The sequence below is a fragment of the Saccostrea echinata genome, unplaced genomic scaffold (genome assembly GCF_033153115.1).
Source record: "Saccostrea echinata isolate AGI-Se365-2 ecotype Australia unplaced genomic scaffold, CSIRO_AGI_Sech_v1 ptg000047l, whole genome shotgun sequence".
Lineage (NCBI taxonomy): Eukaryota > Metazoa > Mollusca > Bivalvia > Ostreida > Ostreidae > Saccostrea > Saccostrea echinata.
In genome coordinates, this window is record NW_026889796.1 from 258694 (window position 1) to 402872 (window position 144179).

General features: G+C 32.8%; 2 protein-coding genes, 2 long non-coding RNA genes and 1 pseudogene across 4 annotated transcripts; 3 read left to right on the forward strand and 2 right to left on the reverse strand.

The window, feature by feature from the left end:
• Positions 1-15864: 15864 nt before the first annotated feature.
• Positions 15865-28354, reverse strand: LOC133202847 (uncharacterized; annotated as a pseudogene).
• Positions 28355-41168: 12814 nt separating this feature from the next.
• Positions 41169-49446, forward strand: LOC133202374 (lithostathine-like). Its single transcript, XM_061338189.1, has 4 exons — positions 41169-41273; positions 44925-45070; positions 45359-45449; positions 48465-49446. The coding sequence occupies exons 1-4, from the start codon at positions 41210-41212 to the stop codon at positions 48719-48721; spliced, it is 558 nt and encodes a 185-aa protein (XP_061194173.1). The 5' UTR covers positions 41169-41209; the 3' UTR covers positions 48722-49446.
• A 659-nt stretch (positions 49447-50105) lies between these two features.
• Positions 50106-58622, reverse strand: LOC133202848 (myosin-10-like). The gene is made up of 7 exons (XM_061338722.1): positions 58075-58622; positions 54044-54218; positions 53687-53701; positions 53419-53448; positions 52765-52821; positions 52088-52197; positions 50106-51727 (listed from the first exon to the last, which is right to left on the reverse strand). The coding sequence occupies exons 1-7, from the start codon at positions 58207-58209 to the stop codon at positions 50417-50419; spliced, it is 1833 nt and encodes a 610-aa protein (XP_061194706.1). The 5' UTR covers positions 58210-58622; the 3' UTR covers positions 50106-50416.
• A 17608-nt stretch (positions 58623-76230) lies between these two features.
• On the forward strand, positions 76231-79667 carry LOC133202741 (uncharacterized). The gene is made up of 3 exons (XR_009723290.1): positions 76231-76317; positions 78059-78141; positions 78789-79667. It is a non-coding gene; the product is annotated as an uncharacterized LOC133202741 (long non-coding RNA).
• Positions 79668-91883: 12216 nt separating this feature from the next.
• Positions 91884-96305, forward strand: LOC133202563 (uncharacterized). The gene is made up of 4 exons (XR_009723256.1): positions 91884-91951; positions 95395-95463; positions 95677-95782; positions 95965-96305. It is a non-coding gene; the product is annotated as an uncharacterized LOC133202563 (long non-coding RNA).
• The last annotated feature ends 47874 nt before the right edge of the window (positions 96306-144179 follow it).

Sequence of the window (144179 nt, forward strand, 5' to 3'; positions counted from 1 at the left end):
CTTCATACTTTTGATTTACACCTTAAAACAAACGTTAATTTTATCTATTGCTGAGGATTTCAAGTTTTATTACTGGAAATTAACTTCCCTAACGATTTACTTCCGTAACGATATATTTCCCGAAATTTTAACTGATTCATGCGAGATTTCAAAAATTATACCTTAAATACGATCCAGTGATAGCTTAAATTTGTTATTAAACAAGGTCATTAAAACAACCATAGAATTTACGAAATGCTGACTTTAAATAAGGTTGTTTAAATTCCTGTAACACCAAGTTATCTGCCAAATAGCCCGTCTCGGTTTAAAAACTGATCGTTCTCAAAGCATGCTTTTGAGTATCGAATAAACTGGGAGACGTAGCACCATATTCAGGTGAAAGCGGAACATTACTACACAAATACTGTAAATCACTTTTTATTCGCGAGAACTTTATTTTAGAGTAATTACGCGAGACAGTGAGCTCATTTAGAGGGTGACTAAATCATCATACTTACTCAAAAAAAAAATCCAGCAATGATTGTTTTATTTTATTATTCAACGATAAAATTATACAAACTCATTAAGCAAACGCAGCAATGTTAATGCCTCCAGAAGCTTTAAATGCGTTCAAAACATAACACTACATTGCAAGGTCGATTTTTATTTGTAAATTACGTACTTAAGTATGGCCAATTTATATAGAGAATTCTCTAGGCTATATATTACGATATCACATGACCTCGTTGATCATGTGACGGTCATTTCTACTTTTTTGAAGTGTTTCACATAAATTGCTTCGGCGCAGCCGATTAACACAATTATTATTAACGTTTTGTCACATAAATAAACTCGTCGCATTCTTGCGAACCCGAAATGTGCTTGGGAAAAGTTATACTATTACTGTAATTCAAAATATTTCACAATAAATTCAACTTACCGACAAATTTGAGGGTATTTTCCACTCAATATCGTCATCTGTATTAAAACAAAGCCATCACACATTTTTCCCAAGCAAGATTCAGTTAGAGGGGAAATTCCTCTTACAGATTTCCACAAAAGATCTCAAATAAATCCTCATTAATCACCTGCGCCAGGCTGTTTTAGACACATATCATAAATTCTACTTTTTTCCAAGGGTATAAAAAAGGGTAAATGTCAAACGTATATTTTCGTATATATTTTGAACACGCTGACTTTTAAACAAGAATAATAAAACAAAAATATCTAAAATATTCGGATAAATAAGATTTTTGAAAAAGATTAAAACACGTTTATTTTACATTACCTTTCTGACACTTTATATGCAGATTGAAATAAGGTGTAAAGTTTATGACACTCTCCCAATCATAATAACTCAAGTTTGCAGTGACTTAACGTCATTTTCAATTATGACGTCATACATTGTAGTTCAGAGAAGCGAAGGCACAGAGTACACTGCGATATTCTCTGAAAAGCCTTAACGTACCTGCAAACCTTGCAATCTTTCTTGATTTATTAATTTGTTGGAAGTCCTAGTAACACAGTTAGAGAAACAGGATGAAAATAAACATGTATGTATTCAGTTATATTAATTTGGAATTTAATGATCTATTTTAAGTGTAAAAGAAAAAGATGAATGTAAAAATACTTTTCATAACTAATATTGTAGATTTAGACGTTCTTTACAATCCATTTTTTTTTTCTTAAGTAGAAAAAATAAATATTATGCTCACCTGGAAGGTCTCGTGCAGGTAAGCATAACTTTTCATAACTAATTTAAATTTAGAAGTTCTCAATCTATTTAACGTCATTTTTTAGTCAAATGTAGAAAAAATAAATGTTATGTTCATCTGAACATTCTCGTTCAGATGAACATAACTTTGGATGATTTTTTACGATGTTGGATCTCAGTCAATCAAAGAGCTTAGACTTAGACAAACAAATAACAAACAAAGTTATTAGAATGTTTTCGCATAACCTAGTACATTATTGTTTCAGATAAGTTCAAAGCAATGAACACCAGCCAGCGCTACAACAATTAGTGCGAGTGTTTAGAATACTTTAAAATGTAAGTAATCAAATTATTAACAGTGAACCTTATAAAAATACGTACTTTATGAACCTTGATTTTAAACCTAATGATACAAAACTATTTTGTCTAGAACCAGTTGAGTTAGAAGTGGTGACATTTTCTATAGAGGGACGGGTAGCTTTATCCATTGTTGTTTATCTGCATCCCCCGGGAGGACACTGATGGCAGTCTGGAGGTCTGTTTGGATTATTTGGAGCACATTCCTGGTGACGTCCTCCGCCGGGGCCCGAGTTCACATAGTGAGAATATAGTAATCGTATCCATAATTTTCCATATTCAAATCTAAAAAGATAAAAAAAAAACAAAACAATTATATTACTCTCTTATGTGAGAACAATTTAAAACAATGAAAGCGGATTACAGCAAATTTTGCATGATTAAATAATGAAAATTATTCGTAAGATGGGTAATAATTTTGAAAATTTATTTAATAAAAGACAACTATTAAGATTGATATATCATACTCACCTAATGCGTCTGTTGTACAATAGAAAAAAGTAAGTTTCATGATTAATAACATGTCCTTTAAAACAACCAGGATGGAAACATCTCTGTCACAAATGTATCTGTAACTCCTATACACAAATTTCCCATGACATTTGTCTGGTTCATTGTCAGAAATATTCTTTGCTCGTCCCATCCTTGGTCTATAGATTGGAAAACCATCCAGCGTCACTCCAGTGAATTCCCCAATTACTCCTTTATACAGATCACTGTCTGTCTTTGGGGATTTTTAAGAATTGTAATGTTGTAGTTCTGAGCTGTGGGAGTGTTTGGCATTTTTTCATTGTGTCATGATCAGGAAGACTGCTTGCCGAAATGAAAAACGTACATCTGAATGTTTATTAGATTTAATGTTAATTGTCATACACGCATAAAATCTAAACATACACAATATTTCTTTTCAATGAATGTATATTTTAATTCTACACAAATATTAAACATTTTTTCCATATCATTATGATAAAATAGGAAGGTTTAAAAATGCCATTTTATTAAGTAATGTTTTTTTTCTCTTTTGTGTAGGTTTTTTCGTTGTTTGTTTGTTTATCGTCCCTTTCGAGAATTTTTCACTCATATTGAAATGCCACCACTTGCTGAAAGGCTGCAAATTTTAGACCTACACTCGGCACTCAGGGCAATTGAGCAGTAAGGGATCTTTTTCGTGCCAGTACCTACCGCGACACAGAACATCGCTTTATACAGTCTCATCTGAAAAACCTGTCCCCAGGACTTGCAGTGGGATTCGAACCCGCGCTGTAAGAATCAACTTTGGGGCAAACGCTCAAACCACTGCGCCAAGATCTTTCACGTAGTATATTTCATCAAAACACACCATTATGAAGTCCTTGGGCCCAGAAAACATCCTCTTGTCTTCATCTTAACCCTCTTCCCCGCAGTCACGCATTTTAACGCATATACCATTTCCTATTTCTAACGCAAAATCACGCATATACCGTTTCCCCGCAATCACGCACTTTTCACGCACTTTCAAAAGTAAATTAAGTCTTCAATTTAATGCTAATTCCCTTCTAATTTATACTTGCTAAAATTTCATAAAATGAGAAAAGTTATAATCTTATTTAAATATTACGTCATAATTATTCACGCTAAACTTTAGAGAAACTCGTACCTAGCTATAAAGTACTTGCGGGGAAAAGGTAACGTCATATTTCTATGACGTGAACATTAAGTGTGTGTTGCGTCACAGTTCAGTAAGTTGTAAATAGTTAAATGCATATATAAATCATAATTTAAGGACAATGGCAAGTCAGGGTTTTCCGGAGAAAAAGTTTAATGCATGTTTTTTTCACTTATAAAATAGTGATTGAGAGTGATCTTCCGTGTAGAATTCTCTAAGCGGTGAAAACCGATAAAGCATATGTTACAGCGGTAAACAAAAGCACGTGTACTTCCTTCGACGGGTAGGATCATCGATACAACAAGAAAGAAAAAGTAGTAATGGCTTTGTTGTAGATTTTATTTAAGGACAAAGAGCCAACAGGTCGTCATTTACAATAGTTATGCTCAGTATGCTGGGAAGGGCAATGATGTGACATATGCTGAAAGGTAGGCCGACTGAGAACAGTTCTTAGGTCGTGTGAAGAAAGCAGCATTTAGTACCTACGAATGAAAGTTAAAAATAAACCCATGCCAATATTTTATGACAATGTTTTTCAATCAATTCGGTCGATTACATTATAGAAACAATCAACTAGTCTCGACCAATTTAAGCTGTTAAGGGAAGCAACTAAAAAATAATGATCTGTGCCGGTATCTCCATGTCTTGTTTCTGTATATACATTTTCAGCCAAAATATTTAGAAGTTATAAGAAATGAAGATACAATAATGTATATAATACAAAAATATGAAAGAAGTGGGATTTGGAGAAATATTATGGTGAAAAATTATGTAGGTCCCTTTTATCAACATTTTAAATAAGGATTGCATTGAGAATTGTAAAAACACTGATTTGATTGATCTGGCTTGGTAGGTTAAACGATCCAGAATATAGCCTGTTATGTATATTTAAACCTACTCAAGAGTTCTTGAAAATTTCTATAAGATAACCAGGAACCTTACCAATGTCCTTAAAGCTTTACACTCTGGGGTTATCAGTAGGGGCTGTGACTGATGCTCCATAAGTTGAACCTGTCGAAAATTTTGAAATCTCCTCTGTTGTTAATCCTTGGACTGAATGAAAACAGATATTTTCAAATACCACAATAACATAAATTAGTAAAATACAGTCTAGAATAATAATAATTTATTGGTAAATTGATGTTGTATACAGTAATTTATCCTTTTATATCAGGACATATATTGAGTAAAATAAGTTAAGCAATTAAAAAATAATATAACACTTAAAACTCCAAGGATCTTTTCAAAAATAAAAATGAAATCACAAAATCAATAACATCATAACATGCGACTTCTCAATACTTTTTACAACCATACCCACAATGAGTTAAAGTCTAGGTTTTTTGACATCATAGAGAGACGTTTTTTCAATACAGATGGAACTCGTAAATTTACCTGAGAAGAGGAAAACAATTGCTGTGACGTTCAACTCGACATTTAAATATATCGACGACGTATTATCAATTATTACAATAGTTACTTGCATTCCTATGTCGACACGATATATCCCAGTGAACTTGAAATAAAAGATTCCACAGAGTTTGAATCATCTGTTTGAAATCTGGATATTTTACATAGAATATAGAAAAAGATGACAACGGTAACCTTAAAAACAAAACTTTGTGATAAACATGATGACTTTTTGCAATCGTTAACTCCCCTTACTTATGAAGCAATATACCTTTATCACCTGTATATGGGGTTTATGTCTCAAATTTGATTCGATACTCAAAAGAATGATCTACGTTTCCTAAAACGAATTATTGAAAACAAGTTGATGAAACAAGAATATCAGCAGTCTCGTTTTCGCAAGTTCTATGGTCGATACAATGACCTTGTCAGCAAACACAATCTAAAGCTATCCTCAAGTCGAAAGCTGATTGCATGACCTTTTTCATACTAATTGTTTGATCATTATTTACACACTGAATTTTCTAAGAATTTTCCCGTTTGCCCGATCATGACAAGGACCACACGGCGGGTGTGACGAGTCGACAGGGGATGCTTATTCCGCCATGGCAATTGATCCCATGTCTTTTATTTTCAGAGGTCCGTGTTTGCTCTGCCGCCCATTTGTATTGTTTCAATGGACTTTTGAGCACTTGAATATTGTTTGTTATCTCAATATATCACTATAACATTAAAGAAAACAAGACATTACATTTATAATGATACTGAACTTTTGGGTTGTCATCATCACGTAACCATAAAAAAATGTCCAACTTCATCGACAAACTTGTTCTGGTACAAAAGAAAACAATGAAAAAAATTGATAAGGGGTTCGGGTTGTAAAGTCACAAATTTAAAGCAATATGAGCTGCAACTTTGATGTCGGGAATTTTTGTTGCAATATTGTAATTAACTATTTCAATAACAGAAAAAAGACCGTTTATAAACTTCTATTGTTTATATTTGCGATGGAAGAACTAATTTCGAGCTTTGATTGAGGCAAAAGTACATTATTGTCGTCCTGTACAATATAACATTGTACATTCCATTGTACAGAAATCTTTCTTCTAAAACAATTTGATACTTTATTTTAGTCTAATTCATCGTAAAGGTTTAAGTTACATACAGATTTATCATAACAGCATATTTAAATAGCAATTAAAATTCTCAAAAATGCAGCTCATATTACTTTAATATTTTGTATACACGGCCTCCATTTTTAGCAGACAGCCATACAACGGTGTCTCATCCTTATAATATGAGTCTTATCTCAAGCACGGTGATTATGTTCCACTCGAGCTTTAGGACAAGGACAGTTCAGATACGTTGTTGACGTTATGTCGTTATGATAATTAAACGACGACCAAGAATGTCCCAAACGTAATAAATTTGAGACATATCTGGTGATTTCGCAGGCCAATTATTCAAAGACCATATAGTATTATTCTGAAAAAGGACGTCTTGTTCATGCCGTTTGGTGTACCGTCGGGCGTTGTCTTGATGAAATAGGCTCACATTTCCTCGACACAGCATGTAAACAACAAAAGGAACGCAATATATAAATTATCTCTTAGAATTTAATTTTCTATTAATAGTCACATGGTCAGTTTTACCCTTTGGCTTCCACCCCAAATCATAATACTTCCACTTTCGTAGCCATTACGTTGGATGATTTTTTCTGGATCATATCCCTCATTTCCGCGTCAACAAACATGGACCCTTCCATCCACAAAATCAACGCTAAAACGTAACATCGGTAAACAAAGTCGTTCCATTGTCGTTGAATCCAAATGTCGTTGACATTGAGCTAGTGGATGAGAGATCTTCGAGTTAGAATATTTGCGGAACGTAGTCTGTTTGTTACAATTTGTCCACATAACCTCTCTTCAGAAGCACGGCATAATTCGTCCGGATCTTTAGAAGCAGCCATGAAAAGGTCTCGACGTTGTAACGATAAAACTATCTGGCCTAACAGTTCTCTTTCGTGGACGTCTTAAAGGTTGCAGATCAGTAACATGAGGATTGTCAAGAGGTAGGAAATCGTTTTTTAAAGTCTGCATATGGTGGACAGATGCACATTAAAGTGTTTTTGTGACCTGACAGCAGTTATCATCCTTTTTTGGAAAGTCCTGGTCGTTTCCCCATCGGTCGTTTTGTGCTCGTCAAGATTTTCAAGAGGAAAATTCTTCGCAAAGCGTGGACATTAAAACATAACCTATTATATTGTTGAATTATCTCTTCGTTGGACAACACTTTTTCCGACGGTTAAGTTTTAAAAACATAATTGTCTTTTGGTACCTTTATATCTACTGGTTTTAAGTAAAGCATAACAAAACATTCAAGATACAAACTTACAAGATACCACAGATTCTGACACATCTGTTTCATATTTAGATATTTTACTAGAAAAAGACGTTAATGGTAACCTTACAAAAAAGCTTCATGATAAACGTGATGACTTCAACTTTTCAATCGTCAAATTCCCTAACTATGTAGCAATATACCCTTAACATCTGCATATGGGGTTTATGTCTCTCAGTTGATTCGATACGCAAGAGCATGCTCTACGTATGAACAATTTCTAAAACGAGGCAGGCTATTGACAAACAAGTTGAAACAAGGATATCAACGGACTCGTTTGAAGTCATCATTTCGCAAGTTTGAAAGGTCGGCAGGGGATGCTCACTCCTCCATGGCACCTGATCCCACCTCTACAATTTGAGGTCCGTGTTTGCTCTGCTCCATATTTGTATCGTTTCATTGGGCTTTCGAGATTGAATACTGTTCGTTTTCTTCATATTTCATTTCAAGAAAAATATTTTAAAATTATACCTTTGTGAAAATGGCAAAACTTATTCTTTTTTCAGATTACATGTTCGATTTGAAATGGTTTAGATGGTCATCTATATGTTATGTTGATATTTGATTACGTATGCATGTCTTTTTTAATGTTATAAATTGTCAGTTATACAGAAAATGAGAAAATTAGATACGTTCGCTTTAAACACCTAATATTAGACAATAATTAACCTACGATTTGTATTGTCCCTTGTTCTAGATGTTGTAACATCCTCAACAGGAGTATATTTAGCTGAATCCATTTTAGAGGACCTGCATTCCTCTGGTGGGCATATCCAGCAGTCTTTTGGTCGATCAGGATTATCAGGTGCACATTCAGGACGTGGTTGACATTGACATTGACAAGGTTGGTACCAGTACATTATCAGTGCGATGAACAGTATGAAGCTTCTCATGTTTCCTTTAGTTTTCTGCAGATAATGATAATCATTTAGCATATTAACTTGTTTATTGTCAGTCTGCTTTCCAAATAATTGCTCATCATTTTATCCCACTTTTTAGCCGCATTTCAATATTTTCAATGAAATAAGCTTATTTCAAGCATGTTTAAGCGTTTTATGACACCCTCTCTCTGTCTTGCATTTTACTTTTACATTTTTGTAAATAAGCATACGCCTTATTATCTTTATCCAGAGTTGTCGATTCCGCTAAGCTCCCACATACACCTCCGTTGTTAAACATAATTCTTGGAAAACATGCAAATGATGAAAAATTGTATAAATAATTGTTTTTAATGATATTTCTTATCGGTAAACAGGATTTATTTAAATCTTTTAACACTTTAAAGGTTTTTTTTTTTTTTAAGTTTTCAATTTTTAGTCCGCAAAATAGTTTTCTAAAACTTTGAAAATTGAATTGTTTTGAGGGATGGTGCAAATTTAAAATAAATGAAAAATTTTCATCTTTCTCGATAAAAACAGTAATAAGTCTCGACTTTATTTTTAAATTTTCACGGTTTAAAAATTGTACAAAAACCTTGTACAACGAGCATTGACAGGGGTGTTGGGAGCGTAGAGGAAGACAACTCTGGATAGAGAATGTTCAGTTTTCCTATCTCCTGAATCAGCATTGATGTGTAAATACCCTTCGCATTCGTTACAACCGATTGGTTTTACTTTGTCGCTGCTGCGTGTAGTACATGCATGTAAACATAACATTTTCCTTTTTGTTTACGTTTCATTGAACGTGCATTTGTGTTTATTTCACTTTGCACGTTGACCTGTGCAAGAGCGTCGATGCTATGGCCTGTGAGTTTCACCCCAGCAAACCAAAGTTATAAAGTTGATAAAAACCGTTTGACGTAAGAGTTTTCCTAATTAGAGATATTATTTATCAAAATTACACAAATCAAAATGCACTTTGCAATAGCAGAAAAAATCTGTCCCTTTTATACTTGGAGTATTCAGTGGCAAAATGATATTCAAATTATTTTAAAAATTCTCTATTACAAAGAGCATTTTAATTTGTTCTTTTGTACATGGAATATCTCTTTCTTAGAAAGCTGTTGAATAAAACAGTTTTTTGACTTGATACTTATGATTTCCAGGGGTGTAACTCCAAGGTTTCAACATTCAGGAACATTAACAGATTTTGGCCACTGTTAAAATTGTTTCAACAAACGAAAAGTTGCCTTTAGAAGAACTTTAAACAGGATTGACATAGACCTCTTTGTCAACAAAGTATGTCACATTACAACATGTTCTTTAAGAATCAAAATTTATCCTGATTAATTTGACTCAGCGTAAATCATGTGGATATACATATATTCTTTGGTTTTATAAAAAGAAAACAAACCACTTCTCGCGAAGAAATGCATGGGTCTTCTCTCATATGAAATCACTGCATTTCGCTTAAGGTAGAACCTTAAGTCTTTGTCACGAGATTCTCAAACTTTTCAAAATGATAAATTAGCACTCGCTTATCAATCAGTATATGAAATGTTTCCTTGTTATTAGATGTAGTACAGCCTGTGCAACTTGGAATGATAATTTTACCCTGCGAATACATATTTTCAGCCATTTTTAGGGGTTCTGGTCTGAAAGAGAATATAGAAAATCACAAAAATACTTCTTCAAACATTGCCGTTTATAGACTTTATTAACTGAACCGTATTAAGCAATATTATTCAAGAATAACTTCTTTTTTATTCAATTGACATAAAAGATTAAGTCCTCATTTCAACGAATATAGGCAAATGAGCTCAATATTTTTTGAGTCAATTTACAACCTAAATTTGTAAATATTTTTCAAAAGTCTTTGTCAGTATGTTTTCAATCTTTAATATGATGAAGAACATACCCAAATGATTAGAAAAGGTTATTAAAATACACACCTTTCCCCGCGAACTAATGAGAGACACTCTATCAATCCTTCTTTCGTTGACCTTTTTGCACTTACACAGGATTTAATTATTAAATGACTGTTTTTGGGCTTACATTCAGATTTACAATGTGAATATTTATGAAAAAAAATTAATTTTCTATTTAAAAAGATAATATCTAATAGAAACATTATTATTATACGCCCACCATTATAAATGAGTAATAAATAATTATGAAAAGGAATGCTCGTAATTTCATGATAAACATTACAAAATTTACACACAACCTTTAACTGATCTTTGACTCAGACACATTTCATCAAGATACTAATATTGAACTGCTTAGATTTCTTAGGATATTTGCATTCCTTCAAAATAGTTGTATGCCATTCACATTATCACAGTTGTGCAACTTATTTACAGGAGACAGTCTTGGATTAAAATCGTAAAGTATGGGAAAAAGTAGCATTAAATTAATTATGACGTCATAATGGGTCAAGCACAAAAAAAGACGGACTAAATTAATTTACTTGATATGACGTCATTCGACGTAGGTTCTACGTTAAAATTCAATTAACTTCCATAACGATTTTGTTTTAAATTGCACGCACAGAATGCAGATTTCACAAAGAACTGACACCTACCTGTAAGTGACCATGGAACTTAAGATCATCGATTATAGCTGCTACTGTCAGCTACTTTAGACCATTATATTTTCGACATAACAAAATGAATTGTATACAAAAACAATTGTCTTTTTAAAAAATTGTAACTTCCGTAACGGTAATACAGGGATGTTTTTGCATTAAAGGGTATAAAAAAATCATAAGGTTGGGAGCGAAATACTTTATACTTTTGATTAAGATCTCAAACATTAATTTTATCTATTACCGAGAATTTCAACTATTATTACTGGAAATTATTAGATTAGATGATCATCTAAAATTATACCTAAGCGTTCCATACTGGACATCTGAAAACGAAAAACGGATCAAGGCAGCTTCATTTAAAGGGACCTGGACACAGATTTAAACTTTATATATTCTCATATTTTCTGTCATGACATATGTTACTACAGTATTTCACAGGAAATATAATAAAAGCGTGTTCAGAAACTTCTTTTATCTGGAAATTATTGAAACTACGAATTTCGGGACGCGTTTGATTGACACATCTTTGCGCTTTCAAAAAGTAATCTTTATCCTTAATACTTAAGAAAAGTAGAAATTTTGTTGTGTACTGATGAAACATATTAAAACTACAATCCAGAAAATTCAGAGAAGAAATGTGAGAAAACAACTCACCAGTTTTGTTAGTGCGTGCTCTGTGATGTGTGCAGAGTTTAACAAATTGTACACACTCGGTGAAACGTAAACATTAACAATAACAGAGCTCGTGCCCTGTTTACAAAAACAGGTTTTTGATGTGATGTAAAGAAGAATGTCGTTGTCATTGAATTCTAAGAATATTCATGTAAGATCAATTCATTAACTGATTTTATTTTTTGAATAAGCATAGAAATTTAAAATGTAAACAATGCAACTGTGTCCAGGCTTCTTTAAAAACTTATAAGACCTGTTCCAATGTGTACATACAGGTCAGATGCTTCCTACGGTGTTGCCTTGATGACACAACCTCTTTATAGAGTATGGGCCTATTCAAGCATTAACTTCCGAAACATTACCTTAAAAGCCAATGGTATATTGAAATTTTTGTAAAAAATAAACGATACCAGATCTGTGGATAATTATTTTTTTATTTTTCAAGTGCACTGGTATATTCCTTAGTGAATTATGATGTCAACTAGCTATTTGAAACACATATTATTTTCATGTTATATACCCCGAATCTGTCCTTTTATCGTAAAATGACTGACAAGTCTTGTTTATATGGGCGACTTTTTCAACTTTAACTCAGTAAAAATATAGCGCTATTTAAGGGATATCTATTACGTGGATTCTACATAGGCAATTTAAAAAACAGTTTTAAACATGTTTTAAAAGTATAGTTGACAATGCTTTTTAAAAATAGTACAATATATGTATATATTGTTAACGAACATTTTGAATGAACTTTGGCGATTAAATATCCGCTTTCGTACATTCAAAAATCTATATAATGAGATAAAATGATAGAAAACAGAGACAAAAGGGCAAAAGCTGGGGCACCACACGACCAGCAGCATTGTCTTCATTAACAACATTAGGAAGGGTTACGCTGTTCGTGGTGGATATTAGAGCTCGAGTAGCTGTATTGATTGTTGTGGATCTGTATCCCTCGGAAGCAGATGTCGGGCAGTCTAAAGATCTATTTGGATAATTTGGAGCACATTCCGGGCTATGTCCTCCACCACCGCTGGGACTAGGGTTCGTTGATAGATCTAAAAAAAAAAATCAACAAACATTACAAATCAGGAAAAAGGGCATACAACACGGACCTCAGGAAATTACAGCAATGGGATCAGGTGCATAGAACGAGTATGCAGGCCCTTTTTGACTGTTGACCTGAGGCCTTATAATTGATATGAAAAACGTCAGCCAAAATACGATCCAATGATCGGTTATATTTGATATTTAAGGTCAAGATCTAGTAAATGACTTTAGACTGTCTTTTGGTGCTAGATCCATTATGACGTCATAATTAATTTAAGCTTAATTTTTCCCGTACTTTACGACTGTAAAAGAAATATGTAGCAAATGAAGCATTTTCAATGTATTCAATTTGAAATCATGTCAAAAGTAACAGCGATATCTATATTCAATTTAATATCATTTTGAAGTAGAGGTTAAGAAGAAATGAAAAACCGTTTTCTGAGAGACTGTAGGCAATATTGATACATTTCTTTTATCTGAGATGGAAAAAACTCCTAAATTTATACCTGGCTTTCTTCATTTTTCATTAAAAATTACAGTTTAAAATATGTTTTTCGTTTAGTTTATCAAAAAAATTATGTCCCGAAACACCCTATTTTTGCAAGCCATATTTGTAGAGGATCATTAAAAGACCTCGTTTCTCAAATTTGAAAAATCTGTAGGCATCTTTCATTTACTAGATCTTGACCTTAACAAGGTCATTATAACGACGATAGAATTTACGAAATGCTGACATGCTGACTTTAAACATGGTTGTTAAAATTCCCGTTACATTAAGTTATCTTTCAGTAGCTCGTCTCCGTTTAAAAATTGTTCGTACTCGAAGCATGCTCTTAAGTAACGAATAAGCTGGGAGAGGTAATACCATATTCAGGTGAAAGCGGAATGTTACTACAACAATACTAAATAATAGGGATGTCAACGAGTACCCGGTTAACCGGGTACTCGATCGAACGTCCGAGTATCGAATACTAAAAACGGTATTCGGTTACTCGGAAGTGTATTTTTTCTTATTTCAAGGTACATATTTTTATCAAAAATTATCAAAAAAAATAACTTAAAACTGCATACGGCTATTAGCGTGTTGTCATGTACACCTGTAAATCACCCTTCATCGCCTGTGGCTGTGTATATACAGTAATTAGTGACCTATTATGGTTCTTTAATTTTTGGATGGCTTCAATGATTGCTTTCAGTGAACATCGATTAATAAGTATTGTCTATTATCTTCAAATCATTTTTTAAATTATTTAGCTAATGTTTGGCAGCGAAATCTGACATGCATAGAAATGCCGCTACCCACTTTAAAAGCGAAGAAATAATAAGAAATAATTGAAGATTTAAAAAAAATTGTTGATAGTCAGTTTGTGTAGTAAGTTTATACGGGGGAAACAACCAGCTTATACTAGCGATTCCAACAACGTCCGTCCCATCCCTTTGGCTAGTCTAATCATCACAAACCTGCATAAAAGATTGTTCTCCTTTTGCGTTGATGAAATAGACCTTAAACAAGAACTGTAAACCATTTGTAATTTTTGATGTATTAATTGTGTCTTTTGTGTTTATTTGATAAATAAATCTAGTACCAAAAATCAATCCCATTGAACTCGATGTTTATATGTATACATTTATAAACGTGCTAAAACAGCTTTGGGGTTTGACAGAGCTTAACATGGCTCAAGAAAATTAACACACTTGTATTTACATTTCTAAATGTACCGAGTAACCGGGTACTCGATTGGGAAAACGTCCGAGTAACCGATTATCAAAAATTGACCGATTTGACATCCCTACTAAATAAGGAAAGTTAACGGTGGAAAAGCTAAAGTCATATTGTTTGTCAAACAATTTAGTTGTTAGTTCGCCTTTGTCATTTATAATCAGTAATTCATCCAAATAAGAAACAGATGTGGCAGACTCTGTGTTGTCTTATATTTCAAGCTCAGAAGGATATATGGAGTCGACATATGAGTGGAAGTAACTATTGTTAATTGATAAAACGTCGTCGATATATCGTCGATTTTAAGGCCACGGTAAGTCTTTTCTAGTAGAATTTTTTAAAATTAAATTCAGCTTATAGGAATATAAAAAATCGTCACGTAATAAAGAAGCACAATGAGTTCCCATCGAAATTCCAACGGTTTGTTGGAAGACCTGGTTTTCTTACGATCACATTGGGAAATGATTTTGTGTCTGATAATATAAAAAAAACCCATTTTTTCTAATAAAAAATTACCGCAGAATATTTGATTTATAAATGCCTCTGTTATTATACAATTGTTCTGTTTTTGCTGGGGAGTACAATTATCACTGAGCCCGAAGAGCGAAGTATTACTGCATTTAGAGATGGGATCAATCACCATATTAACTCAAAACAGCATTGATTTTTTTATTATATGATTCAACGATTAAATTATACAAACTCATTAAGCAAACCTTGCAATCCTTTTTGATTGTTTGTATTTGTTGGAAGTCCCAGTCAACACTGAGAGAAACGGGATTAAAATAACATACATGAATTCAGTTGTATTAATTGAATTTCTTGGTCTATTTAAGGTGCAATTTAGAAGAAGGTCAATATAGGTAAACATAATATTTCATATCTAATTTTGTAAATTTATACGTTCTTTATTACTTATCTTTTTTATCCAATGTAGAGAAAAATAAATGTTTTACTAACATGGAAGGTCTTGTGCAGGTAAGCCTAACTTCTAATAAGTAATTTAAATTTACAAGTTCTCAATCTATTTTTACTCAAATGTAGAAAAAAAAATGTTATGTTTATCTGGACGTTGTCGTTCAGATGAACATAACTTGAGATGATTTCTACGATGTTGGATTTCACCCAATCAGAGAGCTAAGACTTATTCAAACATATGATAAACAAAATTATTAGAATATTTTGCATAACCTAGTACTTTATTGTTTCAGCGAAGTTCACAGCAATGAACACGCAGTGCTACAACAATTAGTGCGAGTGTTTTGAATACTTAAAAATGTAAGTAATCAAATTATTAACAGTGAGCCTTATTAAAAAGCGTGTTATAAAACTTGATTTAAACCTAATGATAAAAAACAACAAAAACTACTAGTGGTTAGGATAGGGGAAATTCCCCAAAGGGATACGGGTAGCTTTATCCATTGTTGTGGAGCTGCATCCCTCGGGGAGACACTGCGGGCAGTCTGGATGTCTGTTTGTATTATCTGCGGCACATTACGGGCGACGTCCTCCACCGGGACCCGAGTTCACACAGTAATAAAGATAGTAATCGTACGCGTATCCATAATTTTCCATATTCCAATTATCAGCACATTTCGCTTGAGGAAAAGATGAGTATTATTCGTCAGGTGGATCATAATTTTGAAAATTTATTAAATTAATGTCAACCATAGATTAATATAAAATACTCAGGTGATGTGTTTGTAGTACAATTTTAAGAAATAAAAGTTTCTTGATTAATAACATGTCCTTTGAAACAACCAACAAAATATGGAATCTTCTCTCTCACATATAGTCTGTTACTACCATTTGTAATGTTTAATCTAGCATTGCTCTCTGACATTATCAGTTCTCACGATAAAATTCTTCTCCCTAGAATCATCTGTTGTCAATCTTTATCATATGCCTGGTAATATGTTCAATCTGATGGTAACTTCATAAATAGTTAGTGAACTAGCCAGACATGTTCTTCTACCTCTCTCTTGCAACATTACAATGGCGATGGGCCGGGGATTCTATGAATTATCTCTTGGATATATATACTAGTGCTACTGTGTAACACACTTGTAGTGAAAGGTAATCGAAAATGTCGGCATTACCAAACTTTCCACCATTTTCTGTACATGAAAATGTACTTTACATACGCTGGAAGAAATGGAAATTGAGACTTGACAATCTTATCCTTGCGATGGGAATTAAGAATGACAAAGCCAGACAGAGAGCTCTGCTACTTCACTATGCTGGAAAGGAGGTAAATGAAATCTTCGAGACTTTACCTAACACGGGTGATGATTATGACACAGCAGTAACAAGGCTGACTGAGTACTTTGCTCCAAAGGAGAACACAGAAATTGAAGTGTACAAATTCAGACTGGCTAAGCAAGAACCTGGAGAAACTAAATACACGTTCCACATCAAACTTAGACAATTGTCTTAACTTGTGAATTCGACAACAATAACGAAGAAGTAAAATCACAAATATTTCAAGGATGCAGCTCAACGAGACTACGGAGACGCGCACTGAGGGAGGATATGAATCTCGGGATCTACTAAAGCTTAAGCGAGGTCAATGGAACTCTCAAATAAACAACCAAGCGAAATTGAAAAGTAACTGCAATGTGGAAACGTCGAAATGCACCCAAATTTCTGGAGAGGAAACGTGATACAAGGGATCAGACAGACACACGCAGAAAGGAGAAATGCTGCAACTGTGGTGGACAGTGTCCACATCTTAATGGAAAGTTTCCAGCAAAAGGTAAGACATGTAACGCATGTCACAAATTTGGCCATTTTGCGTCAGTATGTAGATCAAGAGCAACACACTGAGGAATCGTAAACCAAAATCAGTGAAACAACTAGAAGCATGCTACAGCGACTCTGATTCTGAATCTGGTGAAAATCTATTTTGTTTGGATCAAATTTATTCCATTACCAAAAACAACCGCGTATAAAAATTGAAATAAACGAGATACCTGTGAATGTGCTAGTCGACACTGACTCAAGCATCAACGTTGTTGAGGAATTAATGTACATTCAGGAAACTTGAAAACCAAGTAAAATTGGATTTGATACGTGTGTTCAATTGCAAATTGTACAGAAAAAAGCATCCCTTAGTGATGACAAAATTGAACTTTTGTGTCAAAAGAACCCGAAGATGTTCAATGTGATCAGAAAACTTAAAAATAAGCAAGACAAACTCCACGTAGATGAATCTGCAAAACCCCGTATCTCAGCCACACAGAAGAATTCCATTCCATGTTAACAAAGTCGAAAAAGAACTTGAAAAATAGAGAAACTCGATATCATTGAAAAGCTTAATGGCCCCACATCATGGGTCTCTCCGATCGTCATTCCTCTTAAACCCAAGAAACCTGGAGAAATTAGACTGTGTGTGGATATGCGGAAAGCCAACACAGCAATTTAACATGAACGCCATGTCACACCAACGAATGATGACATGATTCTTGATCTCTATGGATCTAAAGTGTTCTCCAAACCCTGAATGCTGGGCATCTTCAACTAGAATTACAACCAGATTCTCGGAATATCACAACGTTTTCAACCCATGTTGGATTACGTCGATATACCAAAACTATGTTTTGGAATTTCCTCAGCAGCAGAAGTGTACCAGAACACGCTTAGTACCGCGCTTGAAGGACTGCAAGGGGTTCGAAACATAAGTGATGAAATCATAGTGTTCAAACAGAATCGCGAGGAGCATGACAAAAAATCTTGAGGCAGTTTTCAAGCGACTAGTAGGATAACATTTCACGTTAAACAAAGAAAAAATGTGAATTCAACAAAACCCAAATTGAATTTTATGGATATATTATTAGCTCAGAGGGAATTTCCGCAGATCCCAGAAAAGTGGATGCGAAAAAGAACTCTGAAATATCGTCTAATGCAAGTGAAGTTCGAATCTTTTTAGGCATGACAAACTATGTTGGAAGATTTATTCCAAACTATTCAACATTTACTGCGCCGCTGAGAGAGCTATTCAAGCAAAATGTGAAAATTGAATGGCAACCTAATCAACAAAAATCATTCGACATGTTGAAACTTGAAATTTCACATGACAAAGTTATGACATATTTTGATCCGACAAAAGAAACAACATTGATTGTTGATGCAAGAACTTGGTGTGTTATTAACACAGGAGGGCAAAGTCATATCTTACGGAAGCCGTGCGTTAAATGAGTGCGAGGCACTAGCAGTTGTTTGGGGATGTGAACATTTTCATTTGTATTTGTCTGGACAAGATTTCAAAGTCATTGGCGACCACAAGTCTTTGGAAGCGATTTTTAATCATCCACACTCAAAGCCTCCCGTGAGAAAAGAGAGTTGGCGATTGATACTCCATCCATATCGTTTCAAGTTACAATACCGCCCGGGGAAAACAAATACGGCATGTCCAGGTATCCGTTTAAGTCAACACAGATAAACAGTCTGTCAGACATTTCCGAGGGATTTGTAAATTACGTAACACAAAATTCCCTACCAAAACATGGACCTAAGCCGAAATTAGTAATGTAATCCAAAAAGACCCCATCCTTCAACACGTTATTGGGGCCATCATTTCCGAAAAATGGATTCCATAATCTAAAGACAATGATAAAACAATTGCAACACTTAGAGGAAGGCAAAATGAATTAACATTAACACCGAAAACAGATTGGTCATTCCGAGGTCATTAAAAGAAAAGTAATCAAATTAGCGCATGGAGTTCATCATGGAATAGTCCGAACTAAACAGCTACTCAGGAAAAAGGTATGGTTTGTCAACATAGACAAGCAAGTAGAAGAATTCTATAAAGGATGCGTTCCATGTCAAGCATCAATTTCAAGACAATAATATACGCCATTGAAGATGTAAATCATATACGGTGCCAATTTTGATGCAACAGATGCGCATTACGACAATTTATGTCTCTTCAGTGATGCTCACGCCGAAACGCTGGAAATCCATGATATTTAAAAAAAAAAGACTTTGAAGAGCTGAAAAAAGGTGCCAAAGACTGGAGCCAAATACGTTGAAGGATCAGAACTATGTATGAGGGAGATAATCCTTAATTTTGAAATAAATTTCCACGTTTTACCAGAGCAATTAAATATATATCCGTATTTTCAAGCTAGTACCGAAGTACTTTGCTTCTGGGCTGTAGAGAACATTGGGGACTAAGAATCCAACAGTAGAGGCCTCGACCCGGGGGTCATAATGTAAATCATACACGGTACCAATTTTGATGCACCAGATGCCCATTTCGACAATACATGTATATGTGATGATCATGCCGAAACGGAAATCCAAAATATCCAAAAGATATCACCCTTACCAAACCGACCGTGGTCCAAAGTATGGATTTTTGTGGGCCATTCTCGCACGGATGCTACTTAATGGTTATTGTTGATGACAACTCGAGGTATCCAGTAGTCGAAAGTCTGTCAAAATTAACAGCAAGTGCAGTAATACCGAAGCTAGACAACGTTTTTGCCCTATTTGGAATACCTGATGTCGTGAAAACCGATAATGGACCTTCGTTCAACGGATTGCTTTTCGAGGATTTCGCAAAACATCTCGGATTTCAGCATAGGAAAATAACACCACTGTGGCCCAAAGCTAATAGAGAAGCAGAAAGCTTTATGAAGACGATTTGGAAAGGGATACGTGCACAACGCTGAACATAGGAGTTGGAAACAAGAGTTGTCTTGTTTTCTGCGCAACTATATAGGAACGCCGCATGCAACAACAAACGCAACGCCCGCGGAATTACTACTTAGCAGGAAAATGAAAACAAGAATTCCAGAAATTATTCCATCATCCATAAATAAAAGGATATTTACTAAAGATCAAAAGGAAAGAGAAAATCAAGAAGTATGCAGATCTCAGAAGAGAGGCTCTAGATAACAAGCTTTAGCTAGGAGACAAAGTTTTCGTTAAACAACCTAAATTTTGTCTACACCATACAATCCTGAGCCGTACCAATTCATCAAACAAAAGGGCTCTATGATAACGGCCAAGAATGACAATAAAGGAGTAATTAGGAATTCGTCATTCTTCAAGAAAATTAATGACTGCCAAAGGTCAGCTGATGTGATAGACGATTCCTGTGATGATCTAATTACTACACAGCCGGAGACAAGACGATCAACTTGAGAGTGCAAATGTCCAGAGTATCTGAAAGAATATCGGTTTGCCTTGTGAGCAGTTTGTAATGGGGCATAATAACCCCAAAAGCTTATAAATTAGCCCCCCCCTTTTTTTGTAGCCTTAACTGTGCTGCGATGTTTATGTTTAATCTAGCACTGCTCTCTGACATTATCAGTTCTCGCGGTAATGTTCCTTTCCCTAAAATCATCTGTTGTCAATCATTTATTTATTTTATGCATGGGAATATGTTCAATCTTATGGACACTTGATAAATAGTTAGTGAACTAGACAGACGTGTTCTACTTCCTCTCTCTCACAACATAACACCATTGACAAATTACCCATGACACTTGTCCAGTCCATCTTCAAAAATATTCTTTGACAGTAACACTCTTGGTCCATAGATTTGAAAACCAATCCGAGCCAATAAATTGAATTCATTTTTTTTTTCTTTTATACAAACAACTGTCTGGTATTGTATGTTTTTGATAAGTGCCATTTGGACTTCCATGTCCATTACATTGGTCAAAAGTTTCGGGATTTGATTTCTCAACAGCGTTTGTTAACTCCGCCGCCAAGGGATTGAAGATGGCCACACCAGTTCGTTTCCGATCATTCCTAGACCCACACATCCTGGCACTGGTACAATTTGGAGATTTTTCAGAATTGTAATGTAGTTCGCAGCTGTGGGAGTGTTTGGATTAACTTTGTGTCATTATCTGGAAGACCGCTTTGCCGAAATGAAAAAACTACATTTGAATGTTTGTTAGATTAATATTAATTCTCGTACACGCAAAAAATCTGTATCTGTTTATACATACATAATATTTCTTTTCAATTCTTAATTCAATGAGTGTTTATCTTAATTCTACTCAAATATTAAGGGTTCTACACACCCCGTGACTTGTGATGTATATCGAGAAAAATACTTTTACTTCCTGTTGCATTTAATTTGTGCGCTGGCACCGCCTGTAAGGGAGTCTAAGAAACGCTTTAGAGATAAAGGTTTTGTCACGCGGAAAGTATGCAGTAAACTAAAAGCGACACCCTAATCATAAACAATGAACACATGGCAGGATTACGGCGTAACCGAAACAAAAAAGTGTCGATTTTTTCAATAAAAGAACAGTATTCATTTGGGTTTATGTTGCATAATAATTCGCAATTAACAGGTACCGGTATATATACGAGAAAAGTTTTAAGTTATTTATACAATTCATTGTGATATCGTCAAGGGAAGTCTGTTGTAAAAGTTAATATTTTTGCAGACTGATGTGCGTTTCAATAATACCTATCTCCTTGTGTGTTTATAAATATTGATAAATAGTGTGAATTTCTAGCTTTCCTCATTTATATAAATCTGTCCTGATCTGTTGCCAATAATGAGTAACGTTTACGGAGACTTACCAAAGTTTTTGAGTCCCGGCCAACAGGAAAGATAACTCTAAAAAGAACTTCGATACCAAAGATTTTGAAAATAATTTTTCAATATCAATAGTAGCTGCAATAATGTAGCCCTCTCCAATTTTTTTTTTTTTTTTTTTTTTTGGGAGAGGGCTACAACTCCTTAGGATCTCCGTAATGGTGCAAGTGCGGGAGTGATTCATTACCGCACAGATTTCGGCCCAAATTATCAGTAAGTGGGTATTTTATTAACATATCTTACCTGAACTCATAAAATGTAGTTATGCAAGACATGAATTGATCCAAAAATATACAAAATAATCCGTATATCGGTTATTTTTCATGTATGTCAATATCACAACTTGAATTTATCCGCCATGTTTACTGACCTTGATCGATTTTATTTTGGGACAACCAATGAGAATTCGGGATCAAGGGGAGCGGATCTTTTAGGAATTCCCTTATTTTAAGCATAAATATTACTGTTTATGAAAAAAATTCCACATGGAATGCTTTTATTTATCGAAGTTTAGTGATACCTTATAACACAATCATTTATCAACACCGACATTTACGTTATCAAGTGATTCTAAAATTCAAGCGCAAGTCTCAGTACGTCACGCGAGAACTGTCATGGCTGCGGAAGAGAACGGCTGGTAAAGACGCAGATTTATTTTACTTGGTTTTCGCGTATAAAGGGCTATGATGTTGATAGTGAATAAAAATTCCGTCTTATTGGAAGTAAGTTGTATGTAAAAACAATTTATTTTGCCTGCAGTCGCCCGTATCTAAAAAATATATTTGCACCATTACGGAGATGCAGTGGAATTGTAGCCCTCTCCTGAAAATATCAGATTAAAAAAAATCGGAGAGGGCTACATTATTGCAGCTATATCAATAGATTTTATTTTAAGTCAATTTCTTGTTGTAAATTAATTTATCAATCTTTGTTCTATACTATCAGGAGTCCTCTTAATATTTTCTCCATGAACTTTAGAGAAAATTGGAATTATTATTTTTTTATAACTTCAATTAATTTCTTTAAAATAATGTTGACTTGTAAAATTCAGTTTTGTGGTTGTTTTGTGAGCCTAATAATATACGATAGGAAAAAACAAAATTTATTGCGCTACGTATCAAAATCTCAATGGGAAAAATATCTTGAAATCAATGACATTAAATTTTAAAAAAATCAGTATTTATTTATCAATTCCTGGCCAGATATTAAACGTTGATATGCTCGCACCTTCTAACTTTATTAGCATAAATCGGAACATTTCGGAGATACACATCGTAAAATATTAACAAATTCCGTAAACGTCCGAACAGCTTTCACAAAGAGATTTAGATGAGACCAACATACGAAACGTGAAAATCGAGAGGAATGTTCAACTCGAAGAAAGAGGTAAATCTTTTTGTTTTTGTTATGTACAAGGTTTTTAAATAACAAAACGTTGGAAAACAAATGTTTATTTTCATGAAAACTGAAAGTTTGGATGAAGTTTCTCATTCTGTTATGTGGTATTGTACATGAAAGTGTCAAAACAGCATCTCTCGATTTTGTAAACATTTTTTAAACACCGGATATCACATATATCTATGAAAAGCTTTATTTGCACATGCATATTACACCAAAACTTTAAACATTCAGTGTATAATAATAACTTGGAATATTTTTTGTGCCTTCGACTTTCACACTTTCAAGTTCTAAAGAACACATTAGTTTCATTTCAATTTCAAAAGTCCAAAAAAGTCTTAAAAATTTATTATAAATATCTAAATTTTTAGCAAATGCCCTCTAATTAACAAATTAATTTGTTGTTGAACATTCCATTGTCTGTCTACTTGTAGTATTTTTTTTAAATAAATAAATATGAATACATGCTGTTTCTTCACCGTGTCATTTTTTCTTTTCTATATGAGTCCTGATATACAAATTATATATTTATATGTTTTTGTTGAATTGTTTAAACTATCATTAAGTTTGTTCATTTAACAAAATACTTAATGAATGTAATTGTGGAGACAGATACCTTCCATAAATATGTACATGTACAAGGTACATGTGCAACCAAAATACCTTGATACTTGAAAATCGTAATGTTTATTAAATTAATTTACATATGTGTACTAAAAGTAGATAAACTGTTGTTGAACCATTTTGTTATGCTAATGCTGACTCAACACCAAAAAAGAATTTTATAGAGTTTAATTGAAGTGGTTCTGATTAAATAAAGGATATGACATCATAAAAATTCTTTTTATTTAATTAAACACACTTCACAAATTTTAAGAACATATTTAAATGGAAAAAAGAAATTGACTATAACCAATAAAAATTCCTGAGTTGTCTCTCTTTATAGAAATAATTATCTGTTGCAATGAATGCTCCCTGGAGTTCATAACCCTGAATATTGATAAGGTTGGGAGGTGTGCTTGTTAAAAGTAATGTTAAGTAATATGAGAAAATAAACTGGGGTGTGTGGAGGACCCTTAAACATTTTTCCATGTCATTTGATAGAGCTGGGAGCTTCTGAAATGTCATTTTATTAAGTAATGTTTTTTTCCTCTTTTAAGTAGTTTGTTTCGTTGCTTGTTTGTTTAACGTCCCTTTCGAGAAATTTTCACTCATATTGAGATGCCACCATTTGCCGGTGGCGGGCTGCAAATTTTAGACTTATGCTCGGTATTTAGGTCCATTGAGCAGTGAGGGTTTGTTTTCGCACCAGCACCATCTGAGACACAGGACCTTGCTTTGTACGCTCTCATCTGAAGGACAGGTCTTCTTATCCTGCAGTGGGATTCGAATCCGCTTCGTAAGGATCAACGCCTTACTCCGCGACTCTAGAGCAAACGCTCTAACCACTGCATCACGCTCTCTCACGTAGTAAATTACATCAATAAACACCAATATGGAGCCCTTGAACCGAGAAAACAGCCTCTTGTCCTAATCTTAAATGTATATATAAATCGTAAATTTAAAGGCTTAAACTTTGGGGTATTCCATTGATGCTCCTCTGTTGACAATCTGCAGACTGAATAAAAACAGAAATTGCTTCAAGTATCACAGTAACATAATTTGGTAAAATACAGTCTAGAATAGTAACCGATGAATGGATGTCGTATAAAATATACTTATAAAGGAAATATACTGAGCAAAATTAGTTAAGCAATTAAAAATAAAATAATATTTGAAAACTCCAAGGAAATTTTAGAAAATTTGAAATCATAAAATTTTACCAAAATCAATTACATCCGAACGTACGATTTTTCAACACTTTATACAACCATTCCTCACAATAAATTAAACTCCAGGGGCCCGTTTCATCAAAAGTCGTGAATTTAAGCCTTAACTTAGGGGCTTGCGCTATAATTTAATTTATAATTCAAAAAGTGGCGTAAGTCTAGTCGTAAACGATACGCTTAGTCTCAGGACTAAAGTCCTTGACAACACTGCATTGCACATGCGCAAAAAACATAAATATAGGTATTGTGTACAATGTATGTGTAGAACAACACATTATACATTAACTTAATGAAAAATTACATGAAATTTTAGGGACTTTGTAGAAAACATCATTCTACAATCTAATTATTATAAAATATTAACCACTTACAACATACCGTCTGATTAAACTCCAAAATTAAAGGTCTTAAGAAAGAAATAAATGATCTTGTAAATGAATGGAAAGAAAATATTTATTTTGGAATATTTACCTTATCCCACCCCCTCTCGATTTTGATTTAGGAAGGGAGAGGGAGAGATAATCCGTTTCAATTGTATGTACTTGTATACATATGTAACTGGACATATGATGGACTACTACATTATTAAGAATCGAAAAAATAATACAAAATATGCATCGTCATGCAAAAATCAAGATTTTTTTTCCATTTCTTCTATGACATGACCTTGAACGCTATTCCGATTGTTCCTAAAAATTGTAGTATTTATTTTTAGAAATGCGTATTCTTTTTATTTTTCCCGATAGAAAAGGCTAAAATTTATCATTTATTGTTTAAACGTTTATATATTGTCATACATGGGCGTAATAATTGTAAAATTACAGTCATTTCCCAGTCAAGTTTCTCTGACAGATGATTATCAGAAGATTTCGAATGACTTATTGCCCCTAGTCCCTAAGGTAAAATCCTCTTTGATTTATATTCAATATTAGAATATATTGACTTTCAAGTACGAATTAATGGAATTTTTTTAGTCTTTTGAACTTTAACAACTTATTTTGGACGCAGGCTCGGGTCGTGATTTTTTTCAAGGGGTTAGGGGGGTCATCAATTAACAAAAGAATCCATCTAAGAAACTTGTTGACACGTGATTTTCTTTCCCAAACCTGAAAATCTTATTTCGGGGGAGGGGGGTCCTTCCCTTAGATTCTTAAACTTCATAAATATGGTTCTTCATTCCAACTAACTTACTCAACTCTAACGGAAGTTCAAGGTAATTTTTATTTTTTACTTACTTTACTCTAGACTTGTACATAAATAACTCCGCAAATTGCGACGAAGGGGACTGGACCCCCTTCCTGACCCCCCTCTAGATCCACGCATGTGGACGTGGAGTAAATAAGAAATGGAGTTTTCGACCACGATAATTTTTTTTTGAAAGCCTATACTTGGTTTTAGGATTAGTTAAAAAATTATTTTTTTTTTTTTGTAAAATATAGATATTACACTGTAACCAAAGCCAAAGAAGATAACTGTGCTTTGTGGAAAAAAATACTTTTTTCAATAAAAATATGTTCGGAAAAATATTTTTTTTTTCAAAATAGACATTTTTAATAGGTTCCTTTTCAGTGATGACACAAAATGTATATCGTATAGTCAATTTACAATACCTCATACTCAGAATACAACAATCAAATGTGTATAAATGCAGGATTGTCAAAACTTAAGAGATGGTGTTAAAATGAATCCCTAATAAAGCGATCTTTTATGAATAAATTTATTAAAGTTATGTAAATACTGCATGCGCATGTCAAATACCTCCCCGAGTGGTTGTAACCCCCTCCCCGTTCCCGCTCCCCCAAATCTTCATAGTTTATGAAATTAAATAATGCGACTAGGCGTACGACCTTTGATGAAACGGGCCCCTGTTTTACATCATAGACAGCTGCTTTTTCAATTAAAAGGGAACTCGTACATTTACGTACCTAGTTATGGTTATTTGCAAAATAACTCTGTTAAAAAACACTCTGATTGTACACATAAGTACTTTGAAGTTGATATTAAAAGATCCTTGAGTTTCTGATGGACAATATCTAATAGTGGTAACAATTGCGCCCCGATATTAGCAGATCTTTGTTGTATTTATATGAAGCTAAATTAATTTAAATCTTATACATGAGAAGAAGAAAACACTTGCTGTGGCCTTCAACTCTAAATTTAGATACGACGACGTATTACCAATTAACAATTGTTACTTCCATTCATATGTCGACTCGATATATCCCAGTGAACTTGAAATAAAAGATACCCAAGAGTCTGACACGTCTGTTTCAGAATTAGATATTTTACTAAAAAAAGATGTCAATGATAAAACTTTATGACAAACGTGTTGACTTAAAATTTTCTATCTTCAGCTTCTCTTATATATGTAGCAATATACCCTTATCACCTACAAATTGAGTTTGTCTCCCTGTTGATTCGACATGCAGGAGCATGCTCTACGTTAGAAAATTTCTAAAAGGAGCCAAGCTATTGAAAAACATTCGCTGAATAACGTTGTTTCTTTCTTAATTGAACTCTGGGTTTTTCATTACATAATCCAAAAAAGATCAAACTTGACCTACAAACTTGTTCTGTAACATAAGAAACCAAAGAAAAACTGATATGGAGTACGGGTTTTAAAGTCATATTCAATTTCAATATTTTATATACATGACCTCAATTTATAGCAATAACAGCCATACAAATGCATCTCATCCTGATACGACGTGCTTTATCTCAAGCATGGTGTTCCACTCGAGCTGTAAGGCAAGAGCAGTTCAGATACGTTATTGACGTTATATCGCTGTCTTAATCCAACGACGACCAAGAATGTTCAGAACTTGTTAAATTTGTGACAAATTTGACGATCTCGCAGGCCAATTAATCCATGATCATATTACATAATTCTGATGGATGCCGTTTTGAGTATGCCGTGTGGTGTGCGGTCGGGCTTTTTTCTTGCTGGAAAAGGATAGCATTTCCTCGATTCAGCAAGAAAACAACAAAAAGAAGGGCGATATTGTTAAGTATCTCTTAGAATTTAATGTTCTGTTTATATAAGGTCAGTTTTACCCTGTTGACTTATAATCCACCCCAAAACATAATCTTCATCTTTTGTAGCGGTCACGTTGGATGATATTTTCTTGATCATGTCTCTCATTTTTGCGTCTACAAACACAGACTATTCCATCTGCAAAATTGACACTAAAACGTAACAACGGTTAAAAAAAACTCATTCTACCGTCGTTGAATCCAGCAACGATGAGTATTGTCGATGACATTGAGGTACTGGGTGAGAGGTCTTCGAGTTCAAATATTTGCGAAACGCAGCCTCTTTGATACAATTTGTCCACATAACCTCACTCCAGAAGCACGACATAACTCGTCTGCAACTTAAGGTGCAGCCATGACAAGCTTAAGGTCTTGACGTTGTAATGATAAAATTATCTTGCCTAACAGTTATTCGGTTTGTGAACGTCCTAAACGCTGTCGATCAGTAACGATCAGTAATCTTCAGTGAAGATTCTCAAGTACATGTAGTGCGAAATCGATCTTAAAGTCGGCATATTGATTAAAGTGTTGGTGATGTCTTTTTGTGAGCTGACAGCGGTTACCATCCCTATAGCCCTTTATTTTCGAAAAGTCCTGGTCGTTTCCCCATTGGTCGTTTTGTGCTCGAAAAGATTTTCAAGTGGAAAATTCTTCGCAAAGCGTGGACATTCAAGCATAACATATTGTTTTGTTGAAATGTCTCTTCATTGGACGACACGATGGACGACAAGTTTTAAAAACATTTTTGTTTTCGGTACCTTTATATCTATTTGTTTAAGTAAAACAAAATAAATCTTTTAAAAAAAATATTTTAAAATCATACCTTAGCGAAAAATGGCTAAACTTATTTGTTCAGCATACATATAGATTTGAAATGGTTTAGATGATCATCTGTACGTTATGTTGATATTTGATCATGTATCCATGTCTTTCTACTCAATTATGCCACAAATTATGCATGTTTTAATGATATAAACTGTCATTTATGAAGAAAATAAAAAGAAAAATAGATACGTTTGCTTCAAACACTCAGTTTTAGACAAAAATTAACCTACGATGCGTATCGTCCGTTGATGTAGACGTTGTGACTTCCTCAATAGGAATTCGTGTAGTTGAATCCGTCGTAGAGGACGTGCAGTCTGCTGGTAGTTCAGGATTATCATCTGCACAGTCAGGAGTTGATTGACATTGACAAGGTTGGTAACAGTAAATCATCAATGCGACGAACAGTATGAAGCTTCTCATGATTTATTTAGTTCCCCTATCTCTGCAGATAATGTTAACCATTTAGCAAATTTATTTGTATATTGTCAATCTGCTGTCCAAATAATTCCTCATTTTTTTATCATACATTTTTTAAATTGCATTTCAATATTTTCAATGAGAAAAGCTTATTTTAATCATGTTTAAGTGTTCAAAGACCCTTCCTCTCTCTTGTCTTGCATTTTACTATCATAAATTACAAGAAGTTTGGATAAATAAAAAAAGGCCCAATCGTACCTTATTAAGTGTAACACATGACGAGAAAGAGATATCGATCTTTAGTTATTTTACTTATTACGGATTTGTTTTTGATCAATTCTAAGAAGTTTCATCAACTTCCCTTTTTCTTAAAAGGAACATATTATGATTATGATGAAATTATGATGAAATGAAATATGGAGATATCGAAAAGTTATCTAGCTCTAGAGTCCTTTGAAATAATATAAATTGGTAGAAGAGCAAAATAGGACCTCTAAAACATGAGAGGTGAAATCATGTGTCATAGAGGAGTAAGCATCCCCTGTCCACCAGCCACACCCGCCGTGAGTTCCTTGTCATGATCTGGCAAACGGATAATCCGCAGATCCCTAACAATATTTTTCTGTAGTTAACTATAGTGAATACTTTGGTACTATGATTTACACTGTACTATGGAACTTAATTAATTTAGAACTTTTTTTTTTGAGATTTCGATGCTTAAAATCTCTTAAATTTAATACCAATGAGGTAAAATTTGGAACTAAAATGTGAATATGCAAACAATACTTCCATTTAATATCAAGAATGTGCATGTATGGATTTGAGAACATAAATCATAAAAATCTGAAATCCATAGTAAAAACATAGGTAATCAGAGATTACAGAGCTCACCTCAACGAATGTTGTCTTTAAGTAAGGCAAAGTTGCAAACTAATAACCTTGTAGCGTGCATCCCTAGAAGTAACATTAATGCAATTTTGGTCCGATAGGGCTTGCACTTACTTGGGAATGGACTTCCCTAAAATTTTAAACTAGTCACTCATCCGGAAAATGTAGGTCAGATCCAGCATCCGAAGCAAGCTTGGCAGTGTGCATCCTTAGATGTATCATCCATGCAATTTAGTCAATATAGGGTTTATAGTTACTTGGAAATGAGACATGCGCCAAAAACTTTAACCTGCTCTAAGAACTTTAACCTGCTCTGAAAACATTAACTTGGTCATTCTTCAGTATGTACAATTTCTAAAACGAGGTAAATTATTGACAAATAAGTTGATGAAACAAGAATATCAGCTGTCTCGTTTAAAGACATCATTTCGTAAGTTCTATGGTCGATACAATGACCTTGTCATCAAATACAATTTATCATTGAGTCAAATGCTGACTGACGTTTTTCATACTAATTGTTAGGCCATTATTTACACACTGAATGGTCAGCGGATTTTTCCGTTATTTCCCGATCATGACAAGGAGCACACGGCGGGTGTGACCGGTCGGCAGGGGATGCTCACTCCTCCATGGCACCTGATCCTACCTCTGATGTTTGGAGGTCCGAGTTTGCTCTGCTCCTATTTTGTATTGATTAATGGACTTTTGAGCTTGAAAACTGTTCGTTATCTCCATATATTTCACTGAAATTGCAGCATCTGAAACCTTGACTGGTACAATGAAACATTCTAGAAGCATCCTTCATGCATCTCTGATTAATATAGGAAACTGATGTACTTGAAAAGAAAATTGTTCCAAAAAATTTAACCTGGGACACCGACGCCGAGGGTATTAAATAAGCTCCCCCAACTTCGTTGAGGTGAGCTAAAAACTTTTACCATAATAAAAGTCGCCCACGGGGCCAGTGATTAGAGCGTCTGCTCTAGAGTCGCGGAGTAATGAGCTGATCCTTACGTCGAGGCTTCGAATCCACTGCGGGGTGTGGAGACCGGTCCTTTGGATGACCGTATAAACCGAGGTCCCGTGTCGCAGTAGGTGTTGGCACGAAAAAGATCCCTCACTGCTCTATGGCCCTAAGTGCCGAGCATAGGTATAAATTTGCAGCCCTCCACCGGCAAGAGGTGGCGTCTCCATATGAGTGAAAATTTTTCGAGAAGGAGGTTAAACAACAAACAAACAAACAAAACCATAGTAAAAAAAGTGATACTATAGTAAACTATAGTTAACTGGATAATTCAGTGTAAATAATGGCCTAACAATAAGTATAAGAAACGTCAGTCAGCATTCGACTAAATGATAGATTGTTATTGCTGACAAGGTCATTGTACTGACCATAGAACTTGTTTTGCCTTAAGAATGCTGAGTGGTTCTACACGATAGATTTGTCAACAATGAATCTGTTACCACTGCAATTCTTAATATAACTTGAAAAATTGATTTTTTTTTTATTTTGACAAAATTTAACATTTAACATAAACACGTCCATTTTTTGTTAGAAATACTTTTTTCAAAAAAAGATTTGAAAGATATTTTTCTCTTTGTAAAATATTAACGAGAAATTTTAAACTAAGAAAAAGAAACAATGATCATATATTTTGTTCCTCATGAAAGTTAATTAGAAAAATGGTTGCACACATAATTTGCAACCTGAACTATCAATACAGGCGCTATATATGTAAATAAATCTATGTTTCAGCATGTTTTTTTTTTTTACATTGGCTAAATTTATGACGATCTTCTAATTGATATCGGAAGTGGAAAAAAAAATTCCACAAAAATGACGCTGAAATTTCAGGAATAAAATATTTTTTTGTGACATCCTAAATATTTCTCCCTTTATGGACTTAAAAGTTGCTTTAATGGCAAGCAGTATTGATGGGAGTAAAGTATTTGTGCATTCACGTTTTTCAGGAGTGCAAAAATTCATGTTTTTTTCTTACTATATTTTGTTTGGAATTTAGTTATCTAAGTTTAATCTATATATAATTTTTGCCCTCTTTTTTTTTTCTTTTCTTTTTTTTTTTTTAGAAAATAAAGACCCGACAACATATATACATGTACTCTGTTAATCAGTCAATTACAGGACCCTTCTGTGTTTGAGACTCATATTTCTATTGGCAGGCATACAATGCATTTTAAAAAAAAAAAAAAAAATCTCACTTCAAAGATGACTTCTATCCTTCATTATTGCTATACATTGTAATTTGATCGGATAGCATTTATATGAATAATTTATAGCTTAAAAAATGACAGTCTTGCTGTTGAAAGCTTCTCAACTTCAATTTTGTTAATCATATATATCCTTTCTCTTTTTATATTACTGCTTACGATACAGTCTAACCATACTTTTTTTAAAAAAAATTGTATAATAGATGTATTAGATCAGTTTGCATTTGTAAAGAAACTAAAGCTTTTAGATACTTAATCAGCATATTTTAGTAGGAAAATGTTACATTTATAAACGTGATGCACACCTGACACAAATTAAAAAAAAATTAAATAGACTATCTTAAGGTTTCCCCTTCCTCTTGTGACGTGACGGTGTTTTGCAATATGGCGCATTATTTAATTCTCCTGCATAATAAAGGAATGTGTTTCTTAGAAAACTTACTTTGATTAATTGTTGGTAAAACAAAGCAAATGGCAATAAATACTTTTTTCATCATTTATACAAATCGCCAATATATGGCTGAAATAGTGCCGATTTGGTGTAAAACATCAATCAATCAATCAATCAATCATTAAATAATGTAAAAGATCCCCATCCTCGATGATTTCTATGACATATCCACAATTTATACAAACATGTATAAAGTAACAATTATTGTGGAACCATCATTGTTTGTGGGGGGGGGGGGGGTCGATATTCAAGGGTGACCCATTTTTTTAGTTAATGTGAATTGTAATTTCATGGATTACTCTTGTACCTCTTGTAAGCTCTATAAATTAAGGTAGTCTAAGATAACTTTATTCTGTTCAATGTATGAGCGTATCAATTTTCATAGAGATGTATATAAGTTTGTGGGTAATGCGATATAGTTGCCCACGAAATCCACGAACGTTTTCCCCTATGAAACGATGTTTGGACGAATGTTTTACATTTAAATGTAAGATAATCTTTAAAAATCTTTCTTTTCGCTGGACCAGAAAGAATGTAATATGTGTGAAAGACCCAAAGTAGATTCTTCATTATCAAACTTGTAGACTTTAGAGATAGGGTTTGACCACAATAAAAGATCGACGTTTTACATTTGAAATACATGTATATGGAGAAAATCTTTTTATATCCTCTTTTCAAGAACTACTAGACTAGAAAACATAAAAAAAACTTGTGTGAAAGACATTAAGTACATTCTAAATTGTTCAAATCATGAACCCCGGGAATAGGTTTGGGCCATGGTAAGGGATCAAGGTTTTACATTAAAATGTATAGGAAAATCTTTAAAAATCTTTTTCAAGAACCACTGAACTAGATAAAAAACAAACTTCTGTGAAAGCTTCAGGAGGTAGTGTAGATTCTAAACTGTTCAAATCATGGCCCCTGGGGTAGGGTTGAGCCAAAATGGGAGTTCAATGTTTCGCATGGAATTATATAAAAATAATTTTAAAAAATCTTCTAAAGAAACACAAAAGAATCATTGCTTTACAAATACATGTATTAACAAGTGTGTGGATTTTTTTTTTCATCAAATTTTTTGGCCCCAGGGTAGAGTTGGCTAAGTCAGGATCAAATTTAACTGCAAGGCCATGTTAGTCATATTGGAAATCGAAGCATCCCCATTGTATGTAGATTTAGAGACCCTAGGGTTAGGGTATTGCCACAAAATGGGGTAAAAATTTTTCATGGACATTTTCATTCAAAATCTTTTAAAAATCTGAAGAAGAACAGCAAAGCTAAAAGTAACTCAGCTGAGAGTTGTGACCCTTGGGTCTCTTGTTAAAGTCTAATATTTTCAAGCTCGGGAGTGCAACAATAAAGATAAAATAAAAAATGATAAAATAAATATCAATGACCCCATATCCTTAACAACAAAATAATCATAAGGGAATGCTTATTCTACTCGTAGTTGATATCATTATATGTGAATCCATACAAAAAAAGGACAAAGATCTTCAAAAAATTTTCAGAAAAGTTTTCAGCACTCATTAAAAATGTATACATATGGTTTAAGTTTTTTAATTTTCACATGCAGTACACAAAGCTTGTCATTTTCACATTAATCTATTTGCTAGTTGGAAAACCCTTATAGTTATATATTTAGAGGCATAGGTATTTTTAAAAAAAAAAAAAAAGAGTTAAAATGACAAAGTGTGAGTGGTGAGCTAACCCTCTAAAAGCATGAGTTGAATTTTATCTATTGCAGTATCAAGCAGGGCGGCCGTCACGGTAGCTCAGTCGGTAGAGTGCTCGCTCCGTGATCGGAATGTCGTGTGTTCAAATCACGACCGCGACTGACCTAAGTCGATAAAAAATTAGGTAGCAACCACAGGCCTTTAGATCGCTTTTAGAAAAAATAACTAAGGAGTTAAAAAAATATTCTTATTATACATCCCATTTTTTAAAAGTCGAATTTTAGCGATCCAAAGGCCTGTGGTAGCAACTGTTCATTCGCCAAGCCTTCGGCACTTTTAAGTGAAAGTTGCGGGTCCTTCGGATGAGACCTTAAAAACCGAGGCCCCGTGTCACGGTAGGCGTTGGCACGATAAAGAACCTTCACTGTTCAATGGCCGTGAGTGCCGAGTATAAGGTCTAAATTTGAAGCCCTTCGCCGGTATATGGTGACGTCTCTATATGGGTAAAACATTCTCACACGGGACATAAAACATACAATCGATCAATCAATCAAGCAGTGTAATGAATATTTTATTTTGCATATTTAAAGGAGCGTTAAAATGATATTTAAACTGCGAAATGTATTTCTTTCGCCAAAATCAACATTTGTCTTCAATCTAATAATGTACTAACTTACGAATAAATCTTTAAATGACCATTCTCATTTAGTTAATGACGTGTATGAATGAATGAAATAATAATGGGAAAATGATTATATGTATCCTAATATCTAGAGAAAGTTTACATTTTTTTCTTGGATTATATATTCTTACATATTTTCTTTGTTATTATCTTAAGGTGGAATACAATCATTTTTGTTTCTTTAAGTGTGTAAATGTCCATTAAACAAAATATTACATTCGTCTCTTACCTTATATCGGTCAAAGAAAGAGCCAGTTGTTCATTCAGTTTCTTCAGATTTATGGATGTAATTCTACATCGTTGCAATTCAGTGTTAAGGAATGCATTTTTATTTTTTATTCATTGTAGATCATCTTTCGTTTGACAGAGATTCAGTTGACCAAGTACATTTAAAAGCATTCCCCGTGAAGAGATGGGTATCATTTTTTTTTTTAAAAAATCTGGTGTTTATTTACAGTCGAGATTTTTCAGTCAGGTGTTTGCATCTTCATGTCTGGAATAATAACATTATAATAACAAATAGAACTACAATTTCTGTTACGTATACATTGCTCTTCTGTGCTTTTATGTAATGCTATGCACACAGTTATTTACACCAACTGATGTCCAAAAAAATTGCATCAAAACATTTTTTAATTATTCCGTGTATAACTTTAAAGAATTTGAAGCGAAACACTGACAAAGTGACAAAGTTTTATTTTTTTAGTTATGTACAAACAATAGTGGCATTTGAATGATATTTGACATGAGAAAGATACCTACAATTTTAAAAATTTATACACTAGTAAACAAAATAGACTGGGGGGGGGGGGGTTAGGGTATTCCTACTCGTACAATGAAGCAAACAGTAATTCTTGGGTGTAGGGTTTCGACATTTCTACGAACAAGTTTATTTTCGGATGTACATTTTCCCCAAAACCTCCGAAATATAGATTTTTTTCCTCGATCACAGGTCATTCATTAATACGTTGATTTTGCCACCTGAGGTGTACAATAATCACCGAGGCCGAAGGGCGAGGTTAAATGACAATAATAATAATAATAATAATAATAATAATATATAAATAACCTGATGGTTAACCATCACCTTAACCTTAACCTGTTAAGCTTTTTTACAGTTCTAAATATCTTTCATTTCTGTAGACTTTTCATATCTTTTTCCTACTTAATTATATAACTATATCATGTTACTTTTTTCTACAATGTCTTTTGTGGTGTTTTTTGGATACTAGTAAGATCTTAAAATCAGTGTCGACGCAGTTAAGCGATCAGGTATGGAAACAATGAAAAATCCATAGGCGCAACGTCCATAATGTGGATGTGGGGTATTGTGGTATAGCAGGAGTTGAATCATCTAAAATGTTAAAAGCACGTCGACTCCATGCTTTTATTCTCGAAAAGATAAAAGTTTGGAACAGGTCATGGTCTATGTGTCATTAAGGATGATTTTAAATCCTTAAATTGTGTTCGTAAATATGGTATTATTCTACATTCTTATCCTCAACATTAACAGAGGACTTGGTACATGGCGTTAATTCTTTCCCGTGTACACTTTTCTTCCAGGCCCTCAGAACAGTATTTGGGCAAAGACATGGTAGATTTAACGGTTTATTCTGGGAGTATAGCACCGTAAAAGGACAGTAGACGCCCAAACATATCAAGACTCATCTGCAGTTAAATCTTGTGGTTTGGAAGTGAAAATATCTATATAGTAGTAGAAAAGAAGACAAATTCCCAGATGTATAAATATATAATCGAATAAAGTTAAACAGTATATACACATCTATTACAATTTTCTTCGGGACATTCAGATTTTCAGATTACCTTTCTCTCCTGTTAATTATGCAAATAAATAATTTTTTCTTTCAGAAAAAAAATGCAAGTTTGCTTCTTCACTCTATCGTGACCGGTCATTAGCCTAGTGGCAGAGCGTTCGCTTCATAATCGGGAGGCCCAGTTTCGATTCTTGTTCGCCGCGCCGCGTCAAACATAAGACGTAAACATTGGTAGTGATTGTTCCTTCGCCAAGCGCCCGGCATTAGAAGTGCAAGTCAATGAGTCTTTGAATTTAGACCTTAAAAATCGAGGTCCAGTGTCACGGTAGGCGTTAGCACGATAAAGAAAACTCACTGTTCCATTGCTGAACAAAGTTAGTATCGATACTGTAAAAGTATTGTTCTTCGAGATAATATTAATACAATATCTCATGTTGTCAAAGTGGTCCAACCTTCTGTCATCTAAATAATCAAAAATATGCCCGTGGGTCTAAATGCTCACTAGCTAATTAGACCAGAGATAAACTATATTCCTTATTCCTATCATGCCTATTGACGCGTCTTAATGATTGAGTAAATTGAATCGTGGGTTCAAATCCATCGGCCGCGACAACATTAGTCGATAAAAAAAGATTAGGTGCACATGTAGCAAATGTTTCTATGCCAAGCGCTTGGCACTTTTACACTTTTAAGTGATAGTTGATCTTTCGGATGAGACGTTAAATATCGAGGCTCTGTGTCGCGGCAGGCGTTGGCACAACAAGGATCCCTTACAGTTCAGTGAGCCGGAGTGCTCAGTAAACGTCTAAATTTGAAGCCTATACTGGCATACGGTGACGTCTCATATGAGTGATATAATTTTGCAAAAGCCTTGAAACTACTACTAAGCAATCAATGAATCTATCTCTAATATGCTGATAGGCAAGTACTTACTATTGCACAATCGTTCATAGACAATAGCGTCAATGAAGGGATGACGTGTTTGTACGATTACGATGACGCGATAACAATGACGCAATACTGCGATAGCTCGATGGGGATGATGCAATGACGCGATAACGTGATGTCAATAGTACAAGAGCATGATGGAGCGAAAGCGAGTAACGTTTCATCGTCATCGAACATGTACATGTACCATCGCGCCATTGTCATTACATAATCGCGTCTTCGCACCATTGTTTCACATAACTGCGCCATCACATCATGATAATGATGCTATCGAAATATTGTGTCATTGTCATCGCACAATCGCGTCACACTTTCTCGCGTCTCCTCAAGGGGACTTAGTAGAATACGTGGACCTACTGAGTATCTGGATTCCATACTTTCTTGATAAATTAACAAGTTTAATGTACACTATTCATGAAACATTTTTAAAATACCTTCTAACTGATGCAAGTGGCGGATCCAGCAGGGGGATGGTCAGAAAGGTATACAGACCCCTTCGATTTATAAAAACAAAATAACCAAGAAATGACCCTCAAATATGTATAACACTTAATATCCTCATTTTGAAAATCAGTAAAATCACATAATAAAGATACTAGAATTGTCATTTTACTTCCAAATATCATGCGATATGGTGTTATTCCCCTATGGTAGCGTTAAGTAAAAATTCCAGTAGTCAGTTTACAAGTTTATAACAGATTTTAAATAATTACAATAACATTATACGAGGGTTGTCCGGTAAAATCGTGGACAAGTTGTCTATATTGAAAAATAATCGTCACTGCGTTCTAAAACTTTCACTACTTTTTAGTACATTTTTAATCAATATACATAGCAAATTTCGAATAGATATTTGCTCAAATAAACAAAATATGAGACTTTATGTTATGTATGGTATCGTCTTACGGCGCACGGATGATAACGTCAAAGTCTTTAAAGCAGCGTCACTTTTCCTCTTTGCTAAATAAAAGTTGGATAAGCCCCACTTAAATTCGGGGATTTCATTGATGCACATACTTGATTTTCCCTTTATTCCTCCATAAACAGTCAAGGAACCAATCTCGAACACACGGGGGACCTTCTTAAGATTTACTAGGAAGATATGGACAGTACTCTCACTATCATTCAACTAAACAGGTTCTCTTATATCTACGGTCTACAGTGACAGCGTCTTTTGCTATTGCCAGTAGCTGTTTGTCCTTATGTTTTGTTCTACCCGGGGACCCGATCAAAAGCTTCCGCTTAGAAAACTCCCATTTCACTTGTATCCTAAAAATTTAGTGATATTTTTATATATTTTATTCTTCTGTAGCCATTTTAAGTTTTTAGGGCGTCATTACTACATCTAAATCAAACTGAACTGCTCTCCGGTGCGCAGTAACGTCAACAAACGTCGCCATTTTTCGTGTGTTGTGTTTACCACTTTCCCATTTCAAATGCTCAGGAAACAGCCAAAAATTAAGCAAATGCCTTGATATTTTATAAAAGACGAAATAATAGATAGTGGATTAAAAATAGGATAATTTTTTCCCTAACCTTATCTATTTAATACTTTTATTTCGAAATAATACTCGTGTATTCGCTAATGAAACCCTGATTTTTTGATCGTGCGCCGTAGGACCGTACCCTGTGCACATTCAAGCATAATAAAATCTTTATTTTTGTCTATATTTTATCCAAAAAATTAAGATGCACTTGAATATGATGAATAAACATTTGCTGAAAATTTCAGCTTAGTGTGCCCATTATTTTTCGAGAAAAACGCTTTGTCCACGATTTTACCGGACAACCCTTGTACATGTCTTAATTTGAATATCTTTTTCAATTCCCTAACATGTGCTGTCACGCTCCTATACATGCATTTTAAGGGTGGTTCCGCTGGAGATGGTAATACACGGCAGCTACCGGGTAGCTTCCAGTTTAAGGGAGCTACTAGAACGTCATTTGTATACATCATATAAGCAAATGACACAGGCAATTGACGTTTTAAACCGTTCTCTGTAGTGATAAAAATATCCCCATACCATAATTATTATAATATGCGAATATTTTTATCAATAAAGAGAAAGGTTTAAAACGGCAAATAATTTTCTCCATTACAGAAAGTATACAGGAGAATTCTTTGAGCTAATTACGTGGAAGAATTATTCAAGAAAATGTGGATTTTCGGTTAGTGTGAGGGAAAGAGCGTGTAAATTTAGTTTTATCTTTTTTCATGATATTTGAACAGTTTTCAATTTGTTTGCTCTTATACTGTAAAAATCGTATCTAGAATTATTAAAAATAGTTTCAAATTATCCCAAGATTTTAATAAAAGCAAATTTTAGCTTTAGTCTTAATCAATTTAGGAAGTAATTCTTATCAGTTGATTAATTAATCGGACGTATAATTTATTAAGTCTTATTACAATTACATGCAGTAAATAATTCCAAGAAAAACTGTGTAAATATGTCATGTTTAAACCACTGTTGGTTCAAAAATAATATTAGGTTTGACAAACTCAGCAAACGAGCATGAATAACAAAAAGGACTAGATATCATTTAAAAGAACTTTGTGTGTGGTTTTTTATCGTCTAGTCAAAACAAAAGGGAAGATACATTAAAAATACATGAAACGTTATGTATTAAAAATGATTAAACAAAAAGTGTTAGATAACAAAGAAAGTTGGATTTGAGCTCAAACGATGTCTGTAGAAATATACGAAAATAAATCATGTCGTTCTATATTCAGTACATACATTTATAGAAAAAAGTAATTTTTTGCATTCGATTTTTTTAAATATTCGTGAAGATATTGAGGCACGAATAATAATTCAGTATGGCTCAGATACATTTATCTACATGTTAAAAATGCTCAACCGTTTATGCTGATAAATTGTAAAAAGAAAACCAAAAGTTATTGATGGTTTTTCTGGGTCAGCATTTTCAGAAAATGAGAGATTTCTTCGAAACATTTGCGTCGAAGGCACTTTCAGAAAACAGCATTCACATTATATACACAACAGCGGCTTACAGATACGCCCCCACCTCACTGCAGTCATCTTATTGTGAGGTACAGCAGACAAACTATTTCATAATGGTAGGGGTACCGGTTTTAACTGTTCTGATTTCATGTCTTGGAATATTGTCTGCAAATGCAGGTATGATCTTTTAATTGGCAATATAAGTCTTGATGTGCGTTCCTCTTCAAGGTATCAACCTCAAGATATGCTTTTAACATATGGCATTTTGCTTCTTATTAAAGTTGTCTTTAAAAATTTGCATTGAAGTGAATTGATATAAACTTGTAATTTATTAGAATTTTCTGCAATTTACACAGGTGGACTTAAAATCGGCTTATGCTCTTTCTGTCATTTTCACTCAGCTGTGAAAGAATTGAATGATTAATGATGAAAACTGAGATTAAACATAGACCGCAGCAAGGGAATGCGAGAAAATATGTCTAGAAGCAGATTTCCATCACATGTGTATCAAAAATATGTCATATCTGATGTTTTTGACAGGTGGAGAAGTAAAATTTAGGTGACACAATTTCCTTAATCCGAACGATAACAGCCAGCTGTAGAAATTGAATTCTGCAGAAAAAAAATATTATAATTTTTGCATGTAATATCAAACATAAATAATTTTTATGATTTTTGTTGCATTAAAGTTGTTTTTATAAGGCTATTTCCGGAAAAGAGTGTTTGTTACTCCTCCTACTCACCTGATCCCACCTATAATGTTTCCAGGGGTCCATGTTTTTGCCTTGTTCACGATCCGTTTTCTTTACTTTTGGATTTATGAGATTGATTACTGTTTTTATCTTATTTGTTAAAACCAAAACGAAATACAGAAGAACAAGATGTTTTCAAAACAATAGACCGAAATTATTATTTCGGAAACTATAGAAGAAGGGGGAAACATTGCCCGAAAGGAGAAAGGGGTCAATATACTGTAGATTCCTTATTTTACGCGAGTACTTATTATCGCGAAATGACCCAAGGGCGTCAAATCGCGAGAATAATATTTCGCGAATGGTTTATTTATCTAGAGATTTTACATACATTAAAGCACCATAAAAATAAAAGCGAGTAATTTTATTTCGCGAGCGGTGTTTCTCGCGTAATTACGCGATAATTTATTCCTCGCGTACATTTAGGAATCTACAGTATTGAGTCTTCCAACTGGAAGAAAGGCTACGTGTATTTTGTGATACTTCCCCGGGAGAAGGCTTACTGTATAGCAAGCTTTCGGAGGAAAGGCTCACTATACAGCCATCCAGAGGGAATGATCAATACATAGCCAGTTTCCGGGGAAAGGCTAACTTTATGAGTCATCTAGAGGAAATGCTCAATATATACACAGTTTTCCTGGGGAAGACTCACAATAATGAATATAGCCATCCGGAGGGAAGGTTCAATATAAAGCCAGTTTTCATGGGGAACTCTCACTATACAACAGTGGAAATCTAGACAAAAGATCCAGACGCCTTTGATTGTAAAGCAATGATGTATAATGATAAAAAGAAGCTTGAATTATTTTAGTTTAACAATCATATTGATATGAGGTAAAAATAGACAAATATTGCAAATCATTTTATGATAGTTAAAAAAAATTAACAATAAAGTTTTAAAACGAAGAACTTCACTGAGTATACTATTATCAAAATCTCAAGTCTTAGGATAATTAGTGAAACGATTCAGTCAGAGGTAACACATTGTATAGAACATAAAGTCTTTGCAAAATATGAAAATAAATACCAGTAATCAAGCTCAGAAGTCTATAGGAACAATACAAATTGGGAGCAAACACGGGCCTCTAAAACATCTATAAAGCATCCTCTGTTGACCGGTCAAACCCGCTGTTTGCAAGTGCCACAATGGCGATTTTACCAACAATTAATTAATACAATAATGCTTAATTGAACAGAGTAAAATAAAACAAAAATAAAAATAAATTAAAACAGTTCCATTTTGTATTTACAAGGAAAGAATTCTGTAGACAATAAAAAATTGGTGTCAAATACGATTGCTTAAAGTTGAAACGGTATTTGCAATAAGGTAGAGTTAAAACAAAGCATATTAATGCCGTTTTGTGCCAATAGTATATTCCTTTACATAAAGGACAAAAATTCTTGTGAATTTATATTCAATATAGAAAAACTCAAATTGTCTTTGCAGACTTTGAGTTCGAGATTGACATCAGATACTTTCTCCAATCAATTATAAAGCGTTATCGCAAACGTAACTACCAAATTAAGCTCACTCTCCGTTTGAATCAATTTTATCCAAATGATCAGCATTCCAATTATTGATCTTGATAAAGTTATTCTTTATAAATACTTGTATGCATAAAAAGAGACTTTTTGTGACAAGGAATATTGGACTCGTTACAATATACATTTATGTACATATATGTATTTATTCTTATTCATAATACCTTGCCGTCAAGATTATATTATGTTTCTTCAATAAATATAGAACATGTCATGTTTAATGCTGATCTGTTTTTATATTCCTGTGAAGCGGGATTTATTCCAAAACTTTTACATGAGAAGATTGATTGATTGATGTAGTTTTACGTTCCATTTGAGAATTTTTCATTCATATAGAGATGTTACCATATACCGGCGAAGGGCTTCAAATTAAATACAGACCTATACTCGTCACTCAGGACCATTGAGCAGTGAAGGTACATTATCGTGTCAACGCACCGTGACACGGAACCTCGGATTTTAAGACCTATGACTTTCATTTGTAGTGCCGGGCGCTTGGCGGAGGATCAGTCACTACCTGAGTTTACGTCTTAGGTTTGACGATCGAGAATCGAACCCTGACCTCCCGATAACGAACGCCCTATCACTAGGCTACCGTGTCTGGTTCTGCATGAGAAGAGAACACTTTCGTTGGCCTTCAACTCATAAGGCAGATCTATCGACGACTTATCATTAATTAACAACAGTTACTTCTTTTCATATATATCCCAGTGAACTCGGAATTAAAGACACCTCAGAGTCTGCCACATCTGTTTCATATTTGGATGTTTAACTGACTGTCGACGATAAGGGCCAGCTAACAACTAAATTGAATGACAAATGAGATGACTTATCTTTTCCATTGTCAACTTTTCTTTTTTATGTAGTAATCGATCACCTGTACATGGTGTTTATGTCTCCCAACAAATTCGATACTCAAGATCATGCTCTGAGTACGAATAATTCTTAAACCGAGGCATAAAATAAGTTGATGTTAAATGGATTGCATTAATAACCTCGTTTAAAGTCAGCATTTCGTATAATGACCTTGTAAGCAAATTAGACTATAGTTGGGTCATATTTTGACACACTAACATGCTTCATACCAATTTTTAGACCTTTGTTTTTCTATTTAATTTAACTACAGAATATTCCTTATTACCTAATTAATATGCGACCGATCGACAGGGAATACCTTACTCCTCCAAGGTACCTGAACACACCTGGAATCTCTAGAGTTCCATGTTTTATGCCCGGTTCACAGATTTGTATTGTTTGTAGGTTTTTTAAGATCAATCACTGTTCGTCATCTTCACCTTTTTCACCAATCTTAACCAAGTCATCAAATTTATTTCTTCGGTACACTTAGGGATTCTACAGGCATGAAATAACGTTAAATGGTTTCAAAAGACAGAAAGCGTTTTTTTTTTTTTTTTTTTTTTTTTTTTTTTAATCATTTTTTATACAGCAGAAAGTAATAACTAAAGTAGAGAAGCAATACACTTGAACTCTAAAATTATTGTATAAAACCTTCAAAAAACCTTTTTTTCTGCAGCAACTGTCAAACCAAAGGTAACTGTTACTCCAAATATCAAGGAGGGCCAGGTAGACTCCTCAGTTAAATGCCCTAATGGATTTGTGAGATATGAGGAATCCTGCTACAGCTTTCACTCGGAGGCATTCTCCTGGCCAGAGGCGCTGGTTTGTTGTGTCTTGTTCTATTTTATTGACTTTTGTAGAACTTTACTTTGATATTTATCCATTATGAAGGTTGGAAAAAAGCAACATATTCGCTGGACAGTAGATTATTCATGTTATCTTATATACATAGAATGTCACTGATGAATTCTTTTGAAACTTACCTTGTCAAAAGTAATATACAAAATTATAAAAATGAAAAAATGGATTAATAATTGTATACTTTTTCCCCAGCAGCAACTTATGGCTATGATATTGTTTATGTAATAAAAACAAACATTTCTTTTTAAGGTGTTTTGTAGTACATTCAAAAACACTCTGGTAACCCTGAGATCAACTGCCCAGTATGAATTTCTGCAAGGCATTTTAGCAACTATCACAGGTAATTGTATCTTCTATTTCTTTATAAACTGACCCTTTTCGTACCCAATGAAAACATTGCATTTTCAAAGCCATGCCTATAAAACAAGGTAATATATGTACATAATTTGATAATTAGTAATGCATGTAGTGCAATTAAAAATGTATCTCTGTCAAAAGAGTTTTTTTTTTTTTCAAATCCAAGACAAGTAATTTTTTCAGGAGCGGAATGATCAAAATAAAGCAAGAAATTATAAAATTCTTTTATTTATAAATGGGTGAATTAAAAAAAAATGACCAAATGCATATTTATCAACCCACACTAAAAATACAGGCAACGAAAATAGATTTCTATATCTCATCATATGTCTTTAGATAGTGTCTAAATACCTGCCAAATATCTCGTTGATATTTCAATTAACAAAAAAGTTATGCCCAAAAATGATGCTAAAATTGTCAGGAGTGCAACACCTTTTTGTGACATTTTGAAATTTCAATATTTTTTGGAGATCTGTGAAAAAAAAAATAATGCTTCATGTTGAAAATAAAGACTTTCCTGACAATATTCAAAGTATTGAGCTTTAAATGTGGACTGTCATAACTTTTGTTTAATCAAGTTGTGGTCATGGCTGATGTTTAAAAAAATGTTATACCATGTCAGGAGTGCAACAGAAAAAAATGTAGTGTTGCCAAAAAAACATCACTTGTCAATTGTTTTCTGATAGAAAATTAAGACAAAAAAGAATTTTGGAAGTGTAAAATAATAACTGATATACATTTTAAAGCTTAAAAATGTTATATAAATCACAAGCAGCATTAATGAGAGTCAAGTATATGTGCAAACCCAAAAATGTCAGGAGTGCAACAGTTGATGTTTTCTTTTTCTCCCAAGCATGAAAAAACTATTATCATTATATGATTTTCTGATTTTTATTTTGGAAAATAAAGACACAAAGAACATTTTTACCAAATAGATTTATCAATTACAGGATCTGTCTGTGCTTCAGATCCATATTTCTATGGTCAGGAGTGCAACATATTTTTTTAAAGATTCAAGTTGTGTGACAAAAAGACTTCTATTCATGCTTAGAAGTATTCATTAATTAATAATGATCTTTTTGTATAATTTAATGCTAAATTATTGACAGTTTTTTTTTTTATTAAAATCCTTCCTTTTTCAATTTTATCAATTCAGATGTGTTTTTATATTTTTCGTGATTTTTTTTAAAGAACGTTAAAAATAAACACACTAAAACATTGTCATAAAATTAAAGTAATTCCTCCTCAGCTTCACTGAAACAACAGAACAGGTTCTTATGTAATTTTCACTTCACAATTCTACTTTAAAGGCCCCAATGCTTTTGGTCAGGAGTGCAACAAATATGTTAGAAATATAAATCATAAATTAAGAATAAATATAAAGAAAAAATGATGAGCAGAATTTTTCTGGTGGGTTACTGTTTTGTCTTCTAAAGGAAAATATGCTTTAAAATATATTTTATGTTCTAAATATACATTTAAGCTAGTTTGTTGGCATAAAATAGGGCATAATTTCAGATAAAATGCGATTTTAAATACTTTCATCTGTTTTAATTATGAAGTATTGGACTAAAAGTATTGCACAATTTCATTACCACTTGATGTTGCCAACACTCTATGAATTTTGTGTTCTATGGTTTTAATTTTAAACTTTACTGCAGTCAGGAGTGCAACAAACCTGCTTCATAATTACCGATGCTTTTAACTATCTTTACTAAAAATAAGTTGAAAAAAAATGCTTGATACTATTTGATGTTCAAAACACTATGTCTATCAACAAATTACAGAAATTTTACAGTCAATTCAGGGAATAGTTTTCATCATTTCACATATATTTTAAATACAATTTATATATATTACACTTTGCAAATAATCATGTTTTAAGGTCTTCAAAATATGAAAAAATTACTGTAAACGATGAAAAATATCAACACGACAAATTGATTTACAAAGTAAGAATAGGTTATTGTGTGTTATAATTTTTAAAACAATATTAAATAAAATACATATCAGATGTCAGGAGTGCAACACAATAATGTAACATAGGGTCACTTCAAAATCTAGTATTTTTTGTAAGAGAACTCGTATATAATAATTCTTTTTTGGCTTAGATTTAAAGAATTGACTTGAACGGACAAAAAAGGGAACTTTGGGGAATTTTATTGCTTCATATTTTTTTCATATTAAAACTTTTCAAACCAGAATTGAAAAAATAATGTAAAATAACAATCAAAAAGCCAATTTTTTGTCACATGTACAAGAGAAGATACTCATTCAAGGTCTAGATTTAATCATTTATACCCCTTTTACCATTTTGAAGCATAAAAAACTATAATTTTTTTGTGATTATGTATTTTAGAAAGTCTTTTAAGGTGTAATGATATTTTCTTTTTTCAAAAGAAATTTTACTAATAAAAATTCTGAAACTTTTTAATCCAATTGTCTATTCTATTGCCACTTCAGGATTTTAAACTAGAATGCATTTGCAATATGATGATATAAGTGAAATATATGTTACAAGTAGTTGAATTTTGCCAAAAAAATTCAGTTTGGTGTCATTTCTTTTTTTATTTCACCCAAATCTGAAAATAGGAGATGTCAACTTTCTTTTTAAAGCAATTCTTTGCAAATCAATTAATCATTATTAAGGACTTTTAGGAATTCTCAAATTCTTCCATTCATTTACATGTACCTTAGAGATTAGATTATATAATGCAGCACATCTGTTTTAAATAAATCGATTTTTTATAATGATAATTCGAAGGGTAGCCAAAATTATAAACGAGCATGTAAGATTTAGCTATTGAGTGCAATGAGCATGTTTGAAGGCTACTGACCTCCAGTGCACTGGCTGGAACTTAGAACATCTTTATTGCAGCTCCCGAGGTCCAAGCTATAAAACACACTACTCCGTCCCCATTTTATTCATACAATTTCCGTCCAAGTAGACAGCAAAGACAAAATAATCTACAATTTCGATCTGAATCCGTATCCACAGGTGGGTTCACTGCTGCAGGATTTTGGACAGCCGGAACAGCAGCAGACCTTCCAGGTGAATGGAAATGGGCTACCAACAATAGGGACATTGAATTTGACACGTTTAATGCCACAGACCCAAATAAAGCTACTCTAGGATTCTCTACAAAACAGCGAAGTGGATGCCTGGCCCTTGCCAAGGCCGTTGGATTCCGAGTCTCCAGGATGGATTGCAAGACTCCGCTGCACTTTGTTTGTGAACGTCTTGATCCATACTAAAGCATGGACTACAATCATGACTGGATTACTTGTTTGCTGATATATGAAGGGTAGCATGTCTTGCTTTGAAGTCAAATTATGGATTACATTTTTTTAAAATTATTATCATATACCGTGATGCTCATATGTTCACCTTTCAGTGATGCATGTCTTTCTGTCTGTCATATACTGGTTCGTCATCTTAATGTTTCAAAGTGATAATCAAATGTATGTCTGGGAATTGTGGAATTTTCAGTTCTTCATAATTGTAACGTTGACTACATGTAATACATTATATGAGAATAGATACTAATAAGACATTTTTTAAACAAAAAAAATCATTGTAAAACTCCCAAAAGTGTACCAGTCACAGTATTCCGAATTACTGAGCTTGAATTCAAAAATGTTCATAATACTTTGTAATAGTGACTTTAAAATTTAAAATCTTAATCATGATTCATGATTCACTTTTCATCAATCATAGAAAATTGACAATCAGGACCCTATGTGGATCTTAATAGACAAAATGTATGTTATGTTATTTTATATAACAATAACATGTTAATTTTTTTTAATATATATTTCTTTAAGAGTCCAAAATTTTCTTTGTATTAAATACTTAAAATAAGTATGCAAGTACTATTTCTTGTGAAAAAAAAAATGTCCAACGACTGTATAACATCCTAACTGTTTTCTAGCTTATATTTTTTGTATCTCATTTTATTATCATAATGCACAATTTCTCTTGTGTTAAAACGTATACATATGCAATTCATTATTTTGTGTATTGTCTACTGATGTTACAATAACTATACTCTATATATCATTAAAGTGTTTTTTTTTTTAAATTTCCAGTGATTCTCCTCATAATGTAAAAACTATTTCAGACTTCGATGTTTGTTTATCTCATAATTAAAGATCACATTTTGACGATATAAATGCAATGCAGAAAAAAATACATTGTGTTAACTTCTTATCCTCTTTACTTCTCATTGAATTTCCTTAATCAGACTATGGAATACTCCATTTACCTAATCAATTCAGAGGGCTCACGGCAAGTGTGACCAATCGACGGGAGATGCTTCCTCCTCGTATACAGTTGATCCCACCTAGGATGTTTCAGGGGTCCGTATCCTTTGTTCACGATTCTCTACTGAATTATGGGATTGATTACTGTTCGTTATCTTCTCCTTTTTCATTCCCAGGAAATGGCTCTTTCATACGAAAAAATTATGTTCAATTTCAAAATGAATACGATCGTAGCTTATCCTGTCATGTAAAAGTAAAAAAAAAATGTTTATGCATGCTGTGATAACATAAGACAGTATCTCACTTTAAATAATATTTTAATTCAACTCATAATAAGTAGATACAGTATAAATCTTAAAATATATATCACAGTATATTTATCACAAGCAATGCCAATATTTACAAGTCCCGTTTCAAATACTCTTACATATTTGGCATTAACAAATTGTGCTTCATTTTTAAAAAGAAGTGAACGAACGAAAGTAAATAATAACGAAAGATAAAAACAAAGCACGTTGTTTTTAGGAATGAGGAATTTATATCATTATTACTCCTCATGGTGGACCGTCTTCGGAATATAAGTATATATGTTCATGTAATACTGAATATTGGCACAATGAAAATTAGGAACATCGAATGGATTTACTTTCCTTCACTTCCACCATTACAGTTTCCAGTCAACCGTTTCTAATTCCTAACTTTTGTAGGATTTAGTGATTTTTCAAACTTATTTCTTGCATTCATAGCCTTCAGATCTCCAAGGCCTGGAACACTTTTTGCTAAATATTTGTTGTACTGGTTTTTGGTCTCCAGACGAACTGGGGCTGTTGTAAGTCCATCGGGTAGAGCAGCAAATTTGTTTGTGGGCATTCCCAATTGTCGTGGGGCGTCGATTGACTTTCTCGTCGTGGTACTCACCTGAACTGTGTACTGTGTTGGAGGGAATGTCTGCTTATGTATCTGTGGTAATATATTTTCCTTACTCTTTCTTCTCTTGGTATCTTCCTCAAAATCTTGTAAACGATCGCTCCTGTCAGTGCTTACGGACGACACAGCTCCATTAAGATTTTCCACACTGATCAATTCTCTGGAGGATCTTGATTTTGAGTTTTTCAGCCTTTTCAGTTCTTGTTCCAATTCAGTGATTCTGTTTTTGGATTTTGTACCCTCAGATTCTAGAAGCTGTATGCGAGTATCCTTCTTTCGGTTTTCAAGTTTTACATCCTGTAGTTGGTTTCGCATGACATTCATTATGGCAGATTGCCATACCGTTGCTCCCATCTGGAAAGCATTTTTCTTCTTTTCGTCTTCTTGGGCTTTTTTCTTTGAGCTTTCTACAATTTCATCGTATTCTTGAATTTTCTCTTTCAGTTCTGTCATTGTTTCGTCTGTTCTCACTGCATATTCTCTATAAGCGTCCATCAGAGAAGGGGCACCCATACCTGTCTCAAACCCCATATGTGTCAAACAAAAATCTCGTTGCTCGCAGAGGTCAAAATATTTCATGCCAATATTCTTCAGTTCTTCATGCTTCTCTAACAATCTATCCACATCTTCACTAAGAAATGCAAATTCATCTATATGTAACTCCACTTCCTGTTTCTGTGTTAACCTTTTTGGACGACTCTGAAGGGCGTCGCTTAGCTTTCCCTTTATATTTCTCAAAGTTGCTTCCGCATTATTGAGCTTTTCTTTAGCTTTTTGTAACTGATTTTCATTGGCTTGGTTGAATCGAAGCTGTGAGCTTACATCACCCTTATGCTTGGAAGATACCTCTTTTAAATTATTTTCTAAGCTTTTCACTTGAGCGTTAAGCCCATTGATTTCCATTTTGCTATCTTCGAGTTTTGCTTTCATGTTTTGTAATACTGTATGCCATTTTTCAGCCTCCGTTCGATGCTGGTCATTTTGCTCTATCAATTTACGACGAGCTTCTACTGCCTTTTCTTTGTCTCTAACGTCATCTTTCCAAACCATTTTTAGTGCTTCCGTTCTTAGCTGAGAAAAAAAGTACACGAATAGAATTGTACAATAATAAAGAATCACAAGTCCGTGATAATAATTTTATGTTCAATTTATATTTTTAAAAAGAGGATATTACTTTTTCATCCTTAAAACTATATCTGCATCAGTTATGTCAACAGATATTTTGAGAAATAAAACTATATTCCTTGTTAAAATGCACTAATCGATAGTAAACTGCACAAGCACTTAATTTAGTGTAAAAAAAAAGGTTCATATTTGCGTAACTATAATTTAGCATTCGGTATTTTTATTTTTCTAATGGAGACATTCAAAAAATTAGCGCACATAAGATGAACCAAATTAAGGCACCAGAAATTAGTACATATACAGTACCTTATCGACAAAGAACTTTTCTACTCCATCTCTCTCATGACTTCGTAAGCGATCGAGGAAAGGCAATCTTCTGTACATTTCTTTTGTATCAAATTTTGTTGCCAGAACATCTAAAAAAAAAAAAAAGATTTTTTAAAAATTCATTTTTAAAGAAACAGTTAAACCCATATAGCTCATTGTTGCCAAAATTGAATGCTGAAAATGAAAGACATGTGCTTTATCCACTATCTGCAATTTTCCGTTCACTCACCGTCAGTATGTATCAAGTTGAGAAACAAGAAATGGGACACAATAGTAATTCCTAATGTGTAGTAATTAAAATATTTTTAAATGTTCAGATCTGCTTGAATATATCTGGAAATTCGAGCTTCATGGCAAGTTTAGTGTATATCCCATAAATTAAAGATCACTTTAAATTTTGCATTTGGATCAGTACCAAAACGACAAGTCAGAAAAAGGGTTTGTGGAGGTATTCTCTATCCGTGTGCCATAGTTTACAGAATGAAAGGAATATACTGCAGGGAACACTCTTTAAATTAATTGTTAAATACAGAACGAAAGTTATCGAAATAGACGGGTTCAAATTTTGGTAATCAGTGAGAACAAGGTATATATAGAGGGTTTTTGTGCTCATTAGGGGAGGCTATTCATGGGGAAAAAGAGCACACTATGTATACCTTGATTTTGTCTCTTTTCACGATCCTTGACCATTTTGTCAATTTTTTGCTCTAAAGCTGTAGAAAATAAAGTGATTATATCAAGAACAATTGCGTTTTTATTTTTACTTGACACTTTAAAATTAATTATTTTAAAACATTTTTTTTTTATTATATGGAAAATTCGCTCTAGTCATGATAAATTAAGGAAATCGGTTTCATCAGTGGCTTTATTTAATATTTAGTATTACTACAAATCCGTGCCTTAAAATCGTTGACTGAGAAAAACTCTGTATAATATAAGTCATATTTAAATTACTAGTGGTTCGAAGGTATGATTAGGTTTCACAAAATTTAATTCAGCAAAAGGGCAGTTATAATTAGACAAGGGCCAGAAATCATTTGAGATGAAAATACCATGTAGCTGAGAATATATAGAGAGGAAAATTTGTACAACAAGAAAGGATAAATTGTACTAAGAGCGGATAAAAACCGTTGTCATCAAGTTAAGAATTCCCAAGAGTTCATTACTTGAACTAGATTAGTATGCTCTAATCTACCACCAAGTGTTAGTACACTACCATATTGTTAGTGATAATCTACGTTAGTGTAATCGTACACATTTAGTCGTATTTAGGTGAGGGGAAAAAAGATAGCGAACATCCGGGAACTTACTGAGCTCTCGTTCATCTATCTCATCCTCGTCTACGTTATGATGTATGTTTATAAAAAAAGATGCACATACAAATACATAAAAAAAAAAATGCGAAATGATATTGTCTTGTAAAATTGAAGATGATATGATTTTTCGACTGATAGTTAATAAATTTTAAGGTTGATTCCTGCAAAATGGATTTATAATAACAGTATGTTGCACTCCCCGTTCCCCAAAGCAATAACATGTCAACGACGTAGCATGCAAAGGATTGACAGAAAAACTTACCAACATCCAAAGTCCCTACAGATAATAGACATAGAACATTGTTGTCATAAAAAATTCAACTTGATATAATTTCATTCAGTGAGAAAAGATTATTTCATTCCGGAAATACAAATTTAAGTGTGAGGACAATTTTCCTTTATATTCAGAGAAAATATTGTTAGGTATTTAAGTCCCTATTTCAATAAAATATCATTGTCTTTAATGTTTGAATTAATGAAAATGATCTCATCATGATTGATAAAAAATTAGATGTGTCCGATTCTCAGATATATGCTGTGAAGTAAACGTGCTCAGAATACATTTTAAGTTTTATTTCGTACCATCTAATAACTACTGTGTACTACTATGTACACATACCTTCATCTCGTAGAAAGTCTGCTAAAAAGTTGTGTCCACATTTTTGGAGGACGTCACAGAATTTCCCGTAAGAATCGGAAACTCCTCTGATAGGAAGAATATCCAGAACGCATCCAACCTTCTGATCACGAGTTGTGGCCTCCTGAAATGATGCAAAAAATGTCTGTGGATCGGTCTGCGACAAAGAATATATTGTAGCATATCAATGCATTGACTGTCTATTAGTATGTCCGATACGAAAAACAAAATTCAATGTTTTGGCTTTTGAAATATCATTTTCGGCTTGAGCTATGGTAAAGAGGAATTGTATCTTATAAAAATGAGCCAAATTTTTCTTTCATTCAAAATGGAGGAGAGGAAATTTTTCATGTCAATTTTCGCCAATACTGGAATGCTGTTGTCTTTAATTTCTTCTTCGGAAACGAAGTAAATGTTTGGATGCAAAGCATTAGACAAACTGAATTCCAGTTTTGCGCCAGGAATGAAAGGTATTCAGTTCGGGGCGTTTATTTTCCTGGGAAAAATTCATCATCGAAAATATTTAGTTGAATATGTAGATAAAGCATATTGGAAGCGAAAAAATTAAAATTTGTTTGTCTGAAAGAAAAAGCCATTGTTTGCTTCGAATAAGCCGCAATTGAGACACATACTGAAAGCTTGCCTTAATGCGTTCCCTCTGACTATTCACAATAGGTGCAGAGGTACATGTAACTACAAAAAAAAAAAAAAAAAAAAAAAAAAAAAAAAAAAAAAAAAAAAAAAAAAAAACTGCAAATTTTTGACAAAATTAGATGAAAGATTTTAAACAGTTAAGTGGTGTTAACTTTATGGCCTGTTAAATTCGATTAATTGATCTTATTAATGACTACAGTTATTACGATAGAGATACAATGTAATAAATAAAAATCTTTCGTTCAAAGTGTTTCTTCCAGGTTTAGGCCGATTAGTTACCAAATCACACCGTACAATGGAGCGGATTTTACACTAGATTTCAAAAGACCATTAACCTATGAACTATTAATATACTACCGATGAACTGCAATTTAATCGCAATTCGCGTTCCACAATAAATTTATACTTAAAAAATCTATAATTCCTTTGTACGTTTGAGGAGGGTTGAAATGCTTATTTATCTTCCGAAACTGAAGTTCCACGAATGTGTGGTGTGCCTAGATTTGAGAGCATCGTGATGTTGCTTTTCTCGTAAATAACGAAATTTCCATTTAAGCATTTTATTGTAGTTATGTTGAATATTGATATTTAAGACATAAATCTAATGTCCATGAGAAGAGAACACAAATTGAAACGAAGCACAATGAACCAGAGTAGAGTCAAAAGATCTGACATTCATTCATTTTGATATTGACATTTAATACATTAGCTATTATGCAATAATTGTAGTTCAATTTTTTTCAACAACACAGCATTCAATGTTGATTATTCATGTTTCTAGGATTTGGATTTATTGGCTTCGATTAATGTAACTTAAAAAATGGCTTATTTTACTACATTGTCAACAACATATGAGAGAGAGAGAAAGATTTAAAAGAATTTCATAAAACAAGATGACTGACAAATTTAGGCCTTATTTATGAATTTTACAGCTTTCCTAGTGGATTTGTCATCACACAAGCAAAGTATTTAATTACCCAGTATTAACAACTTACAAGACAAACTGGAGTGTCCGGGGAGGGAGGGGGGCTTATACCTATGTATAAAATGCATGAAGAATAGTGTGCCCGATTGTTGTACTCGTAATCTTTATCGTTTAATCGACAACAACAAAGATATGTGGAATAATAAACAGATTTTTAATTACTGTGTTTGCCAAATACGATACATATGACATCAAACCGTCAAAAGGCATTAAAAAGAATGAATTCATTGTCGTCTTGAGGTGTTAAAAGTCTTAATACGTTTATCGACTTGTTTTCATTTACAAGTCTATATAACCTGAGAGATACATGTACTCCCTAAGTTTAAGAATTATAGGTATGTTAATTTTATCGGTGACTAAGACTTGTTTTTCCAACTTGCTTCTAACATCCTAGAAGTTTCACCGAATTTCAAAATATTTATTGGTACCTGAACACTACATTTGAAAAGGAGACACTTAAGGTTTCCAATTAAATCGCCTATTTGTAATTTAATGGTAAAATTCTCAATCAAAGAAGTGTTTTAAAAAATCTGAATTTAAAAAATGGATCGAATGTGATACATTTAGTTGGGTAAAAAATAACAACGTGGGCTTTAAATTGTATGATTGTATTTCAGTAGCTTTAAATACGAGTTTTCAGTCAAGTAAGACATTGAGAAATAGCTACCGTTTTGAAAACACACTAGCCTTTGTATGGAAAAAGCTTTTGTTTAAGATATAAACATTTTATCTTTTGTTTTCAAAAGAGAGCAAGAGTTTATGTTTGCTGTTTTCTTCAGAAATAAAATATGTATTTTGTGCCAGGTAATATTGCTTCTCTGAATGAACAACTATATAAAGCCCAATATGAATGATTTAAATAAATTCGCAACAATTCGATATCGATGAAGTTCAAACACAAAAAAGGCATTACTATCCCTCCAAATGAGAATTTAATCCTTTAACAAATATTAGAAGATACATTCTCGAGACCAGAATTCAATATAATTAGAAATGTCGGATTCTTTTGTGGCAAGAGGTGAAATTTCTACTTGTCGCGAACTTTGTCCGTAATGGCCTAGTAAAGGCGAGATTGAAGAAAACCCCAGAGTTGTCAGTGCTGGTTTTAATTCCTCTGATTGATTCCGAAATGGACGCATTTTTAATACTCTTATGAGAATTGCACAGGCCAAACCTTTGTTCAAGATTGTTATATTAATTCCAGCCAAGGCCAAATTTGTAATGAATTCAGAATTAAAACCAGACAAGCAATTAAAATTGTCTGCCAGAGGATATTCACACAAAAGATTTCATTTGTTTGAGAGTAGACCAGATAAAATGCTGATTAATAATCGAGATTTCGATAATTGCTTTGAAGTCACCGTTGATTATAAATCAAATCACCGCATGTTCGTTAAAAACATTTTGTCGATATTTGCATATTTTTGTTCCTATGAGAAAAGGGTTGTTTGAACAGTGAAGATTTTCCCGTATCATATGTATATGTCATTTGTTGTAAAGCATGCTGGGCTTGTGTCAACACAAGACATAATACAAGAGAGCATTATCCTTGTACTCGGTGCAGCTATAGGCTCTTATCTTGAATGTTGTTATATTGATTATGCTAAATTGAATGGTTAAAATCTAAACTGTACAAATGCAATATTATTTTTCCACGTTTTATTTCTTTTTTTAGAAAAAGAGATTGCCTTTCTAGTAACAAAATAATTTGTTAATATGTTTATTGTTAATTTTAAACAAATTCAATCGATATGCACAAAGTTAGATGATTTTACCGCATGCTAACATTGTTGTATATTGGGCAGCTATGGCAAAATAATACTGGTAGATTATTATTTCAGGTTTTCAATCAATCGCTCCTTCTTTTAAAATTATGTGTGCTATTCAAGACTAAATATCCTTTAAATACAGAAAACGGATGATCTGTGAATGATTTAAGGCAACGCCCACTTAATGTACAAGTCAGCAAGCCTTATCTGTAACCCTATCTGTATCGAAGAAATCCCCAATCAAAACAGAATATAAAGACAAATTTAAAATACGGGAACTTAGCTGGAAACTAAGCTGGGGTACTTATCTTTAAATTCCTGGCAATTTTTTTTTATTAAAAAAAATACAAAGGACATTTTTTTCAAAATGAAGCAAAAAATTAATCTAGTTAACGGAGAAGAAGAAAGTCTGGAAAATAAGAACTGACAAAATGAAATACCATAAAATTATAGCTAAAATCATTGTCAGAGTTTTATCAATTGACAATTACAATTAATATGTTATTACTCTATTCATACTAACATACTTTTGTCAATGGTCATTTTATCATTCTTTAAAATTCATCATTCTTTATGCAAATATGACACCCTCGAAAGTGGAATACCTGTATTGCTCTATATACAGAATCTGGCACCAATCCTTCGTTTCTTAGGGACTCTAATAAATTGTCCGTCCATATGATGTTCTTGGTAAGAAACGACCTATGAAGTTGTATGATGTGTCTGTATCTTTCATCCATTTTCAGTTTCGATGTAATAGAATGTTAATTTCAATCCTGATGTTCGTAAATTACATCCATATGTTAATTTCTCCTTATATTTTCTTCTCCGAAGTAAAAGTCGTGAATATGAATATTTCTCCAACTAGAATTTACTTCTAATCTCCCCAATACACCTAATCATAAGTGATTAATCCTGTATTTGTGAGAGTCAAGCGCATAAGTAATAATAGACTTATGAACACATTTTTGGGCAGAGGTTTTATTGCACTTCATAAGACTTCTTAACACTTTCAGGTCTTCTAATCCATGTTTTAAATTTCCACCCGATGAAGATTTCGTCTGTAAATTTAGTTTTAACAGCGGATCTTATACCGCAATACGTCACGGTGACAAGGAATTAAATTTTGTTTTATGAAAAACCGATCAATGAAAAAAAATCATCACGTGACCTCTGATGAGATGATAAAAGGATGTTTAAGCAGTTTATAGATCTCTATTCAAATGTTATAAAAAGAATTGATTCTTAAAATTAACAATACAAGTCCCAGATGAAGCGTAAGGAAGATCGGTTTAATGTTGAGTTCAGTAATACAGGTGGATGATATGGCCATTGATTTTTATTAGGTCTGAATTACTCTACTTGAAAGATACCAATATTTTATTTCCTGATTTAAAAGTCTTCTCAATGAAAAAAATACGTCAATTGGAATTCTAAGTTTGAAGGTATGGCTTAAGTTAGATTTACATCCTATTTACAAATTGTCTCCAAAATGATCTTGTACGGGCTTGGTATGTCCGAGGTGACCTTTATCGATGCTTTAGATATACATATACACAAATTATGAAAGAAGATGCGTGAAATTCATCGTAAAACTTTAATGTATGTTAAAAATGAACATCATTGAAACACATGGAGTACAGTGTAATTAATGATTTTCATTTTAATGTAAATAAAAATCAGGACTTAATATACTAAATTTAGTAAATTATCAGTAATTTTATTAGAAAAAATCCCAACATATGGAGTACAGTGTAATTAATGATTTTCATTTTAATGTAAATAAAAATCAGGACTTAATATACTAAATTTAATAAATTATCAGTAATTTTATTAGAAAAAATCCCAACATTATCCAAATCATATAAAGATATTCCTGGACATTGATATATTGTAAAATGATACATGTCGGTAATCTAATAAAAGCTATTTCTCCTTAAACCCCAGGATATGATGTGAATTATAGAACAGACAGAAACTCTGTTTCGTTTGATTTCAAAATGACACAGTTTGCTTCTCCTGCTAGATTTGAATGAACTAAAATTTACAAGATATTGTCATATTCTTATGTATAGCAGTCCACTCAATATATCTATATATAATTCTATTTTTTAAAAGAAATTAATAGCTAAATAACTTTTCAAAATAATAAAAAAGAAAACAAGCAAAGAAAAACATACACGTTTACTCCCCAAATTTCCCAAGTGAGATTTACCTCAAATGGGTAAAGGCTGTTTCATTAAAATGCAGATTTTATAGATACATATTACAAATAATTATATTAATTCCAAAATAGTTATTCAAATTATTCATTATCAAAAAATATTGTAAGGGCTTGACAAAATAAATAATCCTTTCTTTTTTGTTTCTTTTTTCTCCGATTCTTTTCTTCTTTTTGTTTGTTCGTTTGTTTGTTTTTGATGTTACATACATCTAATACATGCATATAAATCACAATTTTGAATCTCTCACAGCAGGATTTGAACTAGAAATTGTTTCTGATGAGGAAATGCTAATTTTGAATAAAAATAATGTAACATTCAATTCAATTTATTTATTGCAAAAGACATACATCATATAGCATATTTAAAGATATCATAGATTATTTGATAAATATAGTGAAAAACTTAAGATCAGTTCTTAAAAAAGAAAAAAAAAAGAAATGGGGAAAAATTTCATACAGAATTCTCTTTGTACAGAGATGTACTCGTATATGGAGAATGACAATATTGAAAATATTTGAATGTTACATGTCAGATACATTTCTTCGCGCAAGGGCTTTAAATATAAAAATTCCTAATTTACATTTTTTTTTACATTGCCGAATCTTAAAAACTAGTAATTTATACCGAGAGGGCTTGCAGCAGTATTCTTTTTCTGTAATTTCCTTCCTGTTTCTACATACATGTACACAGGACACACGAGTATCAAATGATAATTATCTTTAATATCAGTACTACATGTTTTACAATACCTTTTATCTCTTAGAATATTTACGTATCTCCCCTTTAATATAATACACTTCATTCTTGTAATTTTTGTGAGCCTTCCAAATATATTTATATATTTATATATTATTTAGTAAAGGATTATCTTTCTTACCGATGTACATTTATATGTCCATATGCATGTGTTAGACATCATTTTTGGCATACCTGCAAGCTTTTTTAAATATCTCCTCATCTTGTTCAGAAACTGAGTTTCTGAGAGTCTGACTTATCTTTAAAATTACAATATAAAAAATGAGATAAAAATTACTGCAAAAAAGAAAATTAAAGCAAATATTATCATCATCAGAAAAAATACAAGTAACATTCCAACCTAAAAGTCGTGATTATTAAATATACATGTACAATGTAATATAAAAACCTAAAGGTTATAAAGTAAAGATTATAAAATACATAAAGAAAGAATTTCATTTAAGTATTTAAAAAAGTGTGAAAAAAGGAATAAAATATTTTTTCAAATCCCGAATTGTCATTACAAATGTTTGGGTGAGCAAAAAAACTTTAGTCCATTATGAAGAAGTCCAGAACATAAAGGCATTCATTGAAGAAAAACTTCGAGAGTTGCTGCTTTTTGCGTGTTCCATTGGAAAACTTTTAAAACCTTTTATGATTAAAAAGAATGGTTCATAGATAATTTACACAGAACATACATGTAAAAGTCTGTTACGTGATGGATGATGGAGGATACTCACAACTATTCACAATAAGGATCCCACTTAAATTAAGAGGAAAAAAATTGCAATCGCTACATAGCACAGAAAATTAACATACTCGTAAATTTACTTACCTTGTCATTGGTCATTTGCAAAATTATTTTGTTAAAAAACATTCTGATTGTACACACAAATACTCTGAAGTTGCTATCAAAAAGATGCTTGAGTTTCTGATTGACAATATCTATGTGGTTTTTGGAGACCAGGTCTTCCAACAATCTATTGGAATTTCCCTGAGTACCAATTGCGACCCTTTATTAGCAGACTTAACTTTGTATTCATATGAAGCAGAATTTGTTCAAAATCTTATACGTGAAAAGAAGAAAACACTTGCTGTGGCCTTCAACTCGACATTTAGATACATCCACGACGTATTGTGTTAATTAACAATGGTTATTTCCATTCTTATGTCGATACGATATATCCTAGTGAGCTTGAAATAAAAGATACCACAGAGTCTGACACATCTGTTTCATATTTGGATATTCTACTAGAAAAAGACGTTAATAGTAATCTAACAACCAAGCTTTATGATAAACGTGATGACTTTAACTTTTCCATCGTCAACTTCCCTTACTTATGCAGCAATATACCTTCATCACCTGCATACGGGGTTTATATCTCTCAGTTGATTCGATACGCAAGAGCATGATCTACGTATGAACAATTTCTAAAACGAGATAAGTTATTGACAAACAATTTGATGAAACAAGAATATCAGCAGTCTCGTTTGAAGTCGTCATTTCGAAGTTCTATGGTCGATACAATAACCTTGTCAGCAAATACAATTTATCATTGTCAAATGCTGACTGACGATTTTCATACTTATTGTTAGACCATTATTTACACACGGAATTGTCGACGTATTTTTCCGTTATTTCCCAATCATGAGAAGGAGCACACGGTGGGTGTGACCGGTGTCGCATAATATTTGGTCCGCCTCGTTTAAAGGTCCGGGGGGACCTAATACGATAACATATAAGGTCCGGCCTGCCTCTATAATAAAAGGTCCGCCTTCGGTTTAATATGCAGATTTTTCTCCTTTATTGATTCGAAATTAATTAGCTTTATTAATCTTTTTAAATTATTTAAGGTAATAATAGTTGTTATAAAAGTGTCCCTCTCAGCAAAATGGAGTTCCAGGGACGTACATGTATGTACATTGTATATATACTAACAGGATCAAGTCTAACTTGCGATATTTCGCTAGTTGCTGGATTTCGTTAGCCAATTTTAATTAATTATATTTCTAATACTATGATATATCTCAGTACAAAACCTCAAATTATCTGTCAAAAAATTATTCAAAATTTAATGTTAGCACTGATTAACTGTTAGCTCCTTATCGTAGTACATACCTCACAGATAGTGCACAAAACAAAAAATATAAAGATGCAAAGATCTGTTGATCGAGTTACCTTATGGGAAAATCATGTACGACATGTGTCTTTTATAGTTTAAGTGATATCAATATTATCATTGCAAAATAAAAAAAAATACATATATATAATACGCATACCTTCACTGGCACATTGTTCAGTATATGGTGTTCGTAAGTCCAACAATGATCATTTCATTACAGTCTCTTTCCTAACAACGTTCGACTTCAACTTCCCAAGAAGAATTTTCATATCTTTCGAAAGATATTTCATTATATCATTCATAATAATTATGCATAATTCTTACGATTCATATTGTACCTAAGTATAAAATAATTGGAGGGTCACTTTGACAGGGACTTGTGTTACGGTGTACTAGCCTATCCCGTTGTTGTTAAAACAACATGTAGACCTGTCATTTGGGGGGTAGGCCTATTGTCTCACCTGACGAAACTTGAAGTCGCATATCCCCCGTGTTTTTATAACCATCGTTTCTTATCCATTTAAAGACTAACGATTATTTCATTCTACTTGATATTACCCCGGGGTTAACACTGGTTAAGGAAGATGTGCATTAATTGGCAAAATCAAACCAAAGTCAATCGAGTTGAACATTTTAAGCAATAAAACACCCCCTCCCCCAAAAAAGGAAAAGATTATAAATGGTGTTGTTGTATTTTTGGTGGGTTGGTATAGCAGAATTATGCTGATACATGTCAAATAGTTTAAAAAGTACTGATGTTGTAGACTTTCCTCCCGCATTAATATTTTTTCCCGGAAAAACGAGCTTGGGTTTAAAGACCCCTCCCCTTTTGGAAAATGAGCCTAGCATAGGATTTTATTTCCGGAATTTTTTTTCAAATATTGTTTATTTCATTCCCTACATTTTGTAGTTTTATTTCTGACGTTTTAAAATTTTCATCTCTGACATTTATCATCATAAAGTACTTTTCCGGCAATGAAAACAAAATTGAAATTTCCCTTATAAAAAAATTAAAGAATAAATCAAGAATAATTCATTGATTTCCAAATAATAAGTTCTGCTTATATTTAAAAGAATCTTATGACGATTTTATCCTCGGACACATGTAAGTGTAAGTTGTGAATTTTTGTTCATCTTTTCAAATCAAATAATCAGACTGAATTTGAGATCAGAAAGGTTTAGATAGAATTTATGGCATACAGAAACTATGTTTGACGGAATAAAGTAATCAAAGTAGAGGAGATTCTGTTTTTCGTGCTTTCAAACACATATAATTCAGTGGGCATTAAAATTTGGTGATCAAAAATTGCATGTTTTATTATTGAAATTATTGCATTTTATTACTAAACTTTGTATTTTTACTAGACTTTGTTTTGATTGAATTGTAAAATGAAAACAAAAAATGTCGGAAATGCAATGCAAAATTTCGGAAATGACATGCAGCGAGCTTGGAAGAAACAACCCCGGCTTTGTTATCCACCATAGGAAATACTCAGTACGCTTCAGTACAGAATTTTCTGCTTTTCCACCTTCTTACTAGGGAGAATCTTATCCACCCATACTATTTACAGAGGGGTTTTACAGAGCAACTTGACATGTATTTCCCCATAAAATAAAAAGGAAAGTGTCTGTTGAGATCATGACTGATATAAAAATTCGTAAAACACCACCAAGTCGTGTTCTTTTGTTAATATTTTTTATATTTATTTTGATTTCGGTTTAAATAAGATTTTCTACGACTTTAAGTGGCTATTTCTTTTTTATTTATGTGTGTGTGATGGGGGGGGGGGGTTATAGTTCTCTTGTTGTACGTCATCAACATTACTAATTAAATAATAATATATATCCTTGGTCCTTTCAGACAGATGTTTATGGTTGCATATACCGGTAGATATACAATACAGTAGACACATCTCCTGCAAACGTACATAGAGTGGATAATTAATTGACATTAAAGTTTTGTCTTTTTGTCAGAATATTAAATGAAAAAAGTACACTACTACATGTAGTATATATGCAATTCTTATGCACAATTAGGCCATTCCAAGAGTTTTTTAAGTTTATTTAGCGTCCATCCTAAAATTAAAAACCTAATTATCTTTTTACCCTGGAAAACACACGAACCAACAAAGAAAAAAAAAACAAAAGGAACTTTCAGCATTTCCATAATTTTTGCTTTGTAAGTAAGATACATGTATGTGGGAAAAAAGAAAAACAGAGGGCGGACTTTTATTTTACTGCGTTTTAAGGTCCGCCCTGCCATTTTAACGATTTTTTTTTTTACGCTACGATAACTTTTAATAAACTCTGTTCAAAATATTCGCCTTGTTATAGTAAGATATCTGAAATATAGAGGGCGGACCTTTATTATATTGCGTTTTAAGGTCCGCCCTGTCTCTTTCTCTAATTTTTATGCTACGAAAATAAACCCTGTTCAAAATTTTCGCCTTGTAATAGTAAGATATCTGAAATATAGAGGGCGGACCTTTTATTATATTGCGTTTTAAGGTCCGCCCTGTCTCTTTCTCTAGTTTGTATGCTACGAAAATAAACCCCGTTCAATATTTTCGCCTTGTAATAGTAAGATATCTGAAATATAAAGGGCGGACCTTTTATTATATTGCGTTTTAAGGTCCGCCCTGTCTCTTTCTCTAATTTTTATGCTACGAAAATAAACCTTATTCAAAATTTTCGCCTTGTAATAGTAAGATATCTGAAATATAGAGGGCGGACCTTTTATTATATTGCGTTTTAAGGTCCGCCCTATCTCTAGTTTGTATGCTACGAAAATAAACCTTGTTCAAAATTTTCGCCTTGTAATACTACGATATCTGAAAAACAGAGGGCAGACCTTTAAATATACTGCGTTTTAAGGTCCGCCCTGCCATTTTGACTAGTTTTTATGTTACGGAAATAAACCCTGTCCAAAATGTTTGCTTTCTAACAGTAAGACATCTGAATTATAGATGGCGGACCTTTAAATATACTGCGTTTTAAGGTCCGCCCTGCCTCTTTCTCTAGTTTTTATGCTACGAAAATAAACCCTGTTCAAAATTTTCGCCTTGTTATAGTAAGATATCTGAAATATAGAGGGCGGACCTTTAAATATACTGCGTTTTAAGGTCCGCCCTGTTTCTTTCTCTAGTTTGTATGCTACGAAAATAAACCCTGTTCAAAATTTTCGCCTTGTAATAGTAAGATATCTGAAATATAGAGGGCGGACCTTTTATTATATTGCGTTTTAAGGTCCGCCCTGTCTCTTTCTCTAGTTTGTATGCTACGAAAATAAACCTTGTTCAAAATTTTCGCCTTGTAATACTACGATATCTGTAAAACAGAGGGCAGACCTTTTATTATATTGCGTTTTAAGGTCCGCCCTGCCATTTTGACTAGTTTTTATGTTACGGAAATAAACCCTGTCCAAAATGTTTTCTTTCTAACAGAAAGACATCTGAATTATAGATGGCGGACCTTTAAATATACTGCGTCTTAAGGTCCGCCCTGCCTCTTTCTCTAGTTTTTATGCTACGAAAATAAACCCTGTTCAAATTTTTGCCTTGTAATAGTAAGATATCTGAAATATAGAGGGCGGACCTTTAAATATACTGCGTTTTAAGGTCCGCCCTGTTCTTTCTCTAGTTTGTATGCTACGAAAATAAACCCTGTTCAAAATTTTCGCCTTGTGATAGTAAGATATCTGAAATATAAAGGGCGGACCTTTTATTATATTGCGTTTTAAGGTCCGCCCTGTCTCTTTCTCTAATTTTTATGCTACGAAAATAAACCTTATTCAAAATTTTCGCCTTGTAATAGTAAGATATCTGAAATATAGAGGGCGGACCTTTTATTATATTGCGTTTTAAGGTCCGCCCTATCTCTAGTTTGTATGCTACGAAAATAAACCTTGTTCAAAATTTTCGCCCTGTAATACTACGATATCTGAAAAACAGAGGGCAGACCTTTAAATATACTGCGTTTTAAGGTCCGCCCTGCCATTTTGACTAGTTTTTATGTTACGGAAATAAACCCTGTCCAAAATGTTTGCTTTCTAACAGTAAGACATCTGAATTATAGATGGCGGACCTTTAAATATACTGCGTTTTAAGGTCCGCCCTGCCTCTTTCTCTAGTTTTTATGCTACGAAAATAAACCCTGTTCAAAATTTTCGCCTTGTTATAGTAAGATATCTGAAATATAGAGGGCGGACCTTTAAATATACTGCGTTTTAAGGTCCGCCCTGTTTCTTTCTCTAGTTTGTATGCTACGAAAATAAACCCTGTTCAAAATTTTCGCCTTGTAATAGTAAGATATCTGAAATATAGAGGGCGGACCTTTTATTATATTGCGTTTTAAGGTCCGCCCTGTCTCTTTCTCTAGTTTGTATGCTACGAAAATAAACCTTGTTCAAAATTTTCGCCTTGTAATACTACGATATCTGTAAAACAGAGGGCAGACCTTTTATTATATTGCGTTTTAAGGTCCGCCCTGCCATTTTGACTAGTTTTTATGTTACGGAAATAAACCCTGTCCAAAATGTTTTCTTTCTAACAGAAAGACATCTGAATTATAGATGGCGGACCTTTAAATATACTGCGTCTTAAGGTCCGCCCTGCCTTTTTCTCTAGTTTTTATGCTACGAAAATAAACCCTGTTCAAATTTTTGCCTTGTAATAGTAAGATATCTGAAATATAGAGGGCGGACCTTTAAATATACTGCGTTTTAAGGTCCGCCCTGTTCTTTCTCTAGTTTGTATGCTACGAAAATAAACCCTGTTCAAAATTTTCGCCTTGTAATAGTAAGATATCTGAAATATAGAGGGCGGACCTTTTATTATATTGCGTTTTAAGGTCCGCCCTGTTTCTTTCTCTAGTTTTTATGCTACGAAAATAAACCCTGTTCAAAATTTTCGCCTTGTAATAGTAAGATATCTGAAATATAGAGGGCGGACCTTTTATTATATTGCGTTTTAAGGTCCGCCCTGTCTCTTTCTCTAGTTTGTATGCTACGAAAATAAACCTTGTTCAAAATTTTCGCCTTGTAATAGTAAGATATCTGAAAAACAGAGGGCGGACCTTTTATTATACTGCGTTTCAAGATCCGCCCTGCCGTTTTGACTAGTTTTTATGTTACGGAAATAAAACCTTGTCCAAAATGTTTGCTTTCTAACAGTAAGACATCTAAATTATAGAGGGCGGACCTTTAAATATACTGCGTCTTAAGGTCCGCCCTGCTTCTTTCTCTAGTTTTTATGCTACGAAAATAAACCCTGTTCAAAATTTTCGCCTTGTAATAGTAGGGTATCTGAAATATAGAGGGCGGACCTTTTATTATACTGCGTTTTAAGGTCCGCCCTGTCTCTTTCTCTAGTTTGTATGCTACGAAAATAAACCTTGTTCAAAATTTTTCGCCTTCTAACAGTACGATATCTGAAAAACAGAGGGCGGACCTTTTATTATACTGCGTTTTAAGGTCCGCCCTGTCATTTTGACTAGTTTTTATGTTACGGAAATAAACCCTGTCCAAAATGTTTGCTTTCTAATGGTAAAATATCTGAAAGACAGAGGGCGGACCTTTTATTTTACTGCGTTTTAAGGTCCGCCCTGCCTCTTTCTCTAGTTTTTATGCTACGAAAATAAACCTGTTCAAAGTTTTCGCCTTGTAATAGTACGATATCTGAAATACAGAAGGCGGGGCTTTTATTATACTGCGTTTTAAGGTCCGCCCTGCCCCTTTCTCTATTTTCCATGCTACAGAAAAAAACCCTGTCTGTAATTTTCTCTTTGTAATAGATAGATCAAAACGGGGGATTAAGGTTTTACATAGGAATATCTAGGAAAAAGTCTTCAAAAATCTTCTTTTTAAGAACAACAATGTCATTATTAGTCATATTAATATGGAAGCATCATCAGTTAGTGTAGATGTACGTTTGTTCAAATCATGACCCATGACCATGGGTAGGGTGGGGTCACAATGGGGGATCAAAGTTTTACATAGGATATATATATCGAAAAATCTTCTCCACAAGAACAGCAAAGCCATCTTTAGTCAGATTGATATGGAAACATCCTCAGGTATTGTAGATTCAAATTTGTTTAAACCATGATAACAGGTCATATAAAATTAATTTTTCGCCGGAATATGGCTGAAATATAGCTGACTCGGCGTTAAACCCTAATCAATCAATCAATCAAACCATGACCCCCTAGGGGTAGGATGGGCCACAATGCACTATCAGGGTTTAGCATGTGAATGTATAGGAAAAAAATTCTAAAACCTTTTTTTCAGGAACAACAAAGCCATGTTTAGTCACATTGATATAGAAGTATCTTGAGGTAGTGTAAATTCAAGTTTGTTTAAATCATGTCCCCGAGGGGTAGGGTGGGGCTAGCGCTATATCCATAAAAATCATGACACCTGGGGTAGGATGGGGTCACAATAGTGATTAATGTTTTACATTGGAAGATATGCTGATGAAAAACAGCAGGGCCTTATTGACTCAGGTGAGCGTTGTGGCCCATGGGCCTCTTATTTTATGTCAAGGTCTTGGAAAATCGTAGGACGATTCTTTTATAAAAGGCAGTGACGAATCTGAATGTATAATGGTAGTACAATGTATATTTATCTAGAATATATTCACCACATACAATCAAAAGATATGTTCAGATTTATTATCCATGTATATCACAAAAATGTTATGTTAGAATGATCATTAGTTGTACTGTATCCGTATCTATAGACTTTGATTCATATAGCATGAAAAAGAGGGAGTATTTGTTTCTAACAGTGCGACATTTAACTCCGGACACGACATTTGTCCGGACTTTCGCCAACCACTTTTCCAAAGATACATGGAAACCATTTATGTCATCTGGTGGGATTTTTTTAATCGCACAACATGGACTAACCTTTACACCTGAATATCTTCTAGATTAAAAGATATTACACCTGCAATCAAGAAATCCCATGGGACTATGGTGGGATTTTCTCTCCTAACTAATATCCCACCATTATTCTGTGGGAGAAAAATGAGTTCTGTGGGATTTTTTCTCCTATAGAAGCAAAACTCCCATTTTTAACCTTACATGGGATTTTTTATCCCATAATTTGTGAAATAGGACAAGAAGTTCTATAATTGTCACTAATAGGATTAAAAGTTCTCTAACAAAATGATTTATAGAATATTTTATCCTACAGGAGAATGGAAATTGTTTTTTTCTCTTTAATGTACAGGGAAAAACAGTCCATCTTCTTTTAATCTAATACAGTCAAGGGTTAAAATTATTTTTGAAAGCTTTTTGCCATATAATTCATTGCAAACTTAACATTTTAAAATCATTACTTTAATATTTCATTCAGAAATAAAAAAGTTATGGCCATTCAAGAGAACACACCAGTACGATTGACAGAGTATAATATGACGATGGATTCTCCCTATGAAAATTTCATTCCTCTTACAATTTATCATTTTATATTTAGAAAGTACATGCTATTGCAAGCAAAATAATATCAAATTGGCAAAATTTCATTCAGAAATAAAAAAGTTATGGCCATTCAAGAGAACACACCAGTACGATTGACAGAGTATAATATGATGATGGATTCTCCCTATGAAAATTTCAGTCCTCTTACAATTTATCATTTTACATTTAGAAAGTACATGCTATTGCAAGCAAAATAATATCAAATTGGCAAAATTTCATTCAGAAATAAAAAAGTTATGGCCATTCAAGAGAACACACCAGTACGATTGACAGAGTATAATATGATGATGGATTCTCCCTATGAAAATTTCAGTCCTCTTACAATTTATCATTTTACATTTAGAAAGTACATGCTATTGCAAGCAAAATAATATCAAATTGGCAAAATTTCATTCAGAAATAAAAAAGTTATGGCCATTCAAGAGAACACACCAGTACGATTGACAGAGTATAATATGATGATGGATTCTCCCTATGAAAATTTCACTCCTCTTACAATTTATCATTTTATATTTAGAAAGTACATGCTATTGCAAGCAAAATAATATCAAACTGGCAAAATTTCATTCAGAAATAAAAAAGTTATGGCCATTCAAGAGAACATACCAGTACAATTGACAGAGTATAATATGATGATGGATTCTCCCTATGAAAATGTCAGTCCTTTTACAATTTATCATTTTACATTTAGAAAGTACATGCTATTGCAAGCAAAATAATATCAAATTGGCAAAATTTCATTCAGAAATAAAAAAGTTATGGCCATTCAAGAGAACACACCAGACTAGTATGATTAACGAGTAATATATGACATGATGATGGATTCTCCCTATGAAAATTTTAGTCCTCTTGTATTTTATCACTTTACATGTAGAAAGTACATGCTATTGCAAGCAAAATAATTCCAAATTGGCAAAATTTCATTGAGAAATAAAAAAGTAATGGCCATTCAGTAGAACACACCAGACTAGTACGATTAACGGAGTAATATGACATGATGATGGATTCTCCCTATGAAAATTTCAGTCCTCTTACAATTATTTATCAATTGACATTTAGAAAGTACATGCTATTGCAAGCAAAATAATATCAAATTGGCAAAATTTCATTCAGAAATAAAAAAGTTATGGCCATTCAAGAGAACATACAATTAAGTACGATTGACAGAGTATAATATGATGATGGATTCTCCCTATGAAAATTTCAGTCCTCTTACAATTTATCAATTGACATTTAGAAAGTACATGCTATTGCAAGCAAAATAATATCAAATTGGCAAAATTTCATTCAGAAATAAAAAAGTTATGGCCATTCAAGAGAACACACAATTAAGTACGATTGACAGAGTATAATATGATGATGGATTCTCCCTATGAAAATTTCAGTCCTCTTACAATTTATCATTTTACATTTAGAAAGTACATGCTATTGCAAGCAAAATAATATCAAATTGGCAAAATTTCATTGAGAAATAAAAAAGTTATGGCCATTCAAGAGAACACACCAGACTAGTATGATTAACGAGTAATATATGACATGATGATGGATTCTCCCTATGAAAATTTTAGTCCTCTTGTATTTTATCACTTTACATGTAGAAAGTACATGCTATTGCAAGCAAAATAATTCCAAATTGGCAAAATTTCATTGAGAAATAAAAAAGTAATGGCCATTCAGTAGAACACACCAGACTAGTACGATTAACGGAGTAATATGACATGATGATGGATTCTCCCTATGAAAATTTCAGTCCTCTTACAATTATTTATCAATTGACATTTAGAAAGTACATGCTTTTGCAAGCAAAATAATATCAAATTGGCAAAATTTCATTCAGAAATAAAAAAGTTATGGCCATTCAAGAGAACACACAATTAAGTACGATTGACAGAGTATAATATGATGATGGATTCTCCCTATGAAAATTTCAGTCCTCTTACAATTTATCAATTGACATTTAGAAAGTACATGCTATTGCAAGCAAAATAATATCAAATTGGCAAAATTTCATTCAGAAATGAAAAAGTTATGGCCATTCAAGAGAACACACCAGTACGATTGACAGAGTATAATATGATGATGGATTCTCCCTATGAAAATGTCAGTCCTTTTACAATTTATCATTTTACATTTAGAAAGTACATGCTATTGCAAGCAAAATAATATCAAATTGGCAAAATTTCATTCAGAAATAAAAAAGTTATGGCCATTCAAGAGAACACACCAGTACGATTGACAGAGTATAATATGATGATGGATTCTCCCTATGAAAATTTCAGTCCTCTTACAATTTATCATTTTACATTTAGAAAGTACATGCTATTGCAAGCAAAATAATATCAAATTGGCAAAATTTCATTGAGAAATAAAAAAGTTATGGCCATTCAAGAGAACACACCAGTATGATTGACGGAGTATAATATGATGATGGATTCTCCCTATGAAAATGTCAGTCCTTTTACAATTTATCATTTTACATTTAGAAAGTACATGCTATTGCAAGCAAAATAATATCAAACTGGCAAAATTTCATTGAGAAATAAAAAAAGTTATATATAGCCATTTAAGAGAACACACCAGTATGATTAGGTGAGTTTAATTAACATGGCAAATGTTCCCCATGAAAATTGAAGTCTTAATTTTTACAATATCAGAATTTCTACTCTTTTCTATATCAGTATAACTTTAAATTTTGGGTCATTTTTAAATTTAAAGGATTGTAATTATATTGATAATTTTTTCAAGGAATGAATCAAAGAGCTGAGATGTATACCTATTTCTTCATACAAAAACTTACGATGAAATATGGCACAGTTAGATATTCTTCATTTAATTTATACACTTATTATTATCATTAAATTTCCCAAACATTTAGGTATGAAATGAAAAATACAATTTCTGGTAAATTGAGTCTAAATTCTGTAAGTGATTGTAATCTGCACCATAAAAGACAGTACTGAATGCATTGTAATAGGAAAGGTCATATTATATGTATGCATATATATAAATTGGTAAAATTAAATTGAAATGTTAGAAAAGTATATTTTATGAATATATATTTTTAATCTGTTAAATAAGAAAAAAATAAAATGTTGAATAAATGATGGTTTTTTAATTATGAAAATGAGTTGCAACAGATCTATGAATGAGCAAACCATGAAGCCTCATGTATACATGTATGAATACATGTATTTTGAATTTTTTTTTTTTTTGAAACAGATACCAATAACTGTTTTCATGTGATAATAGCACTAACAATATAATTAGTCCAACATGTTGTTACCTAAACTTAATTAACAAGGTTAACTATATTTACTAATTATTAGCCATTGTCATCTTCATTGTTTTGCAGTAAAAAAAAACTATAACTATACATATTTTTGTATGTCCATTAATCAACACTTTAAAATGTTGTTGTTTTTTCTTGGAAAATGTTTTAAAATAATTTTTAGAGTAGGTACTCCAAAACAAAGTATATACACAAATTGATAATAAACAGGAAATGGCTCGAGTCATCATCAGTCGGTGTGGAGATGAATTGTTGAATATATGTGTATATCACTGTTTACATTGAAGTTCTGGGAAAAAAAGGTGTGAGAATATTCCCTTCAGGCTAAATTTTACAATATATTTTCAAAGGTGTGAAATTGGAATCCATTCAATGATTTCAATCTGATCACTCTTTTACAACATTATATAAGATTTTCCAGAATCAATAAATTACTCTAGATCTCTTGAAAATTCTTCAGCAAATCAAAGATACTGAAATACAATCAAGCCTTTGGAAGCAATTTCAGTACTCTTTTGAGATGGGGTGGGGTACATGTAAGGAGGTGGGCTCAACTGATGAAGAATTTATAGAAGCATACAACTTTTATAATTTTGTTGCATAATATTCGTAGCGTAAAAGAGACGTCTGCATATGGGGGCAACATTTCTTCTGCTTGATTTTTTAAAATTGTTTTAATTTTATTTTTTGTTTTACTGAATAACGATAAAATGTGTGAATCTTTAGCTTTCCACTCTTACTCTGTATTTGGTGTTGATGTGCAGTGCTAAGTTTGTACAATCTCGTAAAATTTCAATACATGTATATAAAAAAAAAACCTGAAATAGACTTGAAATTAAACAACAGTGGCCTTATCGGCAGACATAAGGCTGCAATTAGCCCTTCGTTTTATTTCACAAGTCCTGCATCTAGTATCTGAAATATGTACTGTTTGTACACTTTGAATACAAGATTATTGATAGGAAAGTTAAGTATATGTGTATACTTTTCACACGGAAATTACATTTGGTACATCATTAACTTTCAAATATCAAATTATATATTTTTATTCATTTTTTCTATTTACAATTTAATCAGTTTGCTCTTCCACGAAAGATATTTTGAAATGCGAATGTGATCTACAGGATAACATTAAAACAAGGTGATTGAAGTTATATAGTAGGATGACATATTATCTTCTTTATATACCAACAGTCCTAAGGGGACCGCTTTGATTATTTACTATAATTTAAATCAAGGATCTATAAATTGTCATTTTTTTCTACTAAACTTTAAAAAAAATTCCTTTTCGTCCAAAGTTTCTTAAAATAAAAGTTACATTGGCTATTATTGTTTAGATGAAAAAAATAAATCACGTAAACGTAAAGACCATAAGTATTTAAAATCTATAATTTACATTCTAGAAAGGGACATAACTCTGTAAAGAGTATCGTATTATGCTATAGTGTCCTAGATCGGACATAGATATTCTTTAAGCTAGAGTTAAAGCTATAATTTTATAAATGATTTATTTTTATTTTATCGATAAAAAACAATAATAGGACATATTCATAAATGCGTCACAAGACCCACTTCGAGATATTGACTCTGCTGACTTCTAAACGCTTTAGCTTTGGACGGGACTATATTTTTGGACGGGGGTGTCGATCCCAAGTTAAGCTCAATCTGATTTTTTTTTTTTTTTTTTTTTTTTGATATTTGTCATCTGAGTTTGATTTCACAGAAAAATAATCAACTTCTGTTGTATTACCTGTTAATCTTGCAGTAAATGTTTGAATACTAATAAAGCAACTTAAGTCTGCTGTTAAACCTACCCCCCCCCCCTTGCTAACTTCCAAGAAACCAATATCTTCACCCCAGATCTCCATAGGGTATGATACATGTATGTATATACCTAGAGGCATTTAAGAGTCTTTTGTTTTCCCCAGGTAGCAAAACTGTCACAATTTGCTTGGAACTAACAAAACATACACAAGGGATATTAACACACAGCAAGTCGATTTAACAAATGAATCTACAATAGAAATTCATGAAAAACAAACTCCATGCTTTTACTAAACCTTCGGATTAAGTCATAATTTTTTTTTCATTTTCAATTTAAAAATTAAAATCCAAACAATTTTACATCATTCATAATTGATAGCAAACAATTAATATAAAATTGCATACCCCCCCCCCCCCCTTAAGGACAGATGATACAAACAAACGCTTGTCAAAAAATTCGAGAATATAAACTTGAATCATGTTTATGAAAGTAAAATGAATGCTCGTATAGCTTTTGATTTTCATTCTACGTTTCACAAAAATGGGATTTGAAGTGACAAAAATTTATAGGTTACTATTGATTATCAAGGATGGTTGGTGAATGATACAATTTTGAACATCATAGAAGGTTAACAATATATCAAAATGTCGTGAATTAAAAGAAGAAGAAGGGGCTTTATTGAGGCTATGTACTGACTGGACTTTTAAACTTGTACTGAATATCCCACTGACCATGCAAATAAAATTTTCTTGACTTTTCAAGGGAAACATTAATTTTTATTTTAGAGATACAGAGAGACTACCCACCCGTCCACTACCCCTCCTCCTTCTTATCATGTTCTCAATGATCATGATGATGTCCCATTTATATAAAATGTTAATATTTTTGGTATTGGGCATTTTAATTACCATTATTACCCATGGCAGTATTTACAACAACAACAACAAAAATCTGAAAAAAATAGGCCTGATAATTTATTTCATTTATTTGTTTTCTCGTGAACTATGCATTGTTTAAATTAAAAAAAAGATAAACCAATAAATAAAAAGAAGCAGTAATATTCTATCTATGGATTCACTTCTTAAAAATTCTGTGCAGACGGACGCATTATATTCCTAGAATCACCCAATACCAACCAAAGAAAAAAAACGGCGACAAGATTATGAGGATATTGGAATTTCCACATGATGTTTGTAAACAAAATTATGACGAAGACCTGCTCTATTTTTGTAAGTAGATCTAGAATTATTGAATTTGTTATTTATTTCATTTAAAGCATGTTAATACATGGCTCATAGATTCTTCTTCTTTTTTTTTTTTTTTTTTGAAGTCTAAAGATCTATAGATCATCCTGATTCCTCGTTACCTATGAATTTCTGTCACTGTAAAGTGTTTGCAGAAATAGCAGTCGATGGGGTTATTCAGTAGTACATTATACAAGTTAACAAAGTAAACAATCGTCAGAAAATTATACACATCGGAATATTATTCTTTCGTTCGAATTTCCTCAATGACAACGTTGTAGGCTAGTATTCGTTCGTTCGAATATTCTCAATGTGTACACTAGCTGATGATTGTACTTAAAAAATTATACTGTCATGTCTAAATTTGTCTGTAATTTGCAAGTTACAATTTATTAGTATCTTGATCACAGTCATCATGGTCATCAGCATTACTGATTAGAAAATTAATTAATTATCTTCTCTCAGACATGGTTAAAAGTATCCTACTACTGTAGTGTACTAGGGATTAACAAACATTGCATGTGTTGCAAGTACTATTTTTTTTTTTTGTTGGTGTCAAGATAAATTTTGAGATATGAGGGGTCAGTGCTTATAGTACATGTCATGATGTACATAATTAATAACCCCCAAAACTCATACTTATATTGTTTGGAAGTATCCAAATATCAAATTACTAATTCTCTGTTAGAAAATTGGTTGATCCTCTGAAGTTTACATAGGACATGTACCCACATGATTATTGATATAATCAATGTTTTTTTTTTTAATCTCTGAAAAACAGTCTTAAAACTTTGAGTGAAAAATCAATCTTTATACTGCTAAACTCATTTTTTATACCATGAATACATACTTAGGAATATCATTATTAAGTTATGTTCATGTTCTTTTGAGGGGAAAAAATATACATCATGTAGATGCTTATGTGTAAGTAAATTATAAAAGACAAAAATGCTAGGACTTTTTTATTTTACATATTTATTTGTAAAAATATTTTTTCTATTAATTGGAAATGAAATAAAAAAAAGTTCTAGCTTTATTACTAATATGATTTTTTATTAGAATTGATAGGATATTGGATGTTTAAGAAATAAAGACCGCATTCTCATGAATGTTGCAGGATAACCTGCAATGTTAATGTAGACATAGATTTAAATTACACGAGGACTCCCATGCCAATTTCAATAGTCCTCGCCCACTGAAGTCAAACACAAAGGTAGTCACACGAGATTTACATGCATATTTAGCCTCCTTAGTGTCAGACACAGAGACAGGTGTGCACAAGATTTTCATGCATATTAGGCCTTCTTAGCTCCTGACCTATCGACCTGCCTAATTTACATTCCGATAGAATTACCAAGAAATCAATTCCGCTAACTTTCAAAGAGTTACCACAGAGAAAAAAAAAACAGACATGGAAATATTATGGCATGACATCATGAAAAATTCTCAAGGGCATAAAACTACTATAATACAGATACCGGTAAATGTATGCAGAACATGCACAAAGTTTCATTTATGGTATATTGATAGATAAAAATAATTTATACTTTTATACTTCGACCTCAGTAGGGGTAAATTTTAGTGTCAGTCATTTTGGCTGGATCGAGAAATTTGAGTGATCGATATTCAATTCATTTTCTAATTTTAGTGAAAATTTAATCCATGCTTTGTTATTATACATATAATTGGTATTGTATGATTTATTCTATTTTTTTTTCTTTAACAGAAAATGAAGGTATAGTAGCTGACATATAGTGTACATGTACCATTTGAAGATTTGTCCCCCTTGTAGATACAAGAAATGCAAAGGTAATTCTTTGTGAAAATAGAGAGAATGAATAATAAAATTTTTCAAACCATACAACAAAAACTACTTTGAATAATTAGTACGCAACCAACCATTTACAATTTAATTTTGCAGTTTTATTTCTTTAACATTGAAAAAAAATCAAATTTGATATTTTATTTAGCTCTACTGGTCAGAGACCAGAAGAGCTTATGGGATAGGAAGGTGTCCCTCTTCCATCCGTCTAGCTGTCCGTCTGTCTGTCTGTCCATGGCGTCTAGTTGTCTGTCTGTCTAGCTGTCCATCTGTCTGTAATTTTTCAAAACACTACTCCTCCTACAGTTTTATTCTGATTTCAATATAACTTAGACTGCACTAAGGTACATTTCAATGAACGGTGCTGCCATGGTTACTAAAAATAGAAATTTCTGTAAAATTCCTTTAAAACGCTACTCCACCTACAATTTTGGTATGATTTCAATATAATGTGGCACACAAGTAGACTACACTTAGATACATAATTCTATTTATTGCTGTCTGTTGCAAAGTTTCAAATCCAAGTGTTACTTTTTCTTTGTTATACATATAGACCAGTAGAGCTACATGTACAGTCTCATCAGAGACTTCTGGTTTATCCTTTTCATCACACAGCGACTTTCTTTTTTTTCAGTGTACACAGATACATACACATAAAAGGAGACATCACCTCATGATCTGTAGATCCATTGAAAACTTTAAGGACAAAACTTTTGATAATTCATTCATGTATAGAGTGTTGACTTGAATATTGAATATCTAATGAATGGAACCAAGAGAATTAATTTAAGAAGTATTATATTGTATATTACTCTTTTAATTCATCTGTCAAATTTCTTAATTAAAAATTAAACTTAAAGGCTTAAATAAGGATTTTTTTTTCATTATTTTAATTAGAACAAGTTCTTTAATTTATTTTTCTCTTATATAAACGGGCATTTAAGGTCATACGCAACGTAGTTTGCACTTTATTGGGTTCTTCCCTGGAGTTGAAGAGTTCCATTAAATGAAGGACCTGTGTGCAATATTTTTATTGTCTATATATGGATTTGTAAATCTCTTCTAAAACAATTTTGATAAAAAAAAATCTGGAATTTATGTTTTGTAATTTTTGTACATTTTTATTTGAATAATGCAAAATTTTTCAAACTTTAATATCTTTTCAAAATCCCTGGAAATGCATGCTGATTTTTTGTTTTAAAACATGTTATATGGTACATTTATTATAAGTTTAAATTTAGAATATCTTGAAAAATTATCAGTAGGTAAGGTATCTTGCGTATGTCCTTAAATGTAAAATGAAGGTATGTGTACCTTTATTCAATGAACTAGGGAACTCATGAAGTGTGCATATTTATATAATAGTGTTGTATTTTGCATGCACTATTCTTAAAAAGTAGTCAGGGTTTGACACATGGTGCACAAGCCGGAGGCTTTAGGTATAATGTACAGATAGTTTTAGAGAATAGTAGTTGAGTGATGGGGGCAATTGCAAGAAACTATTTTAGAAGAATTATTTTGTTTATTTTTCATCTTAAGTGTTAGCTGCAGAACTGTAGCTCTCTGAAAAAATATATATTGACAGACGGGAGAGCTACAGTGCCACCCATAGAAAAAACTGTATATTTATTGTGCACTTTTTGTGCGCTGTTTCTCGATTTATTTCTCAGTGTTTTTAAAACTGTCATCTCAAAATATTACTAAACGTGTGTTTCTAACATATTCTTTCACTGTTTCCACAATAAAACATTCCTTATAATTGTTTTTAACAGCTCTCCTGGCCCTGAAATTGAAATCATTGAAAATTTTGCCTATTTATACTGCCATTTTGGTCTTCACGAGAATTCGGTCCAACGCACTTAGTACAAGTGTAAACTACGAAAGTTATAGAGGAGTAAGGACTTTTTTGAAATGTAGCTTTTTTTTCAATTGAGGTAAGAATTTCGAAGAATTAATTCAGAACCGAGCGCACTTTTTTGTGCGCAATAAATATACAGTTTTTTCAATGGGTGCCACTGTAGCTCTCCAGTCTGTCAACATATATTTTTTCTGAGAGCTACAGTTCTGCAGCTACTTAAGTGTAAAATATTTGAAACTAAGTTTATATATATTATAGTACATTGATATTTATAACGGCGTCTGTGTTGTAATCGGTAGCGCGTCGGACTGACAATCTCGGGGTTGTGAGTTCGCTCCCAGGCGTGGGCGCAGTCAGTTTTTCTTCAGAAAATGAAGTCGTGCACTATTTCGGCATAGTATGCTTATGCTATTTAAATCCTTAGAACACTATGCAAGAATAGTAGGGTATGGGTTATGTAGAGACAAACTGACAGGAAGCATAATAATTGACAATATGCATTTATGACAAGAAAATTGAAAATCTTCCTGAAAGAAGTTGAATAAATTTAAGCCACTTAAGTACCAATCTAGTTAAAATTAGATGTTAGATCTGCTCACATAGTCACTACAGTCAGTTTAGCGAGTATGCGTGCGGATCTAACATCTTATTTAAATTACACGTAGATTGCTGAGGTAAAAGTTTAATACATGTACCCAATATCATTCTGCTATATTTGCATCCGCGTGGGTATTAACAGTGAGCATTAACTAACTGTGGCCTGGACCTCTTATTTTATGTGTTATGGGGTGTCCAAAACAAGGTGCATGCTGACATTTAACAAAGAAGAAACTTGCAATGGCCTAAGGTGACTTGGCTATTATCAGTTGAATACATGTCAATGGTGCATGGTTATTATATGTACCAAAAAATAACAAGTAAAAGATCAGCAGAGTGCTTTTATTAAAGAAGTAACAGAACTAAGGAAAACTTGTTTTCTACTGGATGATATGAAACAATGAGTAGAGTACCACCGCAAATATTTCTGGATCCATGCCCTTTCATCATGTTTATTTTTGAACGGGTTCAATGAACTGTCAAAAATTCTTGATATGTTTCTAAGGTGTAGGTAGAAAGTTTTGAAATTAGTGAAAAGGTTGTTAAATATTTTTAATGCAAACTACCAGTAAATGTGCATAATGAAGATGGTTGAATTTTTTTCAACATTATTTTCTGTTCATTTGTCAGATCGGGTTCGTTATGTGTAAAATAATTTCCAGCTGTCATTGGAACAAAACAAGGCATGATGATCAGGATCATACAAAGAAAATTAAAAGTAAAAATTAGGTAAATTATTACAGTTTGTGCATCTAAATAAGTTTTAAAACTCTCTTAAGAATCTCAGAGTGACTGATACGACCCAATTTCATGTGATTTTTTAATTGGAAACCTATCAGTTTAGTGCAGCAAACAGGCAAAGATCTAACAACGTGAATGGATCTGATCATGTTGTAAAGCTTGACAAATGGCACTTATGCAATAAATTAACCTAAATGATCAGGAGGAAAATAAACAAAAAAAAAGATTTGTTCTTTCTTAATTGCATTTTTTATTTTTCCCATTCAAAATTTACATACAAGGAATAAAAGAAGGTAATCTACATACAAGGGAAATTGCCTTTTTACTTAAAAAAAAAAAAAAAAAAAAAAAAAAAACAAACCTGAAAGTTATAGAGATAAAACCACTTTTGATTTTTTGATCTTTAATCATTGAAAAAATTAAACATTACCCCAAAATTGGTTAATTTTAAGAAATTTAAAAAAAAATGGTTTAGGAAACACATAACTTAAATGAAAATAAATAATTAATAGTAGTTAAACTGTTCAATAGTTTCTTTATTTGGTTTAAAACTGTTGTTTCTTTATCCCATGGGAGAATTTTTTTCTATTTTGTAATGAATATGGGATAAATCCCACATTTATAAAGAGAAGGGAGATTATCTTCTATATACAAGTATATGGGAGATTTTGTCCCATTATAAAGCATTCATGGGATTTTCAAACTTCTATGGGAGAAAAAATCCCACAGAATACCTTTTTCTCCCACAGAATAATGGTGGGATATTGGTTAGGAGTAAAAATCCCACCATTATCCCATGGGATTTCTTTGTTTCAGGTGTAATATCTTTTTACCTAGAAGATAATCAGGTGTTAATTTTGGTTCATGTGTAAAGTTTTAAAAAATCCCATCAGATGACATAAATGGTTTCCACATATCTTTGGAAAAGTGGTTGGCGAAAGTCCGGACAAATGTCGTGTCCGGAGTTAAATGTCGCACTGTTCTATATACGTCAGCAACTTATTTTATACATAATAATACTTATGTAGTTATACCTTGAGTAGTTTATTTGCATAAATTTGCATCTATGAATTTAAAAGAAAAAATATTCTCAAGATGGAATTGAATTGTTGAATTTTTTTTTTTTTTTTTGAAATACAGTTTTAAGATAAAGACTAAATATAATGAGCATTGCTACATCTGCACATACATGCCCTTTAAACCCGAACAGTTATTGTGTACTAACTGTTATTGCGTAAGTTACTATCTTGCTTTACCAAACTTGACCTAATTTTGACATTTATTTTTACACACAGGTAATTCTGCACATCTATTTTAAGATTTACCTTGAAAAAAGAGTCATAGGTAATTTATTTCTCGTAGGTGCAAATTTGAAAGCTCTAAAATCACGTCACCTTAACAGTTGGCGGAACTACCACTAATCTCTGCAAATAAATATATCACCTGATTTTGACTCACGCCAAAATTGAAATCAAGTAATATTTGGAAAAGGAAGTCTCGCTGAAAAAATATTTTTCTTACAAAATCAAAACATGTATTTCATATACCCAAAAGATATCTTCTGACAATGGGTTAATAGACATTATCTTTTAGCATTCACTGTTTAGATAAGTATTGTAAAAATACGCGGAGATTCTCTTCTAAGGAGATAAAAAGTAAACATTTTATTTCTTTACGGTCGTTATTATATTATACACAACAGTGATAACTGCACAAAAGTTAAGCTTAGCAATGGTGCCCAATTTCATTTAGATTGTTTGATTCCTTTTAAACCCCAAATACATATATTCATACAATAAATACTTTAAACAATAGCGCGTGTTTGTTCTTCATGAATGCAACAGGACTGTGTAAGGTCATCTTTCAATTACAAAATCGATAGGTAGATCCATTCTTTGATGTACTCTGTGATAATATTTAAATAGATGAGGGCTTTTATAATAATATACCATACTTTCTAGTCTCTACTCTATATGATATACATAACTTGATCAAATTTAATTTTTAAAGTAAGCAATGGGTATGGCATGGCAGAAAATATCCCTCTTCACGCACCCCCCCCCCCCATCCCTGCCCACCCCTTGTTCCATTAGATGTTCCAGAGACCCGACAACCAGTCAAAGTTTTCACCTTGACTTTTACTTCGGCCTTGATTTGATGGCTAGCCATGCAGCCGCTATCCTAATCTATAATACCTGTACCTGTTCCACCTGTTATCTGGATTCGTTATCTGTATATAGTATAATGTAAGACCAGCATAGCAATCGGAAAATGCAGTCTATTGTTCTGATCAATTTTAGATCTAGGTCGCTGAATACACATTTAGGCCACGGGGAAGATTAACTTGCTCTTCTTCGGCAAATCGAAATTAACTTTCATGGACACATCTGTCATTTTGACTTTGCTTAATGAATTAAAAATTTGATTTTTTTTTAAAACCTGACATCTTTGTTTCAGCATCCCCTTGCAGGATATGAAAGAAACCGACCAAAAAGTTCTATTGTGTTTTCCAATTTGACATGGACGATAAGTGGAAAATATTGATTATATTAGGTATCTCTTTAAATTTTGCAGACGATATTCATATTGATATATGTCAAGAAGTGTATGTTTATCGAGGGACAAACATAATTAGCCTTGAATTACTTACGTCACGAAAAGCAATGTTACTGGTAATTCCAAATTTTTAATCAGATCACTTTGTTTATATACACAAATAAAGACCAAACATGGTCGAACATTACATTCAAACAACCCTATTTCCCCCTTCCATTATCATTACATAAAATTATACCAGAAATAGGGAAGTTTTAAACATTGAAAATCAAAAAAAAAAAAAAAATATCGATATCTTAGTTGTTGATATGCAAGTATTTATGGTATATTGTAACTGTCTTGTTTGTGTGTCCTTCAAACTTCTTGATCAAGGTAATAAAGTCAAAAATGATATACCTTTCTGAAAGATGTTGTCATAGGGAATGTATGGGTAAAATATGAAAACATGCATATCTTCTTTCATCAAAAAATTCTTACCAATGTAAAAAAAAAATGAAAAAGATTGTAAACTTAAAGGTCAAGGTCACGGGGTCAAATACAGAGTACATTCGGAAAGGTCTTGAAACAGATAATGCACATGTTAAATATAAATGCCCTGTCTTCTCTTATTCAAAAGTTATCAGCAATGTTAATTTTTTTTTTTAAATTAGGTCAAACTTCAAGGTCGAGGTCATGGAGTTAAAAATCATAGTACATTTGGAAATGTCTTGTCACAGGTAATGTACATGATAAATATGAATGCCCTATCTTCCCTCTTTTAAAAAAAAAAATACAGCAATGATACAATCTTAAAAATTTAGTCAAACTTTAAGGTCAAGGTCAAGGGTTCAAGAATAAAGCAAGTTCGGAGACGTCTTCTCACAGGTAATGCACATATCAAATATGAATACTCCATCTTTTCTCATTCTAAAGTTATAACCAATGTTAAAATTGTTGAAAAGTAGGTCAAACTTTACGGTCAAGATCACCGGGTCAAAAATCATGGTGGATTTGGAAAGGTCTTGTCACTGGTAATGTGCATGTGGAATCTGAAAGTACTATCTCTTCTCGATTAAAAGTTATGACCAAGATAAAAATAAAACTATAATTTCTGAAAAGAAGGCCAACCTTCAAGGTAAAGGTCACGGGGTTAAAAATCCATAGTCGTCGGCAAAGATAGACATAATACAGGTATTGAACATTGGGGCGTAGGTTTAGCCCCCCCCCCCCCTTTCAAGAGGCACAGGTCGCAGTGTAGTCAAAGAAGGGTAAGTGTTAGGGTTTGGAAAAAAATTGGTACTGAAAGAAGTTTGACCCCCCCCCCCCCCCCCCACGAAATAGGATTTTCGCATCTGGACAATTACTATCCCCCCCCCTTTTTTTTTTTGCTTGTCAAATTTTTTTCAGGTTCGAATTTTTTTCTCTTTCAATTTGCTTCCGACGCCAATCAATGAAACCATAGTATATTTGGAAAGGTCTTGTCCAAGATAATGTACATGTGAAATATGAAATTCCTATCTTTTCTCATACAAAAGTTACAACCAAGGTTAAAGTTTTATGACAGACATCCGGACAGACTGACAGACGAATGAGATTTAATATACCCTCGCTTTCGCGAAAGTGGGGGACAATGAAGAAAAGGTTAATTTGCTGAGGAAAGTTACATTTTTTCTTATAGCACGTTCCATATTCTTACCCCACCCCCTCCCTTTTTGACACACTGTTCCTTTCTCCTCTGTTGATTTGTGTGATGCTAGACGGTAATCGAAAGATGCCTTACCCACCCCCTAAACCCACGATAATAGGCTGTCGATGTGACATTGAAAAAAAATATATGTAGTCAATTTTTTTTTCTTACAACGGAGCATTCTCCTGATGAACATAACTTCGTATATCACAGCTGTGTTCTGATCTAATAAATCGGAAAGTACATCGGTAAGACAATTATATCGTTTTTCATCATAAATGTGAGCAGAGTTGCACGTGCGCATGCAGAATTAAACGAACTCGAGCCAATTCCATCAACTCTTAAGCGTTTTAGTTCTGGAACTATTACAAACTTCTTAAATTTCTCTGCAGATCATGTTAAGTTGTCGAAGATTTTGCTAAAAGATCTAAACATTTACACACGGTAGAGAAATCAATAATACACTCAGCCCTAAGGGAGTACAAAGAAATTATACGTTTACCAAAAAAGTGCAGTCCCCCAGAATCTTATGGCTATGTTACTCGAAATTATCTTAAAATTCTTGTTCCAAGACAAAGAAATTGAAACTTACGACATTATCATTGAAACCGAACAGTCTTGTAGAACGCAAGGGGGGGGGGGAGGGAGGGGGTGCCCCCAACTTTTTTTTAGTATAGTATTTTGTTATAGTAAATTTCCTCTTTAGATGCTGGTGCCTCCCCCCCCCCCCCCGAGAGAGAGAGAGAGAGAGAGAGAGAGAGAGAGAGAGAGTGAACGACAATGATGAAGAAAATTGCTTTTCACTGTATGTACTTTGCAGGAATAGTATGCGTATATACATGTATATGAACCAAAACATGCATGTATTTGTAGATGACAAGAAAAATAAATAAAACCTGGGAGCCAAACTTTTTTCTAAGTTTCCAAATTTCGATCGAGAGAGACTTAATTCAATCTTCCCCTAATTGGTGAGAAATATATGTAGCTGTCCATCAACATACTTTTTTTTCTGTTGCCCCGCAATCTCTTCTAACTGTTGACAGAGAACTCAGCAGTTGCCCACACGGTTGGCAACAAATCTGACGCTAATTGTGGAAGCGTTCAACGTTCGTTCATGCAATCACACAAATGCTATAAAAAGATATTGTTCTAAAAGTTTAAATAATGATCAATCAATGGATTGACCCCAAAAGTATCTAAACGTTTGTTTTCTTTCAGCAAGGGGTGCCACCGTTTTACATCCATAATCTTCCAAAATATACATGTACATTGAAAACATCAAAGACAGTAGTATTATCGTCTAACCCCATGTTTTTTTTTCATTTGCAGGGTATTACCCTGAGACATGCCCAGTAAAAAAGAACAACAAAATGTTTTCTTTTCTAGCTCTTAAAATTAAATTTAGGTAGAACAAAGATACCTCGAGTCTCCATGCAAAACAATATTGAGGTATACAAAACCAAAAATTTTGTGCCCATGTCTTTTGGAATTCGTATTCTTCAAATATTTCGACAAAACATAATCGAAAGGAACACCCCTCCTTTCATGAGATATTGTAGCAGGCCCGTAGCAACTGTTTCAAAAGTGGGGGTGGGGGCAACTTCCCCCCAAAAGAAATCTGACAAGCAAAAAAAAAAAAACAAACTAACTAACAAACAAACAAACAAACAAAAGAAAAGAAAAAAAACCCAAACTGTCCAAAAGTGGGTGGGGGGTCAACTTCCCAAAATTATCTGACAGGTAACCCCTCCCCCCAGCTTTCTACGGGCCTGTGAAGCGGTCAATAACGTGGACCAGTCACCATCCAAGGGCTTTTATACAGGCTCTCCGTAACTTAACTTGTCTGGGATCGAGAGAGACTATAGAAAAGCTACCTCACTAGTTCCCTATAAACTGTCCGCTACAACAACGTTAAACAATGTATTCTTTTACTGCGAAATTGGGAGAACATGTCAAAGATCTTCAGTTCTTTTTTCAACAGCAGATCGAATGCATGTTACAGTTCGACAGGATTAACAACTAACCGATCTTTTAATTACAGCATGTAAAGATTGTTTGTTTTTTTTGTTGTTGTTTTTTTTTTTACTCAAAAACATATATACATCTTCATAGAAATAAATATAGAAAGCAAACCAAAAACAACAGATATGAAACTAAAACAAGAAGTGTTGTTGTTTTATCATTTTTCAAACTTTATTCGTGGGAGATTAAACCGCGATTATATCCTGTCAATAGAATTTATCATGTGTATCCACTACGCCTCCTTTCCGTTGCCACAAAAGGAATGGTGCCCAACTTGCCTTGTCGCGCACGTACCATGCACTATTTCAACCACAGTTAAATAACTATGTACGATTTGTCACGCTATTTAAAATATCAATATTCGGAAATTTCATCAGTTTCTATTTTTGACAAACCTATATACCCGTGATCTTATAACCAAAGTGCAATTTTTTTTTTTGGAGATGTCTTAATCTATATTCGCCATACAATTTGCTGACGATATAGGGTCAATATACACCAGGCAATGTCTATTAATTCAATATCAAAATTGATCTGATGTCATATATGAAGTCCGAATAATTGCTTGCTCTGCAAAATTTCACCGCACTGGATGTGAACAGGTGAAATGGACGGCTAAGTCTGTACTGTAAAGGAAAATTGCATAACCCCTGATAATTTACATTGTTTCAATGATAGAACGCCTGATTAAACGCACTTACTTTCACGTGTTATGCATGCTAGCATGCACGTACAATCTAGTGAGTAATCTATTTAACAAATACAGAAATGTTCGTAAAATGACTTTTTTTGACTGGGTTCCAATACAATGATCCGATGTATATCCAGTCGCCCCTTTTCCCACAATTACGTTATTTACTATAGCGGCAAATCCCTAGGTTCAATAACACAACGAGCGAACGTTACCTCACAATAACTTTACTATATCGTAGTAAAATTCAAATGATTTTTGCATGTGTCTCCGGGTCACAGTCCTGTCTGTTTCATTAGGCGAAACTAACGATCAAACCAGTGATTGAATATAATATGTATTCTCCACTTTATTGATGGCTTTCGCGGAGACTGCCTAATCCCCCGTGTGTAGAAATGATACCTAGTGGATATTACCCCGATCGAGAGCAAGGCTCGGATTAATATTCTGATGGAAATCGTCTAATCCTATTCGTTGTGAACTAAAAAAATCTATATCCATGCATTATTATACAGATGTCAGCATTAGCGAGCACATAAAAGTTTTCTTTTACTAAATGATATGAAATTTATCGGAGCCCAGAACACTGATACGGAATTTTTATCAGATGGTTAAAATTAACAACCCATGTTGATACATGTACATGTATTTCATTTGTAATACGTACCCAAAATTTGATAATTTTCTCGCTGTGGATTTGTAACCCACTTGTCAAAAGAGGAATGGACCTCTGGAGAGCTAGAGGTCCTTACATTCAAAAAAGGAACATGTAAATGTAATTATTGATTGGTTGTATGTTGTTTCACCTCCTGTTCGAGAATTTTTCACTCATATAGAGACTAGACGTCACCATATACCGGTGAAGGGCTTCAAATTTAGACCTATACTCGACACTTAGGGCCATTGAGCAGTGAGGGTTCTTTATCGTACCAATTAAGGTCTTTTCCCAAAGAGCCGTGACTTTCACTTCTAGTGCCGGCCTGCCGGGCGCTTGGCGAATGAACAGTTTACCAATGTTTACGTCTTATGTTTGACGCGAACGAGAATCGAACACGGGCCTCGGCCCGATCACGAAGCGAATGCCCTACCCTTGGCTACCGTGACCGTGACAATTATATTGAGCAAGAAAGCGAGAGTTACATAATTATCTGTATGTATCTGTATTTATAAGCTGTCATCTCAAAATGTTACTAACCGTGTGTACTTAGCATATTCTTTTAATACATTCCCCAAAAGCATTGTCAATATTTTTTCTCGGTATACGATTTGTCGAATCATTGGCAGTTTTTTGATGCACATTGAATAAAGAGCTGCTTGGACATTCATTCCATTTTTTTCTCAGACTAGTCAGTTATAGATCTGCAGCTACTAATCTGCATGTGTGAAATGAAGGCTTAATTAACTAGATGTAAACATAATGCCTCAATGTTTGATCCTTATGGACAACACTTTTTTATGCCCCCGTATCGAAGATTCGGGGGTATATCGTTTTTGCCCTGTCCGTCCGTCTGTCTGTTTAGCCGTTTGTCTGTTTGTCCGCAAAAACTTTAACCTTGTCCATAACTTTTGATTGGTTGGAGCTATGTCTTTCATTTTTCACATGTGCATTCCTTATGACAAGACCTTTCTTTGGGTATCACCATATTTGACCTTTTGACCTTGACCTTAGAGTTTGACCCAGTTTTGCAAAATCTGACCAAACTTTAACCTTGGCCATAACTTTTGAACAATTGGTGCTAGGGCTTTCATACTTCACAGGTGTAATCCTTGTGAGGAGACCTTCCTTTGGATACCAACAAGTTTGACCATCAGACCTTGGAGTTTGACCTACTTTTGGAAAACTTTAACCTTTACCATGACTTTTGAACGCTTGGTGCTAGGGCTTTCATCCTTCACATATGTAATCCATGTGACAAGACCTTTCTCTGGATACCAACAGCTTTGACCATTTGACCTTGGAGTTTGGCCTACTTTTGGAAAACTTTAACCTTGGTCATAACTTTTGAAGGATTGGTGCTTCGGCTTTCATATTTCACCGTTGTATTTCTTGGGAGAAGGCTTTTCTTTGGGCACCATTAATTTTGACCATTTGACCTTGACCTTGAAGTTTGACATACTTTTGAAAAACTTTTACCTTTTCCATATCTATTCAATGGTTGCTGCTAGGGTTTTCATATTTCACAGGTTTATTCCTCGAGACAGGTCCTTACTTTGGGTACCTACATATTTGATTTGCATTTGAGAAAGTTTAACCTTTGCTATAAGTTGCCATACGGGGGCATCAGTGTTTCACAAAAACATTTTTTTTGTTATTTACTTTTACAGATATATGGAAGGAGGGGTGAAAATTGGATGAGTACAATTAAAATGCATTTTTAGAAAAATGAAAATATAAAGAATTTTTACACAATTTTTGGTGTTAAAAAGGATAATCAATTCGGCCTAACGGCCTCAGGCAAACATTTTGGTTCTTGGGTATGACGGAACGCATGTTGCCCTCGAACCCAGTCAATAAATGTATAATGTTGCATATTAATACTTATATTTCAATACTTCCCGTTAATGAATGTGTTTGTAAAACCCTCCCATGGATTCAATATTAGGTATGCAGAAACGGTGATAGGAGAACATACCGTTTAAAACAGAGATGGGGGATGATTTATACATAGGACACACGTATATATATTTTGAGAAAACATTGTTCAAAAAACGCCCACAAAAAGTCCTTTTTGCAATGCAAACAATGCAAATAGTTTAAGCTTTTCATGGTACCAAGTGCATAATGATACTGCAGTCATTGCAAATCCTTCTGTATATTTAAGTAGGGCTCCGCGTAAAAATCATGCAGGTAGCACAGAAAAGGCGCTACATCGATAATCTGCAAATTCATTAAAACTGAGTTTAATATATTCATTTGGGTCTAAAATGAATGATAACGAATGGATTTGTTATAATTCTTCTTTTTTCATATAGCTAGGGATAGGGTACTCCAGGGGTAATTTTGTATGGATAGTGTGTAAATAGTGCATATTTCAGAAAACAATTTCTTCTAAACCCAAGAAGATGTATAAAATCTAAACACATAATTACAGTGAAAATAGAAAGTGTAAATTAAATTTACTCTAATATTTTTGTGCAAACAAAGGATTGAAAAGATACAGGGTGTTAAAAATCTGGAATTTGTGAAGATTCTTCGTATGAGTTATCTCCCTTAGGAAATTTATATAGGTGGCGGTAGTAAAAAAAATGGCGGCCTCCATGAAAAGCTGTACTCTGCAAAGTTATTTTGATGCATCATGTGGTGTTCATTGCAAATATCTGTGTGAATTGAGTAAAAATGATTGAAAGGAATTTACAAGAACAGATTGGACATGGAGCTCGTGTAAATTAAGAGGAAAAAAAATCTGTGAAACGAAAAAGTGTAGCTTGGGAATATTACTGTCATCGTGTTGATAAGGGTATCAGCAATTTTCCTTATTACTGACATCAGTATGGTCTATGTCGGAAGTTTAGCTTCTAAGTTAATCCACCAGAATCCAAGAGTAAGCCCTCAGAGAGGAGTTGCAGTCCGACTGTGTCAGCATACTCAACTTGGACAGTTGGAGAGGGAAGATAATGTACCGGCGCCACCGGTACATTTGGACAGCTGTTTGAACAGCTTGATAGGTAGGATTTAATTTAAATTTACTTCTTATGTATGGTTATTGATATTTTATACAGTAAAGTATGTATTTGGAAAATTGTTGGGGATGGCCAGTTCCTACATATATCAATATCATGTCCATTTTGAAAAAAATGACATCTTACACATATATATGTTTGAATAATGTTACTGTGTCTTGGGACAGGCCCTGACCACAGTTAGAATGCCTTCCATATTCTCGCAATGTAGCAGAAAATGGTGGAAACACTCTGAAATGATTTTGGAGGAAATAAATGAAATTGCATTGAAAAATAAGCATCAAGTTAATAATAACAAAGTTAACCTTTTTTTGTCACAGGGATACCTTTCACCCCCAAAAATTAATCCATATAATGTAAGAGTTCAACACTTTTTGTCAAGGTTTTTTTACACGATTCAAATTTACATGCCATGTTGATAGTCAGAAATCTCTGAATTATTCAGAGTAAATGCATTGACCAGAGTTAGTTATGACACGATAGCTCAGTGTTTTGTATTAGCCAACTATTCTGTATCTAAAATACAGCACAGTCTAAAAATAAATCTGATTCAATTTATCAAAAGCAAGTACAAATAGTAAATGCTGAGTTTTATCTTATAATAAAATTTGGAGAAATATATCCCTAGCAAAGTATATCAAAATATCAATATCAATATCAAAAAATGTATATTAAAATATCAAAATTTCTCAATTTTTAAAAAATTATTCCACACAGAATCTACACGTTATTTCGATCCAAACAAAAAGGAAAATTCGCAGTTATGGAAAGCATCCTATGTTTAATAAATTTCTGAAAACCTGTTTGCTTTCCCTGCTTTTTTGGGGTCCCCTCCAAAATAGTTAAGCCAATGGGTTCACGGGTGCAGCATACATTATGTGAACTTCGCACAGTCACCCCCCCCCATTTTCCACTCTTCTCGTGCAAACTCATTCAAGTCCATTTTGAGCATTTTTTTTTAACATTTCATCTTAAATTCTTATCGCTGACGACTGCTGCACATCTTTTTCTCTTCGTTTTTAAATTTAATGTCGCATTTCAATAAGAAAATAAAAATTTGTGACATCAAAGTTCATTGAAGAACTGTTTGTATCGCCTGCATGTGTATCTAGTTAAACTGAGATTTTAAGACCCCTGAAATAAATTAGGATCAGTCTCCATCTACGGCAAAGTTAAATTGTCCACCTTATCAATTAAGACAACGTCTCCCCCGTTTTCAAAACTAATCTGACTAAATCTTACATTGTCCATGGAAATATATATCTACTGCGGAGGCATACTCCCCATCAAGGCCTCATCTACAGAGAGAACAAACAAACACTGGCAGTAGTTTGAATGCTGCACAGCTATAAAGTGGGCGGTGCTTTTTCTTGATTGATCATGTCACAAATCATTTAGAGAACTCGACAGGTTCTGTATCGTAGATACAAATCTGGGGGCGGAGACTATTGCTATGCACTCGTCCACCCCCAAATTTGTATCTACGATACAGAACCCGTCTCATTCTCTAAATAATACTTATTGCCCGGTTTGTTTTGCTACATAACATTGCTAATACACATTCTTTCATTAAACCGGGTCTGTAGGAGAATATCATCTTAACAATAGAACATTTTATCATCATATAAGTATGGAACATTGTCTGTGCTCTCATCATTAATCAATACATGTCCCATATAACAACCATTATTTAACGTGGCCAAATTTAAGGGATTCAGTGGGAAGGCCCGGGACATTAGCTTAAAAAATTCTTTGTTTGCAGTTGCCAACCTATAATTTTTAGAGTGGATACGTAGGTTTTTTTTTTTTTAAAAAATAAGTTATTTTTCAGACTTTTATTAGATAACAAATTATAGAGATATTCATACTTCAAGGCTTACTTAACATAAATATGCTTCACTTGATAAAAACAAAAATAAAAAATAGAACATTTTCAATATCCTGAAAAACTGAAACTTAACAAAAAATAATAATACAAAATGGCTGGAAAAAAAAAAAGTTTGGGTCGGGTGCATTTTCAGTGCATGGGTAGGCAACTGCAAACAAATTAATTTTTATTTTAGGCCCCAGGTTTATGGTAATTCAAATTGAAAATGAACATGTAAATTTTACTAATTAAAAGAAGTATATGCTTTATGTGATAGGTTTTGATTTTTTAGCTCACCGGAGCCAAAGGCTCCAGTAAGCTTTTCTGATCACACTTTGTCAATTGTCTGTTGTTGTTCCAGGTGTCATTGTCATCTTTGTTTAAAACTTTTCACATTTTCATCTTCTTCCAGAATGGCAAATTTCAACCATATTTGCCACAAAGCATCCTTGGATGAAGGAGATTCAGTGTTGTTCAAATGAAGAGCCTTGCCCTCTTTCAAGGGGAGATAATTAAAAATTAGTTAAAATTTAATGAATCTTTCAAAAATCTTCCTCTCAAGAACCACTGGAACAGAAAAGATGAAACTTATGTGAAAGCTTTATTACATAATGTAGTGGGAAGTTTGCTCGGATCATGACCCCAAGGGATATGGATTGGCCGCAATAAACAATCAAAGTTACATGTAGAAATATATATGTAAAAAACTTTATCAATCTTTTTCTCATGAAAAACTGGGCCAAAAGGGTTGAAACTTTTGTGAAAAGTAGCGGTAGCATGGGGCTTTAAAAATGTAGATACTAGGTAACATTTACAATCTTTAGAAATCTTCTTCTCAAGAACTAGACATACTGGTAGTATAGGGCCACAATGGGGGATCAAAGTTTCACACTAGGTAGTGATAATTCTTCTTTTTAAGAACAGCAAAGCCATGATTAGTCGTACAGATACATGTATATATTGAAGAATCCTCAAGTAGTGTAGATTCAAATCTGTTGAAATCATGAACCCCTGGGATAGGGTAGGACCGCAATGGGGATCAAAGTTTTACATATGAATATATATTAGAAAAATCTGCTGATGAAGATATTGACTCAGGTGAGCATTGTGGCCAATGGGCCTCTTGTTTGCTCTACCCATGTCAACATGGCACTAGTCAGAAATGATAACTAAATAACAAAATCAAGTATGGACAGAAAAAAAAATCAACCAAGATATAAAAACCACCAAAAAGCTTGATTTATTTAATAAATATATAATTTTTCAGACAAGGCTGTTTATGCACATTTTTTAACATTACTGATGGTATAATTTGTAAAAGATATATCACTGAAAATTCTATTAGTCTTGTCAAGCTATTGCTGACTTACATTTTTACTGGCCCAACATTTTTAATCGGGCTAGTGTATTTGGAAAACAGTGTACTGTGCTTTGGAATCACCAGGTAAATTTAATTTAGGGTTGTTAAATAGGTATATTTAGTTGTCTTTATACCTAATCTCTCTCTGTATGTCATATTGCATATAAATCTAGATGAAAAATATTCCTTGTTGTTTTTCAGAATGATCAAGAACTTGTTTGACTGAAGAGATAGAATGAAAAGGGAAGACCCAAAAGTGTTTTATAACAGGTACTGTGAGAGTACCGGGTATTTCATTTTGTAGTTTTAATTTAATCAGTAGCAAGATTATAGAATTCATAACTGGTTACAGTTTAAATTGTAATATGGTTAAAAACCTGAGACATAAATGATAGAAAATATGGTAAAGATATTTTACATATTTCATAAGTTAGTAATTTGAATTATATACTTTTGAAATGAAACCCTATATCATTTTCACAGAATGCGCAAGATGGTTTGCATCATGGTTATGAAGGAAAAGCTGACAGTATTTTTGAGACAGCAAGAAAAACATCATTGCACACCACCAACTAATAAGACTCCAAAGGTGGGGGACCACATGCCATGCACATGCAACCATTTGAGATTTTACATGAAATTACTGCATTACATAAACTTGAGATTCCATGTAATTTATAAATTTAAAAAAACCCTTTAATACCTTTAAATCAATGTAGAACAATGAGTTTTAATGTGGTAAATGATAATTATATGTAACTATTATTTTAGGAATAACAAAGATTAGAGTTCAAAGAATGCTGGCACTTGGATAAAGATAATCAGGCATGGACTTTCAACTCCCATGGATCTTCAGCACCTTTAGGTTACAGTTTTATATTTCACTAGAAGAGACTCATAAATAAACAAAGGACAGTCAGTTACTACAAAAGAGAAGCATCGGAGATTACTGATATTTTGTTCAGCATTATTTCATCTTAAAAGATGTAAACTATTAAAATTTTGTTTACATCTATCAATTAATGATTTTGATACATGTACCAGTAATTAATAATTTTGATGTGGGATAAACTGGTAAAATTGAATGGAAAAGAAGCAGATGACTTGGTAATGATGTGTAAAAAAACATCATTCATTTAATTAATACATGTAATTGCATGCAGTTAAAATTTGAACAAAATTCTTGTGGTGTATATTGAAAGGTGTAACCAAGAGGGAAACATAAAATGATTTTCATATTATCATTAAAATAAAAGTCAAGTTGTATATTATACAATTATTTCTGTTTTTGAGGTCATTACAATGGTTTGGCTTGCCTAAATGTATGCATTCACCGATCCTAAAGAAGGAAGTAAATATTGTCCCTCGATGGTTGTTGGATCAATATATTAACACCCCCCCCCCCCCTAAAATAAATAAATAAATGCAATTTCAATTTTTGTATAATACCCTATGTATCATACCCATAGGGTATGGTGTGTGCGAAACAAGCATGACCTTTTGATTTGCATTGGCTGTTGGACTTTAAAAAAAACTTATAGGCTGAAAAAAACCCTCAAAAATGGGATATGATACTGTTTTTGTAAATATGGATTATCTCCCTTTTCAGCTTAAAATTAGAACATTTTACTGGTCATGAAAATATTTTGATTAAATGAAAAGTAAAATTGTGTTGTATTTCAAATTAGAAAATTGAGAAAAATTTTTTGAAATGTCAATTTTTTCTTACATGCATACCTGGTATATATTCATGATATGTGTATAGGGCATAGTTATTGTACTGTGACAAAAAAAGGGAAATTGCCATTTTTTATATGAAACTCATCAATCGTTTTGGGAAAATAATAATCATTTGCGCAAAAATGTTTTTATTATTTTATTTGCTATAGGGTATGGTGTCTATGAAATTAGCATGACCTTTTGGTTTGGCTGTTGGGTTTTTTAATTTTTTGATAGCTGAAAATCCTCAAAAAATTGATATTTTGCTGTTTTTGTCAATATGGATTATCTCCCTTTTCAGCTTAAAATTGGAACATCTTACAGGTCATGAAAATATTTAGATTAATTAAGATAAGTAAATAATTGTGTTGTATTTGAGTTTGGAAATGTAAAGAAATTGTGTTGAAATGTCAATTTCCTTTTACATGCATACATATATGGCATATATTGGACTGTGACAAAAAAAGGGAAATTGCCATTTTTTGAATGAAACTCGTCAATCATTTTGGAAAATAATAATCATTTGCACAAAAATGTTTTAATTATTTTATTTTCTATAGGGTATGGTGTCTATGAAACTAGCATGGCCTTTTGGTTTGGCTGTAGGGTTTTTTAATTTTTTGATAGCTGAAAATCCTCAAAAAATTGATATTTTGCTGTTTTTTCAATATGGATTATCTCCCCTTTTCAGCTTAAAATTAGAACATTTTACTGGACATGGAAATATTTTGATTAATTATGAAAAGTTACTATTTGAGCTGTATTTGAATGAGAAATAAACAAAAATGTGATTTATTGTCTGATTTTCTTTTAATTTCATATGAAATATTGATATTTTTGCCTATTTTTAGAGGAAATTTCAGCCATATTTTACCGAAAACAGTTTAACTGTTGCCATGGCAACCAGACACAGAATTGATAAAAAATCATTTTATTTTTTGTAGTATCTTAGCATACCCTACCAACATGCAAAGTTTGAAAAAATTCTGAAACCCCCCATGTATCACCCCCTGCATGATTTTTACACGGAGCCATACTTAAAACAGGAACATGTACTGAGTACTTGCTTATTGGGTTGAAACTTTCAGAGCTGATGGTCACAGACAACCTTCGTGGATATATGAACATGTATACAACAACTAGATGGGTTCAAGAAAACTCTTTTGAAAGTTAATCCTGTTTTTTTAAATCTCCATGTAATTGCTCGTTTTACTGAACTTACTTTTATGTTCTCCAGAAAACATGTCTCCTGGTTTCTTTCATTATCTCTTGTATCTATGGTCAATATAATGTTAAGATATATTTAAATGACAGAAGAGACATTAACAAGAGAACGTGTAATGCATGACATCAACACACCGTTGGTAAAATGAAAAAAAAAAGTCTGCAATACCCCCCAGGTACACTGGATAATTCCTAAGTATAACTTTTAATACAGAAAATTGATTTACTATAGTGATATCTTTGACAACTTGATTTACATAAGTAATCACTAGGACATAGCACTATAGTGATAGTTTCGAAAACTTTGATTTACTTATGTAATAATAACTCTGACACCTTATTACACTATGGTTCCTATAGTATATATTATAGTTAACTATATTTTACTATAGTATTTTACTGTTAGAGTTACTTCAAAAGTTCAATTCATAGGAATTTGTTATCAGGATTTTTGTTCCTTAACGTGGTGGAAGTAGGGGTTCATGTTTGGAATTCAAATCTAATCCTTTCAAACATTTAGTTTTGGTTTGCTGTCTCATTTCCTATCCCAATGAAACCCAAATATGTTCAGAGTTATATATGACTTTTTAAAATGTCTTGTTTTTGGAGTAAAATCAAAAACTAGTACATTTCAAATAATTCATACTCATAGACATCCACAAATGCACCAAACCACTATAAATTTTCACTGTCATTTGTGATAGCAGGTCATATCTTTATCTCTCTCCCTCTCTCTCTCTCTCAAGAGCAAATTAAAGAAGTTTATTAGGTAGTTCAGCTGCAGTCATCCAATACATCTGACAAATACATTCAAATGTTGGTTTGCACATCACGCGTGAACAACAGTCACTAAGGATTAAAAATGAATATAAAATGCAACCCCCATACCTTATATCAGACTGTACATTCAAGCATATACTACTTGAGTGCATGAATATATACCTCATTTATTAGTGTATACTTGTAGCAATGACCTCCCTAATCCAATGCAGACATTGTAGGAACTTTTCTACAGAATTTGAAGGTAAAGCAATGACCTCCGAAATTGTATGCAGTCAAATTTAGGCCAAAATTGGGAATGCTTACCTTTACAGACAATTTACTGTTTTAGTTAATGTTTTAGTTAATACATTTCTACAACCAATTCAGATCAAGCAAAACAAAATCAAAAAAAAAAAAAAAAAAAAATACCCCCCCCCCCCCAAAAGCCCAATCGCTCTCGATATTTTAATTAAGCCCATGTGTTACATACCCGATAGTCAAACTGCAATTCAAGCTTTATATTATCTACTAGTATTTGTAAAGCCAGAGCATACACAATTATAAAGACCATCCCGAACAAAGATTTGTGAGTACTAACAATATTATATAAGTGCCTTTTCCAATTTTCACGATCGAACATGATTTGTTTGACTTTTACTAGATATTGCATTCACATCGGGTCAAAGTATAGAACTTTAAGTAAATGAAATATCATTAGTAATTTGAGCTTCATATATGTTTGTAGACATTCGAACTACGGTCGCATATAGCTAAATTGACACCTTTTATTTGTATTGCGGGCATGTGAAGCAATGCATTCTGCAAATGTTGTGATACAAAAGCAATGGAAAATTAAAAAGTTATTTAAGTCTTTTAAGCTATAATCAAAACGTGCACAAATTATGTGTTATGAATGAAGGTTTTGATAAGTGGAATGGGTAGGGGGCAGAAATTTGTATATCTTATATATATGTTAATCGAAGTATTTGTCAGAATTTTTTTTATCCCTACAATAAGTTTATAAAGAGATTTTGAATATAGCCTAGAAAGTCGTAATTATATATTTTTTCCTGGTTTTTCCAAAAAGATCTCAAATTACAAGGTAACTGCATAGGATTTCTATATTCTTGTAACAAGAAACCACCTACAGAAGATCATGTAATTGTTCATGCTCAACCACACTATATTACATTAGACAGACAAGAAGAAGAGCGTTGATCGAACATAACACCAGTGATGTAATTGTAAAATCCCAGGTATTTAATCCTTAGTACGTAATTCCAAGAAAAGACACCTCTCTGGTTAATACGAAAAAAAATTACTGTAGGTTGCTTTGACCACTACAAATTTTCCCGAGTCGTTAATGTCTTTGATTCTTATGAAAAGTATTAGACATAAAATTATAATCTGATATTCTATGTTAGAAATCAGTCATGGTGTCATAAGCCTAACCTGGTCTACACGCTAAGATATCAAGGGTGAGTCTCTCTCTTTTCCATTGCATTTACTGAAGTTTTTTGATGCGGATATTTTGTCCAAATTCTTTTTTTTATCAGGTAGAAATGAATTAAAAATATAACAAATGAAAATCTGTTTCTCGCAATTTGAAATATGAACGTGTCTCCTACTTCATGTAAAATTACTAACACTATTTTTTTACACAGCAAACAGTGTAATAAATTTTGAAAATTTTAAAATTTCTAAGATTTTACAATATTGTTATGTTGGATATAAATGAGGGGGAGCATTACAATCCTTTTTTGCTTGTTGATAGGACGAGAGTGGAATTATTCTTGCTTACGTGTAATTTCAGGTAGGATAAACATAGTGTAAGAAAAAAACACGATATAGCTTGTATTTCAAGAAACCATAGAAAGATCCATTCATAGTTAAATGATCTTGTGATGCAACATAAATATAGTTATGCCCAATGTTTAAATAACTGGTGACTAAGCGACGAAGTGTCTGTACGATTATACTCAGTAATTAAAATTAGCTTTTTGGAGATAATCTGAGTTCTGTCTTTCTCAATATTTTGAAATGCACTCATTTACTAATAAAAATTGTTAATTCAAAATGAATAATAGAGCCCATACAAACATAAAAACATACTGTAATTTAAAATAAAGGGTATCTAAATGGTTAACCCTATATAAACACAATGTTATAAATACAAATCCTTTTCATTATCACGGGGTTTTATAACAATTATCAATAACTAAGGGAAAAAAATCGTTTGATGTGTCGGAGATGGAAAAAATACAATAAAAAAATCCGCACTATAGTCTAATAATTCTAATCAGTGTTTGGATTATACTTTTTACAATTTTCGATGTATTGATTCTCTTTAATTGCCTTCCCATTCGACATGCAACAGTGGTAAAGTCCGGAATGTGTTCACAATAAAAATCGTCGTCCTTTAATCTAAATGTGGTCTTGTTTATTTTTTTTTCCTTTCTTTTCTTCTTTTTTATTTAGATAAAACAAATGTATCTCAGATCATATTATTAATTTATAAAATGTAACGTTTGCATCTGTTTGCATTGTTCAAAGGTATGATTTATAAATGCGTTCTGGTTCAGAAGCGACACAGATTACCATAGGCCACACAGAAAATAATCAAAATATTGGTTCTAACATTATTCTGGATGTGAAATATTCATGCTTTTGATCCACATTGAATTAATGTACGCATATATCACGCCTTTATCATTTTTTTCTTTACTGCATTACGTTAATCACACGCACATCTAATTCTTTCCTGTATGCATTTACTGCAAAGTATGTTTATCATTTATGTTGATGATACCATAAAACATTGATTTATTTAACACAACAAATGCTTTTAAGATATTTAATTCTTGATCAGAGAGTATCACAAATGATTGGAAATTTTATTTTACAGCAAATGCCGTAAAAGTTTGTTTCTTTACAGCAAGTACTGTAAAAGATTGTTTGATTTTTTTCCCCCCATAAGTACTGTAAAATAATTTCTGAAATATTCATGAAATATTTATGCAGCCAATGCTGTAAAATATTGTAAATCTATGTACAGAGTATTGTCAAAGCATATTTTTACTCTATGTTACTATATAACATAAAACAGGATTACAGCGGACATCCGGGGAAAGCAGTATAGTGTCCCTATTTCCGTCATTCTGAAGATAGTGTAAATTTACTCTAATTTGTATCATCTGGTGAGTGGTGACAAAATACGACTTCCATAAACACTGTATGTATTTACAAGGAAAACTTCACAGTAAGGGTGTTTTATTCTGGCCACCATTGTTTCACCTATCACCTTTTGTCACTAGATGATTTCAAGTCGAATTCTTCTCAATTCTTTATTCACTCAAAACCAGATCACTGGTACAAGAGGTACATATATACATGTATACAAACCAAAATTACAGTCAAGGGTAAAAAAATAGACAAGTATATAAAGAAAAAAGAAAAGAAAGTAAACATATAATCAGTTATATATACGGAGGATTCAAGAAGGACAGACAGTTTTGAAGATTTTCTTAATAAATTTTGACAATGATTTTTGTATTTCAACATTATTTGTGTTCATTAAATTTGAAGTGTTAGGATTTTTACAATATCTATTTTGGAGAAATATTTTTCTGTCATTCGAAAAGAACTTGCATTCCATAACATAATGAAATTCATCACCAATAGTTTTACAATCACAAATGGTACATATTCTTAAATTTCTATCAATATTATTCCATCTTGATAGTGGTAAATATCTCTTTGATTAATTATTCTAAAGAAACCTAATTAGTCCACAATCTGAGGGAAACATTCATTATTCTTCTATACGTATTTCAACTTAGAGATTGATTTATTTTTCATATAAACACAAGGCCTACCATGTAATTTATAAAAGTTTTAGAAGCATATCGCCTCATTATCAAGCTATGATAGATAAACAAGTTCATTATCAAACATGATATTATTAAACAGACGACTTTAACGATTCACGATTCTGCAATTTTTCTTCTTATTTTCCGCACAGAAACGTGGACATACACGCGATCATTGAAAATCTGCGTCGTTCATGAACGATAATAGAGATGCTGACAGCAGCACTTTCATCTGTTACTCAATGAATTTTTTGTTTTATTTTCACTTTTTACTGAAACAAAGTCGTGTTCTTATAAACCAGTGAACTAAAAAAGAGCAAATTTGTTTCTTAAAAAAAAAAAAAAAACAACATCAAAATATACATCGATGTCTAGAATCGATTAATCTCAAAAGCCAGATATTGTTCTGCTAATGCTTACATGGGCAACATTCAGGATCCTGGAACGCTTTGGTCTTAGGTAACATTCAGGATCCTGGAACGCTTTGGTCTTAGGTAACATTCGGGATCCTGGAACGCTTTGGTCTTAGGTAACATTCGGGATCCTGGAACGCTTTGGTCTTAGGTAACATTCAGGATCCTGGAACGCTTTGGTCTTAGGTAACATTCAGGATCCTGGAACGCTTTGGTCTTAGAGTCTCATGATGATCTTCCATGTCAAACTTTGCATTTTAAGCACATTCCTGGACACCGGTGTGTCATTTATGTTGAAACACCCTTATTAGTTTGTGTACAGGGCTAATTACATTCCAACAACTCTTTATAACGAATGGTTCGAAAATTGCTAAAAATATATTGCATAATTTCAGTTTTAGGACAGCTAATATACTTTTCAAATATTATGGCCATTGGAAATAGTGACCTATATTTATTAGGAGGAAATTTGACTTATTAACAGTTTCCGTTCGATTCACCCTTCCGCGCTTTATCAACAACCAGGCGCCTTTTACAAACTAAATAATTCAAATACTTGGAAAAGCTTGTCCTCATAGTGTTCAAAAGTGTGTTCTGCTAAAAATTTGTTCCTGAATCTGGAAGTATCAGAAATAACTAAGTACCATGACCTTTGTCCTTTTATACTTATGATAGCTTATAGCTGCTAAGTCTTTTTAAAAGAACTGTATGAATTTACGCTTGTTATCTCTATACGTAGCGGACTGGCTAGCATATTTTCAACGTAGACATACGTAGCCGCTACGATCTTCAACGCATCCCTTTATTCCTCACAAAATTTACATAGATTTACGTAATTTGTTTTTTCGTTCAGAAATTCTATTTTGTACCTGAAACAAGCTTGTCTTTTATCTAAGAGGCTCGATTTCTGATATAAATTGCGCGATTAAGAACAGCGAAGAAAAAGCAAACATGTTTACAACTGACATTTTGCGTAAGTAAAAATTTTAGCATAGAAACGCAATATTCGCAGATGTGAATTATTATACTGTTTTTCTTTTTACCAATTTAACCACTACAATTAACATATATTTGAAGTCTGTAGATGTTTTTTTTTTTCTGTGCCATCATAATTGTCAGTTATCCAAAACGAGATTATCTGCACTTTGCTGATTTTGTAGAATGTACATTGCTTTCTAGTCTTAACGTGATCTTTTGTAATATATATGCTTGAAGTTGGGGAATTACACGCCTTCAATGGTATTTCCTTATTTTGTGCTCTGCTCGTGGGTGAATACAAATATGACCCGTCCTCTGTAATGAAGAAATAAAATATATTTAATGAAATGAAGTTTACTGCTTGGAATCAGTGATGGAACTGTTGTATAATCTTTATAAACAGTAACCAGTTACAAAATAATTCAAAAGTCAATAAACCTTAATTATAAAAGTAAACAATAATCAATTCTGGTGACTGTGCACAATTTATGAACAAAACAAATGATACTTTTCTTAAGGTAATCGATGTCGATCAGAACTTTTCGCTTGTAACAAATTAATACAAAAAAAAAAAAAAACTTTGGAAGAGTTTTTAAAATTGTTTTTATGCGTTCTTTAAATTTACAAATCAGATTCAGTGTTTATGACACAAGTGTCATTGACCTTTACCTTGTCTCAAGAAATTGTGTCACAAAAGAAACTTGAAATTTTGGAATACGTAAATTTGAAGAACATATTATTAAAAAAAAATAGCCTTCATCCATTATTGAAATTACTTAATTACTAACTGTGCTTAAAAAAAGAAAAGAAAAAAACTGACTCTCTTTGTTTATTTATTTCTTTATCATTTATATCAAGGAAAAAGAAAACTGATCTGTCTGCAAATGTTATATGAATTTCCGGGTATAAAAAAAACAACAACATTGCATCAAATTCCCTTGCTTTGCATTGCTGAACGATTGATGACTATTGACAACAGAAAAAAAGAGTGAATTAAACAGATCTCGAACAACAACAACAAAAATGAAACAAATGTTTGTAATTAAATGATGCACCCATATCTCATAGACAGTTGCTTTTTTGTTGGTGTTTGAGCACCACCTAGGAGTAGAATACATGAAGCATGTTTAATATATAAATCAATGCCTCTTGTTTACAAACTCTAAATTAAATCCCTCTGTCATATGCATAATATTAGATGTTGTCTATCAGTGACATATAAGCCTACTGGGCCGGTGTTTAAGTGAAGTTTCTGTTTATTTGTGTATTAATCCATCAATGGATTCATGAAACATATGTCTCTATACTTAAATAAATTACTTACTTATTTACTTGCTTTATTTGCTTAGGTCGTATATTTACCTATAGGAAACTCAATTTTAAAACGTACACATGTAATATTAATTTTCTCAGCTTTTTATGGGCTCCGAGAAATATAGATCTACATGCAACAAGTTGAAAGACATATAAAATAATTGTTCCTGATTATTTTATCTTTAAATTAAACAACTTATAAGATATTTACTAGGTAATTCAAAATAAACTAAATTTTTTTTTAACAGCTTATATAGATAAGAAACAAACTTTTGTGATTTTGAAGGGATATTATATATATATATATAAACTTATTGGGAGTTGGTTTTACATTTCGAGTACACTGCTGATGTACAGTGATGTTGTTTTTAGTACATGCAGTAAAGGTGTGTCTACATTTCAGCGTGACGTTAAAAAAATCCCCCAGTCATCAAATTAATTTGAAATAAGTAAGTAAACAGTGTACATGTAAATGAAAGCTGTTGTTTGTTAAGAAAAAGCTAATTCAGAAGACAGACAAATCATTGTTAATTTACTTATATATGAGTGTTAAATTTAACTTTCCGTGTTAATTTCCTTGCAATACTGGTGATGATGTAAGCATGAGATTAAATAGTAAACAGGATGGGGCAAGTTGTACTGAGCGTGATGTATCATAAATATAGAACTTAATGTCAAAAACAAAACTATAGCAGCCGAGAAAGATTTCAAACACCCACATATTTATCTGTGTTTGAAATTTTATTATTACGGAACAAAGTAAATTCAATGTAAAAACTACTAGTAGCAGCGTTGACTTTTAAATGTTACTAGTTTATTTCAATCCGCAATGGGTTTTTTTTTATAAGCATAGCGTTTAGTTTAACACTAATTACATTGATGCAGATTGGTCAATCACAGTAGTAAATAAAACTTGATTGTAAACCCTTCCCAACAAGATTTATTTTACTATACCACTTCAAATAAGTAAATTACAAATTTAGGTTCATCTCTTAGAAGAAAACAAAATTTGGCTTCTTAGTTAAGTTGGTTTGCCTGATATCTTGCCTACTGTGTGTTATTTCACAGATTTTAAATGGTATAGGAATTCAAATATTAACGATATTTTTTGGATGTTGTTGTTTTAATCAAAGTTGAAAGTAGTTGCCCAAGAGATTGCTTTTATTGATGCTATGTACCAGTCTGTGTTACAAATTGGTACCCGATGAAATCTTTGATACACACTTCTTTTGTTATTTCAATGATAGAAAGAGACAATGGTTAAGCTGGGATTAAAAGAATATCTACACCTTTAATGTTCAAAATCATACATTACATTTTTTCCTTTATGAAATTGAAGCAATAATTATCTTTCTAAAAAACATGTCAATTTATGGAACCGGATACATATTTAAATATTAATAATTTGCTCACAAATCTAGATCAAAGATGTGCTTTTAGTGGAAATTCTTTATTTCGGGCCGACAACATGTCTCGAGGCCATAAGTATATATAGTCTTTTTAATCACATAATATATGCCAGTCTTGTTAAACATACATGTACAAACAAGCTTAAGAATACCTTTCTGGAATTTAATCTTGTTTAAAATCGAAAAAAAGCTAACCAAGTTACGCAAATTCCAAACAAAGTATTTGGAACTATGTGCAAAATACACTTTAAATAAATATTGCAGTTATGCATTCACAGTACAAGTGACCAACTTTTTCTGGTGTGAGTAATGACTATGTTAGTAATAAACAACCATATGATGTTAACATCATGCAAAACACATCTTTGACTGTTTTAGAAAATGTGAGAACAACCCCACACCACAAATTCTGATGAAACCCACAGTCATTCAGCTAAAGGACATAGGGTACAATTACAACAAAGCAATTCATAACTTTCTGTGGTATTTTATTTCAGTCAAGATGCGGAAGATAGAGTCATCCTGACGTACGAGTAGTAAATAATAAGATGCAATGACCATATTTCCTAAACCTCCATCCTAGTCTGAACCGGAACAATCAGCTGGTTCAATCGTAATATGTAATGTCCAATCGCAGTAGTCGACATAGTTTAACAAAGTATCGTGGACAACCACACACTTCAGGTTGTCTGAATTGCAGTAATATGTCGGTATTAAAAGGTGAAGAAGAGGCATAGTCCAGATATAGATGCGTTAGTTAGTTAGTAAGTCAATGGTTTAATATACATGTAGTGACATTTGCTATGTACAACGACAACAGTTAATATACATATAATAGGAATTTAAGCACCCAGCCCATCGGGTTCATATGTCACTTTTAACAACATAACATTCAATAAAAATGCAGTGGTGTTATTGCGTTTTTTATATATAATAGACTGTTTTGTAAGTATATGCTGAGTACAGGAATAAATTGCGATTTATCTGGGAAAATTTATTAAAATAGACACAATTTAAGTACTTCATTTATGTACTTGTATGAGAAATTTGAGCCATGAGTTTTTGAAACGAATTTACATTTAAATATCTTGTGACATGAGATTTTCACATATTACAAAGAAACCCGGATCTATAAGAAAAGTAAATACCTCCAATTCTAAGAAGAAAAGGTTATATCTTTATAAAATTCATCAAAAACAGGTTAAGTTAATAGAAAGTATGATTATAAAGTGGAAAGCAGAATAAAGACGATTTTTACCAAGCAAAAAGTATATCTTTCCTCATTGAAAGAGTTATTTTTATGGTTGGAAGCGGAATGTCGTATTTTGTACTAAAATTGAGACACATTAACACATTTTCTAGATTAAGATATACTGGATACAGATGTTTGTTGTATACTTACAAGTAGGTTAGAGCATTGAGAAATTATTTCTGTTCAAAGGCTAAAACATCTTTTCAGGGATGTTTTTAAAGATCACCCTAGATTCTATGCTATGCTTATATCTAGATATTTTAATATGCATTTTTCCAATCTCGGCCTAAATAAATATCACAAGAATTGGACAGCCACTACTACTAAAAGAAAAGAATTAGATTATTTCAACCAAACCTAAGACAACTGGTTGTGAAAGATTTAGACAATACTTCAAAGGAAGAATTCAACAAGAAAAATAACATAGAAAAGAGTGGAAAAAAGATGCCAATAAAAAAAGGGCCACAGAAAGAACATTATAAAATGTAAAATAAAAACAATTGTGTGCAGGTTTGATTAAAAAAGACACCAGAAGTGAATACGGAAGCAGGAAGTTCAAGGTCAGCCGGGACAAAAATGTTTAAGGGTATAGACTTTAGGAAAAACAAACCATGATGGGAGAGATGGAGTGCACGAGACTTAATTTGGAAAAAAAAATTGAGTGTAATTGTATAAAGAATACATTGTAGCATTGCGTAAATTTAATTTTTGTTAAAGTAATGTCAATCATAGGGAATTAGTCTATAAAAAGCGTGTATATAAACTTTGTAAGGCAAAATGTAAAAGACAGTATTTATTACATGAAGGTCAAAAAATAAGCTAGAAATTTTAAAGAAGAATAACCCCAAGCAATATTTTTGCAATTAAACAAAAATCCAACTTGAAATCTAATGTAACATTGCATGAGTTTTTTGAACATTTTAAATCAATTTCACAAAGCAATTTGGATATCAGTAATGAAAATTCCTGTGAGATTGATGAATGTATTTTTGAAGAATTGGATAAAGATATTGATATTAATGAACTTAAAATTGCTATTAAGAATTTAATATTTAATATTGATATTTCATGGAGAAGATTGTATACTCAATCATCGATTTTTTTTTTTTTGAATTTTAAGAATTTTTTTTTTGCCCATTTTGCTAAAAAATGTTTAATTGTATTTTTCATACAGAAATTTCTCTGAATGTTGGTCAACTTCTGTAATTGTGCCTGTATTTAGAAAGGGAGATAATTCTGATCCTAATAACTATAGAGGAATCATTTTGGTCAGCAACCTACTTAAACGTTTTACATCTGTACATATTTTAATTACTGTCTCATATCATTTTCAAAGATTAAAAAAAACTTTATTGTGCCTTCATTGATTTAAAAAAAAAACTTTTGACTCTGTTGACTGATCCAAACTTTGGTTGTAATTCTCCAAATTTGGCATCCAAGGCAAACTTTTACGTGTATTAAAATGATTATATAAAAATGTTAAAGCATGTGTAACTTCTGAAGGTTTATTGAGTGACATTTTTAGTACAACCTTGGTTTAATGCAAGGCAAAGTACTTTTTATTCAACATGTATGTAAATGATTTTAAAATGCACTTTGTAAATTCTGGATGTTTAAGATACGAAATTTCATCATTAAATCGTTTTCTTCTCATATATGCAGATGATATGGTGCTTTTTTCTGAGTTGTTGGTCTGCAATCTCCGTTGAATCAACTAGCAAACTATAGTAAAACATGGAAATTACATATTAATGTGGATAAATTGTTGTTTTTGGAAAAGAGGAATAGTGAAAGAATGTAAAAATTGGTATATTAATGGTTAAACACTTGAAATTGTTGATCAGTTTACCTACTTGGGTATTATTTTTAATTATTAAAATAAATTTTCTCGAGCTGAGAAACAACTTTCTGACCAAGGTAGGAAAGCTTTATTTGTTTTAAAAAAGAATATTAGAAACGTGTACTTTAATCATGAAACACTGCTGTCTTTGTTTTATTATTTTATAGGCAGCATTGTAAATTATGCTTCGGAAATTTGGGGTTCACTTAAATCACCTAACATTGAGAAACTTCATCTTGATTTTTGTAAACATATTTTAGGAGTTAAAAGTACAACATGAAAAATGTGGAGATAACGAACAGTATTCGAGCTCAAAAGTCCATTAAACATTACAAAATAGGAGCAGAGCAAACAAGGACATCTAAGACATCAGAGGTGGGATCAGGTGCCATGGAGGAGTGAGCATCCCCTGCCGACCGGTCACACCCGTCGTGTGCTCCTTGTCATGATCGGGAAACAACGCGAAAATCCGTCGACTATTCAGTGTGTAAATAATGTAATGTAAGTTTATTCAGGATATAACTTTGGGCAATACAGCCCATCAGTTTACAAAAATAACATATAATAACATACATTACAAAATTTAAGACTCTCAGTGAGCCTAAACTGGGGGGTGAAACCCCTGGTCAAGTGTTCCTCAGTCCCCCAGTTCCACTCATTTATAGTATACAATAATATATTGAACAAATTAAGTGCAATACAATAAGCAGTACAATACATAATTCAAAGTTATAATACAATATATAGCAATGATGTTTTAATGTACAGACATCTGAAAATATAAACCTTACAAAGATAGAAATTAGGTTAACCTGATTGATCTTCGTTACGTATTATTAGAGCATAATGAATATATTTCCCTAAACCAACCAAGGTAGATATGCGGTTGGTACCCAACAATTGGATTAATTTAAAAGTTCTTGTAATAATATTCATTTATATATTTTTTTCTTAAATTTAGATATCTAGGGCATTGAAGAATGAAATGGAATTCGTCTTCTATTTCACGTGTATTACAAACATCGCATAATCTATCCTCTCTACTTTTGCCTTGGTACCTTCCGTATTCTATGTTAAGATAGTGAGACGAAAGTCTAATGCGGGAAATATGTTTTTTTTAAATAACTTTGAAAAGGTTTTGTTAAATAGGATTGCATTTTACAGAAGTCAGTTTCGACAATATATTTATATAGAAAGCATTTTGACGAATTATCCATAAATGCAGTGCACTCTTGGAGGTATACATGTATATCTAGGATTCTATTTTTATGTAATGTAGCTGTATAGTCTGAATTAGGACGATATCCTCTGCTTTACTAAAGAATGTTTAATATAATCAAGTTTTGGAAAAAAGTTCTTGACCCAAAAAATTGTATTATTCAACATTGTTACGATGTTTTATATGAGTGTGTTGAAATGCATAATGCAAATGTTAGAAGTGTTTCATGCAATTTAGGTATGTTTGAATTGTGGGGAAAATAAAAAATTGAATGTGTAGACTTCCCATCATCAACCAAAGAATTTTTGACCAAGCAAGACAGAATATTCTTTCTCAGTTAGATAGTTCTAGAAAATGTTCTTTTTTTCGGGTATTTAATTGCAAATCACAATCTACAATTTTACTTACGGAAACCCATAGCAATAAAATATCAAAAATGCATTTCTAAATTGAGGCTGTCATAACACCAAGTGGCAATTGAAATATACAGAAAGACAACTTAGAAATTGTTTTTTGTGTTCAAATTATGTTGAGGATGAATATCATTTTATTTAATCTGTCCTGATTATGAAATACATCGTAAAAAATACATAAAATCTCATTACTGGAAAAACCTTTCAATGTTTAAATTGTTGCAACTTTGCAATGTTGAAAAAGAATTACGCAATTTAGCTAAATTTATTTACGTTGGCTTAAAAACTAGAAAAGACCTTTTAAATAAAGTATTTATTATATATATCATTTGAACACCACTATCACGACTTTTCCAGTAAACCTACTTGTACAGTCATGTTTGTACTTATTGGCACAGATGAGCCGTAAAACTCAATGTGAATAAAGAACTGTAATTATATTTTTCAAAGTAATTGGGAGTAATTTGTGACCGAGTCTGCTTTCAATTACAAGTAATTGAATGGTATTTAAAAACATTACCAAAAATGTCATGTATTTTCAATTACTTTTCAATTACACTTCAATTACTTTGTTTTCAAGTTAAAAGTTTAAAAAGGTGTCTTTTTATGATGCATAGTTTGCATACCTGTTTGGCATGAGCTTGTGTTTGGGCAATAATTAAATGTCTCATACTGTTTAATTTGTTTATACAGCATGACACACTGTCCATGGCAATAGGTAAAGGTCTAATTTGTGTGGGTGTGAATCCCTCTCATACCCAGGAACAAAAAATACTGAATGATAGATTGTTCAGAACCAAAAATGAATTCAAGGGTACTGAATGAATTTAATAATCTTCAGACCTGAAAGATGTTGTTTGAGTGATGCTGTGTTTAAAAATTTAATAATGCTTAAAATTTTACCCAAAACTGTAGAAACATCAGTACATAATGCCTGTTTATACATCTAAATGTTCTTTAAGATTGTTTGAAATAAAACTAAAGTAATTAAAATTTATCTAATTATATTAATTTTGTAAAAGAAATTGAGAGTAATTAATTACATTGGAAAAAAAAAATCAGTGTAACTGTTATTGCAAGTAATTGACAAAATCATCAATGTATTTGAAAGTATTTAATTATATTTCAAAGTATTGACCCCAAACCTGTTCATAACATAAAAAACAAGATGTGTTTGTGAAACACTGATGCCCCCGTATGGCAACTTATAGCGAAGATTAAACTTTCCCACATGCAAATCAAATATGTTGGTACCCAAAGTAAGGTCTAGTCCCGAGGATTATACCTGTGAAATATGAAAGCCCTAGAAGCAACCATTGAAAAGATATGGAAAAGGTTAAAGTTTTCTCAAAAGTAAGTCAAACGTCAAGGTCAAGGTCAAATGGTCAAAATTAATGGTGCCCAAGGAAAGGCCTCACAAGAAATACACATGTGAAATATGAAAGCCCTAACACCAAACGTTCAAAAGATATGGCCAAGGTTGAAGTTTTTCAAAAGTAGTTCAAACTCCAAGGTCAAGGTCAACGGGCTATAATTGTTGATATCTAAAGGAAGATCTTGTCATAAGGATTACACATGTGAAAAATGAAAGCCTTATCACCAACTCTTCAAAAGTTATGGCCAAGGTTAAAGTTTTCCAAAAGCAGGTCAAACTCTAAGGTCAAGGTCAAAGGGTCAAAGTTGGTGGTATTCTAAGAAAGGCCTTGTCACAAAGATTACATATGTGAAGTATGAAAGCCCTAGCACCAACCGTTCAAAAGTTATGGCCAAGGTTATAGTTTTTCAAAAGTAGGTCAAACTTGTAGGTCAAGGTCAAAGGGTCAAAGTTGTTGGTATCCAAAGGAAGGTCTTGTCAAAAAAAATTACATATGTGAAGTATGAAAGCCTTAGCACCAACTGTTCAAAAGTTATGGCCAAGGTAAAATTTTGCAAAACTAGGTCATACTCCTAGGTCAAGGTCAAAAGGTCAAATATGATGGTACCCAAAGAAAGATCTTGTCTTGTCTTGGAATACACATGTGAAATATGAAAGCCATAGCTCTAACCAATCAAAAGTTATGAGCAATGTTAAAGTTTTTGCGGACAAACAGACAAATAGACATACAGAAAGACAGACGGACGGACAGGTAAAAAACTATATACCCCCGAATCTTCGATACGGGGGCATAAAAATAATGATACGGAATTATCGTTTAAAATCCCATTGTCCCAAGCATCTATCTAATAGCAACATCTTCATGTTTTTTAAAGTATACATTTTCTCTTTCAGATCTAGAATTTCTTATTTTTCATCATTTAAACTTACATATGTTATGGTAAAAACCTTAAACAATATTTTTAAACAAAATAATTATTAAACTAAGAAAGGATGGAAAAGTGGACTTTATCCTAACACAGAAGAGAAATGAGCTCAAAAAAGACTTTTCACTGAAAGGCATTGTGAATAGTCTTATTTGAAAATTGGGATTGGGGCAGAACTGTAGCTCAATTTAGACATATGAACCAGTTTTTCTGTCCGGATTTTCTCAACCAGAGAGCAGGTAGAAGAAAAAAAACAACAACAATATTTCAGGCGTTACCTTTCGAATCTACTTGATTTGATATGGACCAGAGAAAATATTCAACAAAATGTACAGTGTATTTTGAAAAAAAAGTTTCTGTAAGCATTTGAGTTCTACATGTTAGTTTAATTTCACACGCTGATCTTAGACTATTAACCATCTTTATTCATTTTCCAGATTAAATATTTCAGATTATTATACAGTGATTTTATTCTCAAAAGTCAGAGAATGATACTTACAATTTTCTTCAAAAAACAGTAAAGGGCAATGTGCAAAGGTAAAAAGTGTTTGACCTTATTAACAGTTATAATAAGTGATACATCAGAGACTGACTTCAGCAAGCTTGACTTCTTTGTTTAAAATGCACATGACTTTTTATGTCAATTACGGCGCACATGATTTAGAGCATTTCTAAATTGGGGATGACCCGGTGCAATGTGCCTACTTTAGCTAAAAAGTAGTGACACACGTCTACCTACTTACTCTAGTATATATTAAGATGATGTAATTTATTGGCTTTGTTTGTTTGATGTTTTTTTTTTTTTTGGTTTGTTTGTTTATTTGCAAATACCATTGCCTTTTTAACACTCATGTATTTGATGATATATGGTTAGGATATTGCATGAATTTTGACATACACGGTATATTTTACTCCTTGTACTCAGTTAAAAGAGTGCCTAAACATAATTCTAAATTTTCACGAGTGATGTACAATTCGAACTTGCACGCAATATATTTGAATACTTTTTATGCCCCCGAATCGAAGATTCGGGGTATATAGTTTTTGCACTGTCCGTCCGTCTGTTTGTCTGTTTGTCCGCAAAAACTTTAACCTTGTCCATAACTTTTAATTGGTTGGCGCAATGACTTTCATATTTCACATGTGTATTCCTTGTGACAAGACCTTTCTTTGGGTACCATCATATTTGACCTTTTGACCTTGACCTTGTAGTTTGACCCACTTTTGCAAAATTTTATGAGACTTTAACCTTGGCCATAACTTTTAAACAGTTGGTGCTTGGGGTTTCAAACTTCACAATGTCATGTGTATTCCTTGTGACAAGACCTTCCTTAGGATACCAACAATTTTGACCTTTTGACTTGACCTTGGAGTTTGACCTAATTTTGAAAAACTTTGACCTTGGCCATAACTTTTGAACAGTTGGTGCCTGGGGTTTCAAACTTCACATGTGTATTCCCTTTGACAAGGAATTCCTTTGGATACCAACCACTTTGACCCTTTGACCTTCACCTAGGAGTTTGACCTACTTTTGAAAAACTTTAACCTTGGCCATCACTTTTGAACAGTTGGTGCCTGGGGTTTCAAACTTCACATGTGTATTCCCTTTAACAAGACCTTCCTTTGGATACCAACCACTTTGACCTTGACCTAGGAGTTTGTCCTATTATGAAAAACTTTAGCCTTTGCCATAACTTTTGAACAGTTGATGCTTGGGGTTTCAAACTTCACATGTGTATTCCCTTTGACAAGACCTTCCTTTGGATACCAACCACTTTGACCCTTTGACCTTGACCTAGGAGTTTGACCTACTTTTGAAAAACTTTAACCTTGGCCATAACTTTTGAACGGTTGGTGCTAGGGCTTTCATACTTCACATATGTAATCCTTGTGGCAAGACCAACAACTTTGACCCTTTGATCTTGACCTTGGAGTTTGACCTACTTTTGAAAATCTTTAATCTTTGCCATACCTTCTAAATATTTGGTACTACGGCTTTTATACTTCATGTATGCATTACTTGGGACAAGACTTTCCTTTGGGTACCAACAATTTCGGTATTGGCCTTGGAGTTTGACCTACTTTTGAAAAACTTTGACCTTGGCCATAACATGTGAACGTTTGGTTCTAAGGTTTTCACATTTCTCGAACATGTGTATCACTTTTGACAAGACCTTTCCTTGGGGCCCCATTTGACCTTGACCATGACGTTTTACTTACTTTTAAAAACCTTTAACCTTCGCCATAACTTTTGAACAGTTGAAGCTACATGTAGGCCTTTCAAATTTCACAGGTATACTCCTCGAGACAAGCCCTTTCTTTGGGTACCAACATTTTTGATCTCTTGACCTGGATTTTGACTTGCATTTGAGAAACTTTGAGCTGCCATACGGGGGCATCAGTGTTTCACAAACACATCTTGTTTTTCTGAAAGATGTATTAAATATATACAAACTCAGTACACGTTGGTGATTCGAAAGAAAAACAGGCAGCTATCACAAATGACATAGGCCTTTGTTTAAATGGTTTGGTGCATCTGTGGATGCTTTTGTTTTTGAGGTATTAAAATGTAATTTTTTAAAAATTTTATTTCACTTAAATCTAGACATTTTCAACCATTAGAAAAAATTTAGTATATTTTAGTTTCTTTGGAGTAAAGAATAGCAAACAAGCCTACAAAGCTAAATCATATGCAACATTAATTCAATTATATTAATTCAAATACCTTTACTTTCACCGTATTTAGGCAATAATAGTCCTGCTAACAAATCCCTTTGAACTTTTGAAGTATTATAAATCTCCCAAATACGTTTGATTTCATTAGTTGTCGTGGCCATTTAGCATTAGTTCACTTTACTGTCCTTTCTGTCATTTTAATGTCTAAACAAAATTGATGTATCTACTAGATAAATGAGAGAATTCTATTATCTCAGAATCTAGGAGACTCTGGTGATTTGAACATAAAAGTGAGTACAATGAACACATTATATTAAGATTTAAGAAAATGGAACAAACTTTCGAAAGAACATTCTCGAAGTGTTTTAAAAGAGCGACTAGTATAAATGGACTCAATATAAGCATCTTTACAGACACTTGACCCATCTTTGCTGAAGTATAGTAGATTGTGAAGGTTATCAGTGACCACCAGTCCTCAATGAGGAAGTATATGGTTTTTGTATGTGTACATAAAGATCCTTCCTGTTTTTGATCTTTGATCAAATAGATATATTATTTTTTTATGATGGATGTATTTTTGTCATGTCAACAGATTTATTCTTTTAAAATATTATTTCCTTGTGTGCATATATTATCGTTGGAGTTATTATGCAAATAAATAAATAGATAGTAAAAAATCAGTCATTTGACGTAATATGTAAAAGAATTCTAGAGATATATTATGCATGCACACAAAGACAACACATATTTAAGCCAAGTATATCAAAAACATTTCAAGTGTTCCAGAGAGGGCTTCGTTACACAATTGTCAACACAGAAACCATGCAATAAATGATTTATAAAATAAAAGAATCTAATGTAATACTTTTTTTAATATGCACTGTTCAAGTGCGGTGTCAACATCACATGTGGTAAAAAAGAAATGGGACATTTATTTTAAGATTTGGCCAAGGTCTTCAGAAAGGTGTCATTAAAAGGAATTATTTATTTAACAGCACTTTACCTAGAGGATTATATTTTCTGTTCAGTGTAAAGCTGTCACTGATCTAAGATCTTCAAAGGAAACAATTTCATGGTTTTTGTTCTTCAAAGGATTCCTTTGCAAGCATATACCATCTGAAACTGTGTTATAGAAATGTAGGAAAAGATGCTTAAGAAAAGTTAATTTTCGCGAAGATTTTATTTGTTTTGTTTTGTTTCAATATTTTATCTAAGTAGTTAAAGTGTTCTGTTTTATAGCCAATCAAAACGTTTGTTTCAAAAATCATAGATTAAAAGAGACGTTTCTCTTCTTTTTCTTAATTCTTTTTATTGACTGTTTCTTGCAACGATTTTTTTTTCAATGAAGAATTTATTTATTTCTTTTAAGGGAGTATGGTACTGACAAGTCCTAATTTCAGAGTAATTAAAACTCTAAAACATCCACATAAAATGAAAGAAGTACCTTTATATATTTCATAAAATATTATAAGAAAAGGTTCTAGTGAGTAAATCTAAAATTATGACGCACTAAAATAAGGGGGGTAACTCTGTATGATAAAGTGATATTTTTATAACCAATTTTTAAAAAATTGAGAACAACAATAAAAACAACATAAAAATATTTTTTTTGAAAAAGGTGTCATCCACAATATTGAAATTTTAATTTCAAAACAAAATAGTGCAAGAAAAAAGCCAAAAAGACAAATTAATTTTGATTCATTTATATCATGACAATTTATTGGGAAAATGAGTTCATGTATATGTACAACGTATTTTTTAATAATGAAAGAATAATTAAAAGTTTGATATCTTATGATATATTTATAGTTATTTGCTTGCTTTACAAATTGCTAATAAAAAATTATAATGTTCGTGTGTAGTTTTGGAGTAATGTGCTCCAGAATTTCCTGACCCGAATTTCCTCTGTTCAAAAAGCTGTTATAAAATGTTAAAATAATGAGATTGCAATTTATTTACTTGCTTATAGTTTCTAACTCTCCTGATTTTGTCGTTTTAAACTCAAATTTTTATTATAGTTATTATTTTTCTCTTGTGACACGGCGGGCAATGCTTTTCACCAGATTTTTGCCGAACAATCCGAAAATCTTCCGATTTCCCGGTTTGATTTTGTACATTATCGTGTACACGTCACTTCCAGTTTGCAACTCGCACACAAAATGCCGAATCGGAATCAAAGTTGAAAGTAGACTTGGAGGAGGTGTTTACAATTATCTATGAATTGTTTTGAACAACAAAAAAAATAGAATTTGAAACTCCGGCTTATAATTTCTAACGTTTTAGTGGAACGGATGAAATAAAGTGAATTGACGAAGACAGAATGCTCGAGGCTTATTGTACATTCGTTCTCATGGTTCTAGAAAAATGTCTATAGTATGTCATTATCTGATATGTCTCCATGTTTAATTTTAATTAATAATAAATCTTTGTCTTGAATGAATATTTTCCATCTTCAGCAATATTGAAAGATTAGATATGATTTAGTAACTATTAACTAACCAGCTATTAAACCCAGGTCCGTAGAATGCGGGGGGGGGGGGGGGGGGGGGGATTCTGAGTAAAGAATATTGTTGTAGTAAATTTTCCCTTAGATACTAGTTGCTCCAATGTCCAGCACTAGCAAATTCCAGGATTTGGATAGTGAAATTAGGTGTTTTTTTTATATTTGCTTGTCAGATTTTTGAGAAATATTGCCCCCTTTTTTTGGTCTTTTTTTTCCTTTATCAGAGTTTTATAGGAAGTCCCCCCCCCCTTTTTTTTTAAAATGTTGCTACAAGTCTGACTAAACCATCATACATGCTGTTGAAGCTAGGGAAAATAGTGACACCACCACAATATACTACACTGTACTTTGCTATGCATGTGTACAATATGGTGTAGAGTAACAGCAATATTTAACAAAATCAGATAAAATTTTAAGAGCTAAAACCACAAAGTACAAAAATAGTCCTTCACTAAAATAGAAGAACTTATGTTTTATAATTTGAAGGGTTTTAAACTATTTATCTTAAATATCTTTTTCTAGTTTTCTTTTTATGGTTAAAATAACCTTTGTTTCTCTAATCATTATAAGTATCATAAGTTTACAAGTCAAGCAGCAGGCTTGTAGCAACGGTTTCAAAAGTTTGGGGGGGGGGGGCACCTTCCCCCCAAAAAAACTGGTCAAGCAAAAAAAATTAAAAAAAAAAATAAACTCACCAAAAATAGGGGGAGGGGCAACTTCCCAAAATAATCTGATAGGCAAAAAAAAAGAAACCAAACTAATTAAATGTCCATTTCGTGGAAATTGACAGTGCTTGACCTTGTAGCAACGGGGGGGGGGGGGGGGGGGGGGGGGGGGGAATCACTATAGCAAACTACTATACTCGGAAAAAGTAGGTCCCCCAGCATTCTACGGGCTTGAGCAGCTTTGAAATACTGCACCTGACATAACTCTCACACACTGACAGGAGCTTATAAATGAAGATAAAAACTTACAGTACATGACGTGAGGCAGCTTATTACCTCCTCAATGTAACCATACCCATGAGGGACGGGAGATTATTAATACAAGAAAGTTGTAGGAGATTATACATTCATGACATTGGGTCAGATTATGACACAGATTTGAGTCATAAGCAATTTTTGTGTCAAGTATCAACTACCAATTAGCCTCCATTTGAGAGTAATAGACCAGGTACAAATAATACACCTTTTCTGCCAGAAGCCTTGAACTTGCTGGAATGACCTTGAGTCAAGGTCAGTTACTCAATACATACATGTAACCTTAGGTTATATGCAATATTTATGATCAGTATGAGCATCTCATGTTCTCCATACAAAATACAGGAATTCAATGTTATTCTTAAAATGACATTTAACTTGATCAAAGGATCTTGAGTCAAGGTCATGGCACGCATTTGGGTCATTAGTAGTCCTTGTGTGCCATTTTCATCATTTTTCCAATGGAAAACCTTGTTAAAAATAAGGAAGATGAATTTCCCCCCAGGTTCTACTCTTTTTTTTAATATGCAGTGTACTATTTAGCATCTGTTCATACAATGATAAAGTAATGAAATAATTTTTATAATGAAATGTATTTAATATTGCAAAATTCACGAGAATCAAAATACATTAACATATTGAAAACTTATTTGCTCTATCTACAATTAAAAAAAAAGAAAAATAATTTGTAATTTGACCAAATTTAAATTAATGAAAACTTATTACATTTAGTACCAAACACTGACATTGTATCTAAAAATGATGCTACAGACATGGCAAATTCTGATAACACCAATAATGTATCCACAACTGATGTCATGGACATTTCAAACAGACTGAAGATATATGACTCTTTTCATATAAAACTCTGGGGTCTTTCAACTGAAAAAGTCTGCATTCTGAGATACAACTGTAGAATCCACTTTACTTTTTATAATGAGTCACACACAGTTTTCAATTCACATCTTCTATCAATAACTCCATATCGAATTTGTTGACAATGCCAGTTTTAAACTGCATTCGGTAATAGTGGGACATCATAGGAAATGATAGTGTATCCAGTGACTACACTTTTCTTGTCGTTACTCAAAACTTTAGTCTAATTCTGATTGATAAAGGAGAAACTTCTATGTTCACTTGTTATTGTACACCTTCATTCCATTTATTTTTAGACCTGTAATTTTGTCTGCCTGTTTATTGATTGACCTTTGTGGGAAAAGTTGAAAACTTTTCTCGTCTCATTGCTGATATGATCATGATGTTCCCGCTCTCTGTAAGAAACAATAATCTTGTTTTAGTTATTAGTTCAGGTGATAAAATAATTTTCATTTTAATAACAATCAAATGATCTTGTCCACCTGATCTAGTCAATACAGGCCTACAGAATGGTTGTGTGTGTGGGGGGGGGGGGGGGGGTCTGTCCTCCTTATTTTTATTTGAGAATAGTATTTGGCTATAGAGTAAATTTTCATTAAGATGTCGGTTGCACCCCCCCTTTTTTTTTTTACTAGAGGTCTGCATCAATAAACTTGTCACATGTATATGGGCAGTTAGTGATTTAACATACCTAAACCTGTTGGCTTTATTTCAAACATGAAATGTTTAATGATATTATAAATAAACAATAATTAAGTATGTTTGTATTTATGTATAATTCATAATATTTAATGTCAAACCTAATATACCAGTTAGTATTCATCAAACAGTTACAATTCTTGCATATATGGTTTGTGATGGAAAATTGGGATTTTTTTCATAATTGATTATTGGAATAACGGGATGCACTATAATCGAAAAAAAATTGATTAATTTCAAATATTATATTTCTTCAATTTCAAATATAGAATAAATTGTTTAGAAATTCTGGAGCGATTTCCAAAATACATTTTTGAAATAGTTTGTATCATTGGGTTCATTTATTAGATTATTATTTAGGATTTACTTAAATTCAAAGAAGAATGAATCAAAAATCAAAGGAATAATTTGCTTTTAACTAATATTTTGAGTAATCGATTATCTATAATCGGGGACCATTTCGATTAGATAATTGATTTAATCGATTAATCGTTACATCACTACATATGGTACTTTAAACTTTATCTAAAACTTGTCATGGGTATCAACTGTGATATACATGTCTTTGTCTAAAAGTGACACATAAGTCTAATTGACTGATTACATGTATTTTTATGTTTTTCTTCATACTGTAATATATTACTACATGTATAAAATACAATTTACTTGCTTACTAATTGTGAAATCTAGCCAATTATCAAAGAAAATAATCTAAGTAAAGCCAAGAAAAATGATTGGTTAAACCTGCTTTCTTTCCACTGTTATCATGTTCATGCTGGAAAAATTTAGAGTACCTGTAGGTACTGGTAGGCATATTTTTAATTTTTTTTTTTTTTTTTTTTTGCGTGGACTTTTTTAAATAAAACAACCAAGTAACACTGCTGTCCAGTCTATGCGAAAGTTTTTTGGACCACACAGGACATTCGGTCCTGTGTAATCAATGAACACACAGGACCGAATCAAATTTTGTCGGACCAAAAAACATAATGTAAAAAAGTGAAACACGTGAAAATGCAGAGTAGTAAGCCTAACACCTTTTCTTTTACAAGGGAATGCTCCTGCATAGTACTGTAGATGTTCCATACGGTTTTAATCACCTTCATTTACGTATTTGGATTTGTGCGAAATTTTTTACTTATAACAAACATTTACATGACTCCCCATCAAAATAATAATGCTCAAAACTGGACACAGACACATCTGACATTCTGGTCCGGTGTAAAAAATGACGCATAGGACCAAAGGCACTGCACATCGGTCAGGTCTGACGGTCTGATGTCTTTTGCATAGACTGGATGTCAAAGAAATAGTGTTTTATTTATGGTGGAAATTTTTTATACATGCTATTATTGGGGAATTTAAAATGAATATTCATATTTTTCTTGAAAAAGCATTTTAAAAAATTAGGGTCAGCCACAAAATAGGGTGGGTTCACTGGGTTGTGAAAGTGGAAACAATTTTGCCTAACAACACCACAGCCTAACATTTTGACAAATGTAAATGTACCTTAATGATAGCTGATGATCCATAAGTTAGGATATCCACAGCGTGAAAGAGCTGCTGAAATGGCATGGACATTTTAGAGCATCTGTCATATCACCCCCAGTTCCATAACCCTCCTTCCAAGTTTCCAGTTAGCAGATATTAAGGGTTCCAGATCCTGTTCCATCTCAACTTCATGTTCAATGTCCACAATATTAGGGTTACCTATTCAAATAATATACATGTACTACTAAATCTATATAGCTGAGATTTCTTCCCTATCACTGCATATATGTAAATGTAGATGCAGTATATACAAAATGAGTGTTTTATTTTATTTTCATATTGTGTGGTCTACATGATTATGATTGAGTTTCACATACTCTATAATATGTATTGATGCTTTTAGCTTTCATGAACTCAGAAGAAAATTCAATTAAAAAAAAATGATTATAGTCAAAAATTGCAATTCAGACACTCCACCATCAACATAACTTGGAAATTAATAAGGAAAGAAATAATCTTGATAAAAAGAAAAGTCCTGTTTTAGGCCAGAGAATTTAGTGGTAAGTATTATTTTGTGTTGTAGTGTAGTGAATTTTTTAACTAGTATGTTTTGGAAGAAAATATTGTCTAGACAGTGTCCAACACCTTGCATCTGGTTACCTTCAAATTTCATTGAGTTATAACTGTGTCTCATTTGACTTGACATTTATAATAAATTATTGTTTCTTTTAATATATTTTCTATGTTTGCTAATTTAAAAGCATCAATACATACATGGTAGACATGATAGAGTACATGAAACTCGAAACGTTTTTCCAAAATCAAGCGCACCTGAATAACATCAATAAATTTTTGAATTTTTATTGATTCACCAACATTCCGGAATGCAATCATGTCACACAATATAAAAATAAATTACAAAACAGAATTGTATATAAATCATGTAAATTACCCCCTAATGTGTGCACTGGTAACCAGTGGTATTGTTTTTATTATAATATAGTGTAGTGCTCTTTATCCCTTTTTCGAATCTATATTGCAAACAACAACTAAGGAAGAATATAACAAATTTTAATCTCAAAATCTCTGCTTTTTTTTTTTTTTTTTTTAAAACTTTAACATGAATCGTCACTAATTTATACAGTGTTATAATGTTGTGTGTTCACTCATGCCCCCAGTTCAGAAAAAAGTACCCAGTTCACCCATATATATATCTTATCTAATACCGGTATTTTGCTGAGCCACAATCTCTTTTACTGAATTTCTGAGGTAATGTTAGTTAAATGGTGTCAAATACTAGAGACAAACCTGGGCAGATCGTTTTTGCTAGGCTAGAGTTGTCATGCGTTTGTGATTCGAATGATGGGTTTAATCTTTGCACAGTAATTTTCAGTCAGACGCAGCTCACCATCGCCTTTTTTGAGTCAACGAAGCCTTGCTGTACCGCTGAATAGATTTGGTTGACGAAAATCCTCGTTTTCTCCGCATTTCATTCTTTTCGAAACATCCGCTTTGTTTACATTACCGAAAAGTAAAATAAGTCGTAAAATTACCTCGACTTGTTGTTAGTTTGAATCCAATGAAATTTTAGTCACATTTTATATGATTTTATATCAAGTATATCTTTAAAATAAGTTGCATTGTAAATTTTATTTCCAACTCTACTAAAGAGATGAACGACATAAGATTCATTTACGTCATTCGGAGTTGCGCGGTGGATTCAAAATCGTCACTACCATACGTCCTTAATACGTTATATTTCCATTAGTGAACTCTTCAAAATTAGAGGCGCGTTTCGTCGTCTGACAGGGACAGCATGGACTTGCGGATAATACAAAACATGCCAATCTCAATCCAATTTTTAATGTTAAATGTATTTGTCATTCCCATTAAAGAATGGAAGAACTAAAAGACATATGTAAAAGAGCGAGAACCCTAAATTTATCATTCATTAATAAAAAATACGACATTTCCGAGGCATGTATATTGTATTTAGATGTAGCATACGATAAATAGATACATACGATCAACAATATAGATATAAATTGATATCGTTGTCATTCCTACTCTTGATGTATATAAAGTCCACAACAATAAAATATTTCATTTGCATTTTCTTAGGATTTGTTCATCGACATTCAACATACTGTTTACATGTTTACGTTACGTTTGTCCCTGAAATCCCGCGAGATTTGTACATTTACCGACTTTTTCACAAAAGAGCGCACTAAGAAGTATAACTCTTCCATAGTGGAAATAGAACGTATTTGAATTGAATTTAAGTTATATATATTAAAAAAAAGGTGATATGGTAGTACATACTTTGACAGAGTTATATGTGTTTCAAAGACAAATGGCCATGTTGTCTAGATACTAATGAACAAATTACGTTTTTTTTTTGCCCAATATTTATAGTTTCCCCCTACTTTACATATAAAAATCGACGAGCGTTAGAAAGGAGCAAGGATCAATGATACTCGGAATTGTATGTAAATAAATAACTTACTAGGTTGCCTGCGTGGCGCAGTTGTTTGAGCGTTTGCTCCAGAGTTGCGGCGTAAGGAGTTGATCCTTACGTCGCGGATTCGAATCCATTGTGCGACGTGGAGATCGGTCCTTCGGATGAGACTGTATAAATCGAGGTCACATGTCGCAGTAAGTGTAGATACGGAAAAAAAAATCCCTCACTGCTCAAAGGCCGTAAGTGCCGAGTACAGATCTAAAATTCCAGCCCTCCACCGGTTAAGTGGTGGCGTCTTGAAATGTGTGAACATTTCTCGATGGGACGTTAAACAACTAAATAAACAAATAATATACTGGTATAAGAAAACTACATGTATAAATGTTTTCTGTAAATAGATCAATTCGTTAAAAACTTCTATAAATATACTAACTATCCCAACTCCCATTAATTTCCGAACTTCAGTATTTATTTTCATACAGGCTGATTAATATTCTTCAGCATTTAACATCCTGTAAAAGTAGCGAAGGAATGACTGTTTACCATGGCAGAAGTGACGAGATACAAATTGTATCTTTTATTTATCCGCGTCAGAATCTAGAGTTGTCACATTTAATAATATGGCAATTCCTATGGATGGATATAGCTGATGGTGTTGACAACGCTAGCCTTCTGCGATGAATTTTAACAAGATTTCTGGCAGTATTTTCGCTCTGACATATCACTCTCCGGGGCAAAAAATGACATCATTAATAATTTGTTATTCATTATTGACAATTTGAGAACAAAAAAAATTACATTAAGCTTTGAAGTCCGATAAAAAAAAGGCAACATAAGATGATGGATTATTGATACTTTTCTTCATTTCATTAACAGTGAAACAGACCTTACTTAAATTTGTTTAAGTGTTGAATGATAACGACAGTAGTGCATGAGATAACAAAATTAAGGCTTTATTGCACACCATTGGTAAACTTACTGGTATAGCTGCAACGTCATTTATCTTTATTTGACATGGACAAAATCTGCCACACAACCAATGATGCAACATTATGCCTATCGTAAAACCTTACCACGTCTCAAAAATACAATTAAAATGCTCGGGGAATAAGTATAGAATATAACATAATTGCTTTCAAGTCATGTACAAGGCTATACCAACAATTTTCCAAAGCTTTATTTTACCAATTGATTTCGCTGGACGGATTGCATGGAGGGAGAAAAATCGACAAGCTTATATGCCAATGACCTGCCGTTAATGCATTCAAAAGCTGTTGGCATGGATGTCAATGTTCGATTGTACAATTCCCCCTGCTACTTTGCATGTTCAATAAAGCGAATGTTTGAAAGCGTATGAGGACGATAGTATTTTATCTGCTGTTTCATTGGCTACGCTTCGCTGATTTTGCTGACAACAAACGCTGCATGGATTCTGGAGAAGAGCCAAGGGTTGTACATTGCATTGAATAAGTTTTTTTACTCAGTCAAATTAGGGTGTATTGTTGCATTAAGAAGCACTGAAGTTCAATGCTTTTTTGTGTATTAGAATAGGGAGACGGATTAAAGAAAAAAATTGCAAGGGCAAGTAGGTTAACCATTCATACTACATTGACATCAAACATGAGTAGCAACTACTAGTAATTTGCTTTTTTTATTTGCATTCGATTATTGCTTGTTAGAAATAAATCTTTTTATTAATTTAAATGCAAGCCCCCAGTCTATTTAAAAAGAAACTAAGCAAACAAAAGTTAAAATTTTTAATAAATTAAATGTGTTTACATTATTTTTTTCATTGTGATCTTCACACGTCGGGAAAAATTGCAACTCCACAAAAACAGGAAAAATCATTGAGGGGCGGGGTAATCTCAGAGAAACTCAGGTACATGTCCATTTGGAGAGGTCAATTTTCCCAATAATGGTTTACATTATGAAATGTTACTGTCAATTTATGAATTTTATATTTATTGCCATCCGGTAAATTCAAAATTTACAGCTTGAAATTACTGTTAATTCATTGGGATGGGGGAGGGGGGAGTTCAGACCCTTGACCCCCCTCCCCACCGCTGAGACAACCGTTGCTGAAATATAATCTACAATATAGTTAGATATCCCATTATTAAATTTCATAAGCCAACATGCTTAATTAGCTATCTGAGACTAGAATAAAAAAAGGAGATTTCAAATTGTTCTTGATGCTATAAGCATGTTTACCAAGAAGAACACACTATTTCATTATCTATACGTCATATACACGAAAGCATCACAGTAAAATGTTTCAGTTCAATGATTCTGCATTTAATTAACCAACCTCGTCTTGTTTACTTTCGTCTTCTCCACGTTAGGTGGAGGTTGCTTGTCTTCTCACGTAGTGTGATAATTCTTACAAGTTGAACCAATGATCAGACCGAAACCACGTGTTATTTAGCCAAATCATGCCGTAGTTCACGTTTGTTTTGTACTCCGGGCTTGGCAAACATATCAGTCTTGATTTATTATAATTCCCTAATTAAATAAGCATATATGATGGACTATACATTTAAATATAACTAACCATTATAAAGTGTGCAAGACTTGATCTTTTTCTTCTTATTTAAAGCGAACCAAAAATCAAGATAGGGGTTTTCATTAGATATATAAAGAAACCAGTCACAAGATATTGGTAAAAACATTACAAACATGGTATTACATTTGTTCGAGGCAAAGAATTTCAAAATGCAGACGACAAATTGTCTTGGTAATTAAAACGTTTTAACAGTATTCACGTGATACATACATACATGTATGTATCTATAATAAATTGTAAAGTGTGTTACATGCATGATAGCACAATTCAACGTGAAGTGCGATTACTTTTCATCTGACATGCGAATAGGAAGATTTAACATTTAGGATAAATATGCGAAAATTGAGTAGGAACAATCAAATCCCATGCAAAAATGTGTCTAAAATTGTGCTTGAAAGTTGAAATCTCTCGAGATAAAAATAATCAATGCCAATTTTAAAAATGTTAACTCAAATGTACTCTATTATACCACACTACTGAGAGAAAAGCTCTATACTTTTTTATACCCCCCCCCCTCCCAACTGGAAATCAAGGATCTGTCTACGATTATTTAAGATTAAGAAATAACTTCGATCGAATGCAATTTTTGCCGGTCACATTAATGATTTTCCTTCTTCTTTTTTTTCATTTTGACGTCTCTATATTATGAGTGAAAAATTCTCAATTGGGATGTAAAACAACATACAATCAATCAATCTTTCATCGTGTACAGTTCAGCTTCATATACTATCTAGTTCTCACAACCTTGCCAATTAAATTAAATGATTCTGTATTGTAGTGTGTGATCAGATGAAACCTGAACGAGACATACATAGAATAATGTAAGGAAATGATCACTACCATACACTTACTGCCACTTCTGACTGAAGCACGGAAGCCATTACTTGTAAGCTATTTTTCAATTTAGTGATCCAGTAGCGGAAGTTCGATGTATGGTACACCGGAAGCCAGGTTTCCTTTACTTTGCTCTTCAGAGGTTTACAGTATCAGAGGCATTTGTATCAGCAGAGGATGGAATTTGATTTCACATTAAAATAATTGTGTATAGACGGATTTAATTGTTTGTTTGATCAACATTTCAAAGCTTTTTTTTTTTTTTTTTTTTTTTTTTTTTTAAAATAGGGAATACTGTTGATTAGTAGATCAAGTTCTGCATTTGATTTGGAAAATTTCAAAGGTCGGATAGTCGATTCGTATTGATTATATTTACTAATTAAGAGTACAAAGATAAAGATATGTAATGAATGTTATTGGACTTTGAGTATTTTGCAGAATGTTAAAGCTAGTAAACTACTGTTTCGATCTTTTGTATCTTGATGGGTAAGTAAGTGGCATTTACTTGATGGTCAACACCTATATTGGGGTCAATATAGGAAAATTTACATAACCTAGCAACAAATCGAGTTCCTTGTTTTTATTCATATTAAATGTAAGTATAACAGTATTATAGACAGCAAAGTACGATGAGAGAGAGAGAGAGAGAGAGAGAGAGTTCGTTCTACGGCAAAGCTGTTAAATGTAAGTATAACAGTATTATAGACAGCAAAGTACGACGAGAGAGAGAGAGAGAGAGAGAGAGAGAGAGAGAGAGAGAGCTTTACGACAAAGCTTGTTGCGTTGGAATTTGAAATTGTCCACGAAGTCTAAAGGTTAGATAACACGTGCTATAAAAACGTGATTCAATTTTTTTCTCTCCAACAAATTCACTGTGCATCAATCAACGTATCAGCTATCAGCAGCTTCTTCTGTTTATACAATACATGAAGAAGGTTTTGGCTTCCTGCAGAAATATGAACAGATATTAAGCGTTTTATCAATCATTAAGAGCATCTTTGATATTCTTTACATGCTGTGAAGTTTATGAATTGGTTATCTTGATATTCCTTGTACAATTAACATACTCTCACCTAAATACGATAATTTAATTAGATGTTATCTTGTTCAATAAAATATTATCCATGTAAGCAGCTTTAGATCCTTCCGAAATATCTAAGAAATGTAAAATATGTGTATTCCTTTCAATTTGCAGAAACGAATTTTGCTGAGTTGGTATATATCATAATAGGGTACTTAAGTACAGGAAAAATGGAAAAACCAATTCAATTCTAAAATGGTCAGTACCGGAAATTATATCTATGTCGATCATGGTTAAATCAGTCGTAGTCATTAGAAATGTTGAGATTAATATCACTTTGAAATAAATATTTCCTTGTTTAATATTTATTTTTGTATATATTTTTGAAGATTTTATTCCGTTTGTAAACCCTGTAAAAGATATAATGACGAGTGATGCATTCAGTCTCAATTGATCATTTCCCTAATAATTCAAATTTAATTTATGACTTCTATACTTACATGTATCTTGTGCCAAGAAGGAGGAGAGTTTTAAACATTTTCTGAAAGAGTATTTTTAAGCCTTTAATTTTTTGCAATTTTGAAAATAATCATAATGTTCCTGAGTCATTATATCCTTAAATAGATTATCAATATATTCAAAAGTGGAATAGTGAAGTTAAGGGATCTTCAAAAAAGTTAAAATTACAGATTTTTTTTTTAAAAAACCAGTTTTAAGTATGAACAAGATGTGTTTGTGAAACACTGATACTTATCGCGAAGGTTAAACTTTCTCAAATGCAAATCAAATATGTTGCTATCCAAAGTAAGGTCTTGTCCCGAGGAATATACCTGTGAAATATGAAATCCCTATAGCAGCAACCATTGAAAAGATATGGAAAAGATTAAAGTTTTCCAAAAGTAGGTCAAACTCCTAGGTCAAGGTCAAAGGGTGTAAGTTGTTGGTATCCAAAGGAAGGTATTGTCACAAGGATTACACTTGTGAAGTATGAAAGCCCTAGTACCAACTGTTCAAAAGTTATGGCCAAAGTTAAAGTTTTTCAAAATTAGGTCAAACACCTAGGTCAAAGGGTCAAAGTTGTTGGTATCCAAAGAAAGATTGCTTATGTGAAACACATGTGAAATATGAAAGCTATAGCTTCAACCAATCAAAAGTTATGAACAATGTTAATGTTTTTGCGAACAAACAGACAAACAGATAAACAGACAGACAGACGGATGGACAGAGCAAAAACTATATACCTCCGAATCTTCTATACGGGGGGGGGGGGGATAAAAATCTTTTTATGCAGGAACAGTGAAAAGTTCCGGCTGTTAGGCTTCATAACTTCTAGGTAGAATGTCGTATTATATGTCAGAACAATCTAACGATAAACTAATAGCCGGAAATTTTATTTATGTCATTGCATACTGCGTGATTTTCATTTGTGGTCATGGCTGACCTTGACCCAAATTCAGTAAGCTAACGACAACGTCATCATTAGTTATAGTATGAATTTCTTATCCATCCATAACCTTGCAATCATTAAATTTTTCGTAATTTGCTTCATGTGCATGTCGAAGAATTTTTAGATCTTATGCTTATAAATAGAGAAGAACGTATAGTGAATAAGGTCAAGGACACTGGGAGAAATGAATTTGCGTTGGGTGATCTCAGGAAATACATATATATCACAAATTACAGATTATATTTTTGATAAATTGATATGAGAATCTCATCCAAAATTATGTGTACAAAAGGTTGAGTTGAATAAAAGAATGAAATCTAGGTTAATATTGAATGAGACTTAGATTTTCCTTAAACCCCCATGTCCTCTCTTTTTAATTTATGTCGATGTTATCATTGATATATATATAAACAAGTAAGTAAAAATCTAGGTCATCGTTAGCTTCTAAATATAAAACTGATGCAATGAAAAGTACATAGCGGCAGTTAATGACAATGTAGTCAATAAACATTGCATACACGAGGAAGTGTTTCGCCTTTACGCTATACTGAACTGAACTGAATTTATTAACCTCATCACAATTTCACAATTGTATACAAAGATAAAAATAAAGAATGGTGACAAATTAAAACAGGTTTTATAGCATGCATGAGCATGGAGACAGACAACTAGTACAATAAAAGATGTATGTATTTCACTAGATCGTGTAGCATGTTTTATTAATATACATAGTTTTCTGTATTTCACTAGAGCGGGGAGCACGTTTTATTATAATATACACAGTTTTTTGTATTTCACTAGATTGGGGAGCACGTTTAATATTAATATTTCTAATAAGCGTACACAGTTTTCTTAAAAGAATGAAAAAAAACTACTAGTATATACTGATATGTATGGTTTAATCATAATCTCTATTATCTTATTTCTTTTTATAGAATGTAAGGATTCAGTAATAATTAATGATAATTAACTTTCCTTGAATTAAGTTCTTGATTGAATGACCTATTTTTCTTTTGTAAGCATGTAAATCGTTCAACTCGCAATAAAAAAATGTGCACAATAATGAAACAGATAAAGACGGGTGAACTGTAGTGTTGAATTGTGTAATAATGATACTAAATTCAAAGATCGTATCAAATAATTTAAAAGAGTGGATCGTATTTCTCAGTGTCACTAATCTTAAATAAACTAATAAATATATAGCAATACCAGGAGAATTTTGTCTCAGCTGATAGCTAGATTTCATTTCGCATTGTCAGCAAATCTGTATCCGATATCCAATAAGACAGGTCAACGCTAAGTCATCAAGCCAACTGTTTTCATTCATCAAGATTTCTACCGAGAGGACAAAAAATCGACGCATTTCTTTTACATTTTTTTCTCTATCGTGACGGAATTATCTCTCATTAAGGACATTTTGGAAGCATTCTCGCCAGCAGATAGCAGTACTATAATACTTAATCATCTGATAATCGGAAAAAAGCTGACAAAGACGTAGAAAATGTAACATTACCAAACGCGTCATATGAGAGATAAGTATTAATACTGCAAAAACAAGGGATGGAGGTGGATATGCATGTCTTCCATGTAAGAAAGAAAATCGGCTGTAATCAGGTACCCCCCCCCCCCCTTTATCAAATTCTGAAACATTTAATCCAATTGTAGTGTACACAATTTGCATCTTAAATAACAAAATTAAGGATTACACACGAATTTAACTCTTCTGAACCCTCTCTATCTAAATGAATTTTGATAATTCTTTGTGCAAACTCTGCACATAACCTTATTTGGCTTTACAGCATCATAACACTTTAAGACCCTCTGATGTAAGTATGAGGGGATGTACTTCACACACAAAGCCGTAAATAATTCTAATGCCTGTGACCTTATCCTTATTCAAATGAATTTGATTCCAAGTCATGACACCCTTTAGTCATGTTAATATCTGACCAGGAAGAAATGTCCATTGTGTACATCTCAAAAATTATGGAACCAAAGGACCGTGGGCCACAGCTCTCACCTGAATCGCCTTGGTCTTTCAAAAGATTTTGCTTTTCTTTAGAAAATTTCTTTTTTTATTAAAGATTTTTCCTTATATATTCCTATGTAAAATTGTGATATCCTATTGGGGCCCAATCCCTACTCCGGGAGTCATGATTTGAACAAACTTGAATATACGCTTCTTGGAGGATGCTTGAATATAAACATGACTGACCACGGCTTTACTTTTCTTGAGAAGATTTTTAAAAAAGTGTTCCTATATATATATTCTAAGGTTAAACTTTGATCTCTTTTTGTCGCCCAACCCTTCCCCCAGTGGCCATTATTTGAACAAATTTGAAAGTACACTACCTGAAGATGCTTCCATATAAATATAATTAAACATGGCTTTGCTGTTCTTGAGAAGAATTTTTAAATATTTTTTTCTAATGTAAAACTCTGATCTTCTATTGTGATCCCACCCTTCCCATGGTGGGCATGGTTTACATAAACTTAAATGTACACTACCTGAGGATGCTTCCATATAAATATGACTTATCATGGCTTTCCTCTTCTTAAGAAGAAGATTTTTAAAAGATTTTTTTCCTATATATATCAATGTAAAAATTTGATCTCCCATTTTGGCCCCATCCTACCCCTCAGGGGTCATGATTTGAAAGAAAAAAAAAATAAATTTACACTATGTAATGAAGCTTTCATATATTAGTTTCATCTTTTCTAGTCCAATGGTTCTTTTCTAGTCCAGTGATTCTTGAGAAGATTTTTAAAAGATGTCATCAAATTTTTACTTATTCTTAATTATCTCGAGCTCCCATTGGTAAACAGCGTGCCCTTCCTTTGAACAAACTCGACCCCCCTTCAACCAAAGATGTTTTGTGGAAAGTTTGGTTGAAACTGGCCCAGTGGTTCTGAAGAAGAAGTCAAAATTGTGAAAAGTTTACAGACGGACGGACAGCTAGAAGGGCGCCGGACAAAATGTGATCGGTAAAGCTCACTTGAGCTTTCTGCTCAGGTGAGCTAAAAAGGTCAATGTTGCAAAAAAAAAGTTTGGAACAAAGACAATATGATCCCAATTCTCACTCGTAAGCTTAAACGGCATAACAGTATTAATTTTTATGCCCCTGTAAGATTCGGGGGGCATATAGTTTTTGCCCTGTCCGTTCGTCTGTTTGTCTAGCTGTTTGTCCACAAAAATTTAACCATGCCTATAACTTTTGATTGGTTGGAGCTTTGGCTTTCATATTTCACACGCGTATTCCTTGTGACAAGATATTTGTCTTAGTACCAATATATTTGACATCTTGACCTTGGCGTACATGTATATATTGTGTATTTTTTATGAGGAGACCTTTTCTTTGGTACCAATATTTTTGACCTTTTGACCTTGCATGGAGTTTGACTTACTTTTAAAAAAAATTTTTATTAACCTTGACCATAACCTTTGAACGTTGAGAGGTAGGGCTTTTTTTTTTATATTTCACAGATGTATTTCTTGTGGCAAGACCTTCCCTAAGGCACAGGTTCCAACAATGTTGACCTTTAACCTTGGAGTTTGACCTACTTTAAATATAAGTCTTTTACTTTGGCCATAACTTTTGAACAGTAGGTGCTAGGGCTTTCATATTTCACAGATGTATTTCTTGTGATTAAGCACCATTAATTTTGTCCTTGACATTGGACTTACATTTGAAAAACTTTAACCTTGGCCAAAAATTTTCATGGTTGATGCTAGGGCTTTCATATTTTACAGGTTACTGGTGTATTCCTTTAGACAATATCTTTCTTTGGGTAACATTGTTTTTGATCTCTTGACCTTAACGTTGGAGTTTTGCTTTCATAGAAACTTTCATCTTCTCCATGAGCTGCCCTACGGGAGCATCAGTGTTTCACAAACACATCTTATTTGCTATTTTAGTAACGGGTATTCTTTATAGGAATATTGTACTCTCTACTTTTCCATCCCAAAGAATTCGCTACAGTAATATTGATCAATATACACAGATCAAAAACTTCTACTTTCAGTTCTTTCTACACTGTTCACAAAACGATAGATATTTCTGAATAAAGCTTTGCATGCAGTTAAGTTTTAGTAAGGCGTTGCATGCAGGAAATTCATAAAGAACAGTTAGTCTTGCCACTGTATATTTTCCAGACCTCGACAAGTGTGTCTTGTAGCTGCAGTAGAATTTAACACACTATTTCAATTCAAGCATAAATTATAGAACATCAGCAAGATGTACAATACTTCGTAGCTAATCTGCAGGCCCGTAGGAAGCAATTTCAGTTGGGGGGGGGGGGGCACAGCCATACATTTTCAGTTGGGGGCACTATCAACTACCAAAAATTCCTTGACAAGCAAAAAAAAAACAAAAAAAAACAAAAAAAAAACCGCTTCCTACGGCCATGAATCTGGTTGTTTTTTTTTTTTAAATGTATTCTGAAGACAACAACAACAACAACAACAGCAAAGAAACCATTCCTTTGACCACGACACTAGTAGAGGATCTGATCACACGATGAATAAAACTGACGTTTTTTTGCCCACGACAATGTATCGACGCACGCTTTAGGCAGCGGAAGTCAAACAAAATATCAATGGAATTAACTTTCGCGTGAAGAGTAATTCTTTGTATTCAGGAAAGATCAGAACAATTAAATTGAATAGCCAATCATAAGAAAGGGGAATCAGAGGGTCTGCTTCTTTCTGCCCTTTTCAGTATGGACTTTATTTGTTTTTTATCCACATTATATTCCTCTAAAGAACAATATATTGAAAAACCACGTGCAACAGATTCAAACTCCTTTCAATCCAGGACTTTTATAGGCTTACACAGTAGTCTTAAAGGGAAACAATCACCAGATTGCCAATAAAAACGGTATTTGTTGTTTTTATTAAGATTTCTGATATTTCTTATTACCATGAATGGCAATTTTCTTGACAGTAAATAATTATCCCTAGGGTTATTTCGAAAACCATATTTTCCCTGACGAATGTTTGAAATTATAGAAGATTATTCCTCCAATAGAGCGTCACGGTAGCTCAGTCGGTAGAGCGCTCGCTCAGTGATCGGAAGGTCGTGAGTTCAAATCTCGGCCGCGACTGACCTAAGTCATAAAAATAGGTAGCAACCGTTCCTTCGCCAAGCGCTCGGCACTTTGAAGTGAAAGTTACGGGTCCTTCGATGAGACCTTAAAAACCGAGGCCCCGTGTCACGGCAGGCGTTTGCACGATAAAGATCCCTCATTGCTCAATGGCCCTGAGTGCCGAGTAAAGATCTAAATTTGAAGCCCTTCACCAGTATATGGTGGCGTCTCTATATGAGTGAAAATTTCTTGAATGTGACGTTAAACAACATGCAATCAATCAATCAATTCTCTAATGACACTGCAAAAAGAAAGAAAAATAGAAATTAAAAAATAGGGAAAAATTGTGTTTAGTCCGCAATGTTGTTTTAAAAGTCTTGACCAGACTTCCCTGTCTTTAACAACTGTAGGAAATTGGAGATCATAAAAAGATGGTTTGAATTCTTTCTTGTTAAGCCTATCTAGCATTGAATAATAAACAACGAAATATGAATGAAAATCTTTAGGATTTACAGGTTTTTGAAGAAGAAATCCCATGCAGTTGTTACAAGTACAGGAACTATGCATTATCAAAAGTTTTGAGTACCCTAATGAGCAGCTGATCAGAGACTGAATACTTTTGGAAAATCTAAAAGTCAAAATTTCAATTGACTTCTGTTAAATATGTAAGCAGTGTAAAGATTAAAGTAACTAAATATAATGTCATTCAGCTGGTGCTAAATACTAGTGATTTTATTTAAGCTTAGATATGTATAATTTTTTTTTAAAGGAAGACACAAGACACATAATCAAATCGATTTGCTAAATCAGCGAAATCAACAGAGAAAACATCTACATCCCCAAGGTCGTTTTCATGCCCCTGGTCGATAAATATACACAACTTAACACCTCCCGTTTATCATGTAAGTGTCAAAACAGCTGTCAATAATTCTCGTTTAAGTTACGTATGTTATGAGAGAGAGAGAGAGAGAAAGGGAGAGAGAGAGAGTTTTTAAGGAGGGATATAAATATCCTCATTTAATTCCCCCAGATTTATGTACAGTCATAATTCACAAGTCAGCAAAGCAAGAGAGAAAAAATAACTCGCTTTTAATGATCGAAATAGCGATCTGTAATCCCCTTACTATAAAATACTTACCGAGGACATTAGCCCAGGAGAAAGCTGACGAAGAATTCAGCTGTTCTATCATTTATAAATTAGTTCGGAACAATCAATAGATTTAAGAACTTATCTACGTTAATTGTAGTCATAAACTTTATCCTCTCTATGGGGATAGCTTATGACCGTATATATCATCATAGATTTGACGGGGTTTGAGGGCAACATGTGTTTGGGGCCCTCAGTTGAGTTAAAAAAAAATCAGAATTAAGGACTTTTCAAAGAAAATACACTAGACAGTATATGATTATATCTGTTTTTGACTTAGCTACCCGAGAAGAACATTATTTACCGAGGCCGAACGAAATAAATATTGTACTTCGAGGGTAACTTAATCATTGTATCGATTGAAAAACAACAATTATTCTTTTATTATATATGATTCAATGACTAAGAGATACAAAATCGTTAAACAAGCCTAGCCATTCTCTTGATTGTTTGCATTTGTTGAAGTCCTGGCCGAACGCTGTGAAAGAAGGATTAAAATAAACATAACAAGTTGTATTGATATGGAATTTCTTGACCTATTTTTGGTCCAATGTAGAAAAAAAAGTTGTTTACTTGGATGAAATAAGTTTTCAGAACCAAAAGTAAGTTTGGTCCCGAATAGAAAAAATAAATATTATGTTCACCGGAAGTACAAGTAAGTATAACATTTATGTCTCATTGTATCAATTTGGAAGTTTTCGATCTTTTTTCGGGTAAATGCAGTGATAAATGCTATATTCACTCCGAGGTCCCGTGCAGGTGAACATATCTTAGTTTAATTTCTACAATATATTGTATCTCAGCCAATCAGAGAGCTTGAAATGAATAAATCATTTGATGATGATTGATTGTTGCGTATTGTTATACTACAATATTGATAATATTAAATCATAATAAATGCTTATTGAATACATTCAAATGAACTCGTAAAAATATGCCGATTGATCATACAAGTGTGCAAGTACGATGTGTGACGCAAAAGTGCCGTCAATATGTTAAGAAGAGATGATTTATTTGAATAAAGGTTTACTTAAACCACGCATGAATTTATTTCAAATTTTATTTTGGCATTAACATTTCGAAGACACTGCCAATCAAAAAGAAAAATTACATATAAAGGGAGAATTTAAATTTCATTTGTAATATTGTTTTCTATAATGTATAGAAATCAAAAGGGGGATGTTTAATAAACCCAAAATACAATGTATCCATCATTGACCCAGAAAGAAATGCATATAGTGAGGATCAGCATAACAGGGTACTTTAAAAAATATCAGTGTTTCGGGATAAGCATAAAAAAGCATTATCAGCATGCGTCTGGATAAGCATATCAACTAGAGTATTAGTAGTAAATACCATGCTGACGTAGTTTACATAATGAGAAATATTTATACAACATCATATTGTTATCCCATAATAAAATCAAGCACTAAGCCTTAATTGCAAGGTGAATATCTTCTTTTTTCTACTTATTGTTCCTCATCTGAGTACGTAAAGTTCAGGCATAAGTGAACAAAAGAAAAGAAAATTTGTTTGATATTTCCTTCTAGATATATTAATCTTTTTTGATTCTGAATTAGTGATGGGATCACCTAGTGTATTTATATTGATTTTCACATTTATATATATTGAAATGTTTTAAAATATATGAATTAGAATATTGAGTATTTAAAACAATATACAATGATGTGCATTGAAGTGGTAAAATTTTTCGTGGAAGTGTGGGTGTTTCTTTATCAAATGTCAATTTTTATATACAGCATGTAATGACTTGCCCATGTCAGCAATATTCGTCGCAATGTTTAAAGACTCCCCACTCTCTGCGACTAGAAACACGAGTTTTGCTGAAATAGGGATTTTATGAAGTTGGGAGAGAGTGACAGACCCTCCGATTCTGTAAAACTCATGTGTACATAATTATGAATTTATCACTTACTGAAGTTACAAAACACGTGTATTGATCGAGCACGTGTTTACTCGGTGTTTTATGTAAACTGCTTATCAGATTGGCTATTGTATTAATAGAATACCTGTTCCACTGGTATTCGAATGAAGCATTTGACGGCTTTTTCCTTTTCGAAGAAATGTAAGCTCAAAACGTTCCATTCAAACGGCAATTTTTACCATTCAATGCACACTATTGTACTTATAATGCTTAGTATAAAATGTTTATGAATACATGTAACACAGTGACTATAGTACGGTATCCCAGAACATAGCGTTTTACTTGTTTTGCAATGATTTCGTGAAGGATAAAGCTCAGTTCTTTCCCCACTGTTAAGAAAGAGAAGTCACTAAGAGGCACACAGCTAGCGTTATAGCATAAAATTGATTTTCTTTGGATCTTATGTCCCCCAAAGTTGTGATTCATCTTGTTTACCCATATACGTGCAGCTTTAAAACGACTACAGTGCACCTGATTAAAGACCAAAGAAGGCCCCAGTTCGTTGACCTACTTGCAATAACAACAGTTGTTACAAATCGACCAATATAAATGTAAATGAAATGAAATAATTGTTTGTCTGCGGTAGGTACAATAACAGACAAAGTGTTTACTTTTTTGTAGATTCTACGCATAACTTTTACCCAGAGAAATTAAGTGTCCTACTAAGTTAGCGCAAGGCAGCAGATTACACTAATGAAGTTTTGCATTCTATTTTACACCTAATTTTTTTTTATACGCAGGCATAACAACAGCCAGATGTACACACCAGTTCTATTATTTGTAGCCATTTTGATGATGGTGTAGCGTGGGAAAGAGGGGGAAAACAAATTATTTTCCTTGACACCTTGCATGTTGCATCTTTTCTATCCATCATCCAAGATGCGCGTAATGATCGAGCAGATTACCAGAATTGTGACGGACTAATTTATTGGCGTAACCATTTCCAGGTGCTTTGGTTTGTGAAGCGACAATTTAATATTTTTTTGCGAGGACGCCAGTTTTGTCCGGTCAGTAACTGGCCAACATCCGGTCGATACAATAAGGGTCATTGACCAATCACAAAGGATGCTTACTTCAACATTCAAAGCCTAATCAAATCGATGTACTGTACAATTTTTAGATATCATAATTTCATTTGATTTTAATTTTGTAGAAGACAATGAAGTATATTCTACATATTATTCCTCCCAATATGTGTTTCAACTTGTGCCATTATTTAAATGCTCACAAATGATAACCAAGTTCAATCTTTGTTTCCAGAATAAATTATTCATAAATGGTCATAATTAAGCTCCCGGGGGTGTCAAGTCTGAAACTTACAAGATGCTGACTGGAGGTGTTTCTTACATTTATCACGGTTTTCTATGATTGATTTTTAGGATCTTGTCACAAGAAATAGCTATGAAAGTGTCAAGTGCAGGAAGACGGTCAATAAACGAACGAAGATGAATGACACTATTGATCTTTCTTTTAATTATTATTATTTTTTAAATGTTACAATTTCTAATTGAATGTATCACCATTTGAAATCCTTTGTGATATTGTGTTTAAGACACCAGCCTCTTTCTAGTGTTTTACTAGAAATTAAATTTCATCTGTGTCATCTTTGCACATGTATTGCAAATATGGGAAATCAATAGAATTATACCTAAAGGTTAATTCTAAAAAATAAAAAAACAAAAGGTCAGTGTCCTTTGGAAAAAGCCGATGTCACATGGAAACACTTTTTTTTAAAAAAAAAATCACGGTTTTAATTTGTGGATTATACTAGCAAGAATGACATAAAGTTGAAGTGAGATATGAAACGAAATATTTGAGCAAGTCGTTCGAATATGTTCAAAGTATCATTGCTAGATGCAAAGAAAAAAAAAAATCAACGATTTCTTGCTTTTAATTGTATTCCATGCCCATTCTATATAAGGTCAAAATTCATTCAGAAAAATTAGACCTAAAAAGTATGGTAAAACGTTTTTAATAGTTTGTAGCACTCTTTCATCCGATTTTGGCAATCCAACCTTCTTTGTGTAAAAGTTGATTCTACGAAAATGTACATGTATTTGTCTGCTTATAAAGTCAAGTGTTAATATCGTAAGTGATTTTTTAAATATTTTTTTATAGCTTGAAATACAGCTTTATAAACTGAAAGCCTCTTTACTTGGCAGGAGCAGTAATAACCCGTTTGACAACAAGAAGAAGACAAAGACATGTTAGGGCCTACAACACATGCAATATTAGGCATATATTTTACTGCTGACTTAAACTGATGTTGCCAATGTATGTTTACAATAAAATAGATAAAATCAGAAATATGACCCCTTTACTAATACATTGACATATGCATTCACAATGACAGTGCAAATTCTGTGACTGATTTTACCCCCAAAAATGACTATTCTCGCATTTGCATTTTAACACTGAAAACGGTCAGTGTTTGCTTTATGTTGAGATTGTGCCAGTACATTTGCGAGAGGATGAATTGGCGAAACGAATTATAGTCTAAAACTTTGTTTAATCAATAATTCTTTTTGTGAAAATGTTTGACAAAAATGATTTGACAAACTACTTATCTGAGATTCAACACACACTTTTAACTTTCAGTTTGCTTTATTAAAATGGTGTGCAGTTGTTGTCAGATAGATATTAATTGAATTAATTTTTTTTGGAAATTTTCTTCTGAAGAGAGAAAAATTGTATAACCTCTAAGAAACCTGTCAGAAAAATGTTTTGCCTTGTAAAAAATACTTTCAAATATGTTTTTTTTCCCCAAAGTGAGCAAAGTGTCCAAAACTCAAATTAATCAAATTGATCGTTTTAAAAAAAACAAAATACTTCCATAAACACTGCTACGAATGCATTTTTTAAAAGGAGGAAGTATAAATATTTTTTTTTTTTTTTTTTTTTTTTTTTTTACAATTTTTCCTATTACCTACCATTTTAATGATCTTCATTAACGCGTTGAGAATGAAAGTTGTACTGTTGCGAGGTACAAATTTTAAAAAATCAAACATATATAAATGTGCTTTGTCAATATGTAATCTTTTTTTTAAAGTCTTATGAATCAAATGTGGAGATAACGAACAGTAATCAAGCTCAAAAGTCCATTAAACAATACAAATCAGGAGCATCTAGCAAACCCGGACCTCTACAAACATCAGAGGTGGGATCAGGTGCCATGGAGGAATAAGCATCCCCTATCGACTGGTCACACCCGCCATGTGCTCCTTGTCATGAACGGGAAAACGGAAAAATCGTAGACAATTCAGTGTGTAAATAATGGCCTAGCAATAAGTACGAAAAACGTCAGTTAGCATTTGACTTTATTATAGATTGTATTTGCTAACAAGGTCATTGTATCTACCATAGAAATTGCGAAATGATGACTTTAAACGAGACTTTTGATATTTTTGTTTCATCTACTTATTTGTCAATAGCTTGCCTCATTTTAGAAATTGTACATACGTAGAGCATTCTCTTGCGTATCAAATCAACTGGGAGGCATAAACCCCCATAAGCAAGAGACAAGGGTATATTGCTACATAAGTAAAGGAAGTTGACGATAGAAAAGTTGAAGTCATCACGTTTATCATAAAGTTGTTAGGTTACCATTAACGTCTTTCCAGTAAGATATCGAAATATGAAACAGATGTGTCAGACTCTGTGGTATTTTTTATTTCAAGTTTTTGGGATATATCGAGTCGACATATGAGTGGAAGTAACTATTGTTAATTGATAATAGGTCGTCGATATATCTAATTGTCGGGTTGAAGGCCACAGCAAGTGTTTTCTTCTTCTCATGTACAAGGTTTTGAATAAATTCTGCTTCATATAACAGAAATAAGTCTTCTAATAACGGGGCGCAATATAGTACCCATGGAAATTCCGAAAGATTATTTGAAGACCTGATCTCCCAAAACTACATAGATATTGTCAATCATAAACTCATCATCTTTTTATTATCAACTTTAGAGTACTTGTGTGTACAATCAGAATGTTTTTAACCAAATAATTTTGCAAATGATCAAAGACAAGGCAAGTAAATTTACGAGTTTCATTTTTTATTGAAAAAACAGCTGTCGCTGTCTATGATGACAAAAAGCCTAGAATTTAATTTATCGTGAGGAATGGTTGTATAAAGTATTGAAAAGTCGAACGTTTTAATATTTTTGATTTGGTAAAATTTTGTGATTTCAAAAAGTTCCTTGATGTTTTTAAGAATCCACGTCTGATTTACACCACTTCTCGAATATATTGTTGTACAGTGCTCCTGAAGTTTCTCCTACACTGCTGTTAATATAAGAAAGAGGCTTGGCAGAACATTTACTGGAGCCCGCAATGTATCTTTGTCCGTGAAGATTTCTATGAAGTTTAGGAATCCAGTGTAGGCATGGTAATTCAAATTCATTTTGATTGTTGGGAATATTATAAATATTTCAAACTGACATATGATTTTGAAGAATTTTCTCCTTAGAAAGGGGGCTATGGGTATAAGTTGGATAACTACTTGCCGAATGAAATCACAGTTCCTCTAAAATACAATTGAAATAAATG

Coding starts and splice junctions, on each gene's coding strand:
- LOC133202374 (XM_061338189.1), top strand. CDS start 41,210: ATGGTAGGGGTACCGGTTTTAACTGTTCTGATTTCATGTCTTGGAATA. Junction 45,071..45,358: donor TCTCCTGGCCAGAGGCGCTG/GTTTGTTGTGTC, acceptor TTTCTTTTTAAG/GTGTTTTGTAGTACATTCAA. Junction 45,450..48,464: donor CATTTTAGCAACTATCACAG/GTAATTGTATCT, acceptor CCGTATCCACAG/GTGGGTTCACTGCTGCAGGA.
- LOC133202848 (XM_061338722.1), bottom strand. CDS start 58,209: ATGGATGAAAGATACAGACACATCATACAACTTCATAGGTCGTTTCTT. Junction 52,198..52,764: donor TGAAAAGAGACAAAATCAAG/GTATACATAGTG, acceptor TTTTTTTTTTAG/ATGTTCTGGCAACAAAATTT. Junction 51,728..52,087: donor AAAAGTTCTTTGTCGATAAG/GTACTGTATATG, acceptor TTTTTTTCTCAG/CTAAGAACGGAAGCACTAAA.